This window comes from Schistocerca nitens, chromosome 4 (genome assembly GCF_023898315.1).
Source record: "Schistocerca nitens isolate TAMUIC-IGC-003100 chromosome 4, iqSchNite1.1, whole genome shotgun sequence".
Classification (NCBI taxonomy): Eukaryota; Metazoa; Arthropoda; class Insecta; order Orthoptera; family Acrididae; genus Schistocerca; species Schistocerca nitens.
Window position 1 is genome coordinate 859,283,706 of NC_064617.1, and position 144,179 is coordinate 859,427,884.

At 41.8% G+C, this 144,179-nt stretch overlaps 1 non-coding gene across 1 annotated transcript; it reads left to right on the forward strand.

Annotated features, from left to right (window-relative positions):
• Positions 1-18,167: 18,167 nt before the first annotated feature.
• LOC126254810 (U6 spliceosomal RNA) lies at positions 18,168-18,271 on the forward strand. The gene has a single exon (XR_007546444.1). It is a non-coding gene; the product is annotated as a U6 spliceosomal RNA (small nuclear RNA).
• Positions 18,272-144,179: the final 125,908 nt, after the last annotated feature.

Genomic DNA, 144,179 nt, shown 5'->3' on the forward strand with positions numbered 1-144,179 from the left:
GAATTTGGTCGCAAAGTAAAGTTAGTCGCAAGATGTTGAGAGGATAAAGACGGCGAATTTGGTCGCAAAGTGAAGTTAGTCGCAAGATGTTGAGAGGATAAAGACGGTGAATTTTGTCTCACAGTAATGGTTTTTTTTTTTTTTGTGTCAGAGAAGTCGTGTTTTAGGAAGAAGTAAGTAGCAGCTATCTTGGAGTCGCAGAATTGTCGTATACACAGTTAAGTAGGCGATAACGTCGTGTCAACGATGGCCGTGCACTATACCTTCATAAAGGAAAAGTCCTTGAGAAATTACGCTCAACTTAGTTGTCTCTAATTAAAATTCTTACACTTTCTGTTCCCACAATAGAAGTCTCTAGCTTCTCTTCGAGTTTTATTTTTCTCCTCTTGTTAGCAACAGCCTTGACATCCAACGACACAATCTGCACCCCACCTGCACCAAACTGGTGTCACTTTCCTTTGTCAGTTTCACTTGATATGTTCAGCAAATACATTGATGCATGAGAAACTTCTCACACTGTGAACGTTATTGCAGTTAGATGGTCAGCCCACAGTTACATGTAACTTTGTTTGTTATTGATATAGCATATGCAGCAATTCATAATATTTGTGTAACTCATTTTTATATTTTCATGTTATGAACCAATTTACTGATGCATAAAGTAATTTTAAACAGTAGCCACTGTAACAACGCATCTAACATGATGTCACGCGTAATCCCACTTCTATTTTGTTTGTCATCGGTGAATAAACCACTTCCCTTTGGAGAGAGTGTAAAATACAGACAGCGCAGTGAACAGCGTCGGTAAGCTTCATCGCTCTCTCTCGCTCTTACACCTGACGCATGCTTACTGCGCCGCGCACGTGCGCACTGGGTGCGCACGTAGCCGCCTCGGCTTCGCTTCTCAGCTGCCGCGTGCAGCCCTGACGCGGCGCTGGCTTTTGAAGTTATCTGCCGCGCACCTTTCTGACGTAGCGCGAAATTGGCCTTGCAGTCAGCTGCTACTCTGACGTAGCCTCCACGCAGATCTTCAGCAAACGGTTCCTGTTGGAACACCATTAATAACCTTTCATGCCACTATGGCTTACTCAATTACTATTCCCGCCCCTTTAATTATGTTTTTTTTATACCTGAAAGCCATTTCATGATACCTCTGTCAGCTAATTTGCCAGCTATATCTAATAAATCAAATCATCACCTATCGTCAATTGATGACTTGCTAAAACATGAAAAAGGACAAATTTCTTACGTTCGCCTGTTGGCACACTTGAATGAATGACAAACAGCCACAAACTAAACAAAAAAAAAAAAAAAAGAGAAAACAAAAACCTATCAGGCATGTGCCCTCCCTTAGTTTTAAGAGTGAAACTGAGATATCAGTTAATGTGGAAAAACTAGCGTAGTGTAGTGAAGTGTTCCCTTAGTGATAACTCCCTTTTCAACTGTGTTTTGAAACATGTGGACCTCCCCTCATACCCTCCCTGCGCTGAGTTCCAGTGCACGGACCTGGCCACGGCCACGCCCCCTTCCCGCCGGCTGCCTGCACGCTGCCCGCTGAGGACAACACACCACGCCGCCTCGTGCCACTCTCCCTCGCCGTGACTCATCAGTGGTGATATGTTTATATTTTCAACTTATTCCAACAAAAGAAAAAAAAAGACATTTTTACTTCAACTTAGCAACAAGAACACTTGACATGTTTATCTAATTCACACTGCTATGTTTTGTTCTAATTTTGATTTGATATTTTATGATGTTATGATGTTTTGATGTTTTATGATGTTTTGATGTTTTATGATGATTCTGTATGCACACAATATTGTTGACATGTGTAAGTCCCTTTGCGACCCCTAGGAGGTCTTTAGAGTCTCTATATCCTCCCATAGATTAAGACCCCTGCCGTCTTCCGTGAGGGCCATTCTTAATCAAGTGATGTTCACTTTCTTTTGTAAGATAAATTTGTTTACATTCAAATAATAATTACATTGAGCGAATTCACGCACGTTCTCCGCTCCCACGGAAGGGGGAGGAATGTAAAGGATGAGCCAGACAATAAGGGATTTTACTTTATTATATGAGCGTCCAACCGGTAACTTCATTTTTCCATCGCGGCCAAGCCACGGCCGGCAGTGTTAGCTGCCTGTAAATTCTTTCGTCCCACGGTCTAGTAACAGGAAGTCAGCACCGAGAAAGGGCACCTTGTTCACGCGCCTCTCTCATGTGCTGACGAGGTAACGCCGCCCCAGGCGTCGCTTAGCAGGCGCCGCTCTGGAAAGTTCCACGCCGCCCGCACGGTTTGCTCGGTCCTGACCAATCAGGATGGAGGAAGCCGCGTGGTGCGTCGAATATACCCGGCCGCCCGTCGCTGGGCCCGCTCTCTTGTATTCTTGCTCACCCGCGAGTCGGATGCGCGCCCTGTAGCACTGAACATCTCCCGCTTTTCCCGGTGCTACGGCACTGTGGACTTAGTTTTGGCAGACAACAACTTTCGGTAGTTTCGCGAACAATGTTCGCCAAATTTTGAGCTCTGGCTCACCCTCACCTCCCTAGGCCTATGTAGCCCCTTTCATCATGCTTTAGCCAATAAATGGCCTTTCTCTAAAATTTACACTATTATTCCACAACGCCCACCGCCTGCCCATACCCGCCATCCTGTACACTGCATTCTTGTTCCTAGGTGTTATTGATAACGATGTATACATGGGGGAATGGATCAAGGACGCAGCAGTGGCGGTGCAGCAGAACAATCCAGCTGAGCCCATGACCCTATTTTCCTCCCATAGCAATGGATCTCTCCATCGTAGACGAGCAGATATGTAATGTTTCTTCCGCTTCTGCAGTAACTTTTCATGCTCACACACAATGCTTATCAATTGTTTCTTGCTTTCGAAGGTGCTCTCGATAACGATAATGTGGTGCGAGATAATAATAATGGTGATGATCTTAAGATGCCCACAAATAAATGATTATACGAGGTCTGTATATGACACAGATGAATGTATGAGTAAGTACTAGAAATCATTATTATTGATGCTCACATATGATTCTTGTTCAAGAAATCGCTACACTTACTGGATACCTATCTTTGTCGTTTTTCTTGCAGCATATTTAATGGAGCGATCCGGAGGTAAGCTTGAGGCGACAACAACAGCGCTCCCTAACCCATCGGTAATGTGCCCTACACAGTCACCACATCCAGACCCGTTATGGACGCACCCTCCATGTGTGGAGCCATCTATGGTGCCTTACCTCGCCTGGGACCAGTATAGCTCTGGTCCTTGTGTGTGGGACTATTATGGATGCCCCCTCTCTATAATGCCGTCTACAGCATCGTCATCTCCTCCAGCACGTCATGACTCCAGTTCCTGTCTATGACACATCAGTGGGCCTGTCATGGTGGTGCTTTCCATCTCAAACCCTCTACAACCCCTTCTATGGCACCGTTTCGCGACCTAGGGCCATCTAGTTACAGTCACCAGATGGCTAGCAGAAGCTCCTTCACCTGCTCCACTGGACTGGGACTGGACCACGTCAGACGCACACCAGCATCACGCTACGCAGTGGTTGGAGGTGCATTTAGAGAGCGGATGTCGTATGCCCACATAGATAACTCAGTTGCATGCTACATAGACCCTGACATTTTCCACAACGCGTGTACATCCGTTCTGAAAAGGGAGCCCCCTAAATCTTGAAAGATCAGCAATATCCCGCCATTAAGGGCGGCGCAATACTATGCTGCGAACTAACGTACAACCACAGAGAAGGAAGTCGTATGGAAGCGAAAGCCGCCATCTACATTTGGGGGAAATTGATGTGCTACTGCGTAGCGACTCAGTTTTTGAATAGTTCTGTGATTTCATCTTGAGTGTCATACTAGACCATTTTTCTGAAATACAGGGATGAGGGTCGCGATAAGGCAATCAGCCGCATATGCTACCTGGATGTCGACACTCATGCTTTTGACCCATCAAATGGTGGGTCTAACTATGCCAAACTTACAAAGGACATAGCCTAGAAAAGAGTATGCATTAATGTACCAATTCACAAAGATGAATTCTGCTTCACCTGGTCTATACAGGGTTGAGAAAGAAATTACGCACCTGAGGATCACTCGAGTGTCTTTCTGCATACGGAATGCCCAATTTTTGTGCACTTTTTAATTTTGACTGTATTGATTTTCCAGTGAAACATCAGGATATGCCTAAATTTGAGAGGCAGAACCCACGTTATTCAGTTCATGTTTGTAGCCCGAAGAAAGAGAAAATCAAGGCAGAAGAGCACGATTTGCAGGAGAAGAAAGAAGTGAAGCAGAACGTAATCCGACCCCTGTCATCTAATGAGGAAGACAGCCCGCACACAATGCATGCAACTTACACTACCAACTGGCATGACACATACACATCTCCTTCCACAATTTGAGTCGGTATGATGCTCATTTCATCACTATTTATGCACCGATCAGCTTAGTGTCGTGCCTGAGAGCACTGAGAAATACATTTCGTTCTCCGAGTGGATGACTCCGAACATTATTATGTTTCTTGCAAGTGCAGCTTCAGAAACTGGTTGAGACAATCTGTCAGGAGAACGTGCGTCTCACTAGAGCTACATATTCCAAAGATGCAAAGTTTTAGCTTGTGACAAAGAAGGGCTCTTTCCTTATGAATACCTGGATTCGATAGAGATACTCAATGAAACCACGTTGCCTGACATAGCCGCATTCAGCAAGAACCTTACTGGTAACGCTATGACGGATGCGGAGTATGGGAATATGGTGAATGTTTTGCAGGAATTCAACATCTGTGATTTAGGGGAGTATGATAATTTATTTATGGACAAGGAATTGGCATTATTTGCAGATATTTTCAAGAAATTCCAGAGTGTATTCATGACCACATACACTCTCTGGATCCTGCACTCTATTACTCTCTGTCAAGGCTTTCGTGGAATGCAGTGTTGAAATGGATACGTTTCAACACAGAATTATCGATCGGTAGCAATGCTGATTTTTTTCGACTGCACGAGTCACGAGGGACCTTGCAGTTTTGTGCATAGACGCTCCAAAGCGAATATGCACAAATGGAAGGACATTTCGAGGTATCTGAGGATGTGAGTTACTTCATATATCTGATTAACAAATTACACTGGTAAACCATGCAACAATATCTGCCTGTTCCATGAGGACATCCACAGATTATATGATTTCATCAGCGTGGCAGAGGATCCTGCTGAAGGATATATCGTGCAGCCAGGCCTGGCATATCCTGCTAGTTTGCTTGATGCTCACAGTGATTTGTCGCTCTGCCTGGATTGCTTAATCCCGTGCAGTGGTTCCATTTCTAAGTCGACGACCACAGAAAACAGAGATACATTCCGCGCTATAGACACCTTCATCAGTATTTCAATTAGGAAATGAAACTCATTAGAGTCACTCACGGCATCTGCTTCAAGTTGTTACACACGGCTCTCGAAAATTATTTTTTAAGTTAGTGAATTATGCTGTTTTCTGGATGTCCATGGCGAATTTATGAAACCACCACAAAATACATGTAGTTTACCGCTGAGACGGTCGTTATGGGGCACAAGGTTATATCGGTAGACCAATCTCCAATCAAGAATTACTCCCTCTGGAGATGGTCATGTTTTAGACAGAGTTCCCAAATCTGTATATATTGGTAAGTGTATATTGCACCCACACGTACCGATTTCACGACTTTGGTAAAGCAAACTTCGATGATCCAAAGTTGTTTCATATTGATACAGACAGTTTCATTTACTGGTTAAAGACAGTGACCCATGTGAATTAATTACCAACACGAAGATGATGATGATGATGATGATTGGTTTGTGGGGTGCTCCACTGCGCGGTTATCAGCACCCGTACAAATTCTCAACCTTCGCTCAGTCCAATCTCGCCGCGTTCATGAATGATGATGAAATGATGACAGCACAAACACCTAGTGATCTCGAGGCAGGTGAAAATCCCTGACCGCGCTGGGAATCGAACCCGGGACCAACACGAAGAATTCGACAGGTTTGTATATGTGACCGGTAATGCTTACTGTATTACGCCTCAAAACAAGAATGTTACCTGCCTCATGAAAGACAAGGTGAATGAGTCGTAGATTGTGAAATTTGTGTATCTTAGATCCACAATTATGTGTGCCTTACCGAAAGAGGTGCCACTCAAAGGCAGGTTAAGGGTGTGCGTCATGCAGCCCCAATGGTTCTCATGATTGATGATCATATGGAGTGCATGCGGCCTCGTGTGGATTCCTCTTTTCCCCACATGGTGCGCCAAGTGAGCATTCGGTCGCGAGACCATGAGGTGTATATTGTTTTGCAATTTAAAATCGGTCTTTTGAGTCACGACAACAAATGGTTCATATGTGCAGTTGGATATGAGACCCTCCCGTTCTCACACTGTTCACTTGACTGAGTTTGTGAATGGATATTTACTTGTAAATTACGGGTATGTGTGTGACCCTACATGTAATACTTGAATAAATCGTTTGTCATAGTGTGTACATGCGTATGTTTTCAGGTACACGTGTGAGGCTGGCTACACATCACGTGTGCATATAAACTGTATGTACCCTTGGTATGTGTGTACCATCTACACGTTTGAGGATGTGTGTGTGTGTTGTATATAGTTCATTTCTTTATTGTATTTCAGTATTATTAGTGTATATGTTGCAGTCAAAAGCGGTTCTTAGTTACAGCGTGTTTTCTCTAGTCTGCTCTGAATGCCTTTGTTACACCTAGAATTTTCTTGCTATAACTAGAATTTACTGCTATATATGCTTGAAATAGTTTTAACACCGAACATGAGATAAAACCAGTTTTAACTAGAAAAACTTTTTTGGGGGAAATAGTTCAATCAAAATTGCGATTTAAAAACTTTTTTTATTGTTCAATACAATATAAGCCTACACTAAAGGAACATTTTAAGGAACACCACATAGCCATGTCGACAGTATTAATTAAAGAAGTGAGAATAATCATATATTAAAATATCAGTCTTACACGTTTAACGAAAGTAGTTTGACACTTAATACAAGACAAACATAGCATGATGACAAAAAAAGGGAAGAAGTAAGTTTACATTACTTTTTATTGCAAGGCAAACTTTCCTGGTATTTCGAGTTACACAGGTTGCCGTTTTTCTTACAAAAGCACCTTTTTGACATACACGTTTTTTTACTCAACCAGGTAACAATTATTTGGCCTATTCCTGAGGCTGCTGTCTTGACAGCAGTTCTTACAGCTAAATTTGTCTCGTGCACTCTGGAATTTTTGTTTCGACGCTTTTAATTCTGCCCCGAAAAACACATTTAGTTAGCTTATTTAAAAAGTGAGTAGATATTTAATATGAGTTTCTACAGACAGTGGATTTACAACAAAATAGTAAACCTTAAAACATTAATTAATTACTTGCATAGTTAGCAACTTTAAACAGTGGCACATTTTCTTGCTTTCAACCTAGGAACAACTGAAAGCATTTACGACGGCATTCGTCCCTAATTATTGAAAACAATTCATACCTGCAGTACAATATATCGAGTATTCCATATTTCGTTCCAGTCTTGTGCAAACCATGTTCATTCTCTTGAAGAAACACTCCAGTACTATTCCAAAGATCTGCTTTTGCTCTGTCTACATCTCGAAATGGTGTTATTATATTATTCTCACTGATTTCTAAAGAGTTGTGTATCGAATCCGAAGCCAATTTCATTCTCTTGGATTATTTTAACCAGTTCTTATGAACTTTTTGTATAGCTGCTGTTATCTGGGACTGTATATTCGTTTTAGCTGCATATTATGGAGCTTTGTCACTAGATGGAGTTATCTGAGGCCCTGCCCTCGTACTGGCTATAACTTCTGGGTCTTCTCGACTGGCTGATGCTGTAATTGGAGAGTGCCCATTGCTACCAGCTACAGCCGTTACCTCCTGTCACTCATGTAATATTTTTACATCATAAGGTGCCTTATTTTCTTTATCACATTAATTTTATTTATAGTCTCTTTAAAATCACCTTTACCTTTTATTTCTTTAATAACACATTGATTCGAAGTCATAAGCCCTACTCGTGACTCCAGATCAAACATAGCTTTATGTAATAATTGTTCAATACCAGAATGAAGTGCCCGATTTTTCACACTTTCTACAGAGCGAAGACCATTTGACTAAATCGCAGTACTGTTGTCTTGCAGTCAACATTGTTTCAATGTCTTGGTTAGCATGCCCAACAGACTCGTGGGTTTGGTTATGCCCTAGTTTTCCAGAACCAGCTTACACTCGAGTCCAACTGAAGACAGCACATTAATGACAGAACTAAGAAATTCTCTACCGTTATCAGAGTGTAAAGTGTAAAAAAACCAAATGTCAAAAACATACATGTTAACTTATGTGCCATTTCCACGGCTCTCATGCTTTACAGTGCATGTAACAAAAAACTCAGATGGTCCTGAGTCATCAGTATCTGCGTTTACATGTCGCTGAGATCAACTTAGCAACGGCTATTCAGTTCTAAATGAAACATAGGTTTCGAAACAGTCCCCCCTTTTCTTCGTACCCTTTTTACACTGAAAATTTTCTCACGCAAACAGGCAAATAATCGTCTCTCTTCTTACTTTTGTATATTTTCTTGAAGTTTCAGTTTTCAGTCTGTTTCGACGCCTATGACCAACGGCCGCAATGAGCTGCTTCAATAACATCAAAACTTTCGTCCAGATCTAAGTAAAACTTCATAGGCTCTTTATTTGTCACTAACTTTAGCGTCCCACAAATATTAATAACCGTGAAGCGATTTAATCTTTTGCATTGTTTCTTTGTCTTTTTTCCAGCTTCTTCTGATTATCCAATTTCATCAAGTAACTTATCGTAAATTTGTTTTGTCATCGCATTGTAGTGGTTTTCTTTTTTTATTGATCATCAATTTGTAATATCCTTTTTAAAAAATTTTCTTTCCATCGCCTTTTTTTTTAAATTTAAATCTGTCATGAGAAGTGCATACGAGTCCATATATATAGGTGCTTAACGGAAGACTAATTGAGAGGTTGTGAGCAGGCTAACAGTGTGTTGACAGACACGCCTGAGTCAGGCGACGGCACACGACAAATCAGAATCGTTCATATACGTCACGTGTGTTAAATGAACATTGACCTGGACCGAAACAGTTTAACTGATTCATTTTGTGTAGTTAAAACCAGTTTTAACTGACGTTCATTTTTGACCAGCAGGAAATTGCAGCTGTAACAGTGGCATTGAGTACAATCTACTTGAAACTAGTGAGAACGCATTCTAGCTAAAAACGGGTTTTCGTTTTTATTCGTTTCCCATTTTAAATTAGTAAGCCCGTTGCTAAAGAAAACCTGGTAACTGCATTAAAATATATACGAGGCCTATCCACATAGTACATTACGTTTTGGAATTAAAAATAAATAAAGTATTGGAAATTTTTTTTATTATATACAGATGAAAGCCACACTTAAATACTACTTTTCTACATAGTTGCCATTTAAATTAAGGCACTTATTGTAGTGATGGACGAGCTTGGAAATTCCTTCGCCATAAAATTCGGCCGCCTGCGCCTTCAACCACGTGGTTACCTCTTCTTGAAGCTGTGCGACGTCATCAAAACGCTGCAGAGCCAACCACTTCTTCATTGCTGGGAATACGTGGAAGTCGCTCGGTGCCAGGTCGGGACTGTACGGCGGATGAGGAATCAACTCCCACTTAAAAGATTCGAGAACTTCACGAGTGGCATTTGCCGTGTGGGTCCGGGCGTTGTCGTGAATCAGCAAGATCTTTGAGCCAAACTTTCCCCTGCGCTTGTTTTGTATTGCTCTTCTGAGGTTCTGCACAGTTTGGCAATACCTTTGAGAGTTTATTGTAGTGCCTCTTTCCAGGAAATCCACAAAAATCACACCTTTTCTGTCCCAAAAGAGGTATCCACGTGGTTGAAGGCGCAGGCGGCCGAATTTTACGACGAAGGAATTTCCAAGCTCGTCCATCGCTACGATAAGTGCCTTAATTTAAATGGCAACTATGTAGAAAAGTAGTATTTAAGTGTGGCTTTCATCTGTATACAATAAAAAAATTTCCAATACTTTATTTATTTTTAATTCCAAAACGTAATGTACTTTGTGGATAGCCCTCGTACATCTCAAAACGAATCTCTAATATTGTACCAGTTATACACTCCTGGAAATTGAAATAAGAACACCGTGAATTCATTGTCCCAGGAAGGGGAAACTTTATTGACACATTCCTGGGGTCAGATCACATGATCACACTGACAGAACCACAGGCACATAGACACAGGCAACAGAGCATGCACAATGTCGGCACTAGTACAGTGTATATCCACCTTTCGCAGCAATGCAGGCTGCTATTCTCCCATGGAGACGATCGTAGAGATGCTGGAAGTAGTCCTGTGGAACGGCTTGCCATGCCATTTCCACCTGGCGCCTCAGTTGGACCAGCGTTCGTGCTGGACGTGTAGACCGCGTGAGACGACGCTTCATCCAGTCCCAAACATGCTCAATGGGGGACAGATCCGGAGATCTTGCTGGCCAGGGTAGTTGACTTACACCTTCTAGAGCACGTTGGGTGGCACGGGATACCTGCGGACGTGCATTGTCCTGTTGGAACAGCAAGTTCCCTTGCCGGTCTAGGAATGGTAGAACGATGGGTTCGATGACGGTTTGGATGTACCGTGCACTATTCAGTGTCCCCTCGACGATCACCAGTGGTGTACGGCCAGTGTAGGAGATCGCTCCCCACACCATGATGCCGGGTGTTGGCCCTGTGTGCCTCGGTCGTATGCAGTCCTGATTGTGGCGCTCACCTGCACGGCGCTAAACACGCATACGACCATCATTGGCACCAAGGCAGAAGCGACTCTCATCGCTGAAGACGACAAGTCTCCATTCGTCCCTCCATTCACGCCTGTCGCGACACCACTGGAGGCGGGCTGCACGATGTTGGGGCGTGAGCGGAAGACGGCCTAACGGTGTGCGGGACCGTAGCCCAGCTTCATGGAGACGGTTGCGAATGGTCCTCGCCGATACCCCAGGAGCAACAGTGTCCCTAATTTGCAGGGAAGTGGCGGTGCGGTCCCCTACGGCACTGCGTAGGATCCTACGGTCTTGGCGTGCATCCGTGCGTCGCTGCGGTCCGGTCCCAGGTCGACGGGCACGTGCACCTTCCGCCGACCACTGGCGACAACATCGATGTACTGTGGAGACCTCACGCCCCACGTGTTGAGCAATTCGGCGGTACGTCCACCCGGCCTCCCGCATGCCCACTATACGCCCTCGCTCAAAGTCCGTCAACTGCACATACGGTTCACGTCCACGCTGTCGCGGCATGCTACCAGTGTTAAAGACTGCGATGGAGCTCCGTATGCCACGGCAAACTGGCTGACACTGACGGCGGCAGTGCACAAATGCTGCGCAGCGAGCGCCATTCGACGGCCAACACCGCGGTTCCTGGTGTGTCCGCTGTGCCGTGCGTGTGATCATTGCTTGTACAGCCCTCTCGCAGTGTCCGGAGCAAGTATGGTGGGTCTGACACACCGGTGTCAATGTGTTCTTTTTTCCATTTCCAGGAGTGTATATACAAAAAAATTTCTCTCTACTACTGTATATAAAAAAAGGAGATACTGATTTTAGACTGCAATGTGAGACGTGACTGCAGTAGTGTAGGAAACTTTGTAGTCGTTAAAGCTTATACCAAAGGAAATGTATATCTTGAATTTTTTTCTAGTCAGTAGTATCTAGTCATTAAGGCATATTCCTAAGAAAAAAGGGGTTATGTTTTTTCTAGTCAATGCTGTGTCTCGGTAGAAAAAAAAGAAAAAAAATATTGTGTATCTAGTGAAAAAACAACAAATTATGAACTGTGTATCACTCTCTCGTGATATTTTTACTTACAAGGAGAACTGTGACGTATTTGGATAGTTCCACTGCATGAAAAATTGCATAGCCGTTATAGTTTAGAATCAGCTGGTAATGGAGGCACTCTCACTTTTCCTGTTGTAAGTACTCTACTGGACGATCTGCAACGGTACTGTATCTTTGCTTGAAATAAAGTACAAGAAGCTTTTATACTTTTTTGTTGTTATTTTCATTTCGAGTAACATTGTGGAATATATGAACATATGTAAGGATGCGCACATTTCTTTGGCAACATCAGGAAGCGGCGACGCACCATTCGTGCTGCGTACAGAAGCAAAGCATACATCAAAATTTTTTGTGTAACATTTCTCATTAATTACCTTTGAAGGAGCAAACCACACATTGCCAAAAAATTAATACACATAATCCCACCACCTGAAACGGCCATTCACAGCACAGTGGATGGCAGAACATGCACCCACCAAGTTTCTGAATGTTCCTATCTGTAAATGAGTATATTTTAGCCTATTATCATTGTTGTAAATTTTAACCTTTTTAGGGCAGTCACCGACACACACCGTGTGCCAACCCACAAACACAGGCGGGGCCGTTTGATCGTTGCACATGGAAGCAACCTTTGAGAAATTCTCACGTAACTGCCACCACTCATATCATGAATGTATCATTCGTGCCGCTGAAGTGAGGATTTTCAAGTAACTATTAGACTATTGAACTCATAACCAGAGTACATACACACAACTACTCGACTACCCCCACATACGTAGACTGTAGATGGCCGGATTAGAGACACCTCAATACGCGAGATATGCTACTGTAGCCACACAGATGGTGGTGCCGATATCGGTGACAGTGGGAACTCACGATCATAGAAGAACAAACGGTTCTTTTATATCGTGCTGCGATATGTCGCCGGCGGACCGCTGCCGCTGCAGTGCAGGAGGCACTAAGTTGGAAGAAACTGGCAGTGGCAACCTGAAGTTCGATAAATCAGGTAGGTGCTGCGGAAAATCGAATGGCTACCAGAAATCAGGAGTTTGGACGGTATTACCATCAGGAGTCCGCTGCACTGTAGGATAAAGGAAATATTGCTAAATGACAACTGCCGTGTCGTTCCAGACATCAGGTGTCGAAGGTGTCTCTTGTTAGAGAAAATAAACTTGTGTTACTATGACTACCTGTCTCTTTAGTGGCTATCTCTGTTGAACCGGATACATCGGTGACAATAACAATAATAATAATGAGAAAGAGCTAGATGGAGGAATTAATACTTACATTCGAATGGAACAGTCTTCGACTTTTTATTCTCCTCGGAGGTGGTTGGTGATCTTTGGCGCTTCATGCTCGAGCAAGGTACAGACTATGAATGTCAAAACCCGTCTTACGATGCTGGGTACTCTAAGGGGGGCCACTGGCGTAGGAAGGGCCAGCAGGAGCACACTGCACCAGTGGGGGTGAGAAGGCGCCATTCTTGGATAATAAATTACCATCTTCATGATTATAGTTATTACTTTACATTCCACCGTTAACTAATACCTGTTTATACATCTCCACGTGTTCACTACTCGTCCGCCATCTAGACCTTAAATTATGCCTATTATAATAACAGTTACAGTCCATTAAGTACATCACAAACAAACAAAACAAGAGACCAAGTCAGCAGTTTGTTTACTTATTTTTTATTTTATTTACACGTCAAGTTCCGTAGGACCAAATTGAGGAGCAAATCTCCAAGGTCATGGAACGTGTCAGTACATGAAATTACAGCATAAAAGTAATAACAGATAAAAATAAAATGTTTGTGAACCCGAAAGAGGTCAATCCGTAAGTTCAAGTAAACGCAATCAACAATGCAACATGAATCAGCTTAATTTTTCAAGGAACTCGATTTGGAAGCGCGTAGATTACTGCTAATATTTTTGAATTCGAGTGGTACCTTATTGAAAATGAATGCAGCAGTATATTGCACACCTTTTCTGCACAAGGAAGTCCGACCCAAATGCAGGTTTGATTTCTGCCGAGTATTAACTGAATGAAAGCTGCTTATTCTTGGGAATAAGCTAATGTTGTTAACAAGAAATGACAGTAATATGTCAAAATACCCAGACTCATGAACAGGAGCCGACAAGAGGTTAGTGAACTTACACCACTTATTGCCCGAACCGCCTGTTTCTGAGCCAAAAATATTCTTTTAGACAACGACGCTAGGGCAAGTGGACGGTTTGTTCACAGAAGGACAATAATAAGACCTTTGTCGTGATAGGCCCACTGCTCCACTACCGTTTAAATACCTCTGTGGTCTCCGTAGTTAGTCTAATCTTGTTTTCGCGGTCCCTACGGGAGCGATACGGAGGCGGCTGAAGTATATCCCTAGATTCTTGACTTAATACTGGTTCTTGAAATTTTCTAAGCAACCTTCCCCGGGATATTTGGCGTCTCTTTTAGAGTGTCCGGCTATTTGTGTTATTTTTTTAGCATTTCCGTGGCCCCCCATGAATCAAACAAACGTGTGACCAGTCGAAGTGCTCGTCTTTGTATACGTTCAAAATTACCTGTTAATCCTATTTGGCGTAGATCCTACACACTTGAGCGATATTCTTCGATTGCTAGTGTGTTTTTTGTAGGCCATTTCGTTAGTCGACGGACTGCATTTGCCTAATATTGTACCAATGGAGAAAATGTGGCACCTGCTTCATCTATGACTGAGATTACGTGCTCGTTACATTTCATATTCCTTCAAATTGCTGCACTCAGATATTTGTGTGAGTCGAGTGACTCATATTGTTATTAACTGATATCGCGATGATGCCTTACTACACTTTTCCGGTTGGTAAAGTCTACAGTTTTACGTTTCTGAACATTTAAAGCAGGTTGCCAAACTTTCCACCATTTTGGAATCATATCAAGTTCCGACTGAATTTTTGCGCAGCTTTTTTCAGACTGGTTCATTACAAGTACCTGCATCGCCTGTAAAATGTTTGGCGTTACTATTATTGTCGTCTACAAGGTCATTAATATAAAAATAACTGCAAAAGTTCCAACACATTTTCCTGAAGTTACTTCTATATACGCTGATAGTTCTCCATCCAAGAAAACATTCTGCATATCCCTATCAAGAAATTCTCAATCCAACCGTTTGGTCCAGTCGTTTGATACACAATATTAACTTCCTTTCATTAATAAGCGTTGCTGCGGTATTCACTCAAATGCATTTTGGAAAACAAGGTATTCTTAATCCACTTGACTACACTGACCCACGGCTTTCAGCATGTCCTGCGTGAAAAACACTGACCCGGTCGGGTAGCTACGCATGTTACTGTCGCTTCTGGGACAGGGAAGAGCGCAGGCCCCAGATCGAATCCGGCCGTCGGATTAATGACGAATGTAGATGTCTCGGCCAATCTGGTTGTGATTTTAGACGGTTTCCCACATCTCACTACGTGAATACCGGGCCAGTACCCAAATCCAACCTCAGTTACACGATTCGCATCTATTTAGAAAACTTTCGCTCACTTTCACAAGAATAACACCACTTCCAGACACTTGGGGTACAAATATTCTGTGCTGGGGGTGTATCATCTACATCTACAACTACACAGACACTCCGCAAGCCACCGTAAGCTGCTTGACGAAGGGTACGCTGTTCCACTACTTGTTATCTCCTTTCCTGTTCCAGTCGCAAAAAGAGCGAGGGAAAAACGACTATCTATATGCTTTCATATGAACCATAACTTCTAGTATCTTATCTTCGTGGTCCTTATGCGCACCGAGCGGGTGGCGCAGTGGTTAGCACACTGGACTCGCATTCGGGAGGACGACGGTTCAATCCCGTGTCCGGCCATCCTGATTTAGGTTTTCCGTGATTTCCCTAAATCACTCCAGGCAAATGCCGGTATGGTTCCTGCGAAAGGGCACGGCCGACTTCCTTCCCTGTCCTCCTCTCATCCGATGAGACCGATGACCTCGCTGCCTGGTCTCCTCCCCGAAACAACCCAACACTTGCGCGCAATGTATGTTGGTGGCAGTAGAATCGTTTGGCAGTCAGCTTCAAATGCCGGTTCTCTAAATTTTCTCAGTAATTGTTTCTCGAAAAGAACATCGCCTTCTCTCCGGGGACTCCCATTTGAGTTCCCGAAGCATCTCCGCAACGCTTAGTGTTGTTCGAACCTACCGATAACAAATCTAGTAGCCCGCGTTCGAATTGGTTCGATGTCTTCCTTCAATGCGACGTGGTATGGATCCAAAACACTCGAGCATTACCATAGAATAGGTCGTACCAGCGTCCTATATAGGTCTCTTTTACAGGTGAGCCACTCTTTCCTAAAATTTTCCCAATAAACCGAAGTCGACAATTCGCCTTCCGTACTAGAGTTCTCACGTGCTCGTTCCACCTCATATCGCTTTGGAACGTTACGCCCAGATATTTAAACGAGTTGGCTGTGTCGAATAGGACACCAGTAATACAGTATCCGAACATTGCAGGTTTGATATCCCTACTCATCCACATTAACTAAACATCTTTCCACATTTAGGGGCTAGCTGCCATTCATCATACCAACTTGAAACTTTGTCTAAGACGTCTTGGATCTTCCTGAAGTCACTCAGCTTCGACATTTTACCGTTCAACACGGCATCATTAGCGAAAAACCGCAGATTGCTGCCCACCCTGTCCGCCAAATCATGTATGTACATAGACAACAACAGCGGTCATAACACACTTCTCTGGGCACTCGTGGCGGTACCTTTATCTCTGATGAACACTCGGCGTCGAGGACAACATACTCGGTTCTACTGTTTAAGAAGTCTTCGAGCTTCGCACATATATCTGAGCTTATTCCATATACTCATACCTTCGTCAACAGCCAGCAATGGGGCCCCGTGTCAAATGCTTTCCGGAAATCTAGAAATATGGAATCTTCCTGTTGCTCTTCATCCATAGTTCTTAGTATATCATATGCTGATTCATGGACATAAGCTTCTGAGTCTCAAACCGGGAATATATTAAGGATTCCGCAGATAACACAAGTTAAGGGTATTGGTCTGTAATTTTGCGGGTCCGTTTTTTTTTTTTGCCATTCTTATCCACAGGAGCCACCTGCACTCTTTTCAAAAACACTTGGGACTTTGCGCTGGGCGAGAAATTCTCGATAAATGCAAGTCAGGGGCCTGTGCCGTAGAGTATTCTTTGAAAAATCGAATTGTAATCCTATCCAGACTTGGTGATTTATTTGCTTTCAAATCTTTCAATTGTTTCATTACATCAAGTACTTTTATTACTATGTTGTACACACGGGAGTCTGTCCGATAGTTAGATGACGGTATGACTGTACGATTCTCCTGTGTGGACTATTTTTTGAAAGTGAAATTTAAAACTTCGGCTTTCGTTTTACTGTCTTCAACTGCCACACCAGACTGGTCAACAAGGGGCTGAATAGAAGCGTTAGCCCCGCTTAGCGATTCTACGTAAGAGCAGAGTTTTCTCTGGTTGTCTGCTTAATGTTTTGCTAAGATGTGGCGTTGGTAGTTTTTGTATGCTTCTCACATAGATCTTTTCACAGACGCAGGAACGTCTACTAACCTTCACTTGTCGTCGTTTGTGAGTTCCCTTTTGAACCGAGAGTACAATAGCCTCTGCTTCCTCAGCATCCCCCGAATTTCGTTGATAAACCATTGTGGGCCTTTTGCATCCTTTGTCCACTTACTATGCACATAACTCTACAGGCTACGATTTACAGACTGCTTAAACTTTGCCCGTAGTTCCTCTACATCCGTCTTGCTGGAACTAAGTGACGGCAATTCACTGTTTAAGTGAGGAGCTAATAACTGCTTATCTGTTCTAACTAGCAGAAACATTCTCCTAGCCTTGTGTGTGTGTTGGTGGAGGTTGCAGATGACATACTGTTCGTTGTTATTGGTGACACTGCAGAAGAGATTAGTGATGATGCCTTCATGAACTTTAAGGGTGATGTCAAATATTAAGTACTTTCTCCAGAAAGGTAACCTACCAATAAATCCGAAAATTAAATTAAATTATGTGATACTTACAAGAAGCATGGTAACGAGCATCTGTTTGCCCTCCTGGATGGAAGCAGAAAACTCCACACATTCTGATATGGCGACATGCCAGCGATATGAAAACGTACTCGGAGAATGGTGGAGATGTGGCGAGGATACCACGTCACTTGGCGATGGTCGTTGGCCCCTACAGTAAATAAACACCTCACCTGGTGGCTGGATCGACATTTGTACCAGCTTTGGCGCTATATAAACTAAACGTGGAAGAGTACAAAGATGATTGGCATGGCTCCTGCTCAAGGATGACATGCAAAATATTGAAGCGTTCCAGCTTCACCTGAAGCAAGCATGCAGAGAATCTGCGACATCTTCTGCAGGTCGCCTGTGATGGCCTCTGCTGGTGGTCGACGAGGTGCGCCTGAAATTTAATACCACCAGGGGTCAAGGGCTCATTTCAAACGAGCGGAAAGTACTTGCGGGTGACCCTGAACAAGCGTTTAACTTGGCATCCTCACATCAGGGACTTCAGGAACAAGGCGTTGGCGCACCTTCACACCTTGTACCCATTCCTCCATCCGGCGTCAACGCTCTCCTCTTACTATGGCGTCATGTTGTATCTGGCGCAGACCCGTCCGATCCTGGAATACGCCATGTCGTGTGGGCAACTCCACTCCGACGTATATCCGACGTCTCTAGACGGTGCAAAGTCGGTTTTGGCTCCTCTCCACCAGTCAGCTCCATGCAGACACAAGAATCTCAAACCGGCGGGCCTGTTTCTATCAGGAAAAGGCTCAGCAGCTAAGGACGTCCACATCGGCCACTTGTGTCATCAGGTTCGTCTCCGGGTGACCTCGCGATAGCTGGACATGCTGCGAGTGTGAGCTGTACCTGTGGCATCAGCTGATCGCTACAGGGAAGGCACTAACCACAGATGACAATCCAGAACTTTAGGATGCAAATCACCATCGCAAGACCCGAACCTGTAGGAACATCACCAGACTGCTTGGCCTGCGCTACGTCCAGCACGATAGAGCTCGTTCCTCACTGAGTGTGAGTGTGGACCAAGAAGGTGGTATCTCGCCACTGAAGCCGTCGCTATGCTGATTCTGAAAACAATTGTTACCTCGCTTTTGTGAACTTGAAATTTTATCTGGGACTCTGTTTGAATGGGTGTTTCTATGTAAGGCAATTCTGTCTTTGTTAATCGGTACAAATTTGGGCGCAGGTCACTTGCACTTGGCCCTCTATTGCGATAACGGCTGCAGACTTAGCATCAGTCTTGGTTTCATACGGCGTGTGGTTAGTGCCAGTGAGCAGTCAAGCTTGTGTCAGTTCATGACACAAAAATCCAATGTACAGTATTGAAACTGATACAAATAGGCAATTTCGACTTCTGTTTAAGAGACTCAGATTTTATACGCACTAGTGTCTGCTGCGGGCAATGGTGCTGTCCTATGGGCCCTTAGCCATTAGGTTGTAGAGCCAACTTTAGCAGAAAAACGAAACGGGGCGTACTTTAGGCGCCTTCTCTACTGCATTGCTGGCTTTTCTGAGAATATGCCTTGATCTGGAAATAAAGTGCTGTGTCTCCGCTAACTTTGGCAATTAAAGTCGAGAATATAAGATATTTGGAACTGGGGCCGTACAAGATAAGAAATGCAATGTAGGTTCTGATGACTATGGGAGAATTAAGGGGCAGTTTTGGCAAAGGAAGTAAGACTCGCATATGTATTTCTAACATTATTAGGAGAGGTTAGGATCGAGGTTCCTTACGTCGGTGGGGATCTAATCCACTGCCTGACTGATCTTAGTCGGCATGTAATGCATATGTGCAAAATCAAAATTCCGATAGCTGATAATCGCTCTTGTAGCCAAGAAGCAGAAATACGTGGAAGAGACCTGAAGACACCGGAAGATTTCAGGTGGCTTACATAAAGGTATGACACGACTTTTTAGTTATATTTGAAACACAAAATTCTTCCAGGGGTTTGTGTGTACTCGGACCATGATCCGTTGTTTATGAAGTGCAGATTTAACCTGAAGAAATGGCAGATAGGTAAAAAATTGTGCAGATGGAACCTGGATAAACTGAGAAAACCAGGAGTTATTGAGAGTTTCAAAGAGAGCATTAGACAACGATTAACTGAGAAATGGAAAAAAAAAACATACAGTATAGGATGAATGGGTAACTTTTATAGATGAAACAGAGAAGTGAATAGACAAAGAGACAATGGCCAGCAGAAATCCTTGGATAACAAGAGACACTGAATTTATTTGACTAAAGAAGAAAATATAAATATGGATTAAACTGAAGCAGACAAAAAGGAATACAGACGACTAGAATGTGATATTGATAAAAAGCGTAAATTGCGAAAGCGTGAGTGGCTAGAGTAGAAACGCAAAGCTATGTAAACATGTTTGATTATGAGAAGGATAGAAACCTCTACCAGAAAATTTTAGAACAGTTGTAGAGGAGGGAATCACTATGAACATCAAGACCTCACAATTCAGGCAACTGTTAAGCAAAAAAGGAAAGCTAAAACTTGGTAAAAATATATAGAAGGACTATACTAAAGAAAGGACAACTACAGTCGCAGTATCTTTCAACTTCTGACTGTTTATGCATTTGTTTTATGTTTATGACTACGTAGATGGGTTCTTGGTGTATTGTATCTGAGTGATATAACCTATATTTCTAAACATCTGACATTGTATACACCTATTTTATGGAATAACGGTAAACTAACATGTTTACATTTCTTTTAAACTTCAGTTTTCTTATGCTCGTTGTTTTATACCTTTGACCACCTCGATGGGTCACTGAGACTGTGTGCCGTAGTTCTTTTGACGTAACTGAAATTTTTTCATGCTTTAGGTGTCCTGTATCCTACTTCACTTGTTATATTGTTGATTACTTGGGCAACGTCACGTAGGGGATGTGACACATGATACGACAGTCGTCTTACTTGCACACCAATATTTTGTAACAACTAGTCGCTGCCGCAACTTTTAAATCGTCACCTGGGAAACGTGCACATAGATACCTCCACGCTGCTTCGGTGGTAAACAACGCCGTTGGTCAGGCAGTATTTCCTGTGCCACTACGATCTCTGAGCAATACGCAATAACTGGCATGCATTTCTACGGGGAAAGGCTGCTAGTAGGTATCTGACATCCAATCGCTGTCGCAGGTCTGAAATCCTCTTCTACTGGATGGCGCATATCAATATGACCACGCCGTCTCCGTGGGAACCATCAGCGTCACCTAAGAACCATCTTCGTTGGCATACAATCTACGAGTTTGCGATGAATACCCACAACCGTTTGTTATTGGTTATCTCATTTTTATATATATGTTTACCACAGACTGATGAAATGCTGTTTACAGCAGTTACTTTACATAATGTAAGGCACCTGTTTCTCCATTTGTTATTAGTTTCGTGTAATCTCTCTGTATATACCTGATGTAACAACTCCTTTACGTCCTGTATACCTGACCGGCTGTCGCTGATGTAATTGGTCTGCAGTTGGTGGAGGACCGCGTATTTAAACAAAAGCATTTGACGTTCGTGGAGTTCGTAACGTTTGCTCCTTCCACAACTACCGCCTACCAACACGGGTATAATTTCTTCTATTATTATCTGTTGTAAAAGATGTATTTTATATGTTGGTAGCAACACTTCCCTCTTAATCCATTCTACGTTTGTATTTCAGTAAAATGTATGAAGATGATCAGCAACTGACCGAAACCGGGGACCTCAAATAAAGGGTTTCTAGCGGTTGTGACTGTTTATGTTCATTTTAGAGCACTAAAGAAACCGCTGTTCTCCACGAGAAACGTTCTCAAAAATTAATGAAAGGAAAGAAAATTGAAGACAATATTATGCAAAGGGAAGAAGAAATAAACGAAGACGAGAATGGAAGTATGACACTGTGAGAAGAATTTGACAAAGCACTGAAAGACCTGTCGGAACAAGGCACCTGCAGTATATGACATTCCCTCTGAATTATTGATATGCTCGGAGGAGCCAGCCACGAAAAGCTATTCCACGTGGTATGCAAGCTATACGGAAGAGGAGAAGCACTCTGAGAATTAAAAAAAAAGTAATAATTTCATTTACAAAGAAGACCGTTTCTGAATGATATGAATATCACGAGACCCTAAGTTCAGTATAGTACTGTTGCAAAATACTGACATGTTTATTTACAAAAGACTGTTAAGTCTGGTGGAAGTCGATATCATCTAGATTTACCTTGAAAGAGAGACTGAAAGTAGGCAAACCTCAGTTTATAGTACTTACAGTTATAGGAAGAGCTTTTGGCGATGTTGACTGGAATACACTCGAGCGATATGTTGTCTACAGACGTGTTGTGCACAGAAACCAGACTGCAGTTGCATGTCTCGAAGGAAATGAAAGGGGGAAAGCAGTTAAGAGAAGAGTGACATAAGGTTGTAGCCTTTCCCTGACGTTATTTTACTTATACATTAAGTAAGAGGTATAGGAAATGGAGGAGGTAGTCGGACAAGGGATAAAAGTTCAGCGAGAAAATATAAAGACTCTGAGTTTTTGCCAGTGACAGTTTCTGTCAGAGACGGTAAAGAAATATGAAGATAATTTGAACGGAATGCAGGGTGAGTTGAAAGAGATTTTAAAATTAATATCAACAAAATAAAAAAAAGGAAAAGGAGTTACATCTGACGATACTGAAGAAACTGGATTAGGAAATGAGGCACTAAACAAAGCGCAAGAGTTTAGTTATATGGGCAGCAAAGTAAATGACGATGGGCGCACTTCTTCTTTCTTCCCAGTGTATCCTCCGTTACACTCAGTGCCGCGCGGGATTAGCCGAGCGGTCTCAGGCACTGCAGTCACGGACTGTGCGGCTGGTCCCGGCGGAGGTTCGAGTCCTCCCTCGGGCATGGGTGTGTGTGTTCGTCCTTAGGGTAATTTAGGTTAAGTAGTGTGTACGCTCAGGGACTGATAACCTTAGCAGTTAAGTCCCATAAGATTTCACATACATTTCATTTCGTTACACTCAGTATCTTGGAACTTATTTCGTTCCACTTTTCCTCCACGTTCTCTCTTGCTTCCAGGGTTTCTAGGGCCTCGAGACGCTTTTTGTTTGTGTAACATATTGTTCATTAATTGCACTTTCTGGCAGTTTCCCTACATTTATAGAAGGTTCTAGTGTCTCCTTTTTCTTGTGGCTTTCGTTTAGCAGTGTATTCGCTTTTATTTGTATTATCTTTTTCTAATTACTATCCTTAAAAATCCTCAAAGTAACGGTTTAAATAAATACTAATTAATGAAAGAACTTAATAAAACAAGCTTTGAAAGTTTGACGAAAATTAATTACAGTGTGAATAAACTAGTGTGTAATCGACACATCGAAAAAAAAAATAGCAAGAATTAACTATGAAGCTGCTGAAAGTCTTTTAGGAACTAGTGGTTGCTCAATGAGATGTTGATGGAGATGATGGTGGAAAATAATAAAAGAGACAGAAGAAGAAGCAAATGGATCTGGGAAGTTGTCATGTTGATTGTAATGAAAGTGAAATGAAGGTCAACAAGGCTTGTCAGTAGGAGAATAAATGGTAGAGGGTTCAAAGGAATATCATACGAGTTTCCAAAAGATGAGAAAAATTTCGAGCCAAGCACCGAAAAGGGAGCTGCGTGATATACATAATAAATCATAGCTCAAGGCCAGAGAAGTCCGTTGCAGTCTTTATCCAACAACTGCTCGGGATAATTTATTAAATGATAAAATTACCTGTGTAAATTCAGTAATACCTTTTGCCACTTTACGCCTTTTGAAGATGGCTTACATCGTAATCAATTAAAAATTCGGAGTAGAAGATAATCGACAAGAGTTGGATTAAGAAGTGTGCTAAGAATACGAATATTGTGAAAAAGTATTATTAACTTGAAACCAGTCAGGTGTACTGTCTAGGCGATATATGTAACACATATAAATTATATCACGTTTTGTGCCTATTTCATGTCAGAAAATGGCTATGAGCAGTTTGGGACTTACCGAGCGAGGTGGCGCAGTGGTTAGACACTGGACTCGCATTCGGGAGGACGACGGTTCAATCCCGCGTCCGGCCATCCTGATTTAGGTTTTCCGTGATTTCCCTAAATCTCTCCAGGCAAATGCCGAGACGGTTCCTTTGAAAGGGCACGGCCGACTTCCTTCCCTAATCCGATGAGACCGATGACCTCGCTGTCTGGTCTCCTTCCCCCACAACAACCAACAACCAACCAACCAGTATGGGACTTAACATCTGAGGTCATCAGTCCCCTAGACTTAGAACTACTTAAGCCTAACTAACCTAAGGACATCACACACATCCATGCCCGAGGCAGGATTCGAACCTGCGACCGCAGCAACAGCGCGGTTCCGGACTGAATCGCCTCGAACCGTTCGGCCACTCCGGCCGGCTCCTGTCAGCACCGTTAATGAAAAGTTACTGAACTAAATATAAATGAAATGATACATAGTTATGGTATGTTTGCATGTGCACAACAACTTTGAGTATATTTGCTTTTATTTGTAGTGTCCTCTTCTAATTATTATGCTAAATTGTCTTTAAAATGACGCTGTAAAAATTACTAAATGCCAATATTACAGAGCTGTACTTTTGGGTTAGGTGGTTCTTTTTTAAGGATACTCTCCGCTTTAACAGTATTACCTCAATCTTGTTTTGGGAAGAAAATATATTTTATGGGGTAAATGGTGTAAGTAAATATTAAATCACTTTAAATCCGTAATATATTTATAATTTCTTAGGAAGAGATCAGTGTGGGGTTGTCATTTGGTTTGGAAACTAGGAGCGGTTTGTCCTGTTGCATTCGATTTTCAGGAAATTAGTCCATTTACATTTCATATTTACAGAAAACATATGAATGAATAATTTGTAACGTCCCCTTTGAAAAATTTATACATGACTGTGGTTAAACTGGCACACAATATTTTTAGCGCAACGCAATCTGACTTTCAGAAATCCCTACAAAAGAATGCAATATAGCGAGCGCCACTACTGCCAGCTAAATAAAATATTCAAACTACTGAAGGCACTAACTACTGATAGGCACAGTTAGCAAAAGAAAGATTTTGATAGAGAACAAACAATGTATTTACCTTAATAGTCATAATGTATATAGCAGTTCATGACATCCATTCTTACAAATGTACTGTTTCTGATGGACACACCTCCAGATTATCCATTCTAAAAAATCCGCCATCTCACTCCCCCACATCCACCACTGCTGGCGGCTCACCTCCAACTGCGCAACGCTACGCGCTGTTCACAGCCAGCTGCCCAACACTACAATAGCCAACAAGAATGCAAACCAGCCACAGACTGCACACACACAGCCAGTGATTTTCATACAGAGCGCTACGTGGCGTTACCAATATAAAAACCTAAACAGCCTACTTACAAATTCTGTAAAACTGTTCTCTGAGATTATAAAAAACGGCTCAAAGTAAGAAATCAAATCCCATAAGTCCGTCCGAAATGTTCTGGAATACGTAGAAAAACATTACCAGTACTTTTATTATTGCTCGTTACTAAACTGAATGGAATACAAATTCATTCTGCTCTTCTGTTTCTAAATCTGCTGAAAGAATATCATAGAGGAAATATGTACTCTGCGAAGTACAGACAATCTGTCGGACAGGATTTCGTCAAAAGGAGTTTCACGAGCTAATGGTCTGTTCTTGAGGGTCAGTACAGACGGAAAGTTTCGAAAACGGTATGAATAGGCCTATAAAGACAAAGGGAGGAATACGAAAAGTTATCTCGCACGTGAAGCTAGAAAAGAATCCGTTTTCTCTCCTGATGGCCTCTAGCAAATGGATCTGAAAAGGAAACGTGGGGGAAAGGCGGGGGCGAGGATTTGCGTTAGCAGGAAGTATAAACTTGTGGGACGCAGGTGGGGGCGTATAGAATTGCCAGGCGAGCGGCACAAGTGTGTGACTTGCAGAAGCACCACGAGTGCCGAGTATTGGTCGCCGGCCGCCTGTGCAGAGGCCAGTGCGTATTGGTTCCTGGGGGGCTTCAGCCATCGCACACGCCTCACGCGGGCTATTCATCCACCTACCTTCAAGGAGTTCACCAGAAATTTGACGTACAGTTCCGCCAGTTAGCTTCCTCGTTTACACGTAGGCTGTCCACCGGAACCCTCCCGGTGCTTCAGAGTAGATACGGAACTAGTGTCTCCACGGCTTACACTGTAGCTCACTTTTCACCCAACGCGTGTCAAGAAAAACGTGTAGTGATCGGAATATTAATATGTCGTGGCTATATCTGTCACATTTTGAGCCAACTTTACATGTTGGCGTCAAGTAATGAAACCATTACAATCCAGCACACTATTCCTCCCGCAGTGGTGTAAAATACAGAATAATTCCAGGGATTGACGTATTACGTACTGCTGTTACATTATACACACATCAAAAAAGTTTTGCATCACTCCGGTTCCCAGACCTCCTGAAGATAAACATTGACTGTGGATATAGTATCACGGACACAGTCCCTTTGACTGTTCAGAGATGTCACTAAACCCTCCCAAAGATGTAAACAACCATGCATGAGCAGCGCCTATTAGACGGAGGGGTCCGACAGCCGATCAGTTCCAGTCATTCCGCTATGAAGAGGTACACGTCTCGTGTTGTCTGTAATTCAACCATACCTAGACGGTCAATACCGCGGTTCTATCGCGTCCGCATTGCCACTTTCTGCCAGGAAGGGCTCTCTACAAAGGGAACTGTCCAGGCGTCTCGGAGTGAACCAAAGCGATGTTGTTCGTACGTGGAGGAGTACAGAGAGACAGGAACTGTCGATGACATGCCTCTCCCAGACCGCCCAAGGGCTGCTACTGCAGTGGACGCTGGAATGTGACAGAACAGATAGTTAGCGTTTCTGGACACTACTGAGACAAATTACCTTTCGAAACAGTCGTGCTTATCTATGGATAAAGATTTTCAATAAATGTTTCTCTTGTAAGATGCATTACTTTCAGTTTATATTCAGAGCCCTTCTACAAGGAAAGCAGTCTCTACAAATATGGGTATGGCAGATTCAGAAACGGCCTTAATATTTTTATCTCTTTTATTTGTATCTTTAAAATCAAACAATATACAGTACAATATATGGTCGCATATGTTTTCAGTGTACCTTTTCTGTCTCTTCTGTGGTCACTTGCCTAATTGTTGTTCTGTGATTGCCTAATTCTTGTTCTGTGACCCTCACCCCCATCCAAGAAGGGAAATTTGGGAACCGACTGTTTCAGTCTGATTTTGAAACGATTTTTCTACTAAGTTTTCATATATCAGTGTGTGAACACATGACACTTTAAGAGAGATTAGGGTGCGAACTGAAGTATACGTTGTCATTTTTGCCATATTCCGTTTGTGAATGGAACAAGAAAGGAAGGGCACCAATAATATCTAGAAGTACACTTTGCAGTGTACCCTACAGTAGCTGTCGTTCCTTAGTAGTTGCCTCTCGTTGTAACTAAAGCGTGCTGAAGTTCATATGAGACTCTCAGTAATACTTCTAGTAATCCGATGACTGTTCTACCTATTCACTACCTTCCTAACGCTTTGGTAGCTCTATAGCATAACAGTTTCATTTCTCATAAAAAAATTACAGGGTTATTACAAATGATTGAAGCGATTTCACAGCTCTACAAAAAATGGTTCAAATGGCTCTGAGCACTATGGGACTTAACTTCTAAGGTCATCAGTCCCCTAGAACTTAGAACTACTTAAACCTAACTAACCTAAGGACTTCACACACATCCATGCCCGAGGCAGGATTCGAACCTGCGACCGTAGCGGTCGCGCGGTTCCAGACTGTAGCGCCTAGAAGCGCTCGGCCACCACGGCCGGCTCACAGCTCTACAATAACTTTATTATTTGAGATATTTTCACAATGCTTTGCACACACATACATAAACTCAAAAAGTTTTTTTAGGCATTCACAAATGTTCGATATGTGCCCCTTTAGTGATTCGGCAGACATCAAGCCGATAATCAAGTTCCTCCCACACTCGGCGCAGCATGTCCCCATCAATGAGTTCGAAAGCATCGTTGATGCGAGATCGAATGCGTGAGGATACTCTACTGCTCAAATTCGCACATTGTGTCTGTTCACTTCACCATTAAGAAAAAATGTTGCTTCATCACTGAAAACAAGTTTCGCACTGAACGCATCCTCTTCCATGAGCTGTTGCAACCGCGCCGAAAATTCAAAGCGTTTGACTTTGTCATCGGGTGTCAGGGCTTGTAGCAATTGTAAACGGTAAGGCTTCTGCTTTAGCCTTTTCCGTAAGATTTTCCAAACCGTCGGCTGTGGTACGTTTAGCTCCCTGCTTGCTTTATTCGTCGACTTCCGCGGGCTACGCGTGAAACTTGCCCGCACGCGTTCAACCGTTTCTTAGGCCGACCCGTTGATTTCCCCTTACAGAGGCATCCAGAAGCTTTAAACTGCGCATACCATCGTCGAATGGAGTTAGCAGTTGGTGGATCTTTGTTGGACTTCGTCCTGAAGTGTCGTTGCACTGTTATGACTGACTGATGTGAGTGCATTTCAAGCACGACATACGCTTTCTCGGTTCCTGTCGCCATTTTGTCTCACTGCGCTCTCGAGCGTTCTGGTGGCAGAAACCTGATTGCGGCTTCAGCCGAACAAAACTTTATGAGTTTTACTACGTATCTGTAGTATGTCGTGACCATATGTCAATCAATGAATGGAGCTACAGTGAATTTATGAAATCGCTTCAATCATTTGTAATAGCCCTGTAGATAAAAGGGTAGTGCTAATGCCCGGAAAAGCATGAGCCCGTCATTTTAATATGCCCTTGTAAATTTCAGCTTACATCGGGCTACAGGAATACTACAAAAAATCAAATCGAATGTAGTTACGACTTCTGTCCTTCCACCTTAATAGAAAAAGCGAATGAAAAGGGAGGAACTCGCTTAGCGCAAGCAGGGTATCTCCGAATCGAAGTGTAAGTCAACTTACAGCAGCAGGACAACAAAGTGTTTACTCCTATTGTTCCCCCACGAAATGGATAAAATGAGCACAAGACGTGGAGCTGAAACTTCTTGAAGCGCAACTTAAGTTTGCGTAAAGAACTGTTTTCGCTTTTCGTGACTTTAATACGCCTGCCACGTAAAGAAGACAATACCGTCTTGGTGACTAAATGGGCCCGAGACACGAAATGTTTTTAATAAATGGCAACAGACGTCTGCAGTTTAATTCCTTTTGCCACAACTACATCACAAAATGTTTTATGGCCAACCACTATTACGAAATTGTCTAAGATAAGAATTATTACACGGTAACAATTAATAGCTACCCGAAATTTTAGATAAACACTCTGTGAAAGGACAGAATACGAACTTTCTACACAGGAGATAAAAAATCGATGGCGCTTGCGGTGGAACGGAAGAAGGTAGGTTAAGGCTCAACGTAGTCCACATAAGAGTAAGTTGAATGATTCATTGTTTGTTTTAATTTATATTTGATCTGTATCCAACCATTTTCTCTGCACACATGTGCATGAAATATTCACTGAAAATAATACATTTCAATTAACAGATCGTATAATATCAAAGAACGTTTAAATTGATGTGTTACGATAGTATGAGAATAATTATGGTTAAGACATCCTGCCATAACATAAGCACTACAGTGACATTATTCTAAAGTGAAGCACTCATTGCCATCCCAGTTTTTATTAGGTATGTCTTTTAGATACTTATTATGAACATGCATTAAATGTATAAACTACCTTTTCCAAGATATTTTATCCGTAGGTCATAGATCTTCTGACATGGACAATTACTATGAGTTAAGCTCTTGGTAGTCCTTCTTGTGCTGTAGTTGGTTTTGTTAAACGTGACTTACAAAGAGTACAAGATTGTAACTGCTGCATTTTAGCTCTAAATGCTTGTTAATATACTTGAAGCTTTGTAATCTTCTTTCGAAAGGAGCTTCGGGTGAGATCTGATACATTTTTAAAATTGTGTATAAGATAATTTTATATTCAAAATTATCCGTTTTAATATTGCTTCAGTTGTGAATACATCTATTTTTTAGTTGTTTGTGACACTGCGTTGTGCTTTCTTCCAAATCATGTACACGAGATTCTATTTACTGTTACAGTAAATGAAATGCTGTAGTATGTTGAATGTACCATTATTAAGAGAAATATCTCCTGTTTGACTTTAATACAGGCATACATTCAGTGGCTATCAAACTTATTTGTAAGCTATGCCCAAAATGTTCGCCAGCTTCCCAAGAAAAGCAATTGGATCTATCAGTGCATGAAGCAATAAACTGTCTCCCCATCCATCTTTGAGTGAAAGTTAGAACGTTCTCTCATTGGTTGACGAACTGATTTTTAGGTAAATGGTACATCATGACGGAATAGTTGCATATATGAAATGAAGGCACCTTCGTCACAAAAATTTGTATTTTCGATGTGAGTAGAGACAAGGCAAGATATCAGTCTTGGCGTTACTGAATGACCTACTCCAGCACTCACAACAAGTGATTCAAGAAAACTGCTCGTAGCACGAATCGGAATGGCCATAATGGAATTTTCAGTCAGTCCCTCGGTGGTATCTGTTGTGTCCTGCCGTCTCGTCAAATGTGCGGCGCCTAGGAAACCTGCTTTCTGGGATCGCTAGAAAATTCAAGCAAATCTTATTAATGAAGTATATTGCAAAAGGAAATGATTACAGTACTTAACTTTGCTTGCAACACATCATTATTAATTCTCAAAGGGCGACAGCCAAATAGGGAATCTCTTCAGTATTTAGCGCGGTCTCTACGGTCGCAGGTTCGAATCCTGCCTCGGGCATGGATGTGTGTGATGTCCCTAGGTTAGTTAGGTTTAAGTAGTTCTAAGTTGTAGGGGACTTATGGCCTCAGAAGTTAAGTCCCATAGTGCTCAGAGCCAGTTTTTTCTTCAGTATTTACAATTCCAATACAAGTGAAGGAAAATAGTTCCTAAGTAACTGCTATGCAAGTGCCTATTCTTGACGCCACTGTGGAAGTCGTAGAACTGGTAGTCTTCAACTGTGCCATGCCCAGTCGGGTGCGGCGCTTATGTTCTCTTCACCTGGAGGCCGCTGCTGTCTCGGTCTCGGCCAGCGTGCTATTGGCTGACGTCTTCTTTACAGCTCTCTCCGTTTTAACGTTCCCGACCGGCGTGCCGGCGCTTAACTGCACGCCGTAACAGTGTCTGCACCAACAACTTTCTACCCTATACTGACATTTCTATAGCGTTAGGCATATGCTTGGCGTGTTTTGCCAAAAAAGACTTTCTGTGATCGACGTGAGTTCTTCTGGCAGTCCAGTACAATGCTGTCTTCAGACAATTACACGGAAGTTACCACACCAGATCTTCAGTAACACACACATTCTGTGTACTCTCCGTCCGTAAATCCAGGTGAGGAATGAGGTATTAAGAGTTTAAATTAAACTAACTGATAACGTAAGATTATGTGTGGATAGAAATGAAAGTAAGATGTGCTTTCTCTGTAGCTCGAAGTGAAGAGATGTTCGCTTCCATATGCTGCTATAGTTTCAGAACTTTCTTTTAACCGTAAATCCGAGTAGTAGAGGAAAGGTGCCTAATATGAGACACACTTTTATAAACCCATTTGAAAGACCTAGAAGTAAGTGCAATTGTATTTTTATGATGGTAATAACATCTTGCATTACTTAATTTTATCATACAATTACCGTATTTGCAATAATAAAGAATCGTTCAGAGTAGTTATTAAATCTTCACAAACAAGGCATTTCGTAGAAATGATATCAAGGTTTCCTAATATGAGACAGTAATAATATTTTGCTTTAATTATTTTATTACAGAATAATGACATATGAATATACAATTTTTACATGTTCATTCAGTTTTGTTATCCTTCACTCATTTCACACTACTTAGGTTTATATTTACGACATTCGGGGCAAACAAAAATGTCTTCTGTGACACCGCAATCTTCATGAGCCCAGCGATAATATTTCGTGCCCTGTGCCAATTTCTCCCCGTGTTTGTCTTCAGAAAAGCGTCCAGTACAGAACAGACACTCTACGTCGTCGTCATCACTGCTGTCTGAATCCCCACTGTCATCAAGATGGACATCGGATGCCGAGTTACTAGACGATTCTTCTGCTTTAGATCTACGATTTGAAGATTTTCCACTCTTCTCCCCAAATAACTTTCTGGCTGCTTTCTTAGTTTCAGCCTCTGATTTCGTCTGTTTGGATTCTTGCTTCACATAAAGAGTTGAAGTTAGCAACGCAGCAAAGCACCAACGCGATGTTTGACCTATGTGACTATCTCCAGGTGGTTTTGCGATGAGTGGGAGAAGTTATAAATGTTGTTATCTCATGATAGTATTGCGTAAATTACAAATAACAAATAGTGAGAGAACGAGTTCCCCCAATATGCGTTAGGTATCGTAATATGCGACACTGTCGCGTATTTGGATCCCCATACTATCCCATATTAAAAGAATTTCGCCATCTTACACAAAGAATCACGCACTTGCTAACAACGTTCGTTGGAAAATGAACCTAATTGTCAATAATTATACGTAATACCTTCACAAATAACAACAAGAAAAGAATACAGTAATATCCACTCACCTTTAAGCTGAAATATTGTCTTAACACCGTTGTCGCAAAAACTCCAAACCCAAGAAATTTTGTATCAACCTCTACGTACTGTGTCCGGCTCAACTATGGCATCCTACTCGCTGCGTCGTCGTCTAGCACGCAAGAGACGTATTTAAGAAACTCTCCACCAGAGTGCAACCCCTAACATGAGCACAGCTGGGGTGTCTCATATTAGGGAACTATCGCATAACAGGCACTTTTCCTCTACGGTCTGAGAGATATTACTAAACACAATGACGTGCAGAATTAAGGGCAAGAGTCACTTTCGCATGAAGTATCACTGCCAAATAGCAAAGCATCGATGAAACTTGGGCCATACACAGAAATAACTGCTACAGTATTGTACATACGGTAATCGAAAGAAAAACACAATGATACGAACAGACACTGAAGTAACTGACACGATGGTCGCTTGGAAATAACAAAAGGCGGGATGTGCCACAGAACAGCTTGTGTGGTGACTACGGGCCGCAGTGCATATTCTCCAACGTGCTTCCATGCTGGCCATAAAGACGACAGGAAGTTCCTGTGGTGGAGCGTTCCTTTCGTCCACCACTGTGGTTGACAAGTGTTGGAGGTCGTTGGTGCATGTGGAAGTGCCGCAGTAGTCTCCCCAACGCATTACACGCGTGCTCGATGGCTTTTAAGTCGGGGGAGCGGACAGAACATCCGACAAGAGCACGCTGCTCCTATTCTCGTCCCTATGCACCTCACATCATCGCAAAGGATTCCGTCGATGTGCGGGTTTCAGCAGAACACTCACACCACCCGCATGCAGTCGCCGTGCTACACGGAATCCTGAGATTGTGTACTTCGCGTTTATTTTACAACAATTATATCCGCTTGTAACGTAACATAACAATACCTTCTTACACCAGTAGGAGTGGAGTTTTCAGCTATTCTACATAAAATCTATGTATGAATCAAGTTGTGTCCCCTTCTTTTTTATTCCCAGGGGCATTTACAAAAGAGCGCTTTCTCATGGATATCGGCTTTTCTGTTAATACTGATATATAACTGCATGTTTCCCCTCAACTAAAACGTTGTAATGATACTTGAATCACGTAACCATTACGGCACCTCACCTTAACCTCTCGATACCAGCAATATTCTACTGTAATTAACGTATTTCTGAGACAACATTCACATTTGATTTCATTAATGTAGAGGTACTTTGATACATCGATATGTTTATATTGCAATGATATTATTCTTATGTGAATTCTCTCTTTTGTCACTATGATCTTTGACATATTTGTAACTCTGATTTTTGGGAGTGTAAGCGGTGATTAGAAAGTCAAGTCTTGAACGTCATGTTGAAAAGACGCATATTGTAGTCAGTTTATAAAATGTTAACTGTAACAGTTTCAAGTATGTTTTATATTGAGTAGTGATGTTTTGTGACTTACGTGATATTGCAACAAAAGTAATAAAAAAGAAGTGTAACTTAAATTCGGAGTGCTGATTACTTTTTTACATCGCCATTGTGCTAACTTTCAAAGGTTTAATCTTCAAGAATGGTTTATGAAACACATCTATAAAACTTTGAATATCGCATAATAACACCCAGTCCTCTTTGCATCGGAGCTTGGAATCATCACTACCTAGATTTTCGACGACTGAGCCATGAGATCACGACGAGACCAGCGTGGGAAACACGAAAAGATGAGTGCCTAGTTTATCCATTATTTCATGAAATGACTTTGTTAACTGTGCTCTAATGACATCATTCACATAATATAACTTTGTTGTTGCCCGAAAATGCAGTATTTAGCAGCGTGAGCAACACCACAATCATAATTAATTTTTGACCTATGTTGCGGTAGGGTTGTTAGAACGTCTCAGTGGAATAATTAAAGCCCTCGTTTCTGAAATGTAACACATATTCACTTCATAAAACAGTATCTTATTCCCAAATTGTTACTTCTTTGTTATGTATAATGAAACTGTGAGTTAAACGGGAATGTGTCTATTCGAAAATTTTCGTGGTCTATGAACTGTAAATGTACTGTGAACTTCCATTCAACTACAACTTATTCATCGGAATTTAGGATTTAATGTTTTCTAACAAATAACTGTTGGGTACCTCGAATATCGCTGCCACTTTTCAGTTATCTGTCGTACAGTTACGAGACAGCCAGGCAGGTCGAGCTCACTACAAGTTGCAGCCACATGAAGCCGTCGCGTGGCAAGTTGAGGTCACGGCGTCCGGAGGAGTTTGTGGGAAATCTTACGAACACGCACGGCTACACCAGCTTATGTTGCACCACTGTCGGAAATTAATGAAGCCACCGTGTGTGTTATACCTGAACTTCGGTGAATACTATTCAAAAATGTCGCTTAATATTACCTACGCACAAAATTAGTTCTTCTTCGCCACTCAAATGCTGTAACAAGACTTCCCTTGTTGTAAAATGTAAACTTCAAATGTAAACTTAAGACTTCCCTTGTAGTAAATTTGCTTTATAGTCCCCGCTAACAGTTATAAATCATCGGTGTCTTGCTTAGATTTTTATTAGTGCTATGTTTTTCTAGGTGGAAAGCCCTTCATCGTACAATCATGGTAAAATAGAAACACTTATTTCAAATACCCAAATTTGTGTGGGGTAGCCTTGGTTTGTGATAAGGAATGCCTCCGGGCAAAGAAAGGCCCAATATTTCTGACACAGTGTTAGCTCACTCACTGGTCTACTGTTAACATGAATGTTTCAGAAGTAACTTGCTGTCTACTTGAGTATTGTTGTCATGTCCTAGTACCAACTGAAATATCTTCCGTATGTGGCGCTCTGCAGCTTGGATATATTGGAGAGTTTTGTAACGCATTGTATTCGCTAAGAAATAATATTTAACCACCATCAGATACGAATGGATATTTACAGATTTTGTCTTTAGCCCCCATACTGTTCCGGCAATTTCTGGATAAACGTTCGATTTTCGTACTTACAGTCGACCTCCAGTGATAGTGTCGTTTCTTCAACAACCCACTCTGTGAGAGTCGAGGTGCATTCTTTCGTAATGACGCTTCTGCCATTGGTTAAAAGTAATTTTTTTAATTGCTCAGTATCAACCAAACAAAAATGAAGGGATTTGCTGGTGACATAGCTGTTATTGAGGAGAAAGACGAAAAACTGCAAAAAATATTAGTAACAATGAATCATATCTTGAAGGAGAAATATAGCATCAAAATTAATACAAACGTGGCGTAAATATAGTATGATAACGTTAACGTGTCGCAGTAGACATTAGAGTTAACGGTTATCGTCCGTCCCAAAGGTTCCGAGACTGTTTTGATTCTTAGAGTGTAAGAGACGTCAGAACAGTAAATATGATGGTCGCCTGAACCGACTACTCTAAACAACAGATGTGTATTCGACCAGTCGTGAACAGGCGGTGTTCAGCAGTGGGAGTGCGATCGTAGTGCGTCAACGTTGTTGTGCCACATAACACAATGGACCAATGGAATGAACGTCTCTGGCTCAAGTATTAAAGATATTCTTCAGCGAATTTTGAAGAAGAGTAAGGCTTTCTCTTTGTCATCCTGCGTCTCGGTAGCAATGTGGTACCTGAGTGACGGGATGGATGGCTTTGATCTGTTTACTGTCTTATGATAGAAACCTCTTAGGATTTTTTGTCAGGCTGGTTTCACGTATCGCGCATGGTTGTCTTTTCGCCCATTTTGGCTTCATTCACTTTGTGTTTGGTTACGACGCTTTAGCTACTCTTAAATCTGTGGCCTTCCCCCAATTAGTGTTATAGGCCTTCTGTCGTCCCTTATCTATATAAACGATTTAGGAGTCAATCGAAGCAGCCGTCATAGGCTGTCTGCAGATGCTGTCGTTTATCGTCTAGTAAAGTCACAGAAGATAAAAACCAATTGCAAAACGATTCATGTGAGGTTATCCACATGAGTGCTGGAAGGAATTCGTTAAACTTCGGTTACACAATAAATCAATCAAATCTAAAGGTCGTAAATTCAGCTAGATACCGAGGACTTACAATTACGAGCACATTAAATTGGAAAAAACACATAGAGGATGATTGAGAATGATTGAGAAAGGCGTACGAAAGACTGCGTTTTTCTAGAAGAACAGTTAGAAGTTGCAACAAATCTATTAAAGAGACTGCCTACACACGCTTTTTTGTAGTACTGCGGCGCATTGTGGGATCCTTACTGGACAGGATTAACGGGGTACATCGAGAAAGTTTAAAGAAGGGAAGCACTTTTTGTATTATCGAGAAATAGGGGAGAGCGTGTCACGCACATGATACAGGATTTGGGGTCTACATCACTGAAACAGAGGCGTTTCTCGTTGCGGTAGGAGCTTCTCACGAAACTTCAATCACAATCTTTCTCATCCGAATGCGAAAATATTTTGTTGCCGCCGATCTACGTAGGGAGGAACGATCGTCGTAATAAAATAAGGGAAATCAGAGCTCACACTGGAAGATACAGGTGTTCATTTCCCCGCGCTCTTCGAGAGTGGAACAACAGAGAATTATTGTGAGGGTGGTTTGATGAACGCTCTGCCAGGCACCTAAGTGTAATTTTCACAGTAGCCATGTAGACGTATAAGCTGTCCTTTCTTTTATAATGCCACTTATCAACAACTGAATCGGTTATTTATGAAAGGGCCCATGTCACTTTTTTTTTTCAAGTACGAGTTTATCTGAAATGGATTGTGCCAACATCCGCACATTGTTTACTTATGAAAGATCTCTCCTCGCACCAATACTTTTAAAGATACAGCCATTGCAAATCTGTGTCTGGTTATGAAACGGCTCATACCAATGAAAAGAGCCCTTTCTTAAATAAAGCATGATTGGCGGCAGTGGTCTGGTAAGCAGCTGATTCAGTTCACTAGTCTATGTAGTTTACAGTTAGATTCCTCTCTCTTAATTGTGATTGTTATTGTTGTAGGTTAGTTTCAAGTGATATCTTTAACCTAAAATTAATTTAAGTGTTGTTAAGAAGATTTCGTGTGCTCCTAAAAATGTCAGAGAGTGATAATGACATCGTGGAAGGTAATCAACGTAAAAGAGGAGATGGCAAGATCGAGAACTACAAAGTAAATCGTATAAAAAAAGCAAGAATCCTTGGTGACGAGCAGCGGTTAGTTTATCCATTTTGTATCGACAACAACAGTGCTGACACAGCATCTTTTTACTTGTACCACCAAGGGGTTGCCAGAAAGGGCAGCAGTGAAGTTTGCTCTTTTATAGTGAAGTATATCAATGATAATATACCAGAAAATGTTGATGAACTGTACCTGTACTGTGATAACTGTACAGGTTAAAACAAAAATTAAACTATTATTGGGTTCCTACTTTCTCTTACAGACAGTGGAAGATTCAAAAAGATTGTGTACAGGCTGCCTATAAAGGTTCACTCTTATTTGCCCTGTGACCAAGTCTTTGGCCTTGTCAAAAAAAAATTAAGGAATTTTGACCGATATTACACAATAAAGGAAGTATGTGAAATGATATGAACGTGTACAGTACAGGGAAAGTTTAGTGTTTATTTGATAGAAACAGAAAATATTTTGGATTTTCATAAATGGTGGCCTCAGGCCTTTAAAAAATGTACTGTTTCAGAAGAAACCAAATCTGAAAAGAAGGGAAAAACAGAATATTTTACTGTTTCTAACGACCACGAATTCTCGTTCCAGCAATCAAATAAAGGAAAAGTAACAGCATAAGTTTTTTTTAGTGGAATCCTCTACAACTAGCTATCCCGACACAATCATGGATTTTTCTACCCATACACAATGGATACACTGAAAGAATACCTACGAAACGTCCCCTTAGAAAAATTATACATGACTGTGCTTAAACTGACACACAATATTTTTTTGGCGCAACGCAATCTGACTTTCAAAAATCCCTACAAAAGAATGGCCCTGACTAACATTAACCTATACCTTTCACAAATCATTTACCTCACAAAAATCTTCGTTACTCGAAATACTGCAATACAGCGAGCGCCACTACTGTCAGCTAAATAAAAGATTCAAACTATGGAAGGCACTAACTACTGATAAGCATAGTTAACAAATGAAAGATTTTAATAGAGAACAAACAATGTATTTATCTTAATAGTGATGAAAAATCATAATATACATAGCAGTTCATGACATCCAGTCTTACAAATTTCAAAACTCCGCCATTTCTCTCCCCACATCCACCACTGCTGGCGGCTCACCTCCAACTGCGCAACGCTACGCGCTGTTAACAGCCAACTGCCCAACACTACAATGGCAGACAACAATGCAAACTAGCCACACACTGCACACAGCACAGCCAGTGATTTTCATACAGAGCGCTACGTGGCGTTACCAATAAGAAAACCTAAACAGCCTACTTACATAGCCCCCATGCTCCCCACAAAAATTTTTACGATTTGTTTTGGGCAGTGGCCAATACAGATTTGAAAAAATTTTTCCTAATTACAATAACAAAGAAATCAAATGCACACACTTATTGACACAATGTTGGTCAAAAGCTAAAATTTTCTCACAGACCATAAAGACAGTCCTGATCGTTCATCACATTAAAATTGCAGTGTTTTTCTCAAAGTCTGAGCAGTAAAAGAGAATGCACACGGAAGTAGTGGATTTCCATGCAGTCATGAAGAAGTAGTGTTGTCCTTCCAACGGAAAGACAGTGCTGACTCTTGACATGCAGACAGGTAATGGGCCACAACAGAGCAAACCCACAGCAGAGTCAGTCGAAGTTGTGAAGAATATTGCTAGGTAGGTCACCACAGAGCAGACCCATTGTAGTCCTGGTAGAGATTATGGTATTGGTGGGCCACCAGAGGTGCAGACCCACTGCAGTCCTTGTAGAAATAATAGTATTGGTGAGTCATCAAAGGTATAGACCCACTGCAGTCCTTGTAGAGACGGCCAGCAGCCATCTGTTGCGACTGTGCAGGTGCACAATCACCATCGAAGAGTCTTGTGGTCAATATAGCAAATCCATAAACCACAACTTGTGCACTCACAAAGTTTTTGGAATTGTCCTTAGAACCAGCAATGCTGTTATCCAGTCCCTTGCTGAATTATCAACACACTTGCAAACACTAACAGTTCCAACTTCTCACATATTGTGCATTACTATGACCAACAGAAATGTGTGCAGTGAAATGAATGCTTACAAGTTACTTAATTTGATGAACTGGTGTCAATTACAATATTATAACATGAGAATACAATAACAAAGGTACAAAATACATCGTTAAAGAACATGACAATACAGATAACATTTGTAGTAATACAGGCTTTACAAAAGAATAGAAATATACATATACATCAGTGTTACAGGAATTATGACATAAGTACATACATAAAAGATCAGAATAACTTTCGAAACATCAACATGAGCATTAAAAAAGAAAACCAGAATAAATAATGTCTACACATTTTTAAGAAGAAAATAACATAGTATTTGAAAAATTCTACAACATAAATCTTATTAGCTAAACACATAAAGACAGGAAAAACACAAATATACAAGAGTACACAAACACATAGCAGAATAACACAGGGGGAAAGGACAGGGTTTGTTTTCAGTGTAACATTTGGTACTGCAATATTTTGCAAACAAAACCTTTTTTTTCTTGGAGATCTCCCTTCGTTCATCATTATTCCCAAAAAGTCCTATCTATACCTGCTTTCTGTACTTTTTTCGTATAACTTCTCTATGCATTTCTTCCAATTCATTGCAACTCATTCTCTTATATAGTCTACCGCCTCTTAAGCTAACTTAAATCTACTGAGCTCAGATGCTAAACTAAGGGACGAGGCAATGCAGCAGCATAAAACAATTAATACAAACCGCAATGACAAAAAAAAAATGGAAAATTGGCAAAGCAAGCTACAGTAAATCTAAATTACCAAGCAATGCAACATTACAACTAATATGAGCCAATGTGCAGCAACAAGAAAAATAAATCAGTAGTAAAACTAGCTTAACAGAGTAATACAAAGTGAAATTTAGTAGCACCATGCCTGGCAAACAGCAGCAGCAAATGTAATAACTTATATCTAAACATGACAAAGCTCAAGCAGAAAAAATATTACACTAAAGATGGCCATGTCTAATACCTATTTCACATCTTAATACTAGAATGATGCATCACAATTTATTCTACAAAAGAAATTACCAAGTACTTGAAAAGAAAATTCTGTATGCAATTCCTGTGAAGGGAAATGTCTTTTTGTGCTCCTTCGTTTTTTTAAGTACATCATAAAGTTATTCTTTACTGGGTCTGTAGACATAAAATATTTAGATTAGTACATCTATAAAATTTTATTTTAACCAATGCTGCAGGGCAGCTAGAAACTAGATATTAAACAAAATGAGCCATCTCTCAACTAGAAAGACAATAGATGTAAAAGTGTTTCTCATCATTTCATTAGGCATTTTAGTAAATATCATAAATTAAGAGCTCCAAAGTGTAATCATATGTTTTCAAGTTTGAGTGTGTCGTATTTGCGACGCTTTCTACAAAGAAATGTCAATAGCGAGGATAATGGCCTCTTTTTTTTCTACCTGTGCCTGTGAAAGGCACGCACTAATGGCTTTTTTTCCAGGTGACTGTCACTCAGATGGGCCTCCACAGCACATTACGTCACAGTCATCTACCTTCTTTACTGAAATATTTACGGCAGCTGTTTCCGCTACAGTAACAGTCTCACAAAAAATTAAAAATTCAAAGATTAGGAATTTACATTAGAAGTGTGTAGAAACAAAATCTCATATATAACAGTGTCCAAAAAGTTTTGTCAGCATTGTGGTAACTAACATTCACGTATGTACACACATTTCATAACTCTTAAAGTACGATTCTTGGTTTCCAACATCCTTTTTCACAAGTCAGAGTCCCTAACCACTACTCATTATTCCTTACCTTATTACACATATACATATTCATCGACACTTCTCCAATATTTCATCATAATAAATACGTAGCATAATCAAATTCCTCATATAGAATCACCTTATTGGTCATAAACATACCTCAACAGCATAATACACATAGTCGTCGTAATAATATCATAAAACCTCAGCCGAATCTCAAAAACGTCGTAGCTTTCTGCAATAATTTCAGAACCTAAAAAAAATTCTCTGCTCATTTCAATAGTGTCATCTACCTCAATCGCACTACAAAAATCGTGATCCGATACCAAATATATCATTCAAAGGTCTCATAATATCACAATGGTTCCGAAAAAATATGAACCGTTCACAAAGTACAGACAAAATACAATTTTTTAAGTGTGAAGTTATCCAACGGTGTAATTACGTAAACATGTGTCACTGACGTAGTAAAAAAAATGTTTGTCTCTCTCAGTTAAATAATCAGATAGCTGTGTAATTATGTGTTGGAGAAATATGGTACCAATGTGTAAAGTTGTATAAGCAAATACCATATTAGCTAGGGCTCCGTGTGCTTGCCAAACACATGGTACACAAAGTAAGCATGTACCCCCCTGAGGATTAATGTAATTATACCCTCACGTGTTACAGATTACAGCAATGGAATGAAATGTATCACAGAAAACTTTCTTTGTAATTGAAAAATCTTTAAAAGTAAATGTCTTAAGTACAAAATTAATCACTCAAATGCGTGTCCTGTAGCGCTAAACTGTGCGTCTTGTTGTAAGATAATCTCTGTGGAAGTGGCGTAGTTATCGTCCTCCGAAAGCTAAGTTCTGCAGAAGTCAATGTACTTACCTCATGATAAACAAAAGTGAAATGCTTTGCGTATAGATATCTTAGTTATTATGTACCTTACCGTGATCAAGAAAGTACTATAATGTAACGTATTGTTGTGCTACGGAAAAGGCTGTCTAATTGTAGCTATACCACAGAAGTTACTACTAAAACTTGTTTTACTTTCCAGAATAATACATAAAACTGTGCAGACATAAAACAGAAACACTGCAAAAGCAACATTGTAAATTGTCACTCATTAGTAGCGTCGTGATAAGATCGTGTAGCTGTCACATAAACTAACCACTGTGTCAACTGGTATCTCTCAGAAAGTACTTTAAATCCAGAATGTCTTTTCAACTAAACCAAAATGTTGCATTAAGATCTCATTAGCAGTACCGGTACATGTTCTAAGTATGTCAGCCTTATAATCGTTACGTAACCCGTGCAACTAACAAGCAAGAATGTACACACACAATAACACTGTGTCGTCTGTTCACCATAACAATGCATTCGTAATTTCTGTTTAAATATGTTCTCTTGGTTCTTGACTGGATATTTAACTTCAAACATTGTTGCATGTTAACAGTTTCTTAAGTCTGACAAAGCATACCAGAAATGTGAAGTGAAAAATTTTATAGCAAAGACTAAGTTAAAAAGCAGATTATCTTTCAATAAACTGTTTTACATGTGAAATGTAGTGCAATCCTTTACTCTTCCTAGTACGCAGAGTTTCAACTTCAACGCAATTATCATGTGGTATACGTCGGATTCTGTAAGGTCCATTGTAAACTAGAAAGAATTTGTGACTCAAGTGTTTCTTCTTATGTGACAATGAATGAGCTTTAATGAGAACTTTCTGATCAATGTATAATTTCTTTGCATTTGCTTTACCGTGTAGTTTTCTCCTTTTGTCTGCTGCAGATTTTATATTTTTAATAGCCAAATCAATTATGTCCTTGTGTCGAAGTTTACGTGTATTCGGGAAAGGTACAAGCTCTCTGATTCTGTTCGGTGGTTCTTCATTCTTCAGTACAAGAGTAGGTGGTAAAGCAGTGGATCGCATTCTTACAGCTGGTTCATTCTCTAAATAGCAACACATAAATTCTAATCTGTGCTCTAATGACCAGTTGGGAGGAAAACAATGAGAGAATTGATGAAGCCACGCTTGTGGATGAATGCCGTTGCCGGAATTCTTAAATGTTTTGAATTTACGTGTAGTAATAAACAGCTTATAGTCAAAATCATCATGTCGGCGAGTCGCATATCGGTCATTGTTACGTCGTGTCGGCGGTTCCATCTCAAAATTCGGTGCACCTTGCCAATTTCTTTCATAATTTCCGAAATGCCCTGTGTTATTATTTTGTGACTTTTCCGTATTTCTAAGTTCCTCTTCCCGTGTTGGAGCGCGAGTGTCCTCTGAAATATGTAATTCTTGTATTACTTGTGCCAACTGATCTTGTACTTCCCGGATTTCTCTTTTGTACTGTGTATTGATTTGATTTTGATTTTGTTTGAATTTTCTAATTTGTTCATACTCTTCAGTGTCAGTGAAGGCTACAGGTCTTGTGTCATTCAGCTCATCATCTACCTTTGTAGATAAATTATTTAGCTGATCCGAAAGTTCGACTACTTTCTCTGATAATGAACTAATTTCCTCCATGTATCTTTCTGAACCAATTTTCAGAGTATCTACTGTGTCCTTTAAGTTTTCATGAGTTTTTGCAAGTTGCGTAACCGAATCGGTAGATGCAACTAAGTCAATTTTAGCTTGCAAGGTCTCATAATTTTCATGAACAATAGTTTGCAGTTCTTTTATGGCTGCTTCGTGATTCTGTAATGCATTTTCATGCCACGAAAAGATAGGTTGAAAATGCTCACAAATTTGTGTTTTTACGTCATTACAGACTTTTTGTCTTTTGATTCAATGTTATGTAACTCAGTGGTTAAATCTTCACGTGTTTGTTCAAGCGTGGTGTCTAACTTCCGAAGATTTTGTTCCATTGTGTCTAACTTTTGAAGATTTTGTTCCATTGTGTCTAACTTTCGAAGCTTTTGCTGTGTTTGTCTCTGATTTTGTTCCATCGTGTCTAACTTTTGAAGATTTTGTTCCATTGTGTCTCACTTTTGTAGCCTTTGTCCCATTTGTTGCATTAACTGTAATAACAATTCACTGGTGTCTGAAATACATTCCTCAGTGCTATTCGGCAGTGCATTTGAACCGGAAATATTCGCATTTTGAAAAGCAGAAAATGTGTCTTGACTTATTTGAGAAAACGGTGAGGACGCAAAACCTGAATCTACAGTATTTGCAAAATTGTGCCCTGTCATTTCGGATTCCTGAGGCGAGCTGTTGCCGACCGATCGATCGATAATGCTTCCCTGTTCACTATTTGTTTCACTGTCTACGCCATTATTTGCCGCCCGCTCCATTTCCCTACGCACAATTATTAAATTACTACTTTGAATGTCTGTTAATTCATTACACAGTGGTGCTGATAAGCTACGCTCGTCGTCACTATTATTTCTCAGTTTACTTTGGAGCCTAGTTTTACGTTTTTCACACGCCATTAGTGTCACAATATTTCACGATAACACAGAAAAGCACAATTTGAAGAGCAAAAATAAGAGAAAACATTAACATAGCACTGAAAATAATATCTAGTTAATTGCAAGCGCAACTGCGAAATACTTGGTGCAAATCTACATACATGCCACAACTGGTTTACTGTACAACAATGAAAGACTGCAACTACAAAGGAGATTCTCTCTACAATTACGCGCTAGCAATAAACAAAAGCTACACTAATTACACAAACTACAAGAAAAAATCAGAAGATTCCAGTGAGGTATCGTCGTCTAAGGGTCGACATATGAAACGTCCCCTTAGAAAAATTATACATGACTGTGCTTAAACTGACACACAATATTTTTTTGGCGCAACGCAATCTGACTGTCAAAAATCCCCACAAAAGAATGGCCCTCACTAACATTAACCTATACCTTTCACAAATCACTTACCTCACAAAAATCTTCGTTACTCAAGCTACTGCAATACAGCGAGCGCCACTACCGCCAGCTAAATAAAAGTATCAAACTACGGAAGGCACTAACTACTGATAGGCATAGTTAGCAAATGAAAGATTTTAATAGAGAACAAACAATGTATTTACCTTAATAGTCATAATATATATAGCAGTTCATGACATCCAGTCTTACAAATTTCAAAACTCCGCCATTTCTCTCCCCACATCCACCACTGCTGGCGGCTCACCTCCAACTGCGCAACGCTACGCGCTGTTAACAGCCAACTGCCCAACACTACAATGGCAGACAACAATGCAAACTAGCCACACACTGCACACAGCACAGCCAGTGATTTTCATACAGGGCGCTACGTGGCGTTACCAATAAGAAAACCTAATCAGCCTATTTACACCTATTCCTAAAAGGATATAAAGAAGCTTGTTCAGTTCGTCCCTGAGGACCATAGTTTCTTTTAGTACGAGGTGATTCAGTGGCCTACAGTTGGAAAAGAACTGTGAAATTTAATGATATGAGACTTTAATGTTAGTTTGTGTTTGTTAAAAACCCATTCTCATGTATCTGTTATAGCCAATCTCAGTTGTGTACACAACGTTTAATGTAAAGCAAATAGCCTTCATATAGTCTCAATAAATCACGGCATTTTCTTTTTACTTTTGTTCTCTGAATGTGCTTTTGTCAGCCCTTTGTTTATGAAAGGACTCTTGTCTGACAACTTTGACAGGCACTGTCATGCAACATAAACAACATAATTGTTTTTAATCATCGTTGTTATTAACGACTAGTAGAATCAAAATAACTAGAATTAAAAAATTTGTCCTATTTAGGAATATTAGTAAAATAAACAGTTTTTTTAAATTTCCCAACAGTTTACTTTTCGTGACAAGAGCCCTTTCATAAATAACCGATTCAACTACGAGAGTGCATATTATCCCAGCCGTCACAGTTTTGCTCGGCACATACCTGTGTGGGGTGCAACATAACAGAGGTGCAACGTACAATACTACTGAATTCTGACCAGTAATCCACTTTGAGTTTCGGAGATGAATGTATCATGTTCACTGCTCACATACTCTGAATCACATACTCTGAAATCTGTTTCTAGTCGCTAGGACAAAACGGAAATATGTTCGTACCTTTATAAACATTCCTGACACCCACAGCCAGTCAAACTATAAAGAGTTATTGACACTGATTCTCTGCTCTGTGTTAAGAACGTTGAACCGTTCGGTCCTTTGTGTAAGTATTCGATTTGCTAACTCCTCATGGCAATTTTCGAAAAATGCATTTAGAACGGCATCACACGATTCCTTCTCTCTACAACTCTCCCTTGTAACTTCTAGTGGTAAGTCAGAATATCCCCCTTTTAATATAAAATGGTCTCCTATTATTCGCGCGATCGTATCCAAGTTTCCCGTGAAGTGTTCTCCCACTATGGTCCCCTTGCCAGGTGTCTGTAAAACCACCCGTGTGCCATGTTTAATCCCTATTATGACGTATTTTCAACCAGATTCTTTCACTTCCGGAATCTGTACTACCCTTATTAGAAGTTTCCGTGTCACACGGTAAACACAAACACCCCAATAACAGAACACAAAGGAATATATGAATTACAGTGTAACAGTTGCGGCAAAACAGCAATAACTTTCCATACACATTAGAAAGAACACACTAATGCTTTTAAATTTAACCAAAAATCCACAATAGCTAACCACATGTACCTTAATAGACAGAGACTAAGTGACATCCACAACAGCCCAGCTATACTCCAAACAGAACACTCTGGTAAACGACTTATCTGCTAGGACAACTACAGATAATGCTATACAAAGAAAAATAAACAGAATAAATGATGATTGAAGAACTGGAGTTTAGTAGCCACAGTTTTTTGAGTAATTCTCTATGTTTATTTTTTCCTAAAGACACAAATATTTAATATTGCAGCCATTTAATGACATGCATCCATATTTGACATATTCAGAAATATTTCTTTTATAAATGATATCTCTGTACAATTAATAATGTGATAGCTTTGTATCTTCTTTGCAAAAATAACACTTGCGTATTTGTAGAAATGTAGCATATTTACATGTGAAATTCTTTGAGACGTTTTGACTTGTGTTCACAAATGTGCTGTAGAATGGGAAGTATATATACGTACATGGACATGTTTGTTCACACTGTATTTCAAACTCATGGATCCACTACTGGAAACAGTAAGATTTTTGTCTTAGTTTCTTGAACTTACATTCACAATGTGTCACTTTGTGATACGCCATTGTAATATTACCAGGACCAGAATTCATCTAAATCGAAAAACAAAATACTGATGTAGACTGTCAGAGAACCTGGAAATGAGCTCCCATGTCTTGAAAAGCATCGTGCGCTGAAATAAAATCACGATTGTGTCTGAAGGCGGTTTTTCTTTATTTTACGAAAGTAATACAGTCACAGAAAAAACACTGGCAGCTATGGATAAAATTAAGTTACCCTGTTGTTTACGGTTAGATACGCCTTCACCAGGGACGTCCATGCTACCTTTATGACACACTTTGAAATTAGAGTGTAAGATTTCATTGCTACTTCCTTCTGGTTTCATTCAGTTTTTGTGTCCTGCCCACGTACTGTGTACTGTAGTTACCACTTATAACTGAAACTGGGATCTTTCTATGGAGTCTCCTGTTGTTTACTAACACTATATAAACGTTTTATTTGTCGGATTTGCACTGTCGAATAATCAGTCAGTAAGCAGTTCAACAATCATTTGGAGACGTTACTGTTACATTTCTTCCCACACACATTTCGCGACTTCAACAGGAAGAGGGTATGAAATTGTACACGAAATGCCTTACACTGCACATCTTGAACTGGCTTCCGTAGTACAGATGCAGCTGCCGAAATAAGAATAAGAGGGGAAGATAGCTGAATTGATGTTTGAACTGATTTGTAATGTTCCCCTCGTGTGCATTGTACATGACTTGTGGGGCATAAATGATCTATGAAGTGGTTATAACAGTAGCACCATACTGCGCCATAGGAACTGTTATTATATATGTCTCACGATTCCGGTTTAGTTCGTTTAATGAATGGTACATTTCAAACAGATGGCGCGACTGTTAGTGCGTGACGTTCTATTGCGACTTAATAAACACTTGTCTTTGATGACTCTTAGGCGAGAGGGTATGATAAACCGAGTGAATAACAGTCAGTATGTTCACAGGATTAAAAACCTGCTGACATTAAAGCGAAATATGTGGACTGCAGCGCGCACGTGATCGCTAATTGCTGGGCCTGCATAAACGTGGTCATGAGCGCCACATTTGTTGCCGTAACGGGTAATAACTGTCGCTGTAGTTAAAGCAAGTCGTAAGCTCGTGCGGAAGTTGTTAGGGTTAATTTTAGGAGAACGCTTTGAGTACAGTTTCGCATGTTACGTTATCTCTTCCACCGTTCTCGGAGGCATAATTTTTTTCAGTCGATAGAAGGCAGGCTGAAATCACGGCCAGTTATAACTGTGTGATCATGATACCTACTGGCGGATACATCAAGATTTTCTGTGAAAGAACCTGCCACTTGTATTCTTATGCTGCGTGGACGATGAAAGAGCACAGTAATTTGTTCCAGCGCGTGGTAGCGCATTACGCGAGCTGTTTCACAGTGTGTATCGGCGAGGACCTCACTTGCGTGTTACCAGCTCACGTGAGGTGACAAAACACTAGCATTCACTTTCCTTGGCGTATTTCATATGAGGAATCACAAGTTTTTTTATTTTTTAAAATTTTTTTTACATCATTTGACTGAAATGAAGCTCTTAAACGGAAAGTAGACTGTCACCTGAACCCAGGGCAAATATGCACTAGTCCAATTTGCAGTAAGATGATTAGTTATTAAAGGGTGACGGTCATGAAATTGACCGAAAACATCAATATTTAATTTATTTTTTATTTATTAGTAGATATCACTCACAATATATTCCAGAAGTTTCAATGATGTAACCGCATCCTAAGTGCCTGAAAAACAATTAAATGTGTGACCCGACGTTTCTGCCACACCCACTTTTTGAAGCAACAGTTCAATACTAGGTTCGTGAACAGCTATTCCGTGGATTACAGTCACAAGGAGAGACTTCCAATTGTATCGTGGATATTATCAAGTCCACTTACAGGTTTCTGTCCGATCCTGAACTTGTAAAAAAGTGTGTTCGTTGCAAAACCGAGAATCCAAATGAGTCTCTGAATTCACTCATGTGGAAACGATGCCCTAAAACAACTTTTTCATCTGCTACAGATGTCAGAATTGCAACTTAAGATGCAGCTGGATGAAGGTATTAGATGTAATGTGCTTTAGGATAGGAAACGAAACGTCTTGAGACGTCTTGAGAAAAATAGATTTACAGCGCCTCTCTGCAGCTGAAAAGTCACTTGAGACCTCGTAAAGGAAAGAAGGCAGAAAACAAGAAAAAAAAGAGAAGCCTTGAAGGGAAAGAGGATCCTGAGTACAAATCTAGGACTCCTGAAGAAGTGAAGTCAGAAAAAAACGGTAGGTTGAATTTTAAATTGTAATTCCTGAAATTATGTGTTTTGAAGTTTATGTCTCTTTTCATCACAAACTACGAAGGCTAGAATTATGAATTTTTGTACACTATTTATAGAAGCGCAGTAGATGTTGTCTCAAGAGTTAATTTTGGAAATCTGTGTGTAAGCTGAGATATGGGCTAATGTGCTTGGAATTTTGCACGAATTTTGTGTTACACTTATAGAATTGTAACTAAAAATTATTAAATTCTCCTGTTCGATATATTAAAAAAGCCTCATGAGAGAAGCGTACTATTTGCGAAGAGATTTAGTAGAAATCTCTTGAATAGTTTCTGAGAAAAGGGACATATATTATTTTTTGAAAAACAAGTTTTATAAATTCCATAAAAAAGTTAAATATATATAATACAAGGGACTTAGCAGTAAATGTGTTAATATCATGTAAGGCATGGTACAAAATTTCATTGCCATATCTTCAAACTTGTGGATTTGGTGCAGCTTTTAAATAGCATGCGATTTTCATGAGCATGCCCCTTTAAGGTTACTGCAAAAGGCTTAGTGTATAATTCTCGAATTTTCCACTCCCTTTTTCAACGTAAGATAGGTTGCATGCACTCGAACAACAACTAACTGACTACTTCAGACGAGCAGCTCTTCGTTTATCATAAGCTAAATTTTCGCGTAGTAAAATTTGGTTCTGATGTAACATAACACGATTGGCTGTAAGACGAAACTGTACATTTCTTTTCATACCAGCCACTTTAGTTATAATTTCTGTACCAGTTCTCATTGTGTGATTTAAGTTTTAACGTTTGGTTTCCTTTTTAGAAATTATGAATAACATTGCTAACATTCACTGAAAGTCAGAACCACGTATTACTCGCAGTAAATAACAGCTTATGTGGGAATATCTTCCACGAACTAAAACCATCCTGACCACGATGTACCGTTCAACTTACCTTTTTGCACCTTTTTTCTGAAAGGCTTTACAAGCAGTTGAGGTATATCAGCCGAAACAAATGGTCAAAGTATGTCGATTCAGATAATTAGTATCAACTAAAATACGAAGTTGTAACTACCATCAGTTAATTGAAACATAGATAACACTCAAAATAATTTGCCTCGACAAAATTCAATTTCTGATTTGTACTCTCATAATCAAACTCAATCATTTGATACACATAACGACAACACTTTGCATATTTTGAAATATTTGTCTTGATTTTCGTTTTTGTGTGTTATGGCGTATAATCGAATTAAATCAGACGATGCTGAGGGAATTATATTAGGAAACGAGAAACTGAAAGTAGTGGATGAGTTTTATCGTTTAGGCAGTAAAATAAGTGATGTGGCTGAAGTATAGAGGATATAAAATGTAAACTGGAAAAACAAGAAAACCATTTCTGAAGAAGAGGAATTTGTTAACATATAGTATTAATTTAAATGTTAGAAATTTATTTCTGAATGCTTTTGTTGGAAAGTAGCCTATTACGTAAGTGGAACATGGACTATAAGCGGTTCAGACAAGAAGAGAAATGAAACTTTTGAATTGCGGAGTTGCTGAAGAGAAGATGTCTAGACATCTCGCGTAACGAGTGATGTTCTGAAGCGAATCGGGGAGAAAAGAAATTTATGGCGGTAATTACCAAAAAGAAGAGATCGGTTGATAGGGGACATTCTGGGGCATCACGAAATTTTCAGTTTGATACTGGATGGAAGTGCCTGGGAAAATATCTGTAGAGAGAGACCAAGGTTGAATACAGTAAGCATATGCAAAAGGATGTAGGTTGCGAGTGTTATGCAGAAATGAAGATGCATGCACAGAATACATTAGCATAAAGAGCTGTATCAAACCAATCTTCGGAATGAAGAACATGACAAAACAGGAATGTCTTTAGCCCTATTATCCTTTTGTCAGCCTGGTTCAATTGCCGTGCAAACAGAACCAGTAGTCTGCGAAGGCCCGTGCTTTTTTATTATTATGCACAATATATTGCATGAAGTTGATCTTCAGCGCGATTTAAAATTGTATAAAGAATAATATGAGATAAAAGAGATATTTTAAATAAGACCTATGACTTGGATTATGTCTTAACAATGACGTCACAATCCACAAACCGCCTCAGGTGAAGGTGGGCTGCTCTTTGGAGAATAGCGACTTGCTACGTGTTATATTTTCGTTTTGAATAATCTCAGCTCTGATGACAGCCATTTCATATGAATGCATCACAGGAGTTATGGATTTGTGTATGAACGAATGGTGGCTCCATTAAATGAACACACATAGATGAATGTCAGACTGCTCAATGACCGTATTCTAAGAGGAGAAACGGCACATAGATTTCGTCATAGAACTGAAGAGGAGAAGTAATCATCTGTGGTTAGTCAACAACAGGGAGAAGAATATTTATCAGAAAGAAAGAAGTTTCATGTTTAAAGATCTATATATACCGCTGGATATTGAAATGTGCGTATGGCATTTTTGGCCGGGAGCCCCCTTCTGGGAAGTTTGGTTCCCTGATGCAAGTCTTTTTATTTGACGCCACTTTGACGCCTTGACAGTAGATGATGATGAACCAGTCCCGAACGAAGAAAAGCCACAATTCGTCCGGAAATCGAATATGGGACCCTGTGATGGACAACCAGCTTTGCTAACCACATAAACAGTAGACATTAAAATTGCAATACCCAAAACGATTATTCCACTAGATCGGCTTCCACCAATCTTTCCAGCATTCTCTGTATAATTTATAATCTACAATAATGACTTATTAACGTGATGGTGGGGTACTATTGTGCTGGCGTAAGCTGTCGACAGCACACCAGTCGGCAAAGGTGTAGCAAGAAGATCGATAGTAGGCTCTGAATCAAGCGCACCCCTCAGGAGAGATGCCAAATACAGACTCGCAAGCAACACTCCGCCAACGCTCTCTCGCCCGCAAGCATTTAGATCCCCGCCGGCGACCGGAGGGTCTCAGGCTCAGTCTCAGTCTGTCAGTCTTAGTATCAGTTACCAGGTCACCAGCCTCAGTCACTAGTGCAGTCGCTCAGCCACTGGTACACCAACACGCACTCCAGTTTCGCGTGTGTCATTCATCACACAGTAGGACTTGTACTTCACCAGCAGTGAGGCTAATGTGGACTATTATGGAAGAGCTTGTACCACAATACATGGACTCTCTTAAAGGTAAGTAGCTTCCTGTTCATACAAATAACGCACCCTGTTAATAAATGTGTGCAGTTGTGTTGATACTGGCCACCAAACAACATCCTCTCCCTTGATTCCTATGGTGCAACTATTGACACCTGACAACACCCTCCTTCTATGTAATTAGAATTATTTCATTCTTCTTTAAGTCTGCTGGTGCTTTGCATGTCTCATATATCCTGCATACCAGGCAGAATGATTTACGTATGACCGGCTTCCCAAGGATCTCAATAATTTTGTGGGAATGTCATCAACGCCGAGGACTTTGTTTTGACGTTGACCATTCAGTGTTCTACAAACTCTTCTGGTGGTCTCACTTGTCCCATCTCATCTCTGTCTACTTCCTCTTCGCCTTGAATAAAATGGTTGTTTCCCTTGTATTACCAGTCTGTATATTCCTTCCACCTATCAACGTTCTCCACTTTGCTTACTGCTGACTTGCCATTGAACTCTTAATATCCTTTAGGGTACTATTCTATTTTCCAAAAGTCTCTTTCATTCATCTATAGGTCGTATCTGCCTTCTCCATAGCCATGCATGTTTCTACAGTTTTGCTTTTCACCTCTAGTTATCCCTGAACTCTTAATATCCTTTCGGGTACTATTCTATTTTCCAAAAGTCTCTTTCATTCATCTATAGGTCGTATCTGCCTTCTCCATAGCCATGCATGTTTCTACAGTTTTGCTTTTCACCTCTAGTTATCCCTGCTATGTCATCTTGTACGTGATGTCATTTTCATGTGGTTTCTATTCCATTTGCACAGTTTTATTTGCTGTATTTTTATACTTTATTTTCTCGTCAATTAAAGTCAATATCTTGTGTGTTAGCTCACAGAAAGATCCGTACCTAAAGACTGGAAAATTGCTCAAGTCAGACCAATACCCAAAAAGGGAAGTAGGAGTAATCCGCCAAATTACAGGCCTATATCACTAACGTCGATTTGCAGTAGGGTTTTGGAACATATACTGTATTCGAACATTATGAAGTACCTAGAAGAAAACGATTTATTGATACATTGTCAGCACAGATTCAGAAAATATCGTTCTTGTGAAACACAACTAGCTCTTTATACTCATGAAGTAATAAGTGCTATCGACAGGGGATGTCAAATCGATCCCATATTTTTAGATTTCCAGAAGGCTTTCGACACCGTTCCTAACAAGCGTCTTCTAACCAAACTTCGTGCCTACGGAGTATCGCCTCCGTTGTGCGACTGCATCCGTGATTTCCTGTCAGAAAGGTCACAGTTCGTAGTAATAGACGGAAAGTCATCGAGTAAAACTGAAGTAATATCCGGCGTTCCCCAAGGAAGTGCTATAGGCCCTCTATTGTTCCTGATCTATATTTAGACACAGGAGACACTCTGAGTTGCCGTCTTAGATAGTTTGCAGATTATGCTGTCATTTATCGTCTTGTAAAGTCATCAGATGTTAAAAACGACTTGAAAAATGATTTAGATAAGATATCTGTATGGTGCGAAAAGTGTGAAGTTATTCACATGAGTACTAAAAGAAATCAGCTAAATTTCGATTACGCGATAAGTCACACAAATCTGAAGGCTGTAAATTCAGCTAAATACTTAGGGATTACAATTACAAATAACCTAAATTGGAGCATTCACATAGATAATATTGTGGGTAGAGCAAACCAAAGACCGCGATTCATTGGCAGAACACTTAGAAGGTGCAACAGGTCTACTGAAGAGACTGCTTACACCACGCTTGTCCGCCCTATTCTGGAGTGTTGCCGTGTGGTGTGGGATTCGCGTCAGGTGGGATTGACGGATGACATCGAAAAGTACAAGGAAGGGCAGCTCGTTTTGTATTATCGCGAAATAGGGGAGATAGTGTCACAAACATGATATGTGAATTGGAGTGGCAATCACTAAAACAAAGGCGTTTTTCGTTGCGACGGGATCTTCCCATGAAATTTCAATCACCAGTTTTCTCCTCCGATTACGAAAACATGCTGTTGGCACCCACCTACACAGGGAAAAATGATCATCAAGATAAAATAAGAGAAATCAGGGCTGGCACAGAAAAATTTAAGAACTCGTTTTTCCCGCGTGCCGTTCGAGAGTGGAACTGTAGAGAGACAGCTTGAAGGTGGTTCATTGAACCCTCTACCAGGCACTGTATTGTGAATAGCAGAGTAATCACGTAGATGTAGATGTAGCTGAGGATTTTTACTGAGCTTTGTCTTTTATGTATTTCACTATCTGCTGTCCTCAGTATTTCAACTCTGAAAGCTACCAATACGTGTTCTATTCAGTTCCTTTCTCCTGTTTCAAACAGTCGTGGGCGAATGATCATCTTGATGCCCTGAACAGCGACTGGTTCATTCGATTTTTTCAAGAGGGAGCTCCTTAAATTCGTGCCTTCCTGTAGTTTATTCAGTCTGAAACCATCAAATCATGCTCTGTAAAAATTCTCCCTCGAAGCTTCTCCTTTCATTCCTTTCCGCAGTCGATGTTCCCCCACTAATTCCTTCCCTTCGTTTACCTACCATCGAATTCCAGTCTCCTACTGCAACTAAATTTGCGCGTCCCTTAATTATACGTCGGTACTTCGTGTTATTTAAAACCCAGAATTCCGTTACACATATTTTGCTAATTCCCTTTTCTGTACGTGATTCCCTGTTAGTACATTATCGCTGGAATCTGCAGTACACAAAGCTTATTTACATTTGTATTAGAATGGTAGATTTTGAATTGTGAATGCATAATTGACTGTTCACTGCCGAAGATTATATGGGACCAAGTGCATGTTCTGCGTTGGTTGATCAGTGGGCTTCCGTTTCCGCGGTCCAGCACCCTTAGGAACAGTATTTGCTAGCGTTTGTGACATTACATCTGTTTCAACTGGCTTGCACAAACAATAGTTGTTTTTGTTGGTAACTGTAACTCTGTAATAACTGGTGATGTGATTTCGACAAGTTGATAAGGACCCCGATAATTTATCATAAATTTTTCATCTTTCCTTTAGCAAGGTAGGGAGTGGATAAGAAAACATATTGTCCAATTTTGAAATCCGGATACTTAACGCGTACATTGGCTAATTTCTCTTGCCATTCTAATGCTCTGGTATTTGCTTTGTGTACCTTTTCCACATGTCCTTAATGATTCGAGCAATTTCCCTAACTGTTTCTCCACTCTTTCCTTCTTTGGGCTTAATAACATCGAATCGGGACGGCATCTTTCTTCCATAAATAACTTCATAAGGCGACATGCCTGTTCCCTCACGTGTTTTGGCGTTGTATGCTCTTATACAGTATGGAATGAGGATATCCCAACTCTTGTGTTGCTCGATAATAAAATAACTTAGCGTTTTCCTGAAAGTGCGGTAGACCCTTTCTGTCCATCCATATGCCTGTTGGTGTAAGTGCTTCTGGTACCCCAGATTTTAAAATCCTATTGTTAACCATACCCAGTGCAATGGTGTTTGCTTGTTGATCAGGAAGACTTGCCATGGTTAGATATCTTGAGAAATGATCTATAATCGTCAGTACATACCTATTGCCCCCTGGTGCTTTATTAAATGGACCATACATGTCAATCCCTGCCACTTGGAATGGGCATGACACTTCTGGTAGTCTTTGTAACGGTATATGTTGACTGCAATAGTCTTCTCGCTGGGCACGTGATATACACTTCCGAACATATAGTGTCACATTGTGCTTTCTTGTCTCCCACCAAACACGTTCTGCAGTGCGTCTTTCAGTAGTTTTTTGACCACCGTGACCTGAAAGAATGTGATCATGGACCTCTTACATGACTTCCTGTCGGAGGTGTTTGGGAACCACTAGTCTCGGTCTGAATCTATTTGTTCGACACAAGACCCCATCCTGTAGGCAAATCTGATCTTGTGTTGCATATCTTTTGCAATCTGTATTGGAAGCCTGTGCTTTTTGACATCTTGCTGCATCGTGACCTACTGCTTCTAATGCCGCTACCTTTCTACTAAGACAATCTGCGTTGGAATGTGTCTTTCCTGGTTTATGTATGACTTAAGTCCATTTTGGAGAGGTGTATGGACCAACGTGTTAAACGACTCTTTTAGCCCAAGTAACCACTTGAGAGCAGCATGGTCCGTGATTATCTTGAATTTATTCCCTTACAGGTAGCCTGAAATATTTTGTATCATATATGACACTTAGTAGCTCCTTTTACGTAGCTGAGTAATTCTTTTCTGATGTATTTAATTGTCTGGACATGTAGGCTACTGGATATTCTGCACCATTAATGTTTTGATCCAAAACAGCTCCGATAGCATGTACAAATTGCTTCACAGAACAGGATGAATTCTTTGCTGAAATCTGGACAGATTAATACAGGACTATGTGTTGATTTGTATTTAAATGTTTCAAATATCATGTCCAGTGAAATTTGGTGCCTTTTTCAATAACTGGGTGAGAGGTTGTGCTGTTTATGCGTAGTCTTTTAGAAACTTTCGGTGATAATTTGAGAGGCCTAGAAATTGCTGTACTTCTTTGGTAGACTGCGGTGTTGGAAAATCTTTAACTGTGGTTATTAGGTGTGGAACGGTTTTGATTCCATCTTCACTGATAACATGGCATAAATACGTTACCTCCTTTAATTCAAAGAGACACTTTTCCAAATTTAATGTTAATTTAGCATCCTTGAGACGCTGGAAGACTTCTCGTAAGCGAATCGCATGCTCTTTGATTTTTTTTTTGAAAGTACGATTATGTCATTGAGGCATATCATGAATTGTCGAGGTTTTAATCCACATAACACACAATCTAGTAATCTCTGGAATATTGCGGGGGCATTCTTTAATCCGAAAGGCATCCTTAAGGACTGCCAATAACCTGAAGGTGTAGAGAAAGCAGTTTTATGCCCGTCCTCTGGTGCAACTTCTTTTTGATGGCATCCGCTCCTAAAGTCAATTGTGGAGAAATATTTACTGTTGGCGAAATGGTAAATGGTTATGGATACATTTCAGAAATTATTTTGCTATCTAAATGCCTGAAATAACAACACGATATACAACGTATTGCACCGTCAGCAGATGGCACAATTGCGACATTTGCACTAAATGGCGAATCTGTAGCCTCCATTATACCATCCTTTAACTGCCGATCTATGAATTCATCAAGTAAAAGGTGTAACTGGTGAGGAACTACGTAAGGTCTCCTATAAACTGGGGTTTATTTATTTAGCGTATGGCATTTAAGTACATTTCAGTATTTGATCACGTTATTCTACTTTACATAACATTACATATATTCACAGACAAACATCTAGTCATTGCATATATTTAATGGATTTTTGGGATGACATGGGGAATTCTTTAAAGTCCCACTGAACGCTCTGCCACTGCATTCTTCTCTGATGTTTTGGATGGTCTGCTTAGGCTCGCCGCCCATTTCAAAAGTGAGTCAGCGCATCTTCCATGCTCAGTTCTTATTCGGGTCAGAGTTGACCAGATCTTGCGGGGCTGATCAAACCCAGGAACTGCATCAGTAATACAAGGCATTATGTAGCAAGTTGTTGGGGCATGTTGGAGCCATTCTCTTCTCTGGGGTATTATCTCTTGTCGGAATCCTGTGTTGTGTGATGTACGTTACTGGTAGCGGTCCCTGTGAACTAAACAGACCCTGAAACTCGTCCAACACTGCCTCTATCATACCACGTTCGTTTCCTTTTAAGTGTGATATCTTCTGGCGCAATGCAGTTTTGTAGGCGGCTGGTTTTTCGCTATTGTCTACGTCTGACCAATCAAAACCATCCTCTTCTAAGGCACATATGTTAGTTATTAACATTCCCTTTCGTATCTCCTTGTCTTCTGTCCCAAAATTATCTATATGCACCGATATCTTCTGTTGTTGTTGTTGTGGTCTTCAGTCCTGAGACTGGTTTGATGCAGCTCTCCATGCTACTGTATCCTGTGCAAGCTTCTTCATCTCCCAGTACCTACTGCAACCTACATCCCTCTGAATCTGCTTAGTGTATGCATCTCTTGGTCTCCCCCTACGATTTTTACCCTCCACGCTCCCCTCCAATACTAAATTGGTGAGCCCTTCATGCCTCAGAACATGTACTACCAACCGATCCCTTCTTCTGATCAAGGTGTGCCACAAACTCCTCTTCTCCCCAATCCTATTCAGTACCTCCTCATTAGTTATGTGATCTACCCATCTAATTTTCAGCATTCTTCTGTAGCACCACATTTCGAAAGCTTCTATTCTCTTCTTGTACAAACTATTTATCGTCCATGTTTCACTTCCATACATGGCTACACTCCATACAAATACTTTCAGAAAAGACTTCCTGACACTTAAATCTATACTCGATGTTAACAAATTTCTCTTCTTCAGAAACGCTTTCCTTGCCATTGCCAGTCTACATTTTATATCCTCTCTACTTCGACCATCATCAGTTATTTTGCTCCCCAAATAGCAAAACTCCTTTACTATTTTAAGTGTCTCATTTCCTAATCTAATTCCCGTAGCATCACCCGACTTAATTTGACTACATTCCATTATCCTCGTTTTGCTTTTGTTGATGTTCATCTTATATCCTCCCTTCAAGATACTGTCCATTCCGTTCAACTGCTCTTCCAAGTCCTTTGCTGTCTCTGACAGAATTACAATGTCATCGGCGAACCTCAAAGTTTTTATTTCTTCTCCATGGATTTTAATACCTACTCCGAATTTTTCTTTTGTTTCCTTTACTGCTTGCTCAATATACAGATTGAATAACATCGGGGAGAGGCTACAACCCTGTCTTACTCCCTTCCCAACCACTGCTTCCCTTTCATGTCCCTCGACTATTATAACTGCCATCTGGTTTCTGTACAAATTGTAAATAGCCTTTCGCTCCCTGTATTTTACCCCTGCCACCTTTAGAATTTGAAAGAGAGTATTCCAGTCAACATTGTCAAAAGCTTTCTCTAAGTCTACAAATGCTCGAAACGTAGGTTTGCCTTTCCTTAATCTTTCTTCTAAGATAAGTCGTAACGTCAGTATTGCCTCACGTGTTCCAGTATTTCTACGGAATCCAAATTGATCTTCCCCGAGGTCGGCTTCTATTAGTTTTTCCATTCGTCTGTAAATAATTCGTGTCAGTATTTTGCAGCTGTGGCTTATTAAACTGATTGTTCGGTAATTCTCACATCTGTCAACACCTGCTTTCTTTGGGATTGGAGCCCGCATCTCGTGGTCGTGCGGTAGCGTTCTCGCTTCCCACGCTCGGGTTCCCGGGTTCGATTCCCGGCGGGGTCAGGGATTTTCTCTGCCTCGTGATGGCTGGGTGTTGTGTGCTGTCCTTAGGTTAGTTAGGTTTAAGTAGTTCTAAGTTCTAGGGGACTTATGACCTAAGATGTTGAGTCCCATAGTGCTCAGAGCCATTTGAACCATTTGGGATTGGAATTATTATATTCTTCTTGAAGTCTGAGGGTATTTCGCCTGTCTCATGCATCTTGCTCACCAGATGGTAGAGTTTTGTCATGACTGGCTCTCCCAAGGCCATCAGTAGTTCTAATGGAAAGTTGTCTATTCCCGGGGCCTTGTTTCGACTCAGGTCTTTCAGTGCTCTGTCAAACTCTTCACGCAGTATCTTATCTCCCATTTCGTCTTCATCTACATCCTCTTCCATTTCCATAATATTGTCCTCAAGTACATCGCCCTTGTATAAACCCTCTATATACTCCTTCCACCTTTCTGCCTTCCCTTCTTTACTTAGAACTGGGTTTCCATCTGAGCTCTTGATATTCATACAAGTTGTTCTCTTTTCTCCAAAGGTCTCTTTAATTTTACTGTAGGCAGTATCTATCTTACCCCTAGTGAGACAAGCCTCTACATCCTTACATTTGTCCTCTAGCCATGTTCAGAGTTGACCAGATCTTGCGGGGCTGATCAAACCCAGGAACTGCATCAGTAATACAAGGCATTATGTGGCAAGTTGTTGGGGCATGTTGGAGCCATTCTCTTCTCTGGGGTATTATCTCTTGTCGGAATCCTGTGTTGTATGATGTACGTTACTGGTAGCGGTCCCTGTGAACTAAACAGATCCTGAAACTCGTCCAACACTGCCTCTATCATACCACATTCGTTTCCTTTTAAGTGTGATATCTTCTGGCGCAATGCAGTTTTGTAGGCGGCTGGTTTTTCGCTATTGTCTACGTCTGACCAATCAAAACCATCCTCTTCTAAGGCACATATGTTAGTTATTAACATTCCCTTTCGTAACTCCTTGTCTTCTGTCCCAAAATTATCTATATGCACCGATATCTTCTGTATTCCATCAATTGTTGCGGCACGAACTATACTCCTGCACACAAAACAATTAACTGTGTCTAATTCATCATTTCTCTCTAATGGTCCCACTATGCATAGTGTGATTGCTGGTAAAAGAGCATTAATGTCCACCCAAAGAAGCTTTCCTGTATCGAATGGTATTTTATCCCCGCGAATCTACCTTCAAGAACAGTGCTCGCACTTTAGTTGATTCCTCTATCCAGGGAGAGGGATCTTGCGGCAGAGCGTCCTTGGCAGCTGTGGCTCTAAGCTCCACTGTTTACTGCCCAAGGTTGATTATGGCGTGATGTGTGTTCAGGAAATCTAACCCTAGGATTTCATCATATTCGTCGCTTACTCTTGATACGACTTCCACAAACTCCTCGAATCTTACATTCACTGGGTGAAAGGTCAGTGACGTATAGCCTACGGAACATACACTCCCGGAAATTGAAATAAGAACACCGTGAATTCATTGTCCCAGGAAGGGGAAACTTTATTGACACATTCCTGGGGTCAGATACATCACATGATCACACTGACAGAACCACAGGCACATAGACACAGGCAACAGAGCATGCACAATGTCGGCACTAGTACAGTGTATATCCACCTTTCGCAGCAATGCAGGCTGCTATTCTCCCATGGAGACGATCGTAGAGATGCTGGATGTAGTCCTGTGGAACGGCTTGCCATGCCATTTCCACCTGGCGCCTCAGTTGGACCAGCGTTCGTGCTGGACGTGCAGACCGCGTGAGACGACGCTTCATCCAGTCCCAAACATGCTCAATGGGGGACAGATCCGGAGATCTTGCTGGCCAGGGTAGTTGACTTACACCTTCTAGAGCACGTTAGGTGGCACGGGATACATGCGGACGTGCATTGTCCTGTTGGAACAGCAAGTTCCCTTGCCGGTCTAGGAATGGTAGAACGATGGGTTCGATGACGGTTTGGATGTACCGTGCACTATTCAGTGTCCCCTCGACGATCACCAGTGGTGTACGGCCAGTGTAGGAGATCGCTCCCCACACCATGATGCCGGGTGTTGGCCCTGTGTGCCTCGGTCGTATGCAGTCCTGATTGTGGCGCTCACCTGCACGGCGCCAAACACGCATACGACCATCATTGGCACCAAGGCAGAAGCGACTCTCATCGCTGAAGACGACACGTCTCCATTCGTCCCTCCATTCACGCCTGTCGCGACACCACTGGAGGCGGGCTGCACGATGTTGGGGCGTGAGCGGAAGACGGCCTAACGGTGTGCGGGACCGTAGCCCAGCTTCATGGAGACGGTTGCGAATGGTCCTCGCCGATACCCCAGGAGCAACAGTGTCCCTAATTTGCTGGGAAGTGGCAGTGCGGTCCCCTACGGCACTGCGTAGGATCCTACGGTCTTGGCGTGCATCCGTGCGTCGCTGCGGTCTGGTCCCAGGTCGACGGGCACGTGCACCTTCCGCCGACCACTGGCGACAACATCGATGTACTGTGGAGACCTCACGCCCCACGTGTTGAGCAATTCGGCGGTACGTCCACCCGGCCTCCCGCATGCCCACTATACGCCCTCGCTCAAAGTCCGTCAACTGCACATACGGTTCACGTCCACGCTGTCGCGGCATGCTACCAGTGTTAAAGACTGCGATGGAGCTCCGTATGCCACGGCAAACTGGCTGACACTGACGGCGGCGGTGCACAAATGCTGCGCAGCTAGCGCCATTCGACGGCCAACACCGCGGTTCCTGGTGTGTCCGCTGTGCCGTGCGTGTGATCATTGCTTGTACAGCCCTCTCGCAGTGTCCGGAGCAAGTATGGTGGGTCTGACACACCGGTGTCAATGTGTTCTTTTTTCCATTTCCAGGAGTGTATGTCACCTCCGCCTATACCACTTAACTTATACCTTGAAGTGTCATATCTCCTGACCTCAGTGCACTGTTTACTTATGATTGAACGTGAGCCCCAGTGTCGACTAATAATATACGTGTTTCACCATTAATAGTGCCTGGTAACCAATACTCCGCCTTTGTATTTGCTGTAATAGAGTGGAATTTTAATGGGAACGTCTAGCGGCGGTTCCGGGGTTCCCGTTCCTGTTTAATGTACCCCTGTTGGCAAATTTCCCAGCACTGCTACACTCACGACAATTTGTACACTGTGGCTGGCTGCAGTTTATCGGTATGTGTCCCTGCCAATCGCTATTGAAGCAACGATACCCCGTGGAAAACACATTTTTTTTCCTTTGCACCTCGTCACGGCGTCTATTGCTATGTTCACTGCGTCAGTTAAATTCTTCGGAAATTCTACCCTAATACGGCGCAGTGTTTCTGGTGCCAGTCCTCGCAGAAAAAGTATCTAAGGCCCTATTCTCCGCTTCTCGTAGAACAAAGTTATTGGCTTCATCACTGGCTGACAATTGGTAAGTGTTACTATTAACTTTTCGTATTCTGTCCATAAAGCATTCTATTGTTTCGTTGTGCCTTTGGGACATAGATGGCAACTGCGCCATAAAAAGAGGGAACTGTTCTCCTTTTTAAATCTTTGGAGCAAACCTTGTTTCAATTCTTCAAAAGTTAAAGCATTTCATAACTCCTCGTGACATAGCACTTGCGCCTTAGGTTCCTCGATTATCCGCAACTCTGTCATTTGCAACATCTGCTCATCTGAACAGGAACCAAGCTTAGCTGCTACTAACAAATCAGCAAAAATGCTTCTGTTGGTTGGTTGGTTGTTTTGGGGAAGGAGACCAGAAAGCGAGGTCATCGGTCTCATCGGATTAGGGAAGGACAGGGAAGGAAGTCGGCCGTGCCCTTTGAAAGGAACCATCCCGGAATTTGTCTGGAGCGATTTAGGGAAATCACGGAAAACCTAAATCAGGATGGGCGGACGCGGGATTGAACTGTCGTCCTCCCGAATGCGAGTCCAGTGTCTAACTACTGCGCCACCTCGCTCGGTAAAAATGCTTCTGTATCCTCGCTTAGCTTGCCAGAGAAGGGATTCGCAAGGGTGGCTGCTGATGTTGACCTCTACTCGGATAATCGATTCAACAATTCATTATTGTCAGTTCTCGATTGGACTACGTGGTTAAGTTGGTTCCGAATACCCTTGTGGATGGAGACTCCTTGTGTCTTACTGTCTGTCACTGTAATGATTTCCTGTTTAACAAACGGTTATTCCCACAAATGTACTTGCTATGACCACAAGAACGTAGACTCAGCTAGATAACAAGTAATATATAATATCTGATTGTAGTTTCGATCAAAGTAACAAGAACATCTAAAACCATCCGAAGAGAGATTTTCTAGTGGCAACTTTCGTTGAAGCAAAAATGAGAGCTATACATCAAATGGTTTTTACACCGTGAAAGTGTTACTTGAAAAGCAAAAGCATCTGCAACCAATTTGCACTCATAAATGTACTGAAATACTGTCCCCTGGCTATAGATTGTCATCTGCCGTCTGTGTGTTGTTCCCGGGCTGTCACTGGGGATGGTGCCATTAATTTCTCATACCACAAATACCCTACCATATACACCTCAAAATAGGGCAAAGGTTACATGACATCAAATGTAACAGTTCAGGGTTTAGTGAAACTAGATATTGAGTTGCAGTGGCAGAGGGGAGCAGAGGTCATTATTTTGTCAGGAATGGCGTGAAGGAAGCGACACTGTGGGCAGTGGAGTGGACTCTTTCCTTGGCTCAGTGAGTGAGGTATGAGTGAGACACTGGTGGTTCCACTAATAGTCATTTACTGAGAGATATGACCCTTTAAAGAAGCAGACTATTACATTGCGTTTTAACTCGCTCAGTTCCTCCCAGCGTCGGAGCGGCAGAGCTGTATCCTGCCGATTCTGGTGACAGGTGCTGCTGCGACATCTCGTGTTGCAGCGGCCCGTCGACGGCATATTCTTCCATTCAGTACAGTGCCTGTGTCCCACTGTGGCGGCAGTGCGGTCTTGTCCTTGTGAATTCGCTCGTTGCGTTATTAATAAGCGGCTACGTCGTGAAGTCGAGTGCTTCATCCTGGAATCGAACTAGCGACCCTTAGGTTCGGTGTCTTCAGGCGGAGTTCATCAACCTCTAGGTTCACAGGTGACCCACCTGGGTAAGTACCACACGAACTTCTTTCTAGTAACATGTGAGATGGGATCTTCTGCATTGACCTATTGTTCCAATAAAAGTTACTTATAAAAATGTTCCACTACTTGATTTTCATTCAACATTTCTAACTCCATGTATTAAAACGAAAAATAATAAATTATGAACTAATGAAGAAACGATAGAAATTCCTGTTGGTCAATATAATTTGAAAAAATTGGAAAGATTTATTCAATCAAAAAAACCTAATATACAAATTAAAGAAGATATTGTTATTGAAAGTGATATTACATTATTTATATATGAAGACGATTGTAATGGTCCAATTTTAGGATTAAATAATCAAATTATTGAAGCTAATGAAAAAGCAATTGCTAATAATGCTTCTAAAATTGTTCCATTTGAATTAAGAAATGTAAATTTTAATCCAACTGACGGAAAATTTATTAAACACAATGATCATTTTCATAGACAAAGTAATGTTATTTCTTCATTCCAGCCAAATGCTGAATTTGGATGACCAATAATTTATGAACCAAATTATCCTGTAAATATTCCCATTTTTGATACTATTCAAAATTAATAATTACTGTCACTAATGAAAATGATAATGTGACTGACTGCAGTGGTGCTTATGCAATTTTAAAAATGAATTAATAATTTTCTTCTGAATTAATCATGAATAAAATTGAGAGTTATCAATTTTACTCATTTCCTGTTAATGAGAAAATAAAAAATCTATTTAAATCTTCATAACAAAGAAACAGAAATTCATATTAATATTGCTGCTGAATGTATTCATCCTAATTGTTCAAAACTTTATATGAAATTTGATGTTATTCACACAGGTGGAATGGATTTTTCAGCACACAATGGTAAATCTAATATTAAATTAATTGATAATTGTTTGATGTTATTACAAATAAAAAAGGAAACAATATTTTTATCTGTAATAGAACTTCCATTTATTTCTTCGTCATCTCTCATTCGATGAACTTCATCTCCATCAAATCAATTAACTATGGAAGGACATGTAATGACAATAAAATTAAAAACAAAGAAAACTAAGTACTTCATCCACTAGAATTATTTAGTGAATTTTTTATGGATTTTAAAGAAATAATTTAGGAAGCAATTTTACAGTAATTTTCACTTGGAGTTCAAGAAGAGATTAAGAAGATTCTATTCTTAGATGGACTACTACTAATAATAATAGTACACTTCTAAAAGAATGTAAAATTTTTGTAAAAAGTATGGAAATTCGTGTTCCTGTAGTTAAATATGAACCACAATATTCACAAAACTAGGACAAAGCAGTATGTAAAATCCAAAAATTCTAATTTCTTGCTATGAAATACAAACAGTTGAATATGCTGGATTAAATGGAAACAGAAATTTTGAAGTACATTTTACTAATTATGATAATTCTGCTTAATTTGTTATGCCTTACTTTATTTTCGTCGTTTTCAAAACTAATCGAAAAAATAATCAGTTAAATGATTCTTCTTTATTTGATCTTCTTAAATTATAAATCATTAATGTAAAAAATGGAAGGAATGAAGTTTTTCATCAAGAATTATGGAATCTTGAATACGAATAATGTTTTGAAAGTTTACTATGCCTTTAGAGATTTTAAAAGAATAACGCAATTAAATACTGATGTAAATGTAAATAAAGTCCATTTTATTCAAAATTATCCTATCTATGACTGTTTTAACAACCCAAAAAAACAATGAAATTTTGTGCATTTTTTAATGAAAATATACCAAATAATAGAGTTGCATATATAATTATGTATGATAAAAAGAACTTAACCTATGATGCACAACATAGACTTTAACTGAAAATTGTTAATTATGTAAGTGAATAAAAAATTAAAAATTTATGAAAGGGTTATCTTCATATTTAGGTTTCCTTCTGAAATATTTTCAGATATGTACAGAAGATAAAAATGAAATAATTTAGAGTTACAAAAATTAAAACATTTGATAAATATTTTAATTTTTGAAAACCTATTTTTTCTATATAAATAAAAGCAAAACATAATGACCATGGATGGTAGAATTGAAAAACTAGTAAGTGAACAGTTATAGTAATGGTTGTGCAGAAGTGTTCACTAAATTATCAAAGGTCAAAAAAATAAATCTTACAATATTTCATAAGCTGAAATTTTGATAAATAAATATGGTGAAAACGTTCCACTTTTAGATGAAAAGTATAAAATCACTCTTCCCAATCATTATACTAAAGTTTTTTCAGAAGACAATGATAAATTGGACAAAATTATTGGATTACATTTTATTTTCCGAGATAAAAAAATATAATGATAAATCAGTTTATGTTATTGAATTTGAATAAATTTCAGCTTTTTTGTAGTTTTTATTTTTTAGTTAAATTATAATTCCTTTCAGAGATATAAATAAATTCTTAAACAGGGGAAATGACAAAACTTAAATTTTCTTTATAAATCAGAGAATTCTGAAAAATATATGCTCTTTGTTCCAGGAACTGTATAAACCCACTACTAGCTGATTTAAAGACGAACTCTGTTGCAATGTATTAACTTTGTGTCTTTTATTGAATAGGCAGTCACACATCAGAGGAGGAAATTTCTCTACGTCCCTGACACAAAGTTACTTTTTCATTATCCTAGACTGGCAATATTTCAGATATCAGTTGGAGGTATCGGTGTAAGAAACTGCTAATCCTCAATTTAGAAAGGATTAAATTGCTCATGTATACGTCGTGTTTTCGAATGCACCAGAGACTGGTAAGTAGTTCTACACATAAGACGAGAATATGTTGTCTCTGTATAAAATTATTTATCTTACTGTGTTTATGTGCTTGACTTGGAATTTTAACAAAGTGTATAACTTGCAGTAATGCAAAATATGCTCTTGTGGCTCAGCACCTTATTCCACCAACCTCTTCAATTGTTTTGAAAACTTTAACAGATACAGACACGAATATACGTCACTCTGTCGTTATAGACTCACAGAAATAACGAAAGCGGAGCGTGGACAAAATAAAACTGTACCAGGGAATATTTCATGCACCTTATTATAGGCAACCCAACATACATCATCCACAAACATGGCGAATGTTGTAAGTTATTTTGCTTAACTTAAGGTGTATGTAATATTTTTTGGGCCACTTGTCTTTGCCCACCTTATATTTGTATAGCAGACAGTTCTACTTGTGGCGAAGGTCTGTGTGAATACGTCACGTTGTAATGGCTGTTTGTCTGCCACAGGAAATAAATATCCCACGCGCCTGCTGAATCGCCATTTGGTACTTCCCGATTAGGACTCCATAACCAGTTATGGCTACGTTTGAATAAATTTTTCTGTAATACATCTGGCTGGCTGGCTGACTGGTAGCTGTATTTAACTTTTAGCTGTAATAAAAATATTCCTATCAAACGCTATCTACGTAGGAAAACCTGTTGTGTAGCCGTATCTAGCAGGTTCAGGTTGCTGATATTGGATAATTACCTGTTCGATCAAATATTTTTAGTACGCAGTTAGTTAATGCAGCGACCAGTTTACAGCTTGTGATTACCTTCATATGATTCTACCTTGAGTTACATGTTTCAGTGCTCAGTATTGGAGATCAGTACAGCTCAATTATTCATGTCGTTTCCACATTGCATCATAACATTTTTCAGAAAAATATATCGACTTTTCCCATTAGCTTTATATTATAGATCATGGTAATTGTTGGTACGTCCATGTTATGCCTTTGATACGGTGTATGTTAATAACTTCAGAAGCACGTACACTCACTGCATCTAACATGTTTACACAGAAAAACAGAGGAAGGAGGAAGAGTGTGTGATTCCTGTGACGAAAACCTAAAGGATGTGTCAGGTTGCGTGGTAACAACACGGAGCATCATTGTCTATAGTGTCAGCTTCTATGTATTAAACAGTTGGGAGTGTGTGGACAGATTGGCCCACATCTCAAAAGGTATTATTTTGTGGACAAATGATTACAGAAATTTTTCTTCCACCTTTGATCAGTACTACTTCCTATTGGAATATGTGACACTTTAACAAAAAAAACTGTACAAATAAGCAGGTGGATGAAGACTAGTTGTATCAGGCCGGTGACACATGTTATAATGTGTGGAGAGACACTTTTAGATGATAAGCGCTTGCTCTACAAATTTGTAATTGAGTCTAAATACGAGGAGCGTTCTGTAAGAAGTGCAACACTCTTTTTTCAGTAGGCAGTTTCGTTATATTCAAGATTCCGATACACTATATTATTCACCACTCTTTTGCCTACAATACCCCATTTTTTAACATAATCTCCGTTGAATGCGACAGCCTTCTGTCGTCACACTGGGAGGACCTGTACACTCGCAAGTGCTACTCTCTGCTGGTCGACGTCGGATGCAATGTCTTGCAGCATCAACAGTCTCCCCAACATCCACGTACTGCTCCCGCGGAGTGCACACTTCATTTGACCAAACAGATGAAAATGGGAAGGTGCGAGATCCGAGCTGTAGGGCGGATGAAGAAGAACAGCCCAATGAAGTTTTGTGAGCTCTTGTCGAGTTCGCAGACATGTGTCACAGAGAAAAAGAAGTTTGTATCCATTTTTGTGACTACGAACACGCTGAAGTCGTTTCCGCAATTTCCTGGGGATAGAACAATACACTTCAGAGCTGATCGTTGCACCTTGAGGAAAGATGACTCCCTCAGAGTCACAGTAGAAGGTCGCCATGACATTACTGGCTGTGGGTGCGGCTTTGGATATTTTTTTCGGAGGAGAGTTCGTATAGCCTCACTCCATGGATTGCGTTTTTTTTCAATTTCTAAGTGATAAACCCATTTTTCATCGCCTGTAACGATGTTCGATAGAAACTGTCATGGTCAGCCTTGTAGCGCGCAAGCAATCCGCAGAGATGGTCCTTCGTTGCTCTTTGTGATCTTCTGTTAGGAGACGAGGAACGCAGCGGGCACACACCGTTCAGTACAATAAATGGTGGACGAATGTGCTTGACCAAGCAACAGAGACATCTAATTGTGCAATGACTCACCTGGTCCGGATCTAGGAAGAGGCAAACAGTGGTATCTGCCGCGGGTGGCAATTGCAGGGGGCGACAGGTTCATATCCTTGAAGAAAAAAACCTTGTTCCACAAAGCGTTTAGCATCCAGCGCATTTTTTTTTAATATTGTAGGACTTAACTGCTAAGATCATCAGTCCCTAAGCTTACACACTACTTAACCTAAATTATCCTACGGACAAACACACACACCCATGCCCAAGGGAGGACTCGAACCTCCGCCGGGACCAGCCGCACAATCCATGACTTGCAGCGCCTCGGACCGCACGGCTAATCCCGGGCGGCCCATTGGTGTATCGATTATTTATGTAATTTTGAAACGCATCCCAGGTGGTTTTTGAACGTTTTTGAACACATTCTAAGTTGATTACTGAACGCATCATAAGTTGATTTTTAAATGCGTGCTTAGTGTAAGTGATATCGCTGTCAGGGGAATCCCCGTCGCATCTATAAATAAAAACTTTGCCGCAAACAAAAGGGGACGGTGCTATACGAGATGAGCCGAGTAAACGTGAACGGGTGAATGCCAATCGCTATTTATGAGGTTGACTAGGTGTGCGAATGATCAGCGTTGTTATAACTATTAGCGAAATTCATAGATTCAGACTACCAGAGTGGAAATAATCGACTAACCGGAATAACAGGTAAGAAATATTCCATACTATCTTCTCGGGTGTATACAAGAAAATTAAATTTTCACAGAAAATTTTTGCTAGATGCTACACTCCAGTTGTACAGTCCGTGGTTAGCCGCTACTTAAGTTGTATTCTTGGAGCACCTCGGTAAAAGTGTTGTACGATCATGTAATAACGCCTAACAGGAGAGACAGGAATAGTTACAGAATTAGTGATGACAGGATTATTTGTTGGAATGAGGGAGGAGAAGAAACGGGGACATCAGACAAATTATATGGAAGAATACGACGATTCCAGATTCATACAAAAATTTCTTACTGCTTCTTTTCGACCTCATTCTTGAGAAATTGAAGCGTATGAATGAAATGTAAAACTGTTTCCTACCGTCAAACGTTTTAGAGGGCCTAATGGGCATTTTACATTAATACTTCACGAATTATATTCTGTCATGTTATTTATATAAATGAGGTACATAAAAATGACTATTTGTGTCGAAACAGTCTCGTGTATTTGATATGTGTTACAATTACTGCGATATTAGAATGACCTATTTCGTTTTATCTAGCAGAGAGTGGTGACAAAATGAACGTAATCAAATAGAAGAACCACACTAGTCTTGGGTACTATTCGTATTAACAGCTTTTTTAGCATCAGACAACGACATTTGAATTTTTCATGTAGTAAAACGTTTGACGAACTTTGATGAAGTAATAGATACTTTCGCAGATAGGAAAGCACGCCATGTGAAGCTATAGCAAGATTAGAGAGGAAAAAAATGCTGGGACATAGGGATTGAAGAAATGTGTACTGTCTTGATTGCCTCTTGTTTTTGCTGGTTTTACGTTACATTACATTGATACTTGTTCCATAGATCACGAATACGACATTTTATAATGATGCAGAACGTGTCAGTTTAACATAAGTTTTCTTTACAGATATGTAATCAAGTTACTACGTTATATCTAAGAATTCATGTATCGAATAGAGGGAGTAGTCATTCAGAAATTCTTTTGATTTGTTTTTAGATGCTGATTAGCTATCTTACAGACTTTCAATACTATTTGGTAAATCACCAAAGATTATTTTGGGTAGCGTAATCCCCACTTCCTGTGCCAAAGTCAGATTTAACTCAGAACGGTGAAGAGCCTTTCTTCTTGTGTAGTAGCTGTGCACTTTGTTATTGTTTTGGAACTGTGGTTGGTTATTAATAACAAATTTCACGCGAATTTACACTGAAGAGCCAAAGAAACTGGTACACATGCCTAACATCGTGTAGACCCCCCGCGAGCACGCAGAACTGCCGTAACACGGCGTGACGTGGACTCGACGAATGTCGGAAGTAGTGTTGGAGAGAACTGACACCATGAATCCTGCAGGGCGGTCTACGTCTACGTCTGAGTGATTACTCTGCTATTCACAGTAAAGTGCCTGGTAGATGGTTCAATCAACCACGTTCATGTTGTCTTTCTATTGTTCAACTCTCGAACGGCGTGTAGGAAAAACGATCTCTTACATTTTTCTGTGGGAGCCCTGATTTCTCTTATTTTATCGTGATGATCATTTCTTTCTATGTAGGTGGATGTCAACAGAACGTTTTCGCAAACGGAGGGGAAAACTGGTCGTTGATATTTCATTAGAAGATCCCGTCGCAACGAAAAACAGCTTTGTTTTAATGATTGGCACTCCGACTCATGTATCATGTCTTGGCACTATCTCTCTTACTTCGCGATAATACAAAACGAGCTTTCCTTCTTTTTCGATGTCATCCGTCAGTCCCACCTGATGCGAATCCCACACTTCACAGCTATACTCCAGGATAGGGGGGACGAGCGTGGTGTAATCCGTCTCTGTAGTAGACCCGTTGCACGTTCTGCCAATGAATCGCAGTCTTCGGTTTGCTTCACCCACAACATTTTCTATGTGATCATTGCAATTTACGTTATTTGTAATTGCAATCATTAAGTATTTAGTTGAATTTACAGCCTTCAGAGTTGTGGGACTTATCACATGATCGAAATTTAGCGTATTTCTTTTCTCATGTGAATAACTCGACACTTTTTTTTATTCAGGGTCAATTTCAGCCTCTCGCACCATAGAAATATCTTAGTTAGTTGTATTTCACAAGAACGATATTCTCTGAATCCGTGCTGACTATGTGTCAATAAATGGTTTTGTTCGAGGTAATTCATAATGTTCTAACATAGTATATGTTCCAAAACCCTACTGCAAATCGACGTTAGTGATGTGGGCCTATAATTCAGCGAATTACTCCTATTTCCCTTTTTGGGTATTGGTGTGATTTGAGCAATTTTCTAATCTTTCTATGAGCGAGAGGTTGCATATAACTGCCAAATATGGAGCTATTGTATCGGCATACTCTGAAAGGAACCTGACTGGTATACAGTCTGGACCGGAGGCCTTGCCTTTATTAAGTGATTTAAGCTGCTACACCGAGGATATCTACTTCTATGTTTCTCATCTTGGCAGTTGTTCTTGACTGTAATTCAGAAACATTTACTTCGTCTTCTTTGGTGAAGGAGTTTCGGAAAACCGTGTTTAATAACTCTGCTTTAGTGGCACTGTCATCAGTGACTTCACCGTTGTTATCGCGCAGTGAAGGTATTGATTGCATCATGGCAATGGTGCGCATTATGTATGACCAGAATCTCTTTGGGTTTTCTGCCAGATTCCGAGACAGAGTGTCGTTGTGGAAATTATTAAAAGCATCTCACATTGAAGCACACGCTATCCTTCAAACTTCAGCAAAACTTCGCCAATCGTGGGGATTTTGCGTTGTTTTACATTTGGCATGCCTTTTTCGTAGCTTCTGCAACAGCGATCTGCCCCGTTTTGTGTACCATGGGGGTTCAGTACCATCACTTACTAATTTATATGGTGTATATCTCTCAATCGCCGTCGGTACTGTCCCTTTGAAATCATTCCACATATTTTCTACCCTTTCATGATCAGATAGCAAGGAGTGGAGACTGTCTCTTAAAAAGGCGTAAAGAGCATTTTTATCACCTTTTTTTAAAAATAGGTCTACTTAGCATTTCTTTTTGATGGTTGTGCATGTTACAGTATTCAGCCTAGCAGCAACTGCATTGTGGTCGCTAATCCCTGTAACCGTCATGATACTCTCTATTTGTCCAGGACTATTTGTTGCTAAGAGGTCAAGTGTGCTTTCGCAACCATGTACGCTTCGAGTGGGCTCATGAACTAACTGTTCAAAATAATTTTCTGAGAAAGAGTTCAGTAGAATTCCGGATGACGTTTTATGCCTGCCGCCGGCTTTAAACGTATAACGTTTCCAGCATATCGACGGTAAATTGAAGTCACCACCGACTATAATTGTATGAGTGGGCTACCTATTTGAAATGAGACTGAAGTTTTCTTTGAACTGTTCAGCAACTATGTCTTCTGAGTCGGGGGGGGGGGGGGGGGGGTCGGTAAAACGATCCAGTTAATAGTTTATTCCGATTGTCAAGTATAACCTCTACCCATACTATTTCGCAGGAACTATCTACTTCAATTTCACTACAAGGTAAACTACTTCCGAAAGCAATAAATACTCCACCACCAACTGTGCGGAACTGCAGCTACGACAATTTTCATCTACAATACCGATTATTGTTACAACTATCTTACTGTGTTTCTTCTGTCCACTTTTAGACGGACGCCCTTTCCGTGGTTTTCTGAGAAGCTCTAACCTAAAAAACTGCCCAGTCCCTTCGACACAGCACCCGCTACCCATGTAGCCACTTCCTGTGTGTAGTGACACCTGACCTATAAGCGAAACCCTGAAAGCCACCACCCGATGGCGGAAGTCAAGGAATCTGCAGGGTACACGGTCACAGAACCGCCTGTATAACACTTGCAAACGAGTTAGCGCCAAGTATGACGCTAAGCTCACAGACTAGTGTTACCCTGTGGGAGGATTTTTGTGTTTGACCGTGTGATTACCTAATGGACAGAGGACATCGAACATTAATTTCGTGTAAGTGGCATTTAATATAATGACTTAACAGGTTTTACTTTGGAGAGGATACTAGTAATGAAGTTCATGTGAATGAAAAGACAAACGGTCACCAGTCTAATTAGTCACAATAATTTGAAACATTTTATTCAAAGAATTTAAATATGATTTTGCAAAAGTGATTTTCATTAATTCTCTCTTTGAATAGTGCACTGGATACTCATGACTACAGGGCGAACTAAGTAGTGGATAGCAGTAGTTATCATTTGCAAAAACCAGTAATCACAGGAAGACAAAGGTACTTTACACATAATAATAATAGTTACTATAGCAATCATTAATCAACTCTCCCCTGAGATACCGAGCGAGGTGGCGCAGTGGTTAGCACACTGGACTCGCATTCGGGAGGACGACGGTTCAATCCCGTGTCCGGCCATCCTGATTTAGGTTTTCCGTGATTTCCCTAAATTGCTTCAGGCAAATGCCGGGATGGTTCCTTTGAAAGGGCACGGCCGACTTCCTTCCCCATCCTTCCCTCACCCGAGCTTGCGCTCCGTCTCTAATGACCACGTTGTCGACGGGACGTTAAACACTACTCTCCTCCCCCCCCCCCCTCTCCCCTGAGATGGTACCACAGTACACACTGGATTAAAGTTGATTATGAAAAGAGTTCTGATTTAGCTAACATATACATACCACAAATGAAATTAAATAATGATACGAAGACATTTTTTAAACCCATATTATTAAAATGTTTCTTTTAACAGCAATGAAATTCCCAATTATCTTTTAATTCGAGAAAAGGTTACTATGCAGACCCGTAAACTGTTTCTTTTTCTACAGGCAAACTCTGTGATTATTTTATAAACAAATTGCAATGTACTCAAACACTAAACTTAATTAACTGTAGAAAGTGGTTCATGGTAATAATCAATGTAAAATTACGTTTCATATAAGTTCAAATTATGTGCCTTTCTCATCACCTGTGAAGCAGGTATTTTTACATTAACACTTACACACTCTGGCACTGATCTTTTGTACATTTGAACCAAAACCAATTATCATTTAGTTAGAAACAGGATGCTCGGATTTCTGCACACTCGGGACAGGATCCTGCATCGGTTCAAACACAGGTCTATTGCACTTTAATTGTTATTGAGAAAAACATTCACACAGATGTACTGGTCCATGCTGTTATACATATCTGTGTTCCTGTAGTTGGCAGAGCAGTGGCGCAATAGCGGTGGCAAACAATGTGGCGGCTAACTGGTCCCACGCTCTTGAAGCTGAATGCTCTTTACCAATTCTTCTAGGCGACGTCATTTCCTAATTTTAGAGTCACCCCATAATGTCAAGAGCACCATCCGACCGCCGAATCCACATCCGAGGCAAGTTTTCAATACAGATTAGCTTCCAAATGCCTCAATTGGCACCCTCGCTGTTAACTGTACAACGTCTAACCACTGATTGTATAGCGTGCTCACCCAACAAATTCCCTAAGCATGAACCAGCATTCAGAGTACAATTTCTCTTTTATGAGCAGACATACATTATAAAATTCCATTTTTAAAAAATATCTTTTAGCTATAACAATAAATATATTATAAACTTCAACTTTCTCTCTGACAATACTAATGACCTTCATTAGAAAAGAACAACCACTTCATAGTTACATACACACAGTTGCTTAGCATAACCTACTTACAGTCTATATTGGTGTTACACCTGAGCCTCTGATTCAGACCCTCCACTCGGCTCTGCACCAAAAGACCACAGTCGGCTCTATCGACTATGCTGCAAATGGTGAGTTCCGCCCTAATCTCGCAAGCAAAACTGGCAGTATTTACCATTTCCGCTAGCCGCCCGAAACCAGAGAGAAACTTCTCTGATCCAAAGCGACACAAGTCATTGGTAGCGACCTGAGCCAGCACCTGCAGTTGGCTGCACCCTGTACTTTTCATGCCATCCGGAAGCACCCTTTCCACATCAGGAAGGACTCCTTCCGATATGCACACGGAGTGCACACTGGCTTCCTTCCCTTCCTTGGCAGCCATGTTACTAAGAGGCCCCATTACGCCCCAAACGTTGGAGCTCCCAACTACCATCAAACCCTCTCTCTGCGAATGCCGAGACCCTGCCGGCCGAGAAGCTTCCTCTGGAACTGGGTGGTTCACTGCATTCGCTTGTCCATAAATCATTAAGAGTATGGGGGTTGGAGATCTCTTCTGAACAGCACGTTTGCAAGGCATTCCAGATATGCTCAATAATGTTTATGTCAGAAGAGTTTGGTGGCCAGCAGAAGTGTTTCAAATCAGAAGAGTGTTCGTGGAGCAATTCTGGACGTGCGGGGTGTCGCAATGTCCTGCTGAAATTGCCCAAGTCCGTCGAAATGCACAATTGACTCGAACTGAAGCAGGTGGTCAATTAGTTTGCTTACGTGCGTTGCCACCTGTCACAGTCGTACCTACACGTAACAGGGGTCCCATATCACTCCAGCTACACGCGTCCCACACCATTACAGAGCCTTCACCAGCTTGAACAGTCCCCTGTTGATATGCAGGGTCCTTGGTCTCATGAGATTGTCTCCGTACCCGTACACTTCCATCCGCTCGATACAATCTGAAACGGGGCAACATGTTTCCAGTCATCAACAGTCCAATGTCGATGTTGGCGGGACCAGGCGTGGCTTAAAGCTTTGTGCCTTGCAGTCATCAAGGAAACACAAGTTGGTTTTCGGCTCCGAAAGCCCACAGCGATGATGTTCCGTTGAATAGTTCGCACTCTGACAGTTTTTGATGGCCCATCACTGAAATCTGCAGCAATTTGCGTAATTGTTACACTTCTGTCTCGTTGAACGATTCTCATCTGTCGTCGTTCGTCCTTTTATTGCAGGATTTTTTCCCGCCCGCAGCAATGTCTGAGATTTGATGTTGTACCGGATTCCTTATATTTACAGTACACTCGTGAAATGGTCGTACGGGAAAATCCCCACTCCCTCTCTACCTCTGATATGTTGTGTCCCATTGCTCATGCGCCGACAATAATACCATGTTCAAACTCACTTTAAGCTTGATAACCTGCCATTGTAGCAGCAGTAACCGATCTAACGACTGCGCGAGGCACTTATTGTTTTATGTAGGCGTTGCCGACCGCAGCTACGTATTCTGCCTGTTGACATATCTGTGTATGAATAAACATGCCTATGCCAGTTTCTTTGGCGCTTCAGTGTATGTCTTGCGAAGGTACTGTGAATATACAACGTTCCTTAAATAAATGTTTGAAAGTTGATCTTGCGTCGACTTAAGCTATTATTCTGATTACACGCTTTTGTGCAATGTATACTTTTTCTCTTAATGATGAATTATCCCAAAATATGATGCCATATGAAAACAGTGATTGAAAATAGGCATAATACACTAATTTACTGATATGTTTATCACAAAAATTTGCAATAACTTTAATAGCAAAAGTAGCTGAAACTAACCCTTTCAGTACGTCATCAATGTGTTTCTCATCAATGCACACTCCCAGAAATATTGAATATACTGCCCTACCAACAGACTTCTGTTCAAGGACTATATCTATCAATGGTGTTATGCCATTTACTGTACAGAACTGTACATACCGTGTTTTCTCAAAATTTTGTGAGAGTCCGTTTGCAGAGATACACTTAGTAATTCTCTGAAAAACATTATTTGTAATTTCCTCAGCTAATTCTTGTCTGTTGGGTGTGATTACTATAGTTGTATCATCAGTAAAATAGAACTAGCTTCGCATCTTCACTAACACAGAGTGGCAAGTTATTAATATATATTAAGAACAACACTTGATACCTCCCCAGTTAAAGGACTCAAATGATTTTTGTAGACTATCTGTGCTGTTAATTTCAATCTTCTTCATTCTTCCAGTTAAGTATGAATGAAACCATTTGTGCACTGTTCCACTCATGCCACAATACCTAAGGTAACCTAGAAGAATTTCATGATTCACACAGTCAAAAGCCTTTGAGAATCGCAAAATATCCCAATGGGTGATGGCTGGTTATTCAGAGCATTGAATATTTGACGAGTTGAACAAAATATATAGCATTTACTGTTGAAAAATCTTTCTGAAAACCAAATTGATATTTTGTTAGTACTTCATTTTTGCAAATACGTGAAGCGATCTTGAATATATTACTTTTTCAAGAATTTTGGATAAAGCTGTCAGAAGTGAGATTAGTTGGTAGTTTTTAACATCAGACCTATCGCCTTTTTATGGAACAGTTTGACACTACCATATTTCAGTGTATCCGGACTGTTTCAGGAAGCTTCTACATATGTGGCTGTGAATCCAACTTTCTATTGCGAACAAGCTTTTAGTACTCTGTCGGAAATGCCATCAATTCCATGCAAACTTTCACTTTTGAGCGAATTTATTATTTTCCTAATTTCAGTAGGAGAAGTGAGTTGAAATTCAATTTTATCAAATTGCATAGATGTTGTCTCTTCCATATACAGTTTTGCGTTTTTTAATAGTTAGCTGGATCCTGTTTTCTCTATGTCACTTAAAAATGATTATTAAAATTATTTTCTACATATGACTTTTTCTTAACCAACTTTTCCTTGAGTTTGATAGAAATAAAGTCTTCCTGTGCTCTCGGTTGCCCTGTTTCCCTTTTAACATTATTCCACTTCGTTTTAATTTTATTACCAGAGTTACCTATCTCAGACGTAATGTACACACTTCTGCAGTAGTTTTCATAATGTTTGACTGTTTCTGGGTCATTTTTCCTTTTAGGTATAAGATAAATTTCCCTTTTCTGTTTACAAGAGATTTTTACCCCTTTAGTAAGCCATGGCCTTCTAGACGGTTTCTTACAAATATGTTTCACTGTTTCCTTAGGGAAATTGTTTTCAAATATACTCACAAAGGTATCATGGAATAGGTTAAATTTTAAATTAACGTCAGGTTCCCTGTACACCTCATCCCACTGTAAGTGTAGCAAGCTTTCCCTAAAAGTTGCAGTTGTTAAATCGTTAATTGAATGCACTATTTTGGAGGAAAGTTTTGCCTTTCTGTTTGGAGGTATGTCATATACTGTTAAAAGCTGTGCATATTGATTATACAGACCATTCTTAACATTAGAAGTTTTTATTTTATTAAATTTATCCTTTTCAATAAAAACATTATCAGTCAGTGTGCTACTTTTGTGTACTGCCTGAGTAGGAAAATCAGTAGCTCATGTCAAATTTAAAAAACCAACTAATACTTCAAGGTAAAACTTTCTATCTGGCTATTTCATAAAATCTACATTGAAATCCCCACGAGCAATAATTTGCTTCCCTCTGTCTGACAGATAGCACAACAAAGATCCCAGTTTTTCTTCAAAAATAACTGGAAATTTCGCAGCGGGGACCTATACACAGCTACAATTATGTTTTCTATGTTTAAGTTTATGTGACACAAAAGAGAAAGTTATTAACTAATCGACAATAAAGAGTTCAAATTTTCTGAATAGTTCTTATTCTGTTGGTCACAAATAATCCCACCCAGTATTAATTGCGAGTTTTTTTAAGGGGGGTGTGATGTCGAATTGGGCTACTGGGAGTAGGAAAGGCACCATAGGACATCTTAATTTCCACGGTCTTGAATGTAGGTGAATGATGGCTTCCATTACAAAATATACTGGATTGAATTACACAGAGCGAAGTACAGTGACATAATAGAAGACTGCTGTGTGAAGAGGCGTGGCACTGCACTTTGACACGTGGCCAAATAACATGTCTTACATTTCTGCGAACATATATATTTTTTTTATTTATTTATTGTTCTGTGGGACCACATTTAGGAGAAGTCTCCATGGTCATGGAACGAGTCAATACATGAAATTATAACACGATTGTAGAAACAGATAAAATGAAATATAAGAAACATTCAGGCGACAAGTCGTTAGTTTAAACAAAGAAAATCAAGAATGTAACACTGGAATTTGCTTAATTTTTTAGCTCTTCCAGGAGCTCCTCGACAGAATAGAAGGAGTGAGCCATGAGGAAACTCTTCAGTTTAGACTTAAAAGTGTTTGGGCTACTGCTACGATTTTTGAGTTCTTGTGGTAGCTTATTGAAAATGGATGCAGCAGAATACTGCACTCCTTTCTGCACAAGAGTCAAGGAGGTGCATTCCACATGCAGATTTGATTTCTACCTAGTATTAACTGAGTGAAAGCTGCTAACTCTTGGGAATAAGCTAATATTGCTAACAACAAACGACATTAAAGAAAATACATACTGTGAGGGTAATGTCAAAATTCCCAGACTATTGAATAGGGGTCGACAAGAGGTTTTCGAACTTACACCATACAAAGCTCGAACAGCCCGTTTTTGAGCCAAAAATACCCTTTTTGAATCAGAAGAATTACCCCAAAAAATAATACCATTTGACATAAGCGTATGAAAATATGCGAAGTATACTACTTTTCGTGTTGAAATGTCACTTATTTCAGATACTGTTCTAATGGTAAATAAAGCGGCATTTAGTTTCTGAACAAGATCCTGAACATGGGCTTTCCACAACAGCTTACTATCTATCCGTACGCCTAGGAACTTGAACTGTTCCGTCTCGCTTATAACATGCCCATTCTGTCTAATTAAAATGTCAGTTCTTGTTGAATTGTGAGTTAGAAACTGTAAAAACTGAGTCTTACTGTGATTTAGCATCAAATTATTTTCCACAAGTCACGAACTTATATCATGAACTACATTATTTGATTATGTTTCAATATTACACACAAGATCCTTCACTACCAAGGTGGTGTAATCAGCCAACAGAAATATTTTTGAATCACCTGTAATACTAGAAGGCACATCATTTATATAAATAAGAAACAGCAGTGGCCCCAGCACCGACCCTTGGGGAACGCCCCATTTAACAGTGCCCCATTGGGACTGAACATCATTACCACTCTCAATATTGCGGAGGATTACCTTCTGCTTTCTGTTCTTAAAGTAGGAGGCGAACCAATTGTAAGCTACTCCCCTTACTCCATAATGTTCCAACTTCTGCAGTAATATTTTGTGGTCAACACAGTCAAAAGCCTTCGTTAAATCAAAGAAAACACCTAACGTTCGCAACATTTTATTTAATCCGTCCAAAACCTCACAGAGAAAAGAGACTATAGCATTTTCAGTTGTTAAGCCATTTCTAAAACCAAACTGTACATTTGACAACAAATTATGTGAATTTAAATGCTGCAGTAACCTTGTATATACAACCCTCTCGATAACTTGAGCAAACACCGATGGCATAGAAATAGGTCTATAATTGTCAACATTATCCCTGTCTCCCTTTTTATAAAGTGGCTTCACTACCGAGTACTTTAATCAGTCAGGAAACCGACCACTCCTAAAGGAAAAGTTACAGATATGGCTAAGTACTGAGCTAACATACGTGGAACAATACTTCAGTATTCTGCTAGATACCCCGTCATATCCATGAGAGTTCTTGGTCTTTAGTGATTTAATTATTAACTCAATCTCCCTCTTGTCAGTATCATGGAGGAGCATTTCAGGTAACAGTCTCGGAACACATTTTTCTAAGAACGCTATATGATTCCCTGTTGGGACTAGGTTTCTATTTAGTTCACCTGCTATATTCAGAAAGTGATTATTAAGTACTGTACATATATGCGACTTATCAGTAACACGGACATCCCCACTACGCACTGATTCTATATCCTCGACCTGTCTCTGCAGACCAGCCACTTCCTTTACGACTGACCATATGGTTTTAATTTTATCCTGAGACTTAGCTATTCTATCTGCATACCACATACTTTTTGCCTTCCTAATAACGTTTTTAAGCACCTTACAATACTGTTTGTAATGGGCTGCTGCATTTAGATTTTGACTGTTTCTAACGTTTTGATATAATTGCCACTTTGTTCTACAAGATATTCTTATCCCTTTAGTCAGCCACCCAGGCTGCCTGTTTGTGCTAGTATCCTGTTTTGAACGTTCTAACGGAAAGCAACTTTCAAAGAGCATGAGAAAAGTCTTGAGGAAAGCATTATATTTATCGTCTACTGTATCAGCACTATAAACATCTTGCCACTCTTGTTCCTTGATAAGGTTTACAAAGTCTGTACAGCAACTGGATCAGCTTTCCTAAAAAGTTGGTAACTATATTTAACATGTGTTGCAGCACAAAAATCTTTTAGATTTAAAATTTGTGCATCATGATCTGAAAGGCCATTCACCTTTTTGCTAACAGAATGCCCTTCTAATAATGACGAATGAACAAAAATATTGTCTATGGTTGTTCTACTGTTCCCTTGCACTCTCGTTGGAAAGAATACGGTTTGCATAAGATTATGTGAATAAAGGAGGCCTATCAGCATCCTTTTCCTTGCACAATCACTTATACAATTAATATTGAAGTCGCCACATATAACAAACTTTTTGTATTTCCTATAAAGTGAACCAAGAACCTCCTCTAGCTTTAGCAAAAATGTTGTGAAATCTGAGTCTGGGGATCTATAAATAACAACAGTAAGAAGTTTAGCTCCACTAAATTTAACCACACCTGCACAACATTCAAACACCTTTTCAGTGCAGTACTTTGAAACATCAATTGACTCAAATGGGATACCGTTTTTCACATACATGGCTACTCCCCCACACCGCAAAGAGCTCCTAGAAAAGCTGCCGGCCAACCTGTATCCTGGTAAAGGAAGCCTCTGAATTATCTCCTTATTTAAGAAGTGTTCAGATATACCAATAATTTCAGAGTCAACATCTATAAGCAGTTCACTAACTTTATCTCTAATACCTTGTATATTTTGATGAAATATACTAATTCCCTCATTAATCGGATACCCAAGCTTTGTAGAAAGTGGTTTCTTTGTTAGAGAGACTTCCCTTAAGCAGGAATACCTATCAGCTGACTTCAATCTAAAAAAGGTACAGCTCTAACACCCACAACTACCGGAATTTTCCCATGAGTGATCCCACCACCCCCCACCTATGCTGTCACCTATAAGTTTTGCCAACCTCCCCTTCCCATACCTGTTGAGGTGCAGGCCCTGTCTAGTGAAACCCGTCCTGCTGATAGACTCCACCGACACCACTGAAATGTGACTCATGCCTTCTGTCATCAGCGCACCCCCAAGTCTCATGTTATTACGCCTGACGGCTGTATTAAGGTGAGGCCGATCGTGACGCTGAAACAGTTCCACGAAATGCACATTCGTGTTGCCAGTCTGAGTGGCTATCTTTTCCAGGTCACCATCTACACTCCTGGAAATGGAAAAAAGAACACATTGACACCGGTGTGTCAGACCCACCATACTTGCTCTGGACACTGCGAGAGGGCTGTACAAGCAATGATCACACGCACGGCACAGCGGACACACCAGGAACCGCGGTGTTGGCCGTCGAATGGCGCTAGCTGCGCAGCATTTGTGCACCGCCGCCGTCAGTGTCAGCCAGTTTGCCGTGGCATACGGAGCTCCATCGCAGTCTTTATCACTGGTAGCATGCCGCGACAGCGTGGACGTGAACCGTATGTGCAGTTGACGGACTTTGAGCGAGGGCGTATAGTGGGCATGCGGGAGGCCGGGTGGACGTACCGCCGAATTGCTCAACACGTGGGGCGTGTGGTCTCCACAGTACATCGATGTTGTCGCCAGTGGTCGGCGGAAGGTGCACGTGCCCGTCGACCTGGGACCGGACCGCAGCGACGCACGGATGCACGCCAAGACCGTAGGATCCTACGCAGTGCCGTAGGGGACCGCACCGCCACTTCCCAGCAAATTAGGGACACTGTTGCTCCTGGGGTATCGGCGAGGACCATTCGCAACCGTCTCCATGAAGCTGGGCTACGGTCCCGCACACCGTTAGGCCGTCTTCCGCTCACGCCCCAACATCGTGCATCCCGCCTCCAGTGGTGTCGCGACAGGCGTGAATGGAGGGACGAATGGAGACGTGTCGTCTTCAGTGATGAGAGTCGCTTCTGCCTTGGTGCCAATGATGGTCGTATGCGTGTTTGGCGCCGTGCAGGTGAGCGCCACAATCAGGACTGCATACGACCGAGGCACACAGGGCCAACACCCGGCATCATGGTGTGGGGAGCGATCTCCTACACTGGCCGTACACCACTGGTGATCGTCGAGGGGACACTGAATAGTGCACGGTACATCCAAACCGTCATCGAACCCATCGTTCTACCATTCCTAGACCGGCAAGGGAACTTGCTGTTCCAACAGGACAATGCACGTCCGCATGTATCCCGTGCCACCCAACGTGCTCTAGAAGGTGTAAGTCAACTACCCTGGCCAGCAAGATCTCCGGATCTGTCCCCCATTGAGCATGTTTGGGACTGGATGAAGCGTCGTCTCACGCGGTCTGCACGTCCAGCACGAACGCTGGTCCAACTGAGGCGCCAGGTGGAACTGGCATGGCAAGCCGTTCCACAGGACTACATCCAGCATCTCTACGATCGTCTCCATGGGAGAATAGCAGCCTGCATTGCTGCGAAAGGTGGATATGCACTGTACTAGTGCCGACATTGTGCATGCTCTGTTGCCTGTGTCTATGTGCCTGTGGTTCTGTCAGTGTGATCATGTGATGTATCTGACCCCAGGAATGTGTCAATGAAGTTTCCCCTTCCTGGGACAATGAATTCACGGTGTTCTTATTTCAATTTCCAGGAGTGTATGTCATACTCCCCATCCCTATCAATACTATTACCAGCCCCACCCACAATCACTACCTGATCCTCTTTAGTAAAATCCCTACATAACCCCCCTATGTTAAAAGTCACCTGAGCCAATCCTGCATTAGGCTTCACAATGCTGGTGACCTGGTACTCACTCCCCAAAACTTCCTGCAACTGCTGGCCTACACCTCTACCATGAGAACTACCTAACAGCAGAACCTTCTTCTTTCTCTTAGACTTTGCAACTGTCCTAGCCACCGTAACTGCTGAGGTCTGCTGCATACTTCCTACATCTACAGCTACTAGAGATTCCTCTCCACTAGACTCTGACAGTTGGTCATATCTGTTACAAACACCAATAGTAAAACTATCTGAAAATCTCCTTCTCCTAGCAGATCTCTTGCCAACAGCCAGCTCCCATTCCCCAACCCCCTTCTCCCTCCTCATCCTATCTAGCTCCTCCTGTGCGTTTTTCAACTGCACCTGAAGGGCACAGATCTTACGCTCCTGCTCCTCTATCAACTTACTCTTGCTACATAACCTGCAGTTCCAGGAGAGGATCTCACCAGAATGCCCACTGGCTTCCCCACTGCATTCCCCCCAGTGAAAATACTTCGAACAAGTCTCACACTGCAATCCACTACTCACGAACCTACGGCAAAGCCCACACTTCTCACTCATGGTAAAATTTTACAATTATTGAAACAAGAAAACAACTTTATCTAAGTTCCGCTACTACAATAAGAAGATGTTAAAAACTGACTACAATAATCACAAACTTGCTCTACAAGGGAAGTAACTACTATTATCGACAGTATTAATCAACAACAAATGAGAATGTAACAAAATACGAACACAGAAAGAAAATCAAACGTCTAATGACAGTAACGAAACTGAAAGCAGTTCGCAAAAATTTCTTCTGAAGTTATTTCACCGGAAAACACCAAGAACACCGGTTGAAGACTACTAAAGTTCCTAAATAAACTACTATACACAAACAATTAATTAGTACTTAGCTTTCGATGCGCCGCTACAGGTGCAACTGATCAGCGCGGAATGTAAACACGGGTAAGAGGTTAAGTTGCTCGATACGAAACACAAATATCAGGCCACAACACAAGAAATGCATAGGTGAATGAAGAAACCCCTAATAAGTCACTTATATAGTAAATATTATCACAAAAACAGTTAAAATATATATCTGAAACCTAAAAATGGATGAAAACTTAGAGAGCGATCTCACACGCAGTCACGCGCTTATGACGTCACACCAAAGACTCAAACTTATGTCACGTGCTGCGGTATGCGGAGACACCTTTTCATATTTTTTTCATATGAAATTCTACAGGAAGAGTGCGCTACAAAATGAACATATTTTTGAAAAATCATTTTCTTAACTTTTAGAAGTCGTATCTGAAACGCTTGAAGGGGGTGGGGGTGGGGTGGGGGGAAGGGAGGGGTGCGCCACTATCAAGGTTTTGCCCCGGTTTGGAAATATCTTAGATCCAGAGCTGCGACTCACCGTGCTTTTGTTCACTGCCAGGTATTCGTAGACATTCTGCAAGCGCGTATGAATGTCTGCGGCGCCCTGGTCTTCTGCTAAGAAACTCAATGACTGTTCTCTACTTGGAACTCATCTTCGTTACAGACGCCATTTTGAAGACTCTCCTATCTGAACTTCACGAAGCCATAGGGGTTGAAGCAGGAATATACCACAATATCCCAAAACAAATTTCGCATTTTTTTTTAACAGAGACTGCTAGAGAAACAAATGTGTAGCATTACCTACTGAACATCCCTCGTACAAAGAAATTTAATGTATGCGTTGAAAATAGACAAAAATACGCGATATCGTTTGACTATGTGATTTGAGAAAATCACAATTTTAAGTTTCCTATCAAAGAGCCTCTGTATGGAAGGCAGCTGGGAGACGCAGATTAACTGGAAGAATCCTAAGTAGGTGGAATGCACACACCAAAGAGGTTGCTTACGAGACCAGCTTCGGACCACTTCCTGAATACCGTTCGTCGGTCTGTGAGGCGTACCAAGCTGAATTAATGGAATATAGAGAAAAGATTAAAAACACAGCTAGATGTATTGCGGAGAAACTTACTCACGAAATGCGACGGGTGGGGGGAAAGGGAAGGTGAAGTACGTTAAAAAACGAGTCAAGAGGCGTATTATCTCCAAAATAAGTTGTTCGTAACGCTGATGACGCTTAGATCACAGAAACTCAGGGTCACGCAGAGGAAAAAAGTGGCTTTTCTTCCCACGAAAAATCAATGAGTAATATACGAAAGGAGATGGTACTGATTCACTATGTGCCGTCTGCTGTACAGATGTGGATATACACACATCAAGAAAAGTTTTACATCACCCCGGTTCCCAGAACTACTGAAGACAGACGTTGAATGTGGATATTGTATCACAGACACTGTCCCTTTGACTGTTCAGAGGTGTCACTAAACCCACTCAAAGATGTAAACAACCATGCATGAGCAGCGCCTATTAGACGGAGGGGGTGCAACAGCCGATCAGTTCCAGTCATTCCACCAGGAAGGGGGTACGTGGCTCGTGTTGTCTGTAGTTCAACAATGCCTTGACGGTCAGTACCGCGGTTCGATCGCGTCCGCATTGTTGCTCTGTGCCAGGAAAGGATCTCAACAAGGGAAGCGTCGAGGCGTCTCGGAGTGAATCATAGTGATGTTGTTCGGACATGGAGGAGACGCAGAGAAACAGGAACTGTCGATGACATACCTCGCTTAGGTCGCCCAAGGTCTCCTACTGCAGTGGATGACCACTAAATACGGATAATTGCTCGGAGGAACCCTGACAGCAACGCCACCATGTTGAATAATGCTTTTCGTGCAAGCACAGGACGTCGAGTTACGACTCAACTGTGCGCAATAGGCTGCACGATGCGCAGCTTCACTTCCAACGCCCATGGCGAAGTCCATCTCTGCAACCACGACACCATGCAGCGCGGCACAGATGGGCCCAACAACATGCCGAATGGACCGCTCAGGATTTCCATCACGTTCTCTTCACCGAAGACTGTCGCATATGCCTTCAACCAGACAATCGTCGGAGACGTGTTTGGAGGCAACCCGGTCAGGCCGAACGTCTTAGACAGACTGTCCAGCGAGTGCAGCAAGGTGGAGGTTCCCTACTGTTTTGGGGTGGCATTATGTGGGGCCGACGTACGCCGCTGGTGGTCATCGAAGGCACCGTAACGGCTGTAAGATTCGTGAATGCCATCCACCGACTGACAATGCAACCATATCGGCAGCATATTAGCGAGGCATTCGGCTTCATAGACGACAAATCGGCCCCCATTGTGCACATCTTGTGAATGGCTTCCTTTAGGATAACGACATAGCTCGACTAGAGTGGCCAGAATGTTCTCCAGACATGTACCCTATCGAACATGCCTGGGATGGATTGAAAAGGTCTGTTTATGAACGACATGACCCACCAACCACTCTGAGCGATCTACGCAGAATCGCTGTGGTGTCACCGCCAGACACCACACTTGCTAGGTGGTAGCTTTAAATCAGCCGCGGTCCATTAGTACATGTCGGACCCGCGTGTCGCCACTGTCAGTGATCGCAGACCGAGCGCCACCACACGGCAGGTCTCGAGAGACTTACTAGCACTCGCCCCAGTTGTACGGACGACTTAGCTAGCGATGCACACTGACGAAGCCTCGCTCATTTGCAGAGCAGATAGTTAGCATAGCCTTCAGCTAAGTCAATTGCTACGACCTAGCAAGGCGCCGTATTCAATTGCTATAATACTTCTGTATCATCAAGAGCGACGTTCTACAATTATGAATTAAAGTTAAGTATTCCAGAAGCTACGTACTTTTCTTTATAGCATTCATTACGTATCCTGTTTCAGACCTCACGCCAGCCTGCGTGAGCTTATAGCGTGCATTTCGGTCTCCTCTAACGACACGGTGTCGGCACTTCTGCCGACACATCAATCACTGTTGAGGAGTGGGACAATCTAGACCAACAGCGTCATGATCAACTTGTGGATAGTATACCACGACGAATATAGGTACGCATCAGTGGAAGAGGACGTGCTACTGGGTCTTAGAGGTACCAGTGTGCACAGCAATCTGGACCACCACCTCTGAAGGTCTCGCTGTACTGTGGTACAACATGCAATGTGTGGTTTTCATGAGCAATAAAAACGGCGGAAATGATGTTTATCTTGATCTCTATTCCAGTTTTCTGTACAGGTTCCAGAATTCTCCGAACCGAAGTGATGCAAAACTTTTTTTGACCCGTGTAGATGATAGCCTTTACGTTGTTTGTAGCTGCCGCAGAGACAACACTGGAGGAACTAGCCTCGCGAACGCATATAGTAGCTATAATCTGCTTAACGACCAATACACGACATCAGAGGGGCTTCGTGCAGTAACCTGATATCATTGAGGAAGGTGGTTGGAGACTGCGGGACGACCTGTTTGTCCTCCCCTCCTGATACTGCAGTCGTAGGCACTAGCGGCTCCCTCGCTGTTTTTGTAGCAGACTCCTCTAACGCTCTGACGAATTACTCTTCCTCCTGCGGAGATCTTTTCGCCGTATTCCATTTACTTATTGTTCGTCTCCGAGATTATGCGAGGGCGAAATGTGCAGCAAAAACACAAAGCCGAGGGCCCGGCCGGCCGCCTTGCCCTTTGCGACTCCTTCGCAGGGATTAATAACGTTGTCCGCGCGCAGTGCGGCTTGCGTGCACTTAGGCAAATGAGAGAGCGCCACAATGAGAGCAGTGTCCGCAGCCTGCTTAAGCTCTGCTTAGCAGTCGTGTGAAGTTAGCACCCCTTTTTCGAGAAATATACATTTTTTTTCAGAGTTCTTGATAGATATGGCATAGTTCTAGAGTTCTTTGTACAAAATTTCAATAGTTCTGCAGAATTTAGCGAAGAAAACAACAATATTCGAAAAAATTTTCGTATCGAAAACGTTCTTTGGCAATTTCCGCAAAATGTAAATAAGTACAAGAGTTCTGAGCACAGTTCTGAACAGAGCTCCAAGAGTTCTTTCGAAAATCCAAGTAACGTTTTTTTTGTGCAGCTAATAGTTTACGAGATAATTGCATTTTAATGAGAGAATCTTTTCACTTACTGTGAAGTTGGCACCCTTTTTTTCAGAAATATATATTTTTTTCAGAGTTCTTGATAGATATGGCATAGTTCTAGAGTTCTTTGTACAAAATTTCAATAGTTCTGCAGCATTTAGCGAAGAAAACAACAATATTCGAAAAATTTTTCGTATCGAAAACATTTTTTGTCAATTTTCGCAAAAATTATTCTTGTACAACAGTTCTGAGGACAGTTCTGAACAGAACCCCAAGAGCTCTATCGAAAATCCCAAACAACATTTTTCTATGGCGATAATGGTTTGAGATAAATTGATTTAATATGGGACACACTTTCTTTACGGAAAATATAAAGATATTCGTACAACAGTTCTGATGACAGTTCTGGACACCACGTGAAGAGTTCTATCGAAAATCCTAGTGAAATTTTTTATTGCAGGTAATAGTTTAAGAGGTAATTGCAACTTAATTAAGAATTCCATAAGAGCTCCTACTGTGAAGCTGGCACCCTTTTTTTCAGAAATATATATTTTTTTCAGAGTTCTTGATAGATATGGCATAGTTCTAGAGTTCTTTGTACAAAATTTCAATAGTTCTGCAGAATTTAGCGACGAAAACAATATTCGAAAAAATTTTCGTATCGAAAACATTCTTAGTCAATCTTCGCAAATTGTAAATAACTACAACAGTTCTGAGCACAGTTGTGAACAGAACTCCAAAAGTTCTTTCGAAAACCCCAGTAACACTTTTTTGTGCAGCTAATAGCTTACGAGATAATTGCAATTTAAGGAGAAAATCTTTTCACTTACTGTGAAGTTGGCACCCTTTTTTTCAGAAATGTATATTATTTTCAGAGTTCTTGGTAGACATGCCATAGTTCTAGAGTTCTTTGTACAAAATTTTAATAGTTCTGCAGAATTTAGCGACGAAAACAATATTCGAAAAAATGTTCGTATCGAAAACATTCTTCGTCAATTTTCACAAATTGTAAATAACTACAACAGTTCTGAGCACAGTTCTGAACAGAACTCCAAGAGTTCTATCGAAAACCCAATTAACATTTTTTTGTGCAGCTAATAGTTTACGAGATAATTGCAATTTAAGGAGAAAATCTTTTCACTTACTGTGAAGTTGGCACCCTTTTTTCACAAATGTATACTTTTTTCAGAGTTCTTGATAGATATGCCATAGTTCTAGAGTTCTTTGTACAAAATTTCAATAGTTCTGCAGAATTTAGCGACGAAAACAATATTCGAAAAAATGTTCGTATCGAAAACATTCTTCGTCAATTTTCGCATATTGTAAATAAGTACAACAGTTCTGAGCACAGTTCTGAACAGAACTCTAAGAGTTCTATCGAAAACCTAAGTAACATTTTTTTGTGCAGCTAATAGTTTACGAGATAATTGCAATTTAAAGAGAAAATCTTTTCACTTACTGTGAAGTTGGCACCCTTTTTTTCAGAAATGTATATTTCTTGCACAGTTCTTGACAGGTACGCCATAGTTCTAGAGTTCTTTGTACAAAATTTCAATAGTTATGCAGAATTTAGCGAAGAAAACAACATTGTATAACATAGCTGATTCAGGAACCCTTTCCTTCTGATACAATTCTTACTGTTGCCACAATAAATCACTTGTGCATAGATTCCAACGGTACTGATCATTACAAAAATACAACCATTGACCAGCGGCGCACATTTCTTGCAGCGTTGTACAAAGCATTCGGCTTATCCGCTGTGAAAATACCACACTTAACGCTATTTTAAAATTTAAGGTGGATGGCTTCCGTTTATCTACAATGTTAGCATCTATCGAATTATCTTCATGCAAACGTGATGCCTGGATCACACACGTCCCCTTTTTAGGTACGGAGGAAACTAGAGTTCAGTCTTGTGGAAGCCAAAAAAGGAAATGTGGGTATCCCTTCTTTTACTGATAGCAAACTCTAGAGAAATCTCCACGCTTGTTTTTCTTCATCATGCCAACAAAAGAAAAATTCTCCCTTCATAGCTCTATTATCATTCCAGTACTAGTAAACCAGTTGTCCGCTTTCACATTTCGACCTGACTGATATATAGGTTTACACAGTCACAGAACAACATCAAAATGTTTATTGCTCAGTTGGTAAATCCTTCTGGTTGCAACACAGCGTATATTTCCAAATTGTACAGGTAAAATACTTAAGAATCCACACTTAAGAATCCATACTCGTTTGTTTTGATTGATACATATTGGCGAAAACTGTACCTTCCACAGAATCCTTCCAGCTTCTTGTCTACTGTAACATTTTCTCCAAGGGTGTAAGATTTGTGGTAGTTGCGTACAAACACAGTAAATATTTCCCGAATAGCTGTTAGCTTGTCTAATTGTCTCCTTTCATCACGAATAGCGCGACTGTAAAATCTAAGGCTCTCCAGAATAAATTTGAAACGTTTTATGTTCATTTGCGAGGTGAAATTTTTCAATGCCATCACCATCAGTTCCACACAGATCTTCCAGGCTTTATCTGTTACTTTTGTTAACAACAATTAAAAACAAGAGACTCATGAAGGCTTTCAGTACAATATCATCTATTGATTTTACCCCTCTCTCACGCTGAAATGAGGCTTTGATGCTCTCAAAATTCTGATTGGAATACAAAACTACAATAGACAAATATCGTTATCTATGAGGTAATTACAGCATCACAAATGCTGCTTTGGCTGCACCTATTGGTACAGGTAAATTTCGAATAATATTATGCTCTTCGAACAATATGCTTTGGATTTCTTCAACACTATCTAGTACTTCCCACTCACAATAATAAAACTCCTGTAAAATAACGCAACCACGCGCAGTGTATTAATCTGAAATTTGACGTTCAGACAGCGGACACTGACTATTAAACAGTTCAAACAGAATTTAAGTGCAGTTTACATTCTGGATTAGCTTTGTACTACTTACTACGTTGATAAACAAATAAATTAATCGCTGAAATGAAATACGAAAGGGCACAGTGGATAAAAACGAGCAATCGGCTCATATCTCATCAAGAGAGCATTAGCGTCGATACTGAATCATACAACAATGAAAGGCACACATGAAGTCTATACTTTTAGAATCAGGAAGAACCAGATGAATTTTATTACGTAAAACAGTAATTGTTTTGAGCTCTCATGACATCCAGGACCCACTAACAGCTAAAAATATGCCCAGGACCCTCATGGATGACAGTTATGTGGCAACATCACCAGCCGCTAGGATACATAAAAACATGTGCTGTGTGTAACGAATAAATTTGAAATTGCTGTCGTTAATATTGTTGCAAACATTTGTTCTAGTTAGAAAGGAAGTGTGGAAGTTTGATGAGTTACACTACAGCGAGAGTTAAAAGTCTTTACAATGTATAGAAATGTAAGTATATTTACTGAATATATCGTACAAACGAACTAAGTAGTATGTTTAAATCCTAATTCAATACATGACTGATAAAGGTGTTATAATGTTGAGGGGATACAGTATTAAAGTTAATAAGAAGTTCGAAATTTGTAAATAAGAACCTCGTTTATTTGGTCCTCAGTAATCCGGATTTCCGGTTTATCCGGATTCATATTTTGTGTCCCTTGGTATTTTTCTCTTTTTTTCTTGTAACACGAAGATGTGTAGTCGGTGAGGTACATAGGCTGCTTATCACTAGGCCGGTAATTTAGTCTAGTACTGAGTGATAAGGAACTCGGAGTGTGTGAATGACATTGTTTCTCAAGTATTGTACATTAATATAACGGTGTATTGATGCCCATCAAGTAAGTTGCATAGTAACCACGCCAACAGCACTCCACCACAGCTCATTGTACCTCTGGTGCGATTCTCGACAGGTGTGACACCATCTGGTTAGTGGCGCGTGTGAATGTATCTGCTCTCTCAGCCATCTGTTTGTTTTGCACTGACGAGCCTTCTCTCCTTGAATCATCTAAGCGTGCACATCCCACGCTTCCACCTACAGTCACTACAGTCAGTCTTAAGAAGGTGTACTGGCATTTGTATAGTGCTGAACATTTAGACTTTTTGTATTTAGTAGAATATACATCCGGGTTTTCGATTTTCGGTTTTCCAAAATAAAAGTGAGATTTTACGATCGTACTCATAGCTGTACTTCCAGCAGTACTTTATCTCCTGCGTTCCCAATTTCGTAGAAGTTGTCCTACGAAAATTGCAGAAGAAGCAGTCCTGGACGAAAGGATATTGTGACGATATTCTTTCGTCACAGCCTGGGGTTAGAGACCCGGTCCGGCACACAGTTTTTATCTGCCAGTAAGTGTCACATCGGCGCACACCCACTGCAGAGTGAACACACAATCTATTTCATAATCTACTGGCACCATAAAAATGTTATGAGGGTTTTTAAAAGAACTCTTTCGGTGCTATCCAGAACTGTCAGCAAAAGGGTTGTGCCAATTTATTATAATGTAGACCAAGTGGGTCTCTCGAAAATGCTATTATCTCATTAACTGTTATCCCCACAAAAAATGTTATTACAGTTGTCGGTAGAACTCTTAGGGTCGTATTAAGAAATGCCATCAGATCTTTTGTACGAATTTATTACTTTTACATGACAAAAGTGAGTCCCACATTAATTATCTCATATAATGTCATCGTCACAAATAATGTTATTATAGTTTGTGGTAGAACTCTGTGGGTGATATTCAGAACTGTCATCAGAACTATTCTACGAATTTTGCTATATTAGATAAAGTGAGTATCAGATTAAAACAATTATTGTATAAAATACTATCGCCACAAAAATGTTCTTATCATTTTCAATGCAACTCTTCCGGTGCTATCCAGAACTGTCAACAGAACTGTTATACAAATTTATTTTTTCCAAACTGACAAATAATTTTTTACCATACCAAAATTTTGCCGAGTTAATGTTTTCTTCCCGAAATTCTGTAGAACTATTCGTGTTTTGCATATAAATCAAGAACTGTGAAAAACATTTATATTTATCGTAAAAGGGGTTCAAACTTCACGGGAAATGCTCATAAGCATTCCTTAATAAAGGCAGTTACTACGTAAACAATTACCTGCACAGAATATGTTACTAGTATTTTCGATAGAACTCTTACAATGCTATCCAGAGCTGGCATCAGAGCATACGAACAGACATCATTTTTTTTTTTAGTAAGAGTGCCCCACAATTAATCAATTACCATACAAACTGTTATAACCACAAAAAATGTTATTAGGATTATCGATAGAAGTCTTGAGGTGTTAACCAGAACTGTTCATCAAAACTGTTGAACGAATTTACTTTTTCTGTGGAGAAAGTGGGTCTAACATCAAAGCAGTTACCGTATAAACTATCATCGCCACAAAAAGATATTATTAGGATTTTCGATAGAGCTCTTGGTGTTCTGTTCAGAACTGTTGTACGAATTTACTTTTTGCGAAAATTGACAAAGAATGTATTCGATAAGAAAAATTTTTCGAGTATTGTTGTTTTTCTCGCTAAATTCTGCAGGACTATTCCAATTTTGTACAAATAACTCTAGAACTATGACATTTCTATCAAGAACTCTGAAAAAATATATATTTCTGAAGAAAAGGATTCCAACTTCACAGTAAGTGAAGAGGTTCCCTCTTTAAATTTCAATTATCTCGTAACGTGTTAGCTGCACAAATAATTGTAATTAGGATATTCGATAGAACTATTGGGGTTCTGTTCAGAACTGCCCTCAGAACTGTTGTCCGAAATTACTTTTTGCGATAATTAATAACGAATGTTTGCTATTCGAATTTTTTTGAGTATTGATGTTTTCTTCGTTAAATTCTGCAGAACTATTGAAATTTTGTACAAAGAACTCTAGAACTATGCCATATCTATCAAGAACTCTGAAAAAAACATTTCTGAAAAAAATGGTGCCAACTTCACAGTAAGTGAAAAGATTTTCTCCTTAAATTGCAATTATCTCGTAAGCTATTAGCTGCACAAAAAAATGTTACTGGGGTTTTCGAAAGAACTCTTGGAGTTCTGTTCAGAACTGTGCTCAGAACTGTTGTACTTATTTACAATTTGCGAAAATTGACAAAGAATGTTTTCGACACGAAAATTTTTTCGAATATTGTTTTCGTCGCTAAATTCTGCAGAACTATTGAAATTTTGTAGAAAGAACTCTAGAACTATGCCATATCTATCAAGAACTCTGAAAAAAATATATATTTCTGAAAAAAAGGGTGCCAGCTTCACAGTAGGAACTCTTATGGAATTCTTAATTAAGTTGCAATTACCTCTTAAACTATTACCTGCACAAAAAAATCTCACTAGGATTTTCGATAGAACTCTTCACGTGGTGTCCAGAACTGTCATCAGAACTGTTGTACGAATATATTTATATTTTCCGTAAAGAAAGTGTGTCCCATATTAAATCAATTTATCTCAAACCATTATCGCCATAGAAAAATGTTGTTTGGGATTTTCGATAGAGCTCTTGGGGTTCTGTTCAGAACTGTCCTCAGAACTGTTGTACAAGTTTAATTTTTGCGAAAATTGACAAAAAATGTTTTCGATACGAAAAATTTTTCGAATATTGTTTTCGTCGCTAAATTCTGCAGAACTATTGAAATTTTGTACAAAGAACTCTAGAACTATGCCATATCTATCAAGAACTCTGAAAAAAATGTATATTTCTCGAAAAAGGGGTGCTAACTTCACACGACTCTCTTGGTGGCTTCACACAGCACAGCACCAAAGCTGCCTACTCCATCGTCTTTCCCTCACAGACAGCTATCTACCACTGTGCGCCCAGCCCTCTCTTACTCCAACAAAGCAGTATCTTTGGTTCTGCGGTCGCGCACAGTCAGCGATCCGCATTATCGAGCCTATCAGAGACATTAATCGTTTATAATACACTAGTTTCGCCGGTGGAAGTGGCCTAGCGGTTCTAGGCGCTACAGTCTGGAACCGCGCGATCGCTACGGGCGCAGGTTCGAATCCTGTCTAGGGTATGGATGTGTGTGATGTCCTTAGGTTAGTTAGGTTTAAGTAGTTCTAAGTTCTGGGGGACTGATGACCTCAAAAGTTAAGTCCCATAGTGCTCAGAGGCATTTAAACCATATACTAGTTTCATTTTAATTTGTAAAAATTCTTATGTGATTTTGGTGCCACATACAAGTGTGCCCCCGTAGACGCCTTTAAATCTGTCAAAATCCTTTCAGTTATCAGGCACCGTTCCTCGAATACTAATTCTATAAATTTGTCCTACACCGTTTCGTGAGAACAACGCCACCTTTCATTCAAAGTTTCCCATTTGTTTCCTGAAGGATTACTGTTACCCTTCCTTACGGACATACAGCCTGATACGATCTTAGCTGACAGTCCCAGAATTCATTCAAAGTCTCTTCTCTTGGATGCATCGCACTCTCCTAGATACTGCACCCCCCCCCCCCCCCTCACCCCCCATCCACCTTTCCCAGTCTCAAATCTAACTCTCCTGTTTGCCTCTCCTGTTACTTTATATACGTATTCTTCCAATATCGTATACATTCTTGGTAATATCTGTTGATAATAAGCCGATGTTGTTGGCTCCAGGTTTTATTACAAAGCCGTCCGGTGTTGCCGTGCGGTTCTAGGCGCTACAGTGTGGAACCACGTGACCGCTACGGTCGCAGGTTCGAATCCTGCCTCGGGCATGGATGTGTGTGATGTCCTTAGGTTAGTTAGGTTTAAGTAGTTCTAAGTTCTAGGGGACTGATGACCACAGATATTAAGTCCCATATTGCTCAGAGCCATTTGAACCATTTTTTTTTATTACAAATATTTTGATCGGATAGTACCGAGTTCGTTCTCTTTTTGATGGGTGTTATACTGTATTTGACCGTATTTATAGCTTCCCTTCAATAAGCACAGTGTATCTCCATTTCCTTGTGTTAGTTCATCTGTCGGGTACAACATTGTCAGCCTGTAATATTGCAGTCATTATGAGCTTAACTGATTAATCGTTTATTTATATTCAGAACATTACACTTACATAGGACACACACTTCTGCGGGGCACACTCGATGTTGCTTCTGTTTCTGCTGTTGCGTCAACTCCAACGAACCGGGTACTGGTGGGGGTTACGTTATAACAAGAAAGCAAGTAACTTTATTTGCTGTTTGCTAACACGTTATTAGTCATTTGAAGCAAGCATATCGTTGTAATTTATTTCATCGAAGTATGGGAGTTATTCAGACTCCCGAGACCGTGCGTAGGGAATTGACGGCGACGAGAAGCGCCCGGCTCTGAAAGCTAATTTTGCTTGCAAGCTATGGAAGACAGGAAGCCGATACGACAGCCCGAGATCTGGATGCTACTGCCAAAACTTTCACATGAAAATTACAGGAGCATTCTGCGTCAACGAATCCTGACGCGCAGTGTCCAGTGCACTGGTATTTGAGCAGCTCACATCGCTCCGTGCAGATCGGGATAGTCACGTCCCTGCGTGAAATGTATTTCTGTGGCGCAGATTTATGCATTCGGGAGACGTACGTGCTTTTGAATTAAGGCAGCGCCGAGTTATTAGCATAGCCGCGTTCCGTGATGTGTGGTGGCTGCGTCTTCCCGGCTACAGGGAGAGGCATTTAGCAGATTAAAAACAAGCTGCGCTCCCGAAACAACACTCTAAATTATATTGCAGCGTCAGGTGAAGGTTTCCACAGAGGCGACGACGCATTGTATGCATATGTGTGTCGTGCATATATATGCGCACACACACATACATAACCCCCCCCCCCCCACACACACACACGGTTAACGGATCTGCTCGCTATCACGAGAAGAATGTCCGCATCAGAAAGTCGTACCACCTCATATAATTCGTGCGCGTTTTCTGCCCAGTTTGTAGCAGGGAGCCGATTTACCTTCCAGAGGGCGAATCTGCAGAAATAGCACACAGACAGGGCCACGAGAATTAATAAGCAGCTGGTAGCTCTAACAATGACTGACGACTGCAGCGCACTAGATGATATCTGAGTCCGCACTGCCAGCTCTGTTTCAGAGGTAAGAAGTATGAATAGAGGTTCACGTATTAGTATTTTTTTCGCCAAATTTGTGAGGAATCATTGCCTGTACGGCGCATTTTCCACCAAAGTCTAAGTCCGTGTGTTTAAATTGAAGATACCTCTGCCCGCATCTCGTGGTCGTGCGGTAGCGTTCTCGCTTCCCACGCCCGGGTTCCCGGGTTCGATTCCCGGCGGGGTCAGGGATTTTCTCTGCCTCGTGATGGCTGGGTGTTGTGTGCTGTCCTTAGGTTAGTTAGGTTTAAGTAGTTCTAAGTTCTAGGGGACTTATGACCACAGCAGTTGAGTCCCATAGTGCTCAGAGCCATTTTTTGAAGATACCTCTCCCGAAGGTGGAGTATCTACGAAACAAGCAGAAACAATAAGTCCAGCAAATTTTAAAATCAGTCTGACTGCGAGCAAATATGTACAAGAGTAATTAGCCTCGTTGGATTAATTATCGGCTGTTTCTGTCGACTACCAGATTCGAAAACATAGGTCGTAGAATCATTTAAAGAAACCTAAACTGGATGACACACATAAACCCCAAACATATGGTAGTTGTCGTTGGTGATTTAAGTTCGTCTAGTATCGACAGGGAAAACTACGAATACTTTATCGTATGTAAGGACGAAGAGTCTCTCGAATTATTACTGAATACAGTGCGTGGCAACTGTCTGGAACAACTAATCCGACAACCTACAGTTGAAAGTATGTATTTTAATCCCGCCTACATACGGAATCGATATTTACGAGAATGTGATCAGGGTGACGGGTATTAACGAACATTGTGCTGTCATAGGAACGACGGTCGTCAAATGCTAAATTCGGCAAAGTATCTGGAGAATGGTAGTCATTTGAATATTTAATTCATATCCGTCAAAAATGCTGTGATTCAAACTCAAAGCCATTCCAGTCTAGATAACTGCGTACCAAGTAAACTAATAAATGATTTCAAAATGGCTCTGAGCACTATGGGACTTAACATCTGTGGTCATCAGTCCCCTAGAACTTAGAACTACTTAAACCTAACTAACCTAAGGACATCACACACATCCATGCCCGAGGCAGGATTCGAACCTGCGACCGTAGCAGTCCCGCGGTCCCGGACTGAGCGCCTAGAACCGCTAGACCACCGCGGCCGGCAAATGATTTCAAACACCTACCATGGTTCAATGGTACGATCCGGAGAACGTTGCTAAAACACAGACCAATACTAATTCGCTACAAAAGAAATTGTAAATAAGCCGATAAAGGAAACTTAATGGCAAGTCGTGAATTTTTAAGAAGATATATGAATGAAGCTTGCAGTAACCACTAAAGTTAGATAGTGATGAGTGATCTGTGAGAAAATCTTAGGAAGTCCTGGTCGTATTTACTATCAATGAACGGACCCAAGTCTTCCATCTAGTCCCTCATGGGTCAGTTTGATGATGAATCTGAAGCCGAAAGAATGAAATAAAAAGGACAGAATTTCATCTACAGCTAAATAAATGCTCTGAAATTTACACTGTGGTGCCTGGAGGAGGGGCTATTGAACTACCTTCAGAGTCTCTCTCCACAGTTTCACTCTCTGCGCGCAAAACACGAACACTTAAATCTTTACATGTGAGCTCCGTTTCCCTTGTTTTACTACAACCCTTATTTCTCCCTATGGAGATCGATGCCAACGAAATATTTCCACATTCGGAGGAGCACGTTGGAGATTGAAATTTCGTGAAAAGACCTCACCACAACATGAAACCCCTTTGTTTTAATGACTGCCACCCTAAACCGCGTATCGTATTCATGACATTCTCTCCAGTATTTCGCTACAATGCAAAACGCCCTTCTTTGAACTTTTTTTATGTCCTCCGTCTTCTATGAGGTAAGGATTCCACACAGCAGTGCTCTAGTAGAGGACGGACAAGTGATGTGTAGTCAGTCTCTTTAGTACACCTGTTGCATCTTCTGATTGTTCCCCCAATAAAACACAATATTTGGTTTGCTTTCCCCACAATATTATCTGTGTGATCGTTCCAATTTAAGTCGTTCGTAATTGTTATTCCTAGGTATCTAATTGAATTGACAGCCTTTATATTTGTGTGATTTATCGAGTAATCGAAATTAAACGGATTCTTTTTAGTACTCAGGTTGATAACCTCATTCTTTTCATTATTTAGAGTCAACTGCCAGTTGTCGCACCACACAGACATCTCGTCTAAATCATTTTGCAACTTGTATTGATATTATGATGATTTTACTACACAGTAAAAGAGAGCATCATCTGCCAACAATCTAAGATGTCCGCTGGGATTGTTGCCTAAATCATTTGAAAAGATTACACTCAGCAAAGGGCCTGTAACACTTCCTTGGCTAACGCCAGCTACCACTTCTGTTCTACTGGATGACTTTCGTTACTTACAAGAAATAACGAATACAGACCCACAACTAGAAATACTCCATAGGCACGAAATTTAGTTAGAAGTCGCTTGTGAGGAGCGGTACTGAAACCCTTCTGGAAATCTAGAAATATGAAATGAATTTGGCGTCCCCTGTCGATAGAACCAGTTACTTCGTGAGAATAAAGAGCTAGTTGCGTTTCACAAGAACGATGTTTTCTGGATTCGTGGTGACTGTGTGTCAATAGATCGTTCTCCTCGACGTATTCACAAAGTTAGAATGCGGTATGTGTTCCCAAAACCTACTGCAAATCGACGTCAGTGACATGGGTCTTTAATTAATCGGATTGATTCCACTTCCTTCCTCGAGTATTAGCGTGACCTGGGCAAATTTCCAGACTTTGGGTATCGATATTTCATCGAGCGAGCTGTTGTATATGTTTGTTAAATAAGAAGCTGTTATATCAGCATACTCTGAAAGGAATCTATTAGATACACAATCTGGACCAGAGGACTTGCCTTCATTAAGTGATGTAATTATCTTGGCAGCAGCTCTTGATTCGAATTCTAGAATAATTACTTCTTCTTCTTTGGTTAAGGAATTTCGGAAAACCGTATTTAATAATCCAATCTGGTGGCACTGTCATTAGTAACATTACCATCGCTTTAGCGCAGCGAAGGCATTGATTGTATCTTGCCGGTGGTGATCGGACCAAAATCTCTTTGGAATTTCTGCCAGATTTCGAGACAGAGTTTCGTTGGGCTGTGCGCTAAATTTCGAGATTCTGTAAAACTCCACCAACCTTGGGGATTTTGCGTGATTTATAATTTGGCGTGTTGTTTTTGTTGCTCTTGTACTTCTGTTCTGACCTCTTTTGTATAGCATGGTGAGCCAGTCCCATTTTTCTTAATTTATTTGTTATAAATCTCTCCACTGCTGTCGATAATATTTCCTTGAATTTGAGATGTACTTGATCTGTACTTACATGCTTAGTTCGGCAGGAATTGTGGCTGTCTCTCACGAAGCTGCCAAGCGAAATTTTTACATCTTCAATGTATCCACACTTTGCCCTCAGACACAGCTGCAGAAACTGTTAGTATTCTGGAGATAAGATTTTTTAGTGTTTTTGCAGTTCAACACGTCTGTAGATTATTTCATAGATCTTTAACATTAGAGGACTTCAATTTTTCGACCTCCTTGTCAAGTTGATCCTGTTTATAAACTAAATGCTTCCGCCCTTGGCTTGAAAGCCAGTGATCATGCCCATTGAAACGTCAGATGAATCGCTATGTTTGACATTACGACACCGACTGTACTGTTCTCCGCGTTTCCCTGACACGCTTTATATACCCGCCACTGTTAATAAAGCCATCTGTAGCCTGTGAGTGGTTATTGTCCGCTGACGTCGAACGGAGGCGGCGGTCACATTAATGTGACTGGACTGTATAGATTAAGGCTGGATGCCGCCGCTTTTCAGTAGTCCGCGAGCAAATTGCATTGATATACGCCTAACCAGAAAAGTAATGCAGCTACGCTTATGGAGAGAGGGTAAGGCCTCGTAACCAGTTTCTTATACATGACCATTTGTGTAGCCACGTACTTGGTACACGCAATTATGACGTGGTTCAGAACTACCACTGCCGTTGGGTTCTTATCTCAGTGTCCCGAAGCGATAATTTTTAACTGATGTGGGTGGGTCGGGTAACACCCCTATCGTAGAACTCACATGACGCCTACTAAACTTCACCAAGGCGAAACACGGTCGAGAACAGACGTTCGGTTGTATGGACGCCAGACGGCCGCCCTTACTGTGCTGGGATACGTTCCATCCACAGTTCCGGTCGTGATAAACAGCTTTCTTAATCGTCGATTTGTGATCAGTACAAGGGATCGATGTTGGGAGTAATTGTTCTTCTATAATGCTCCTCTTGACGAGGCCGTCCTCGGTTTTATTACGGAGAACGCCACGATGCCCTTTCTTCGAGAGTAAGCGGACATATATATCCATGATACCCTCGCGTCTGTTATGACCTCCAAACCATCCAAGACATGTCTTGTACTATTTTTATCAAAAGTAGGATGCTGTCACTTCTGAAACACGTTTCGTGAGTCAGAGAGGATCAGTATGAGCTTGAACGTCTGTGTGCCATTACAAGTGGCCTCTCTGACGGCCAGTAAGTCCCCCATGTAGGTATACGATTCAGGCGGAAATGGAAACATTTGGCAGATACTACAAGAGGGGCTAAAGTAGGCATATCTCACACTTGCCTCAGTTTTAAAGACATACATGTAGATACAAGCACACTGTGGCCAGTGTTGGCTAAGGAATAACTCTAAGTTGAGATTGATGTTTGTCCCCGTTCTGAAATAGGACGGCAGCTACGACGAAGCAGCTGCATCGAAGAAAATATCAAACGAACAGTGAAAGCAAGAGAGTTTCGTGACTTATACGACTAATGGTAAAGATTTCAATATTTCTCATAGCTGCGGACTACTAAAAGAGCTCTGTTCGTTCTTTTTCTGTAAAGTGCCTGCGTGAGCACCAAGAAGTGAACCACTGATCCCGGCCACTGTGGCCGAGCGGTTCTAGGCGCTTCAGTCCGGAATTGCGCTGCTGCTGCGGTCGCATGTTCGAATCCTGCCGCGGGCATGGATGTATGTGATGTCCTTAGGTTACTTAGGTTTCAGTAGTTCTAAGTCTAGGGGACTTATGACCTCAGACGTTAAGTCCCATAGTGCTTAGAGCCATTTGAACCATTTTTGAACCACTGACTTGAGTGAGGCACAGTCAAATATCAAGACCGACTGAAGAGAATTTTATGGGACAAAATTTGCCATCGTATGGTTGGTGGTACTGCAGACGATTCCACTAGCAGTTCGTGTAATGGGAGTTGATTTCATGGCTTCAAGAACAAGACGAATCACCATTAAATGGAGGATATCGAGTTTTTGCAAAGTTGATTTCGTTGCTTCGCTGTAGACGATGCTGCCGGAACTGAAGACAGGGAGGATCAAGATCTTATACGGACTAAAGAGGTCAGTGGTTCTGCTCCCCACCAAACTCTAACAAAATGCCTCTGAGCACTATGGGACTCAACTGCCGAGGTCATCAGTCCCCTAGAACTTAGAACTAGTTAAACCTAACTAACCTAAGGACATCACAAACATCCATGCCCGAGGCAGGATTCGAACCTGCGACCGTAGCGGACTTGCGGTTCCAGACTGCAGCGCCTTTAACCGCACGGCCACTTCGGCCGGCAAACTCTAACAAGCATCCGCAATATACACTCCTGGAAATGGAAAAAAGATCACATTGACACCGGTGTGTCAGACCCACCATACTTGCTCCGGACACTGCGAGAGGGCTGTACAAGCAATGATCACACGCACGGCACAGCGGACACACCAGGAACCGCGGTGTTGGCCGTCGAATGGCGCTAGCTGCGCAGCATTTGTGCACCGCCGCCGTCAGTGTCTGCCAGTTTGCCGTGGCATACGGAGCTCCATCGCAGTCTTTAACACTGGTAGCATGCCGCGACAGCGTGGACGTGAACCGTATGTGCAGTTGACGGACTTTGAGCGAGGGCGTATAGTGGGCATGCGGGAGGCCGGGTGGACGTACCGCCGAATTGCTCAACACGTGGGGCGTGAGGTCTCCACAGTACATCGATGTTGTCGCCAGTGGTCGGCGGAAGGTGCACGTGCCCGTCGACCTGGGACCGGACCGCAGCGACGCACGGATGCACGCCAAGACCGTAGGACCCTACGCAGTGCCGTAGGGGACCGCATCGCCACTTCCCAGCAAATTAGGGACACTGTTGCTCCTGGGGTATCGGCGAGGACCATTCGCAACCGTCTCCATGAAGCTGGGCTACGGTCCCGCACACCGTTAGGCCGTCTTCCGCTCACGCCCCAACATCGTGCAGCCCGCCTCCAGTGGTGTCGCGACAGGCGTGAATGGAGGGACGAATGGAGACGTGTCGTCTTCAGCGATGAGAGTCGCTTCTGCCTTGGTGCCAATGATGGTCGTATGCGTGTTTGGCGCCGTGCAGGTGAGCGCCACAATCAGGACTGCATACGACCGAGGCACACAGGGCCAACACCCGGCATCATGGTGTGGGGAGCGATCTCCTACACTGGCCGTACACCACTGGTGATCGTCGAGGGGACACTGAATAGTGCACGGTACATCCAAACCGTCATCGAACCCATCGTTCTACCATTCCTAGACCGGCAAGGGAACTTGCTGTTCCAACAGGACAATGCACGTCCGCATGTATCCCGTGCCACCCAACGTGCTCTAGAAGGTGTAAGTCAACTACCCTGGCCAGCAAGATCTCCGGATCTGTCCCCCATTGAGCATGTTTGGGACTGGATGAAGCGTCGTCTCACGCGGTCTGCACGTCCAGCACGAACGCTGGTCCAACTGAGGCGCCAGGTGGAAATGGCATGGCAAGCCGTTCCACAGGACTACATCCAGCATCTCTACGATCGTCTCCATGGGAGAATAGCAGCCTGCATTGCTGCGAAAGGTGGATATACACTGTACTAGTGCCGACATTGTGCATGCTCTGTTGCCTGTGTCTATGTGCCTGTGGTTCTGTCAGTGTGATCATGTAATGTATCTGACCCCAGGAATGTGTCAATAAAGTTTCCCCTTCCTGGGACAATGAATTCACGGTGTTCTTATTTCAATTTCCAGGAGTGTATTAGCAGTGTTTTCTGTCTTGTGTGTGAGATACACAACATGACGCATCCACATCATCTTGCAGTCAAGGTAGACGCTATGTAGCTTAGCATGAAATTGAATAGGAAGTTTGCACAGGCCAAGCTGAAGTTCTGATCAGAGAGTGAGTCTATTTCCTAATTCCGACGTGGCCAGCACTTCACATGCGTCGTTAAGCCATAATTTTGTTACCCAGAAGCTCGGCAAGTTGGCTTATATACAAACGTCGCCCGCGTACTGCTGAACTTTGATGCTGGGACTAACTGAAGTCTCAAGGTCAGCGACATGCAGGGTATACAGTAAGGAACAAAATACCTCACCTTGCGGTAGACCACGGGACACGATGCGACGTATAACACGTTGTCCTGGTCACGGATGTATACTGTACGACAGCCAAGCAAACCATTAATAATTCGTAAATTCGGTACCGGGTGGTGTAGCAGTTTCATTTTGTCATTGAGCTATGGTGTCTTGAGATATTTTAAACCCTAGAGAAATCAGTAAGTAAAACTGTCAGATACCCGTTATTCAGGAAAGCTTTTCCAGGTCGATCACAAGAGATGTAATATTGTGAACAGCTCTTCCGCCCTTATGGAAACCGTTCTGTGTCCATGGGAAGAAGTCCTGATTTTCGAACCTTCATTGTAAAGGGATCTTAGGACAGATTACACATACATGACAATACTGCAATCGGGCGATAAGATACCGCTTAACCAGAATCTTTCCGAGAGTTAAGTGGAATGACCATATAAAACAGATAGTGGGAAAAGCAGACACCAGACTCAGATTCATCGGAAGAATCTTAAGGAAATGTAACTCATCCACGAAAGAAGTGGCTTATAAGGTGCTTGTTCGCCAAATTCTTGAACATTGTTCGTCTATCTGGCATCCCTATCAGGTAGGACTGATAGAGGAGATAGAGAAGGTCCAACGAAGAGCGGCGCGTTTCGTCACGGGATCGGTTAACTGGCAAGAGAGCGTTACAGAGATACTAAACAAACTCCACTGACACACGTTACAGGCGAGGCGCTGTGCACTACGGAGAGATTTACCAACAATCATTCTTCCCACGCACTATTCGCAAGTGGAACAGGGTTGGAGGGATCCGAAAGTGGCACCGAAAGTACTCTCAACCACACGCCAGTAGGTGGTTTGCGGGTTATGATGTAGATGGTCATTAATATTTGGGTAATCCAATCAGCACAAAAAATAAATACTATGCTTCTTACACGAAGCAAGTTAAAAATTAAAAAGATGGACACATAGTGACTGAGTTGAAATTTCCTGACAGATTAAAACTGTTTGCCGGACCGGGACACGAATTTGGGATCTAGGAGGCAGCCGTCAGCCTTCGTTGGTAAAGCATCATCAGAATATGAACTCACATATCAAGCTTTACTGGGGAAATAGCTGCAATATGCACTCAGTGTTTCTACCGGGGCTCTCATCTAAGATGTGGAAGAGGCCTAGCCAGCTGCTATCGAGGATGCAGGATGCAGTAGACTGGAAATAGCTGCTCATGTTGGCACCGATGATGTCTGTCCCTTCGGTTCTGAGGCCATCCTCAGTTCCTACGGGCAGCTGGCAGAAGTGATGAAGAATGTTCACCTCGCTCGCGGGGTGCAAGCAGAGCTCACAGTTTGCAGCACTGTACCCAGAGTCGATAGCGGTCCTCAGGTTTGGATTCTCTCAAACTGAGGCTCGGTCGATTCTATGATGGTCATGCTGTAGTTTTCTGGGCTTGCTTAGTGGGGTGGAGAGTACCATTGATGAGTAGCGGCTATTCGGGTAGCAGTGTCCTTGTCAAATGCTCATGGGAATTCTTAGGCTAGGCTGTAATTTGTGGTCCTGTGATGAATGCTTGCCAGTCGATACGCAGAGAGCATAATCAGATCACGCATAAAGTAAAGACACTTCAACTGCCAAAATTTTAACGGCACATTATCGAAGTATTCGTAACAAAATTTCCGGAACTTCCTGCCCTCCAGGAAGTTTGTTGCTCTCAAATTATTTTCGGAACCGAGAGCTGGTTGAAACCGATATTTCGTGAGTCTTGGTATGTATATCGGAAATACGGAGTAGACTCTATAAAAGACAGAGTATCGATTGCTGTCGACAAAAATACTGTGTCTATGCAGGTCGAAACTTAGTCTGACTGTGAAATTATCGGGACACAAGTAGCACGTATACGTGAACTTGAGTTAATTATCGTAGCACGGATACGTGAACTTGAGTTAATTGTCGGATGTCGACAGGTAAAAGTTAGTGGAAATACGTGCAACATAAGCTCAACGTGTGAAACATACAACAAATTCCACAACTACGCCTTAGCGGAAGATCTTGCCGAGAACCCGGGAAAATTCTGCTCATATGTAAAATCACCAAGTCACTCCTCGACCAATCTGCGGTGGCATAAGAGGATAAAAAAAGGAAAGACGAAGTTTACAATTTCACCTTCAGGAAATCGTTCACCCAAAGTGTCTTACAAATATACCATCGTTTGACTGTCCCACGTACTCCCTCATGGACAAAATACACCGAAGCGCCAAAGAAACTGTTATAGGCGCGCGTATTCAATTACAGTGATATGTAAACAGGCAGAATACGGCGCTGAGGTCGGCACCGGCTATATAAGACAAGTGTCTGGTGCAGTTGTTAAGTCGGTTACTGCTGTTACAATGGCAGGTTATCTAGATGCAAGTGAGTTTGAACGTGGCGTTATAGGCGGCGAACGAGCGATGGGACACAGCCATCTCCGACGTAGCTATGAAGTTGGTATTACGTACGACCATTTAGTGAGTGTAACATGAATATCAGGAATACGGAAAAAAATTAAATTATCGACATCACTGAGGTTGGAAAAAGATCCTGCAAGAGCGGGACCAACGACGACTGAAGAGAATTCTTCAACGTGACAAAGTGCAACCCTTCCGTAAATTGCTGCAGATTTCAATGGTGGACCATCAACAAGCGTCAGCGTGCGAACCATTCAACGAATCATCATCGATATGGGCTTTCGGAGCCGAAGGCCCACTCGTGCACCCTTGATGACTGCACGACACAAAGCTTTACGCCTCGCCTGGGCCCGCAACATCGACATTGGAGTGTTGATGACTCGAAACATGTTGATTGGACGAGTCTCGTTATAAATTGTATTGAGCGGATGGACGTGTACACTTAGGGAGACAACATGAATCGACGGACCCCGCATATTGTCAACAGGGGGGATGGTGGAGGCTCTGTAATGGTGTGAGGCGTGTGCACTTGGAGTGATGCGGGACCCTGACACGCCTAGATACGACTCTGACAGGTGACACGTACGTAAGCGTCCTGTCTGATCGTCTGCATCCATTCACGTCCATTGTGCTTTCCGACGACTTGGGCAATTCCAGCAGGGCATTGCGACATCCCACTGGTCCAGAATTGCTTAAGAGTGGCAACAGGAAAACTCTTCTGAGTTTAAACTGTTTCGCTGGCCACTACACTGCGCTGACGTGAAAATTATTGAGCATATCTGGGATGCCTTGCAACGGGCTATTCGGAAGAGATCTCCAACCCCTCGTACTCTTACGGATTTATGGGCAGCCCTGCAGGATTCATGGTGTTAGTTTCCTCCAGCACTACTTCAGACGTGAGTCGAGTCCATGCGACGTCGTGTTGCGGCACTTCTGCATGCTCGCTGGCGCCCTTCACCGTATTAGGCAGGTGTACTAATTTCTTTAGCTCTTCTGTGTAGAAATAGACATCCCTGGCATGGAGAAGCAATTGAAAGTGCTTAAAATAAATAAATCACCAGGTTCAAATGGTATACTAATTCGGTTTTACAGAGAATACTCTGAAGCATTTGCTTCTTACTTGTCTTTAATTTATCACAAATCTTACGGCCTGCACCAACCTACAGGAAAAAAAAAATGCAGATGACTCATGTACAAAAGAAAGGCACAAGAACGGACCCGTTTGGTTGCAGACCAGTATCCCTAAGTTAGATTTACTGCAGGAATGTTGAAACTTTCTGAGATCGAGTATAACACTGATGGCAAAAAATATTGTGCCACCAAAAAATAATTAATGTAGAGTAATTAAATTTCGGGAATACATTTGTCTAGCTAACGTATTTAAGTGGTTAATATTACAAGATCACAAGTTAATATAAGCATAAGATAAGCCATTGCAAATTTGGAATGCTGGTACATTAATAACCGTTGTAACCGCTAGAATGTTGAATGTAAGCATGCATTGTGTTGTACAGGTGGCGGACGTCAGTTTGTGGCACGAAGTTCCATGCCTGTTGCTCTTCGACGCTCAATGTAGGGACGGTCAACGTTGTTTGTGGATGATGCTGGAGTTATCGTCCGATGACGAAGGCTATGTGTTCGATAGGAGACAGATCTAGTGATCGAACAGGCCAGGCGACATGTCGACATTCTGCAGGGCGTGCTACGTTAAAACAGCGATATGTGGACCAGCTTTATTCTGTTGGAAAAAACCCTCTGGAATGCTGTTCATGAATGGCAACGCAACAGGTTGAATCGCCAGATTGACGTACAAATTTGCAGTTAGTGCGCGTGGAACAGCCATGAGAGTGCTCCTGCTGTCATACGAAATGGCACTCCAGACCGTAACTCCAAGTATATGTCCAGTGTGTCTAGCACACAAACAGGTTGGCTGCAGAACATCAACTGGCCTCCTTGTAAGAAATATACAGCCATCACCGTCACCGTGACAGAACCAGTTTGCATCAGGAAACACAAAAGACCTCCACGCTACCCTCCAGTGTGCTCTCGCTTTGCACCGCTGAAGTCGCAATTTGCGGTGGAATGGGGTCAGTGGAATGCACGCTACAGGGCGTCTGGCTCGGAGCTGTCCTTGAAGTAACTGATTTGTAACAGTTCTTTGTGGCACTGTGATGCCAGCTGCAGTTCAGATTGCTGCTGCAGATACTGTACGATGCGCCAGAGCCATACACCGAACACGATGGTCATCGTCCCGCTAGTGCCTCTTGGCAGCCTGGAGTCCAATCTTCTTGCGGCCGTGCGTTCTTGTGACTACCGTTGCCAGAAATCATGTACAATGGCCACATTCGTGACAAGTCTTTCATCAGTATCAGAAGCCCTATTACGTGACCTCTTTCAAGCTCAGTGAGGTGTCGATAATGGCGTCTTTGTCTCCTTAAAGGCACTGATGTCCAACATCAGCTCACCACGTCCATTCTCAAAGGTAACCAACGCTCACGACCGTTACAGCGTCTATTTAAGGCAAACGTGACTGGCATCCTCATAGTGGCCCACTATTGCCACTCTTAAGCAACTGGCGCAGAATTTGAACAGACATCATCTTTCAGATGTAGGAACACATTTTCGCTTATCTCGAAAAACTCCTTCTTGGTGTGCAAAAGTCTGTTTGCGCTTTTCTCACATGATATCCTACAAACCATACGGACAGGTTTCATATTCCTAGATTTCCGGAAAGAGTGTGACACGTTGCCCCAATACAAACAGCTGACGAAGGTCCGAGCATACATGTTAGGTTTCCAATATATGAGTGGCTTAAATCCCTTTTAATTAATAGATTCCAATACGTTATCCTCGACGTTGCCCCAGGGAAAAGTGAAAGGACAGCCCGTAATCTCTATGTACTTAAATGATCTGACAGACAGGGTGAGCGGCTCTTTACGGCTGTTTGCCGTCGACGCTGTGGTGTACGGGGAGTGTCGTAGCTGAGTGACTGTAGGGGGATACAAGATGACTTAGACAGATTTTCTACTATATGCGATAAATTGGATCTTGATCTACACGTTCAAAAATGTAAGTTGTAAGTAGGCTGTTTAGGTTTTGTTTTGGTAACGCCACCTCTGTATGAAAATCACTGGCTGTGCTGTGTGCAGTCTGTGGCTGCTTTGCATTGTTGTAATACTCGCCATTGTAGTGTTAGGCAGCTGGCTGTGAACAGCGCGTAGCGTTGCGCAGTTGGAGGTGAGCCGCCAGCAGTGGTGGATGTGGGGAGAGAGATGGCGGAGCTTTGTAATTTGTCATGAACTGCTACATTTATAAATGATGATATAAAGGTAAATACATTGTTCTCTATTAATATCTTTCATTTGCTAACTATCCCTATCAGTAGTTAGTGCCTTCCATAGTTTGAATCTTTTATTTAGCTGGCAGTAGTGGCGCTCGCTGTATTGCAGTAGCTTGAGCAGCGAAGATTTTTGTGAGGTAAGTGATTTGTGAAAGGTATAGTTTAATGTTAGTCAGGGCCATTCTCTTGTAGAGAATTTTGAAAGTCAGATTGCGTTGCGCTAACAAAATATTGTGTGTTGAAAGTCAGATTGCGTTGCGCTAAAAAATATTGTGTGTCAGGTTAAGCACAGTCGTGTAAAATTGTTCAAAGGGGACGTTTCATATGTCGACCCTTAGCCGAGGATACCTCACTGGAATCTTCTGATTTTTTCTGGTAGTTTGTGTAATTAGTGTAGATTTTGTTGATTGCTAGCGCGTAATTGTAGAGAGCACCTCCTTTGTAGTTGTAGTTTTTCATTGTTGTACAGTAAAACAGTTGTGGCATGCAAGTAGATTTGCACCAAGTATTTCGCAGCTGCAATTAACAAGATATTATTTTCAGTGCTATGTTAATGTGTTCTCTTGTTTTTGCTCTTCAAATTGTGCTTTTCTGTGTTATCGTGTGAAATATTTTGACAATAATGGCGTGTGAAAAACGTAACACTAGGCTCCAAAGTAAATTGAGAAATGACAGCGAAGACGAAAGCAGTATGTTAGCGCCGCAGAGTAATGAATTAACTAATGTTAAAAGTAGTAATTTGGTAATTGCGCATAGGGAAATGGAGCGGGTTTCAAACAATGGTGTAGACAGCGAAACAATTAGAGAACAGGGAAGCATTATCGATCGATCGGTCGGCAATAGCTCGGCTCAGGAATCCGAAATGACACGAGACGATCTCACAAATACTGTAGATTCAGGTTTTGGATCCTCACCGTTTTCTCAAATAAGTCAAGACACATTTTCTGCTTGTCAAAATGTGAATGTTGCCGGTGCAAATGCACTGCCGAAAAGCGTAGAGGAACAGATTCCAGACACTAATACATTATTATTGCAATTAATGCAACAAATGGAACAAAATCAGAGACAAATTGAACAAAACCAGAGACAAACACAGCAAAAGCTTGAAAAATTAGACATAATGGAACAAAATCTTCAAAAGTTAGACACCGTGGAACAAAATCTTAAAAAGTTAGACACCACACTTGAACAAACACGTGAGGATTTAACTAATGAGTTACATCACATTGAATCGAAATGTCAAAAAGTCTGTAACGACATAAAAACACAAATTTGTGAGCATTTCCAACCTATTTTTTCGCGTCATGAAAATGCACTACAGAATCACGAAGCAGCCATAAAAGAACTGCAAACTATTGTTTATGAAAATCATGAGACCTTGCAAGTTAAATTTGACTCAGTTGCATCTACCGATTCGGTTACGCAACTTGCAAAAACTCAGGAAAACTTAAAGGACACAGTAGATACTCTGAAACTTGGTTCAGAGAAACACACTGAGGAAATAAGTACACTATCAGAGAAAGTAGCCGAACTTTCGGATCAGTTTACTAATTTATCTACGAAGGTAGATGATAATCTGAATGACACAAAACCGGTAGTCTTTAATGACACAGAAGAGTGCGAACAAATTAGGAAATTCAATCAAAATCAAATCAATATACAGTACAAAAGAGAAATCCGGGAAGTACAAGATCAGTTGGCACAAGTAATACAAAAATTACAAATTTCAGAGGACACTCGCGCTCCAACACGGGAAGAGGGACTTAGAAATACGGAAAAGACGCAAAATAATAACACAGGGCATTTCGGAAGTTATGAAAGAAACTGGCAATGTGCACCGAATTTTGAGATGGAACGGCCGACACGACCTAACAATGACCGATATGCGACTCGCCGACATGATGACTTTGACTATAAGTTGTTCATTACTACACGTAAATTCAAAACGTTTAAAAATTCTGCCAACGACATTCATCCACAAGCGTGGCTCCATCAATTCTCTCATTGTTTTCCCCCCAACTGGTCGTTAGAACACAGATTAGAATTTATGTGTGGCTATTTAGAGAATGAACCAGCTGTAAGAATGCGTTCGGTCATTCACGATTGTCACAGTGAAGGAGATTTTTATCATGCCTTCCTCTCAGCATATTGGTCTCAAGCCACACAAGACCGAGTAAAACATGGCATCATAATGATGAAACATTTCGAACAATCTGAATTCTCCAGTCTTGTGAAATATTTTGAAGACATGTTGCACAAGAATCAGTACCTGTCAAACCCATACAGCCCCTCAGAACTCATCCGCATTTGCTTAATGAAATTACCTGAACATTTACGACACATTATTTTGGCAGGACGTTGCAAAGACGACATTGAAGCATTTCAGGGACTCTTACAAGAATTAGAAATTGATACTGACAGTCGCCGGATGCGAAAACAGGAAAACAATCACTACAGGTCACATACGTCACAATTCCGTGACGACAGAAACAAGAACTGGACACGACAAGGCTATTCTCACAACACAAATCGTGACCAAAACAGACACCACCCGTATGACAACCGTTGGCAGAGTAGTAATAGTTACAGAGAAAGATCGCATTTCCGTAGTAATGACTATCACAGAGACAATCAGAGAAACAGACAATATGGGAACCAAAACAATTATTATCAAGGGAGGCAGAATAACTTCAGACGCAACAGTTCAGCGCACAGTTACGATTCAGGGAGAAATTCTCCACCACGTGATGGACAAGGAAGAAACTACGGAACCTACCGACATGACGACAGACGATATATTCGTAACGACAGACCTGAATTGCATCAGAACTGGCGGGATTTAAACAGAGCTGGGCCCTCTCGTCACGGTGAATTTGTAGAAGTTCGGTCTCCTAATCCCAATAACGACGCGCGCCAACAAAGGGACAGACAATGACTCGCACCGCAGGGAGCCGCGTGCGCCGGCTGGCTCCGAGAAAAATAACACAGACGCTAACCTTGAGAAAAGAATTAGCATTCCTTACCGATGTATAAAATATGACAATTGCTTTTCAGTTGAAAGTCTGCGTACTATGAAGAGTAAAGGATTGCACCACCCTTCACATGTAAAACCGTTTATTGAGAGATGATCTGCTTTTTAACTTTGTCTTTGCCATAAAATTTTTCACTTCACATTTCTAGTATGCTTTGCCAGACTTACAATCTGTTAACATGCAACAATGTTTGAAGTTAAATATCCAGTCAAGAACCAAGAGAACTTATTTAAACAGAAATTACGAATGCATTGTTATTGTGAACAGACGACACAGTGTTGTTATTTCTAGATTCTTGCTTGTTAGCTGCACGATTACGTAACGACTATCAGGCTTACATAATTAGGACACATACTGGTACTGCTAATGAGATTTTAATGCAACATCTTGGTTTACTTGCAAATACATTATGGATTCAAGGTGCCTTCTGAGAGATACCAGATGATACAGTGGTTAGTTTATGTGACAGCTACACGATGTTATCACGACGCTACTAATGAGTGACAGTTTACAATGTTGCTTTTGAGGTGTTTCTGTTTTATATTTGCACAGTTTTCTGAATTCTTTTGGAAAGAAAAACATGTTTTATTAGTAACTTTTGTGGTATAGCTACAATGAGACAGCCTTTTTCGTGGCACAACAATACGTTACAGTACAGTACTTTCTTCATCACAATAATAAGCGTAATAACTACGATATCTATAAGCAAAGCATTTCACTTTTGTTTATCATCAGGTAAGTACATTGACTTCTGCAGAACTGAGCTTTCGGAGGACGATAACTACGACACTTCCACAGAATTATCTTACAACATGACGCCCAGTTTAGCGCTACAGGACACGTATTTGAGTGATTAATTTTATACTTAAAACATTTATTTTTAAAGATTTTTGAATTACAAAGAAAGTTTTCCGTGATACATTTCATTCCATTGCTGTAATTTGTAACACCTGAGGGTATAATTACATTTATCCTCAGGGGGGTACACGCTTACTTTGTGTACCATGTGTTTGGCGAGCACAAGGAGCCCTAGCTAATATGGTATTTGCTTATACAACTTTACACATCGGTACCATATTTCTCTAACGCACAAATTACACAGCTATCCGATTATTTAACAAAGAAACAAACATTTATTTTACCACATCAATGACAGATGTTTACGCAATTACGCAGTTGGATACCTTCACACTTATGAAATTATATTTTGTCTGTACTTTGTGAAATGCTCATATTTTTTCGGAACCATTGTGATACTATGAGAGTGTTGAATGATGTATTTGGTATGGGATCATAATTTTTAAAGTACGTTTGAGGTAGATGACACTATTGAAATGAGCAGAGAATTTTTTTAGGTTTTGAAATTATTGGAGGAAGCTACGACGATTTTGAGAATTGACTGAGATGTTATGATATTTTTACGACGACGATGTGTATTATGCTGCTGAGGTATGTTTATGGTCAAGAAGCTGATGCTATATGAGGAATTTGATTATGCTACGTATTTCATATGATGAATTATTAAAGAAGCGTCGACGAATATATATATGTGTAATAAGGTAAGGAGTAATGAGTAGCGGTTAGGAACTCTGCCTTGTGAAGACGTATGTTGGAAACCGAGAATCGTACTTTTAGAATTATGAAATGTGTGTAAATGCGTGAATGTATCACAATGCTGACGAATATTTTTTTTGGACACTTATATTTATAGGATTTTGTTTCTACAGATTTGCAACGCTAATTCTTGACCTGTGAAATATTTTTATATGAGATTGTCGCTGTAGCGAAAACTGCTGTCGTAAATATTTCGTTAAGAAAGGTAAGTGACCTTGATGTAATGCGTTGTGGCACGCAGCTGGGCCAGCCGCCCGGAGAAATAGCCATTAGGTGGAGAAAAAAAAGAGGCCATTAACCTTGCTTCTGACATTCCTTTGTAGAAAGCATCGTAAAACCGACACGGTCGAACTTGAAAACATATGATTACACTGGATGCCTAATGAAATGACGAGAAATATTTTTATGTCTATATACCTGATTATGACTGCTGTCTCTCTAGTTGAGAGATTTTTCTACTAACTTATGAAATACCTCATGACTACTGAATGATATTTTTATGCTTTGCCTTTCATAGTTGCTTATTTCATTTGATATCTAGTTTCCAGCTGTGTTGCAGCATGGGTTTTATATAAAAAAATAAAAAAATAAAAATAAAAAAAATTCATTTGCTAATGTGGACACTTTCTGTCAACAGATCTATTAAATAATTATTTTATGACCCACATTCTTCGAAAAAGGAGCTCTTGGAATGGAAAGAACAATAAGAAGGGACTAATAACAGGAACTGCATACATAATTTTCTTTTCAACTACTTGGTAAATTTTTTTTGTAGAGTAAGTTTTTGTGATGCATCACTCTAGTGTTAAGATGTGACATAGGTATTAGACATGGCCATTTTTACTGTAATATTTTTTCTGCTTGAGCTATGTCATGTTTAGGTATAAGTTGCTGCTGTTTGCCAGGCATAGTGTTATTGAATTTGACTTTGTGTTATTCTGTTAAGCCAGTTTTACTAATGATTTATTTTATTATTTGCTGCACATTGCCTTAGATTAGTTGTAATATTACAATTGCTTTGCTAATTTCTTAATGCTGCTTGCTTCGCAAATCTGCGTTTTTTTATTGCTGTTTATATTAATTGTTTTATGTGATGCTGCATTGCCTTGTCCCTTAGTTTAGCATCTGAGCTCAGTAGATTTAAGTTAGCTTAAGAGGGGGTAGACTATATAAGAAACTAACTATGATTGATTGGAAGAAATGCATTGAGAAGCTTAAAGAAAATGCTTTGGCCAAAAAAAAAGGGTATTTTGAAAGAGGATATGAATCAAAAAAGTAGGGTTTAGGGACAACAGATAAGGGTAGCATTTTCTTGGAAATAAATAATGAGTTAAGAAATATGTGAAATAAATACAGAAAGCATGCTTGGATAGGATTTTTTTGGTGGAAGCAAAGGTTGAAATAAGACGAAAGATCTACAGAATGAAGTTTTGCGTTGGACTGCAGTACCAAATGATACACTGAAAACAAACCCTGTCCTTTCCTTTTGTGTTATCCCACTATGTGTTTGTGTACCCTTGTGTATTTGTTTTCTTCCTGTCTTTGTGTAGTTTCATAGAATTTTTTCTGTTCTAGTACTAAGCTACATTCACTATGATGAGGAATACTGTTATCCTCAAATATAATTTGCATTTATAATATGTTATTTTCTTTGTAAAGATGTTTAGACATTATTTATTACTGTTTTAATGCTCATGTGTGAAGTTGATGTTTCAAAATTTATTCTGATCTTTTATGTATCTACTTATCTCATAATTCCTATAACATTGATGTATATGTTTATTTCTATTCTTTTGTAAAGCCTGTGTTACTACAAATGTTATCTGTATTGTTATGTTCTTTACTGATGTGTTTTGTACCTTTGTTATTGTGTTCTTATGTTATAAAATTGTACTTTACACCAGTTCATCAAATTAAGCAACTTGTAAGTTACATTTCACTGCACACGTTTTTGTTGGTCATAGTATATGGACAATATGTGAGAAGTAGGGACTGATAGTGTTTGCACGTGTGTTAATAATTCAGCAAGGGACTGGATAACAGCATTGCTGGTTCTAAGGACAATTCCAAAAACTTTGTGAGTGCACAAGTGGTGGTTATGGACTTGCTATATTATCCGCAAGACTCTTCAATGGTGATTGTGCACCTGCACAGTCACAACAGATGGCTGCTGGCCATCTCTACAAGGACTGCAGTGGGTCTGCACCTCTGGTGGCCCACCAGTACCGTAATCTCTACAAGGACTACAGTGGGTCTGCGTCTTTGCTGACTCACCAGTATCATTATTTCTACAAGGATTCCAGTGGGTCTGCGCCTCTGGTGGCCCACCAATACCGTAATCTCTACCAGGACTACAGTGGGTCTGCTCTGTGATGACCTACCCACCAATACTCTTCAAAACTTCAACTGACTCCGCTGTGGGTTTGCTCTGTTGTGGCCCATGACCTGTCTCCATGTCGAGAGTCAGCACTGTCTTTCTGTTGGAAGGACAACGATACTTCTTCAAGACTGCATAGAAATCCACTACTTCCGTGTGCATTTTCTTTTACTGCTCAGACTTTGAGAAAAACACTGCAATTTGATGAATGATCAGGACTGTCTTTATGGACTGTGAGAAAATTTGAGCTTTTGACCAACATTGTATCAATAAGTGTGTGCATTTGATTTCTTTGTTATTGTAATTATGAAAATTTTTTTCAAATCTGTATTGGGCACTGCCCAAACCAATTTGTAAAATTTTTTGTGAGGAGCATGGGGGCTATGTAAGTAGGCTGTTTAGGTTTTGTTTCGGTAACGCCACCTCTGTATGAAAATCACTGGCTGTGCTGTGTGCAGTCTGTGGCTGCTTTGCATTGTTGTAATACTCGCCATTGTAGTGTTAGGCAGCTGGCTGTGAACAGCGCGGAGCGTTGCGCAGTTGGAGGTGAGCCGCCAGCAGTGGTGGATGTGGGGAGAGAGATGGCGGAGCTTTGTAATTTGTCATGAACTGCTACATTTATAAATGATGATATAAAGGTAAATACATTGTTTGTTCTCTATTAATATCTTTCATTTGCTAACTATCCCTATCAGTAGTTAGTGCCTTCCATAGTTTGAATCTTTTATTTAGCTGGCAGTAGTGGCGCTCGCTGTATTGCAGTAGCTTGAGCAGCGAAGATTTTTGTGAGGTAAGTGATTTGTGAAAGGTATAGTTTAATGTTAGTCAGGGCCATTCTCTTGTAGAGAATTTTGAAAGTCAGATTGCGTTGCGCTAACAAAATATTGTGTGTTGAAAGTCAGATTGCGTTGCGCTAAAAATATTGTGTGTCAGGTTAAGCACAGTCGTGTAAAATTGTTAAATTAATGCGAATTAGTTGGAATAACAATCCTATAACCTTCGAATACGTCGTTAGTAATGTGCTGCTTGACAGAGTCATATCGATTTAATAATTAGGCATAAGATTGCAAAGAGATATGAAGCAGACTGGGAATAGCAGATTGTTAGTAGGGAAGGAGAATGGTCGACTTAGTATTTTTGGGAGAGTTTTGGAAAAGTGCAGCTCATCTGTAAAGGAGGTGGCGTATGGAACGCTAATGAGACCCACTCTTGACTGCTGCTAGAGTTTGTTGGATCCCCACCATTTCGGATGAAAGTAAGACATTGAAGCAGTTCATAGGCGTACTGCTAAATTTGTCACCGGTAGGTTCGATCACAACAAAAGTTTTACGGAGGTGCTTCGTGAACTCAAATGGGGGTCGCTGAAGCGAAGACGACGTTCTTTTCGATAGGCACTACTGCTGAAATTTAGACAGCCTTCTTTCGACGCCAACTACTGAATGATTCTACTGCAGCCAGTGTACACTTCGCGTAAGGACTACGAAGATGAGAAATTAGGGGCTCGTCTGGTGATTTGCATACTGTCGTTTTTGCCTCGCTGTATTTGCGAGTGGACCAGGAAAGGAAATGCATAGTAGTGGTACATTATACCCTCCGCAGTTCACCATACGGCGCCTTGCTAAGTGTGTGTGTGGTTGTAGATGTAGATGCCATTTGTGGCCAAGTTCTCACGATCTGGACACACTGCGAATCACTTTGAAGTGTATGGCGGAGGATACTTTCTGTGGACCTTCGTGTTCCATTCTCGGATGGAGCCTGTGAAGAATGACTGTTTATGCTTCTCTCTATGGGATGGACAGGAATGGGCTAACGAATATTCGTAACTGCTTCTCCAAAAAACTGTTTCTGGAAATCTCTATGCATATTGTCTTGGCCATCACACTGGCCGATCAGGAAACAGCATCGCACCCACAAACCATCGACCAGTAATTTACAGGAATTGCGTGACCTGTGCTTAGCACCTGGTGCCACATACCTCTGTATACCTGTCAACGACGTCTGGAATCCACCCCACGCAGAATTGGTGCCGCATTGGATGTTTCCAGATTCACTTACCATTTTCCACTTAAACACTTTATTATGGACTATTAACAACATAAACAGACATTGAGACATAGGTTTACAAGCATTTAGTGCATTTTAGTGTGATGATCCTCAAAATTTAAATATAAGTCCCATCGTTTCTGCGTAGATCGAAACATCTTTGTTGACATAGCTGGCTTTATATGTTCCACTGTTACAAAAATGAGGTTTCTCTTTTGTTGAAGATTATTGATTTTCACTTGATACACTACAACGTGATGAATTCCCGGACAAAAAGTCCATTGGGGTCAAATCAGGTGAGCGGTGAGACCGAGTATTTGGCGATGCACGGCCAAAAATTGACGAAAAAAAGTGCCATTCATGTATTCACCGACTTGTGAGAAATGTTTCCTGGTTGCCGAACATAACGTGGTGGATTAAATTAGCATTTCTATCGGCGTTCAATAACTGATAGCACATAGCTTATCTGGTGGCATAGTCCTCATCTTCACGTTTATGGCCAATTTTATTGTAGTACGTACGTGTTCAATTTGAACTGCAGTGTTTCCCACACAGTGGTGTGTGCGATACCAAGTTCTCTGCTTAGTCCTCTAGATGATTGTGAGGGATTGCGAGTAATCGCTACCCTAATCCTATTTACAGTTTCGTCTGCTACAGACGTCCTTTCTCAATGCTGTTCGTGAGTAGGTCAACCAGTCACTGTGGTGTTGTTGACCATGAACTTAAAGGCTTGTCTGCTAGAAGCTGGTTTGTCCAATTTATGCGCTAAGTTGCTTGGCACTACCTGATACGATATTCCACGTAGTTGGACATCAGCAACAGTTATTCATCCTTCTATAGTGTGTAGCCTATTCCATTCTATTATCTGCAAAAAAGTTAAAAGTTTTAAAGTTAAGAGAGAGACGATAAGTGACTTCATAAACATCTTGTATTGCACTCCAAAGGATGACAGCACGGTAAGATTATTCTTTTCAATAATCTGAACGAAATGACAAATACTGAGATAAGTGATCGTGGAATAGAAAAGCAACACTCGCTTAATAGTGGTGTAGGCATCTGTACCGGATGCGATAGCTTTGGCCACCTACAGAAATTATGCGAAAGAACTTGCTCGTCTTCCAGCAGTAGTTTATCTTTGGTAACTGGGGCAAGGAAGGGTAATTAGTGACTGAAAAAAGACCAAGCTATTGCCGTTTTCAAAAAGTGTCGAAGGGCGGATACGCATAATTACAGACATGACGGAAATCTGTTGTACATATAAATATGTTTTATCTTCAAGTATTATGAAGCTTTTGGAGAACAAATATCTACACTATAAAACTGAGCAATGAGTCCACAAAGAGAGGACAGTTTGCTCTGTTCGACCATGAAATCCTAAGCTACCATGTTGATGCAGTGTTCCTCCATTTCAGGAAGACATTTGATACAGTTCCGCATCGTAGTTTTTGGAAAAAATACGAGTTTACCGATTATTGGACCAGATTTGCGACTGGATTCAGGACATCCTTGCAGATAGGTCTCAACACGTCGCTGCTAACAGAACAAAGTCGTCAGATGTAAAGGCGACTTCAGGAATACCCGAAGGAACTGCGATAGCACCGTTAATGTTTCCAGCCTAAATGATCATGTGGTCGGATGCTCCACGAGGCTGTTCGCAGACGATACCGCTGTCTTTAAGACTCTAGCTTATTGTAAAAAGACCTATAGACTATCTGTGATTGGCGCATGGACTGGCAGTTGACCGTGATCGTAAATAAATATAACTTATTGCGCATAAATAGGTGAAGAAATGTAGTAAAGTAAATTAAACTAGTGGAAATCATAACCACCGAAAATTCTTTGGAGTGAAAATCCGGAGCTACCTAAAATGGAATCACTACACAACACTGACTCCGGAAAAAGCACATACCAGTTACCAGGCTAAGAGACAGTGCAAGAAACTTAAGGAAATTTAATTCATCCACGAAAGAAGTGACTTGCAAAACACTTGTTCGATCGATTCGTGAGTATTATTCGTCAGTCTGTGATACCTACCAGGTTGGATGAAGATATGTGGCAGGGCACACTGAACGAAGGGCGGCGCATTTCGCCACGGAATCGTTTGGCCGGTTCGAGAATATGAAGCAGATATTCAACAAACTCCGGTGGCAGACGCTACATATGTGGTGTTGTGAATTGTGGAGAGGTTTACAATTGAAACTTGGGGAGCATGTTTTGCAAGAGAGGTGGAGTAACTTATTACTTTTATCCGACATATGAGCGCGACCAGAAAATTCAACAAATTGGAGCTAGTACAGAGCTTTATTGACAGTAATTCTTTTCACGCGCCATTCGCGAATGAAACAGGGAAGGAGAGATACCAGAAGTACACTCGGATACATATCCGAAGGCGGTGTGTGGGTTACACGTGTAGTTGCTGGCGGCTGGCCGGAGTGGCCGAGCGGTTCTAGGCGCTTCAGTCTGGAACCACGTGACCGCTGCGGTCGCAGGTTCGAATCCTGCCTCGAGCATGGATGTGTGCGTCGTCCTTAGGTTAGTTAGGCTTAAGTAGTTCTAAGTTCTAGGGGACTGAAGACCTCAGATGTTAAGTCCCATAGTGCTCAGAGCCATTTGTAGTTGTTGCCATTGTAGCTGTTGCCACTGAAGATGTCGCTGATGTCGTTGTTGCAGTTGCAGCTGTTGCTGTTGTAGTTGCTGCTGCTGTATGACCTGACTGACTCTCGGTGCAACTAATTAATGCTGTTGTCAAAGGTCTTGTATAGCCGCCACGCGATGCAGTCGATGTCGAAATGTCTACAAGACTCACCGATGTAGGGTTGATGCACGTATTGCAAGGAGGCATAAGTATTCGCTACGATCTCTGATGAAGAGAGAGGAGTGAAGCTGGCTGCACAGTGCACCGAAGCCAGTACGCCCTGTTTGAAGCTGAACGGTATGCGCCACATCGGACCAGTTATATCGACTCCGATATTCTCTTGGTTTTTCTTGTAGGTTACGATTCTAACTCCGTGTCCGAAATGAGAGGACTCTGGCTTCACTTGCTGGTTCTCCGTACAGTGCTCTGGTCAATGTCTGACGCAGTCCACCTGGGAGAGCGACGTTCACAATAGCGCTGCTGTCACTCGTGACTCCGAACTTTTAAGCTTGAGTTCTAGAGAGCAACTGAAATTGCGGCGAGGAACTTCCTCGCGGTGTAATGAAACATATTGAAATATTAGACCAAAAGTTTAAGGACTTTTGGACGTAGCAGTCAGTTACAACAATACCAGCAGCAGCAGCAACTACATCAGCAACTACCACAGCAGCAACTACATCAGCAATTATCACAGCAGCAACTACAACAACAGCAGCAACAGTAGCGGCAGCTACAGCAACAACTACAACAGCAACAGCTACAACAGCATCAACTACAACAGCAGGAACTACAACAGTAGCAACTATAACAGGAGCAGCTATTACAGCAATAACTACAACAGCAACAAATACAACAGCAGCAAGCACAGCACGAACTGCAACAACAGCAGCAGCAGTACAGCGAATCGCTACAGCTACTTCTAAAACAGAAGGCAAAGACGGCGTTAGTGCCTCCACCTGCATCGTTCACCCGTTTTGAGGACGCAAATAAAGCCTGCGACACCAGTCTGTGTTGTTCCCTTCTCAGTTGCAAGGCAAGTAACATTACAGATCCAAAACATCAAAGTGCCTTGTTAATGTCTTCAAGCAGTCAGTTATAACATGTAGTTGGAAAGTTGCAGCCGTTAGTCGAACCTAGCAGTATCCAGTTGAAAAACTGTGTGATTTGCTGACCGACTATTTTTGCCACCAAAATCAAGTTGTGGCTACGAGACACAAATTTATTTATTTAACCCGATCTGATTGGAGCCATCAGGCCCTCTCTCACATCAGATTAGGCTTTCACACATTGCACTGTTTTACATCATAGTTACCTAAGAAGTAACAATTTTAAAATGAAAAACAGTAATAAAATGATTTCAGTGTCTCAAGTGGTAACGTGAGTAAATAATATTGACTATTAACTAATAGAGTTAATACTGGCAGTACTTGTGCTACTGCGGCTGCTACCAACAATAATGGTAATAATAATAATAACAACGAAAATAATAATAATAACAATGACAATAATAATGATAGTGACAGATGTAAAAAGAATTTACAGTTGTAGAAAATAGACGTTTACTCATATAGAGAGTTCTGAGGAAAGGAAATTTCAGGTGACTACAACCAGCTAAGAATACTGATAAATGGGGATTATCTACTTGGAAAGATGGATGTAAAGTGTAACGTGTGCAGACACGGACAATGATAATCAGTATTGTTGCTTTAGTAGATATATCATTAACTGTCTTCTGAAGCTGGAGATGTTATTCATGCTCTAATATAATATGGGAGGTTATTCCAAAGTCGGATAACTGCTGCTGAAAAGGACGTGAAGAAAAAACGATGTAGTGGAACAGAAATGATTTTGCTCTGTCAGGAACGGGTGTTCCTGCCATGTTGTTCAGACAATAGCGTTAAAGTCTAGGAGAGATATGGTGGACTGTGTACGTTAATAATACACTAGCAAAGACAGAGGATATGGAAATCTCTTCACTTCTCTCTACACAACAATGGTAGCTGTGCATATGATAGTGAAATATGATCAAAGAACCGAACACATATGATTAAACATGCATTCATAGCCAGTTCCAGGCTCCGTGGGATTCCCTGAGAAAGACCTTGCACGATACCGTCACTATAATCAATAACTGGAAGTCTAAGTGTTCGTATAATTTTCTTTTTCGGATTAAGAGGCAAGAGGTTTTTATAATTTTGTACGGTGTAGAGAGATGCTGATGCCTTCTTGGACATTGGAGTTACGTGCTCAGTCAAATTAGATTTCCATCTATTTTTGCTCCTGGAATCTTTGCTGAAGGAGACGAGTTGACATTTGTCCTATTTACGGTTTACAATGGTAGGGTTTTTCGATATTTCGGGGAAATGAGCCTAGAATGACCAACTAGCACCGCTTGGTTTCTGGTTGGGTTAATCTTTAACCGTATGTCCTGCATCCATTTTGATAGTGCACACAGGTCGGTATTGAAATTCTCGATACTTGTCTTCAGGTTTATGGGTCTTGCACTTAGATATAACTGGAGGTCGTCAGCGTACGTGTGGTGTTTGCAGTAGGACAAAAGTGATGACACATTATTTACGTAAAATGAAAAGATATAGGACCTAATACCGAACCCTGGGATATTCCTGATACTACCTGCCTCCATTGCGGCTTTATGGTGACGGATATGACGCATTGCTAACGAGCCGTCAGTTATGAGTGAAACTATTTAATCAGTGTGCAAAAAAGTGTGGTAATCGTACGTGACTTGGGCTGCAGATTTGCAAGACCTTTCACGAGACTGTAAATTGCAAAACATCATGCGCCAAGCCACTAGTCAGAAACATACTCAGCAGATTGGCTCCCGATAGTGAGGTCGCCGGTCGGAGTGGCCGAGCGGTTCTAGGCGCTACAGTCTGGAGCCGCGCGACCGCTACGGTCACAGGTTCGAATCCTGCCTCGGGCATGGGTGTGTGTGATGTCCTTACGTTAGTTAGGTTTAAGTAGTTCTAAATTCTAGGGGACTGATGACCTCAGAAGTTAAGTCCCATAGTGCTCAGAGCCATTTGAACCATTTTTGGTAGTGAGGTACAGTAGGAACCAAGCCACTGGGGTCGTCAGACACTACCATTAGTGTTATTCTTAAAAGAACTCAGGAGTTTGAAATAGTTTCCTCGGTGCAACTAGCGTTCAGTGATGAATCAAAAGGAGCACAAATGGCAGTAAGTGGTTAACCGCAGTGAGTCTGATATCATTTCCCTGTCATAATGTTTTGACTCATCACCGCTTTCCAGTACAGCAACAACGTGTAATGAAGTAGTTAGGTCAGTAGTTGCAAGCAGTCTCTCAGGGAAGTGAACTCAGAGTACGAAGTTTACCTCGTCATATGGCAGCAGATAGAAACCACTTCTCTACTTCGTTGCTGTCAATCAAATCTAGTAGCTCAGAGCGCCGGAAATCATATCCAGATTCCCATCGCAGGCACGCTAGGCGTCAGTGCCCGTATCGTGACGCAATATATCGCGCCTGCCTGAAAAAGGTCACGGAGCTCGGCCGCGGATTGGTGTCCATATCAGCGCAATCACACCAGTATGCAGGCCGATCAATGGAACTGTGGCCATGTTGATGATTACTTTAGTCATCAGCAACACCGAGGCAGAGTTTCAGGTCGACTCAAGTGTTGCCGTATCTCTAATCAATTAGGAGACGTATCATCACATGGTTTCACCGACGTTACATAAACCACAGCGGCGAGTAGGCAAGTATAGCCATCAAAATATTCAGTTAAAATGCTAGCTGCTATTGCAAGCTAGGTATAAAATGTTGCTCGACGTCTGACCTTTTTGGTAGTTGCTTCACCAATGACTACCAACATACTTGTTTGGATGCATTTACCTTTGTTTGGTTTTCGCGTAGAAGAGCAGGTTAAATTAAATGTCAATCTATATACCATTCGATGGCTTACGTAAGTTACATGAGTAGCTTAAGGAAGTTACTCTCCATCACTCGACTGTGCTACGGATTTCGTAGCGCACATATCCGTTAAGACAGGGGCGAAACCGTTGTTTCGTCGCATCCGCCCAATCTATTCGCAAAGCGCGACGTACCGGTAGTTAAAAAGGAGCTCGACCTTTTGTATGACCTTGGGGTCATCTTATACATTTCCGCTAGTCGATGGCCAACCACAACTGTCTACATTAAGAAACCAAATGGTTCTGGTTCAAATGGTTCAAATGGCTCTGAGCACTATGGGACTCAACTGCTGTGGTTATCAGTCCCCTAGAACTTAAAACTACTTAAACCTAACTAACCTAAGGACATCACACACATCCATGCCCGAGGCAGGATTCGAACCTGCGACCGTAGCAGTCGCACGGTTCCGGACTGCGCGCGGAGAACCGCGAGACCACCGCGGCCGGCTGGTTCTGTTCGTATTTGTGACTATTTTAAGACAGCAATTAACCCACCATCTAATGCAGATGTTTACCCCATTCCACGTTCTTAAGAACTGTAAGCCACAGTAGCAAGGGATCAATTCTTCTCTAAAGCTGGGTTACCAGATGATTATTTACAACTACTAGTGGACGCTGAAACAAGAGGCACTCTTGTTCATCACCCTTTTAAGCTATATATTAATATAATAATTAATATTATAATTAACAGTATAATGAATATTATTGGCTTATTTTTCGGTGTGTCTAGCGCCACACTACACTTCTACGATTCTTAAAGCAGCTCATACTCGGCATTCCTCAGGGTAAAAATTACTTGGACGACGTTATCGTAACAGGGGCAACACGTGACCAGCTGGATAAATGTAGTTTCTCCCTACCTAAGAATTTAGATCATATTTTAAGCAGGAACGGATTAACACCTTTGTGCAAACATGTCGACGCCCCGTTAATTGACAGATGGAAGAAGAAGCCGCGGTAATAATCTATGGTGTCAAAAAATTTCAAATTTTCCAGTAAAGCGACAAATTGCACATGGAAACTAAGCCAGAGTTTCAACTCTTGATGAGGGCGAGATGAGGTAATAAAAAATGAAATAAAAATTGTTCAAATATTCTGTGAAATATCTGTCCAAACGTAAGAAATAATGTAAAAGAAAAACGTATGATACACTTCATTTGTTGCACATGATTTCGAGTATCATTTAAAGGCTCATGAGATGTTCTTCTAAACTATTTTATTTCTTACTTATAGAAAAATCGTTTGATCAATTTAGTATTAATTTTTTAATTTTAAAGTTTTGCATTATCGATTTGATACTTCATTAGCTTTCTTGGCGTCTTCTGTTCTCTAAATGGCCTGAATTTAATACATGCCTTGAAGGAAACCATTTTGACAGTGAAATATCACACCAATGAAACTTTTTACACGAAAAATAGCTAGGCCTTCAAGAGATGAACGTCTTGGCTCTTCATCTACGTAGGTAGCGGCAGCTCTTCCTGTAATACATCAATTTTCTCTGGAATCACCAATTAAGTTCCTCTTAATTACACTTATTATTTTCAGGAAATGATCTTTTGTTCTTATTCCTGAGCTATACCTCATGCTGGTGCATTTGATACCCCCTATGCCCATTCCGAATTTTTTATTTATTTTTTGTTATTAAAATTAGGACAAAAATTCATTGTTATTTCCGTCAAATCAGTAATTAAGGTTTTCTTAATTTCCCCGATTACCTTCTACCAAACAAACTCTTTTTTGCAAAACTATACCTCCCTCCGTTCAATTTGATACTCCATTTGTTCGTTTCTGAATCTCCGTTAGGCTATAAATATTAGAAAAACAAACGCAGCGTGCAATGTATAGACATTCTTGTTTTACTCTGCTCAAACATTTCACTAAAAAGCTTTATTTCCATGTTAACGCCCTTTACGTTATTTAATGAGTCGGAAAGCAACGAGATAGGCAGTTTGTAGACCCAGATCACTGAATAAAAATTGATTGATTTCCACGTGTTACATCGAAAACAAAAATATTTTTCAAGTTGTCGATTCAATAAGTTGCCGATCTTTTCACCACATTGGAATCTTACTGATTATTATTGTACAGTTTTTCTCAGTAGTTAATTACAAATAATAGTATCAGTTGCGAAAAGCACGAGGTTATTATTAATGCTGTCTGCCAGGTCATTAATATACAATGTACAGTGGGGGCTGATACTGAATGAATTTTATAGCATGAAATTTGATTTTTATTTTTCACTTGCTGTCCGTCAGTGCCTTCTGCTTGGCGGCTAGTTGCAGCAGATCAGTCACGTTGCAAAAACCGGACAGAACCACTTTGAAACGCACGTGTTGAACCATCAGCAGCAAAACTCACGTGTTGATGACGAGGTAACGCCACCGAACTGCGCGTCTTCGATTTTGCCGACCAATAGGGAGGCTTGGAGGTGGTCAAGTGCGGGTGGAACCGCGGCCAGCCGCCGGGGGCGGCCCATTCAGTTCAAATGGTTCAAATGGCTCTGAGCACTATGGTACTTAACATCTTAGGTCATCAGTCCCCCCAGAACTTAGAACTACTTAAACCTAACTAACCTAAGGACATCACACACATCCATGTCCGAGGCAGGATTCGAACCTGAGACCGTAGCAGTCCCGCGGTTCCGGACTGCAGCGCCTAGAACCACACGGCCACCGCGGCCGGCGCGGCCCATTCAGTCTCGGCGGCTTCTCTAGGCCTCCCGTTCTTTACTAAATTAAACAACAATGCTCTTATAATAATGAGAAACTCCTTCACCTCAGCGGGTGCCTACTGCTTTCCCTTCCTCGCCAATCCTGACACGTTAACATCTGGCGTCAGAAGTGGGATAGCTCGCCGTTAGGCCCGTCTTGTTGATCTAACTTCCGTACCCAATGAAGCTTCCAGTAGTACTTCGTGTTGACGCGCCAGATGCGATGCGTAATAACACGCGCACGCATCGCGGTTCGCCACGCAGCCTTCCGCCGTTTCGGCGTTCTTTCCTAACAGCCGCCGCAGCGAACGCCAGGTCGCTTGCGTGGCCAAGCGCTTCGCCGCGCCATACAGCCAGCCGCGCCGCTGCCGCTTCCAGCCAGGCCGGTGCTACGCCACCCCGCGCCTATACAGGGTGTTACAGAAAGGTACGGCCAAACTTTCAGGAAACATTCCTCACACACAAAGAAAGAAAATATGTTATGTGGACAGGTGTCCGGAAACGCTTACTTTCCATGTTAGAGCTCATTTTATTACTTCTCTTCAAATCACATTAATCATGGAATGGAAACACACAGCAACAGAACGTACTAGCGTGACTTCAAACACTTTGTTACAGGAAATGTTCAAAATGTCCTCCGTTAGCGAGGATACATGCATCCACCATTCGTCGCATGAAATCCCTGATGCGCTGATGCAGCCCTGGAGAATGGCGTATTGTATCACAGCCGTCCACAATACGAGCACGAAGAGTCTCTACATTTGGTACCGGGGTTGCGTAGACAAGAGCTTTCAAATGCCCCCATAAATGAAAGTCAAGAGGGTTGAGGTCAGGAGAGCGTGGAGGCCATGGAATTGGTCCGCCTCTACCAATCCATCGGTCACCGAATCTGTTGTTGAGAAGCGTACGAACACTTGGACTGAAATGTGCAGGAGCTCCATCGTGCATGAACCACATGTTGGGTCATACTTGTAAAGGCACATGTTGTAGCAGCACAGGTAGAGTATCCCGTATGAAATCATGATAACGTGATCCATTGAGCGTAGGTGGAAGAACATGGGGCCCAATCGAGACTTCACCAACAATGCCTGCCCAAACGTTCACAGAAAATCTGTGTTGATGACATGATTGCACAATTGCATGCGGATTCTCGTCAGCCCACACATGTTGATTGTGAAAATTTACAATTTGATCACGTTGGAATGAAGCCTCATCCGTAAAGAGAACATTTGCACTGAAATGAGGATTGACAAATTGTTGGATGAACCATTCGCAGAAGTGTACCCGTGGAGGCCAATCAGCTACTGATAGTGCTTGCACACGCTGTACATGGTACGGAAACAACTGGTTCTCCCGTAGCACTCTCCATACAGTGACGTGGTCAACGTTACCTTGTACAGCAACAACATCTCTGACGCTGACATTAGGGTTATCGTCAACGGTACGAAGATTTGCCTCGTCCATTGCAGGTGTCCTCGTCGTTCTAGGTCTTCCCCAGTCGCGAGTCATAGGCGGAGTGTTCCGTGCTCCCTAAGACGCCGATCAATTGCTTCGCACGTCTTCCTGTCGGGACACCTTCGTTCTGTAAATCTGTCTCGATACAAACGTACCGCGCCACGTCTACTGCCCCGTGCTAATCCATACATCAAATGGGCATCTGCCAACTCCTCATTTGTAAACATTGCACTGATTGCAAAACCACGTTCGTGATGAACACTAACCTGTTGATGCCACGTACTGATGTGCTTGATGCTACTACTGTAGAGCAATGTCAAGCACCGAAGTCAACATTACCTTCCTTCAATTGGGCCAACTGGGGGTGAATCTAGGAAGTACAGTACATACTGACGATACTAAAATGAGCTATAACATGGAAATTAAGCTTTTCCGGACACATGTCCACATAACATCTTTTCTTTATTTGTGTGTGAGGAATGTTTCCTGAAAGTTTGGCCGTACCTTTTTGTAACACCCTGTATAGCCGCGCTGCCCCGATGTAGCGCGGTGGCATGTTATGTCCGCGCGCCGTCATCCAGTAAACGCGCAGTTTCGGCAGACTAGGTGAGGCACGTCGCACAGCCGTCGACACCGCCGACATCATCTTCGCCGCCGTTTCCTGCCGCCGGCGCCCAACCAAAAAATTTGCTCTGAGCACTATGGGACTTAACATCTATGGTCATCAGTCCCCTTGAACTTGGAACTACTTAAACCTAACTAATCTAAGGACAGCACACAACACCCAGTCATCGCGAGGCAGAGAAAAATCCCCGACCCCGCCGGGAATCGAACCCGGGACCCCCTGCTCGGGAAGCGAGAACGCTACCGCGAGACCACTAGCTGCGGACGCGTCCAACCAGATGCAGCCGTGACGACCTACCACTGCCGCAACTACGGCTCCTGTAAGTTCGTGGCTCAGGTTTTCTTCGTCGCCGGCTGCTTGTTGTCAAGTGTAGCCCCTTTCTTTGTGCTTTCATTGCAAAGTTTTCGGCGAGCACTAGGTGTCCTAAAATTGTAACCATGCCTCAGATGGTTCAAATGGCCCTGAGCACTATGGGACTTAACATCTGAGGTCATCAGTCCCTTAGAACTTATAACTACTTAAACCTAACTAACCTAAGGACATCACACACATCCATGCCCGAGGCAGGATTCTAACCTGCGACCATAGCGGTCTCGCGGTTCCAGACTGTAGCGCCTAGAACCGCTCGGCCACTCCGGCCGGCAAATTCCTTTCTACAAACTCCTCGAAGTGCAGGCCATGCTGACGTGCAGTGCCGTGCACCTTATTGTTCTCGGTGTGGAACCATGGGGCATAACGGAGGGCCCTCGCACAACCAGCAGAGGGAACAATTCACCAATAATCCACCACGACCCCAAAATCAATCGGGAAACGGTCAGGGGAAAGGGAGGGGGGGGGGGGGGGGAAGCAAGTGACACTGCTAGACCGCGCCCCTGTGAAATTCATACACCCAGTCCGCCACGGTGTCGTAAATGAGGCAGCGAATATACTCCTCAACGGGAAAGCTCGAGAAAAGATTGTAATAGTGCTTGTCGACACGGGAGCACAAAGCAGCGTATTATTCGTAGGGCATGGGGACAGACGATTGTTAAAACCACCCCGTAACCACATTAACGGTCTGAGCGACGAGATAATCATACCTGCTGTGTATTATTGCCAAGTTATATTGAAAATCGGAGCTAGCCACTACACTTTTGATATGGACGTAATTCGAAAACGAAGGCGAGATTTTGACGTTATCCTGGGGAGTGATTTCCTCCACCACTATCAGAGTGTAGTAGGTTACAGAACGCAAACTGTCCATCTCGGTGAGGAAACCCACCGTTTCGGCGGCTCCCACGTCGTTCCGCTGCAAGGTACTTGTGAAACGCGGCCGCTTCCACAGGTTCCTTAAGCGCAAACGTGGGCGTTACGTACAACTACCTCTGTTAGAATCAGTGGTGGCACGGGACGCATACTCTGGCTTGTGGTCAAACCCCGAGAACTGCCGAGAACAGCCGTATTGGTGGATCCTCTCCGTCAAAACGATGTCCGTGACAGATTACAGGTCCGTGTTAAACGTGGATTAACGACAGCGGAAGTGCAGGGAAGGGAATTTTATGTTCCAGTCTGTTTGGACAATTTCGGAACGAAAGAGGTAGACATTCCTTGGGGCACCATTATAGCTAGCGGCCAAGAGATCGAAGAAAACCCCCTTTGCAAGACAAGCCAAAACCTAACCTAAAACAACGGCTTCCGGAACGCAGCATTTGTCATATTGCTCCCATGCTATAACAACTAAGATGTCGCCCGAGCCTTCCTCTCTGCAAAGGTTATCAGAGCTTTACCCGCCCAGCCCGTTCTGCAATGAAGACCTATCCTAATTAATCCCTAGTTTAAGCAGTATTTTATTTACGTTATTTTTGTTATGTTATATACACTACTGGCCATTAAAATTGCTACACCACGAAGATGACGTGCTACAGACGCGAAATTTAACCGGCAGGAAGAGGATGCTGTCATATGCAGATGATTAGCTTTTCAGAGCATTCACACAAGGTTGGCGCTAGTGGCGACACCTACAACGTGCTGACATTAGGAAAGTTTCAAACCGATTTCTCATACACAAACAGCAGTTGACCGACGTTGCCTGGTGAAACGTTGTTGTGATGCCTTGTGTAAGGAGAAGAAATGCGTGGCCATCACGTTTCCGACTTTGATAAAGGTCGGATTGTAGCCTGTCGCGGTTGCGGTTTATCGTATCGCGACATTGCTGTTCGCGTTGGTCGAGATCCAACGACTGCTAGCTGAATATGGATTCGGTGGGTTCAGGAGGGTAATACGGAACGCCGTGCTGGATCCCAGCGGCCTAGTATCACTAGCAGTCGAAATGAGAGGCATCTTATCCACATGGCTGTAACGGATCGTGCAGCCACATCTCGATCCCTGAGTCAACAGATGGGGATGTTTGCAAGACAACAACCATCTGCACGAACAGTTCGACGACGTTTGCAGCAGGATGGACTATCAGCTCGGAGACCATGGCTGCGGTTACCCCTGACGATGCATCACAGACAGGAGCGCTTGCGATGGTGTACTCATCGACGAACCTGGGTGCACGAATGGCAAAACGTCATACTTCCGGATGAAGACAGGTTCTGTTTACAGCATCATGATGGACACGTCTGTGTTTGGCGACATCCCGGTGAAAGCACATTGGAAGCGTGTAGCCGGCCGCGGTGGTCTAGCGGTTCTAGGCGCTCCGTCTGGAACCGCGCGACTGCTACGGTCGCAGGTTCGAATCTTGCCTCGGGCATGGATGTGTGTGATGTTCTTAGGTTAGTTAGGTTTAAGTAGTTCTAAGTTCTAGGGGACTGATGACCATAGATGTTAAGTCCCATAGTGCTCAGAGCCATTTTTGAAGCGTGTATTCGTCATCGCCATACTGGCGTATCACCCGGCGTGATGGTATGGGGTGCCATTGGATACACACCTCGGTCACCTCTTGTTCGCATTGACGGCTCTTTGAACAGTGGACGTTACATTTCAGATGTGTTAAGACCCGTGGCTCTACCCTTAATTCGGTCCCTGCGAAATCCTACGTTTCAGTAGGATAACGCACGACCGCATGTCGCAGGTCCTGTACGGGCCTTTCTGGATACAGAAAATGTTCGACTGCTGCCCTGGCCAGCACATTCTCCAGATCTCTCACCAATTGAAAACGTCAGGTCAATGGTGGCCGAGCAACTTTCTCGTCACAATACGCCAGTCCAGTCACTACTCTTGATGAACTGTGGTATCGTGTTGAAGCTGCATGTGCCTGTAAACGCCATCCAAGCTCTATTTGACTCAATGCCCAGGCGTATCAAGGCCGTTATTACGGCCAGAGGTGGTTGTTCTGGGCACTGATTTCTCAGGATCTATGCACCCAAATTGCGTGAAAATGTAATCACATGTCAGTTCTAATATAATATATTTGTTCAATGAATACCCGTTTATCATCTGCATTTCTTCTTGGTCTAGCAATTTTAATGGCCGGTAGTGTAGTTTGGTGACGATCTGCATTTCCGAGCCTCTTCCGAAGTATAGTACCACCCTACCACCTTCCGTCTAGCCTGACGCATCCTGAGAACCGGACCTACTCCTTTTCCAAATTCTCAGATGGTTTCATCATTACATGCCCATCATAGCCTATTTAACCCATATATATCGATTCATTCCAGAAAGGAGTTAGAATACTGTTCACAATATTCACTAATTACACTCTAATATTACTAATTTACGTGAACTGCATTCTGTAAATGGTTAATTCAAATGCCCCAAGGAGTCGTTCACTCAGGACACGCTGGGGCTGTACCGCGCCGCACAGCTGCTCCGCAATCTCAGCACTAAACTGAAACCTACCTCTGCCGCAGCACATCTGCCTCTCGCCAGTTTTATAACGCTATCTGCTTCACCAAGTTTGATAAATTGTCTTACCACTCACTACTAGGCGCACTTTGTATGTTTAGAGGTGTTGAGCAATGTCCGACCCACTATGCGTGCCAGCTGCTAGCTGATTAACGATCGTTACCCAATAACTTGTTATTTTCGCCCCTTATCATTTTGTGTTACGTTTAAGCATTTCACAATCATTTTGATGCGCAGCAAAGCCCTTACTATACCCTATATGTTATATCATGTACGTATTTTTATATTTTATGCCTTTGTTTTGTTCTATATGGACTTGTATTTTATATTTATGACCCCTGTATGTAAAGGCCCACCGCAGTCCTGGCTTCTGTATATGTTGCGCTATAGCAACACTCTCATTACGTAAGATTCCCCTTCAGTTGTGATACACGATTTTGGGAGTTAGCGATTCCGGAATCCCTTTATGCGCCATGTTCGTGCCCAGAACCGGACTGTGAAGAAAGCGAAGCACCTGTGTTATCTAAGATATGCGATAGAGAAGAGTTGAATACACCCCTGAAATTGAGAAGACGTGCGCTACCCTCTCGCTGCAGAGCGGTAAGTGAAATAGCTTTTATGGTAGGATAAATGTTTCACCCAAGTAAGTGAAGAAGAGTAGTTCGTACCCCACGTGCGTTTTGTACATTTAAGAGTTCACCCTCACGAATACAAGTTTCGGTATTGTTCATCCTACTTCTTACGAAGTAATTTAGTAATGAAGTGAAGAAGTTATGAGCGAGCACGGAAATCGGCACTGCTACCATTTCCATACAGTGCTCCGCCGTGTGAGTGAGAGACACTCTGTTGTCTATTCAAACAATCACACGCATGACGTGATGTGATTGAAGCTCCCACTTAAATAAGCACTAGGTTGTTGGTTCAAAAATGGTTCAAATGGCTCTGAGCACTATGGGACTTAACATCTATGGTCATCAGTCCCCTAGAACTTAGAACTACTTAAACCTAACTAACCTAAGGACAGCACACAACACCCAGCCATCACGAGGCAGAGAAAATCCCTGACCCCGCCGGGAATCGAACCCGGGAACCCGAGCGTGGGAAGCGAGAACGCTACCGCACGACCACGAGATGCGGGCTAGGTTGTTGGTGATCAGCACCAATGACGTGACGTCATCACCCAAGTGCAGTAATGCGTTATCTTGTTGGATATGCAGTTAACAAGAGACTTCCGCCCAAATGAATAAAAGTTTTTAGTGTACAATGTCGCAGTGGTTAGCACCCCACCTTTTCGTAGCTCACCCTGTTACCCCATGGATTTTGGTAATTTTGTAGTAGTTAACCCCCACGAGACATAACCGCCCCTATGGAGACAGAGCACAGTTCCTCCCTCGCCCATACATTGCACCGGGTTACTACCATTGCTCTGAGTTGCTCCTCTGTTCGATCCAACCTCAATAATTACTTTGTACCTCCCTCCTCGAGAGCCGTGTGCCTTACACAATATGGTTAGCGCCCGCAGAGTGCCCATCTGATTGGCTTATTCTTTCAGTTTTCGCTTTCATAAACTGATCGCCTACCTGTCTCGTTCATCTATACTTCATTGACATTTCACGAGGCTTGCCTTCGTCTGCACTCTGGTCGGTAGCGAATGGTACTCAGAAATATTGCCTCCCCCCCCCCCCCCCCCGCCCAGAGGGAGGGGGAACAAAAACCCTGCCACTAGTGGGTATATCACTGCTGAATCATTCTTATTTTGAAACCCGTTACCTGAACTTGTTTCCAATTATACCCAATTCCTTATTCTTTAACGTGAGCATCCTTCCGGTTCGCTGCGGGCAGGCCGCTCGGCATAAACGGTCAATATGTCGGGCTAGCTCGGCTGTCCATAATTATACCCGGCAAAACTCTGCGTTAACGCAACATGATTTTTCCCATCGGTCAAATCCTTTTTCCTCCTAAGCCACAACACCCATTACTAAAGCTTCTCAGTCCGGAACCGCGCGACTGCTACGGTCGCAGGTTCAAATCCTGCCTCGGGCATGGATGTGTGTGATGTCCTTAGGTTAGTTAGGTTTAAGTAGTTCTTAGTTCTAGGGGACTCATGACCTCAGAAGTTAAGTCCCATAGTACTCAGAGACATTTGAACCATTTGAACCAGAGCTTCCGATTCAGCAAATCACTTACGAAATCACTAAATACCGCGAATTCCACCTATGCATTGAGTGCAGGCATTGATTAATGCAACCAGGATGACGAGTAAGCTTCTTTTCAGCACGACCATACCCCCCTCCCCTCCTTCCCTCACTACCCCATTGCTACTCCCTTATATCCCTGCCGTTCTTTGGAATCGCCAGTATAAATTGCCTAGTGACATAGTGCACACGAATCTGTTAACCATCGATTTTTCACTCGTCGTTACAGCCTCAAGTAATTACTCAGTACTTCTTCATCCACTGTAATACTTACCTTTCGTAACATATCTCCCAGCTGGAGCTAACAAGATTAGTTCGTTGCTATAAGCAACAGTATTTTATACACCGTACCCCACCCAGTAACACCCACTATCGTATGTTACGAATACTTTCGAGCAACCCAGCCCTACCGTGTGCTACTCAACAGTAGCAGTTTACTGTTTAATAGCTCTCACTGTGATATCACTACCCCCACCGAGGAGGTGTTTGCACACTTGTCTTACGCCCATAACGCGCGACTTCCCCCTCTCCTGTGATATTTCCCAGAGCAAACCGATGGTACTACCGTCACCTGACAATTGGCCATCTCTCCCCAATCACTCACATTCCCAGTTGGTCCAGTCTTTAACTGACCTGGTAAACAAAGAGTCAGAGCAGATTACGCTAGACCGTTTCACCGCACACATCACGGATTGGGTCCACCACCAGTATCTCAGTTGTATAGTTATACCTAGTTCTGTATGTATCCCTCTAGTAATTATCCTAATGGGTTTCTTGCTACGGGTAGCCTTTAGAAAAGGACTTTTTGCTCGACTTCATTTGCCCCTTCCTGCTGTCCCTGAACGGCAACCTTCTGGGGAATATCACGCTTAATTTTTGTAGTCTGGCCTGAGTGCCATGTGGATAGAAAGGAAGTAAATAATTGAAATACACTACTGGCCATTAAAATCGCTACACCAAGAAGAAATGTAGATGATAAACGGGTATTCATTGGACAAATATATTATACTAGAACTGACATGTGATTACATTTTCACGCAATTTGGGTGCATAGATCCTGAGAAATCAGTACCCAGAACAACTACCTCTGGCCGTAATAACGGCCTTGATACGCCTGGGCATTGAGTCAAACAGAGCTTGAATGGCGTGTACAGGTACAGCTGCCCATGAAGCTTCAACACGATACCACAGTACATCAAGAGTAGTGACTGGCATATTGTGACGAGCCAGTTGATCGGCCAGCATTGACCAGAGGTTTTCAATTGGTGAGAGATCTGGAGAATGTGCTGGCCAGCCCAGCAATCCAACATTTTCTGTATCCAGAAAGACCCGTACAGGACCTGCAACATGCAGCCGTGCATTATCCTGCTGAAATGTAGGGTTTCGTAGAGATCGAATGAAGGAAAGAGCCACGGGTCGTGACACATCTGAAATGTAACGTCCCCTCTTGAAAGTGCCGTCAATACGAACACGAGGTGACCGAAAAGTGTAACCAATTGTACCCCATACCATCACGCCGGGTGATACGCCAGTATGGCGATGACAAATACACGCTTGCAATGTGCGTTGACCGCGATGTCGCCAAACACGGATGCGACCATCATGATGCTGTAAACAGAACCTGGATTCATCCGAAAAAATGACGTTTTGCCATTCATGCATCCAGGTTCGTCGTTGAGTACACCATCGCAAGCGCTCCTGTCTGTGATGCAACGTCAAGGGTAACCGCAGCCATGGTCTCCGAGCTGATAGTCCACCCTGCTGCAAACGTCGTCGAACTGTTCGTGCAGATGGTTGTTGTCTTGCAAACGTCAGCATCTCTTGACTGAGGGATCGAGATGTGGCTGCACGATCCGTTACAGCCATGCGGATAAGATGCCTGTCATCTCGACTGCTAGTGATACGAGGCCGTTGGGATCCAGCACGGCGTTCCGTATTACCCTCCTGAAACCACCGATTCCATATTCTGCTAACAGTCATTGGATCTCGACCAACGCGAGCAGCAATGTCGCGATACGATAAACCGTGATCGCGATAGGATACAATCCGACCTTTATCAAAGTCGGAAACGTGACGGTACGTATTTCTCCTCCTTACATGAGGCATCACAACAACGTTTCACCAGGCAACGTCGGTCAACTGCTGTTTGTGTATGAGAAATCGGTTGTGTGTGTTGAATCTTATGTGGATTAAGTGCTAACGTCATCAGTCCCTAAGCTTACACACTACTTAACCTAAATTATCCTAAGGACAAACACACACACCTATGTCCGAGGGAGGACTCGAACCTCCGCCGGGATCAGCCGCACACTCCATGACTGCAGCGCCTAGACTGCCCGGCTAATCCCGCGCGGCGAGAAATCGGTTGGAAACTTTCCTCATGTCAGCACGTTGTAGCTGTCGCTACCGGCGCCAACTGAATGCTCTGAAAAGCTAATCATTTGCATATCACAGCATCTTCTTCCTGTCGGTTAAATTTCGCGTCTGTAGCACGTCATCTTCGTGGTGTAGCCATTTTAATGGCCAGTAGTGTAACCCCCAAAAGGAAAAGGCATTGCCCTCCTTTAGATGTAAGTGACACAGTGTCCCACGGTGTGCGTGTGAAGTGGTGCCAAAATGTTAACCCGCTGCCCCTTTGTGATCTGCGGATCGCCCCATCCAGAACCGCCCACGTGTACGCTCCGGCGGAAGTTGCAGTACGCCGCAGCGCGCCGCTGCTCTCCGCGGCCGAGGTCCTTCACCGCTGCCAGCGCCAAAAGTTGATCACCGCGCCTTTGACCGCCATTCGCACTGCCTCACACCGCCGTCGTCCAAATGTTGTCACGCAACATTTCATTACCACTTTATTGTAATTTTTTCAGTGCAAATTTGAAAAAAAAATCAAAATGTATAGTCAAAATTATGAAAGGCCGTCCTTCGCAGGAGCCGCATAGTAACTGTCAATTTGTACACCCCCCCCCCCTTCCCAAATGCTGCGGTGGGCAGAAGGATGTACAGTGGGGGCCGATACTGCTGAATGAATTTAATTGTATAGATTTCTATTTTCCACTTGCTGTCCGTCAGTGCCTTCTGCCTGGCGGCTAGTTGCAGCAGATCAGTCACAATGCAAAACCGGACTGAACCACTTTGAAACTCACGTGTTGAACCATCAGCAGCTACACTCACGTGTTGCTGACAAGGTAACGCTACCAAACTGCGCGTCTACGATTTGGCCGACTAATAGGGAGGTTTGGAAATGGTCGCGTGGAAGTGGAACCGTGGCCAGCCGCAGGGAGCAGACACGCCGTCCGCTCTCTTCTGCTGGCAGCTTCTGACCCGACCAGACGCTCTCCTCTCCTGCTCTCTTGGGCGGCAGACCATTCAGTTTCGGCGGCTTCTCTAGGCCTGCCTCCCCTTATCACATTAAACAACAATGTTCTTATAAAAATGAGGAACTCCTTCACCTCAACGGGTGCCTACTGTTTTCCCTTACTCGCCAATCCTGACACTTTAACAACAACGTGAAAAAAGAAAAAAGGAAATCCTCAATCCAATCAAGTTCGTATGTGATATGGTTGCATTAATTTTAGTAATCGTTCGTTTGGCACTAAGTCAAATGGAGTTGTTCGAGACACTTCTTTATGTTTGAGCTCAGAATATATTCTACACGTCTACAAAAATGGATGTCGAAGATACTTGACAACAGTTTAGTGGATGAGTTTTGCTACTCTTCTTGCAAACGGGTGCGACATGCACTTTGCTCCAACTATAGGGCCTAGTTTTTGGTTTAAGTATCTACAGTTAGAAGAAGGTCTGACTCAGTCCAAAATCCTACACAAAAATTTGTACAAAATCTTTTATGGGATACCATTGGAACCTAGAGCTTTGTTCAATTTTAGCGATTTCAGCTCAGTAGTAGGGCAATGTACTCTATGTAACACTTCGACAGGTCACGAACAATGGCAGCACCACATTGGGCTATTTATCTTGAATGTATGATGTCTGCTTTAACATGAAGAAATCTCCTGCTGTGGCTCTTAAAATGCTGGGTAAGACCAATGGTGAGGGAACTACTAGTGGAAGAACGTGTAGAGAATGTTTTCAACTCTTAAGAACAATGATTTTGATGTCGAACACCGCCATGGTGGTGGAAGACAGAACGTTTTCGTAGCTACTGAAACAGGCGAAGACAGTCACAGGACATTATTACCGAAAGAATTGATGCGTTCGATCCCAGCATTGAAACACAAACGGACACAATACGGCTATAGACACGTAAAGGTGATTTTGCAACAGGTCAGTGCTCGACCCCATGTCGCAAAACCTGTCAAAACATGCATGGAAACGTTGAAATGAGAAGTCCTATTCCTCCCGCCGTATTCTCCATACGTTGCTCTCACTGACTACCACCTTTTGCGTAATGGATAGCGATAGGCAATACTATAAATCATAATTTTTTTACGTTTTTCACAATAAAGCCCCGAACTTTGAGAAAAAACGGTGGAAGCAAAGTTTCAGACCTGGTAGATACAAACGACTAAAGTTATTTAAAAA